The sequence below is a fragment of the Lagenorhynchus albirostris genome, chromosome 2 (genome assembly GCF_949774975.1).
Source record: "Lagenorhynchus albirostris chromosome 2, mLagAlb1.1, whole genome shotgun sequence".
Classification (NCBI taxonomy): domain Eukaryota; kingdom Metazoa; phylum Chordata; class Mammalia; order Artiodactyla; family Delphinidae; genus Lagenorhynchus; species Lagenorhynchus albirostris.
This window is the reverse complement of record NC_083096.1, coordinates 80,072,206-80,181,494: the sequence shown is the minus strand read 5'-3', so window position 1 is coordinate 80,181,494 and position 109,289 is coordinate 80,072,206. Positions and strand designations below refer to the sequence as shown.

General features: G+C 40.7%; 2 protein-coding genes, 1 long non-coding RNA gene, 3 other non-coding genes and 1 pseudogene across 8 annotated transcripts; 2 read left to right on the top strand and 5 right to left on the bottom strand.

Moving 5' to 3' along the window:
* Positions 1 to 16,689: 16,689 nt before the first annotated feature.
* Positions 16,690 to 16,853, top strand: LOC132516550 (U1 spliceosomal RNA). The gene has a single exon (XR_009539376.1). It is a non-coding gene; the product is annotated as a U1 spliceosomal RNA (small nuclear RNA).
* Positions 16,854 to 19,012: 2,159 nt separating this feature from the next.
* On the bottom strand, positions 19,013 to 19,086 carry TRNAN-GUU (transfer RNA asparagine (anticodon GUU)). Its single transcript has one exon. It is a non-coding gene; the product is annotated as a tRNA-Asn (tRNA).
* A 2,073-nt stretch (positions 19,087 to 21,159) lies between these two features.
* TRNAQ-CUG (transfer RNA glutamine (anticodon CUG)) lies at positions 21,160 to 21,231 on the bottom strand. Its single transcript has one exon. It is a non-coding gene; the product is annotated as a tRNA-Gln (tRNA).
* A 6,632-nt stretch (positions 21,232 to 27,863) lies between these two features.
* On the bottom strand, positions 27,864 to 28,594 carry LOC132515468 (ER membrane protein complex subunit 2-like; annotated as a pseudogene).
* A 15,671-nt stretch (positions 28,595 to 44,265) lies between these two features.
* Positions 44,266 to 60,078, bottom strand: PRKAB2 (protein kinase AMP-activated non-catalytic subunit beta 2). Of its 2 annotated transcripts, none has more exons than XM_060139153.1 (8): positions 60,038 to 60,078; positions 59,588 to 59,770; positions 55,672 to 55,838; positions 54,784 to 54,877; positions 54,427 to 54,547; positions 50,649 to 50,782; positions 49,909 to 49,977; positions 44,266 to 47,407 (listed from the first exon to the last, which is right to left on the bottom strand). In XM_060139153.1, the coding sequence occupies exons 2-8, from the start codon at positions 59,741 to 59,743 to the stop codon at positions 47,330 to 47,332; spliced, it is 819 nt and encodes a 272-aa protein (XP_059995136.1). In that variant the 5' UTR covers positions 59,744 to 59,770; positions 60,038 to 60,078; the 3' UTR covers positions 44,266 to 47,329. The 2 variants fall into 2 exon arrangements, with proteins under 2 accessions (XP_059995136.1, XP_059995137.1); XM_060139154.1 differs by lacking the exon at positions 60,038 to 60,078 and adding an exon at positions 59,997 to 60,019.
* Positions 60,079 to 60,177: 99 nt separating this feature from the next.
* Positions 60,178 to 100,481, top strand: LOC132515994 (uncharacterized). Of its 2 annotated transcripts, none has more exons than XR_009539231.1 (3): positions 60,178 to 60,560; positions 87,478 to 87,724; positions 100,084 to 100,481. It is a non-coding gene; the product is annotated as an uncharacterized LOC132515994 (long non-coding RNA). The 2 variants fall into 2 exon arrangements; XR_009539230.1 differs by lacking the exon at positions 100,084 to 100,481 and adding an exon at positions 91,336 to 92,744.
* Positions 79,546 to 107,892, bottom strand: FMO5 (flavin containing dimethylaniline monoxygenase 5). The gene is made up of 8 exons (XM_060142377.1): positions 107,758 to 107,892; positions 97,577 to 97,765; positions 95,474 to 95,636; positions 93,784 to 93,926; positions 90,825 to 91,024; positions 87,319 to 87,671; positions 81,431 to 81,503; positions 79,546 to 79,891 (listed from the first exon to the last, which is right to left on the bottom strand). The coding sequence occupies exons 1-8, from the start codon at positions 107,890 to 107,892 to the stop codon at positions 79,546 to 79,548; spliced, it is 1,602 nt and encodes a 533-aa protein (XP_059998360.1).
* Positions 107,893 to 109,289: the final 1,397 nt, after the last annotated feature.

Here is a 109,289-nt window from a genome sequence, read left to right as displayed (position 1 = left end):
ATTGCGCATGCTTTTACCCATAATTCCATGTTTTTACCCAAATTCGCTAAGAAAAGCCCATGGCGGGGAGGGGGGGATTGAAACCACATGTAAATTCTATTATAATGATGACATAATGAAGTTGGGGTTATCTCCGGTTATCGCTTGGCTCAAACTGCGCCTGCGTGCCTCGGGGAATTCCCCTTCGGCCAGGTGCTTCCTGCTGCTTCAGGACGTGCTGACCGCAACCTGTCCCTCAGCCCCTCCTTGTTTGGCTCACATATCCTGAGTCTCCACCTCTGCCTTCCCCTGCTGCTCATCTGTAGCTAGCTGCCTAACAGTCACAGAAAAGAAATGGAAAGTCCCCATAAAGGGAGGTATAAAAATCCTTTCCTATCTGGGGCCAGCGGGTGCTTGCAAAGGGAAAGGGAGAGAGAGGGAGGGGGAGAAAGTGAGCATGACGTGCTCTGAGCACTGATCAGAAACGAGCCCAGGAGGAAGGAGACTGAACTACCCCAGTACACAGCAGTCACATCACACACGCCCTCAGAAACCGTAAAGGCGGCTTCAACAATAGCATAAGTTTTTGGTGAAATTTACACGTAGCAGCCAAGTGAATAGGCTCTGGCAGCATAATGGGCTCCTAGAAGTCTTGTGTTTTCAAGGCCAATTTCTCTAATACTGAGATGTGACACGAATTTTTTTCTCGTTCCTTTCCTTGCCATCAAATACCTGCCAGTGTGGTAAGGCCAAACAGACAGAGGCAGATATGCATCTCACGCTGGTTTTAATAAAAAGGAGAGAACAGGAGACTGCAAGAAATCGGGTGGCTGATTAGTACCCCTGCATCAACTGACTGTAGGTTACTATAATTGAGAGGGATTCATAAAGGGGCCTATACAAGTACCGCAGTGAAAGCAGACAACATTATTAAAAGGGACACTTTGTGGTTGTCAGAATGGAAGAAATAGGCATATTCAGCACTTTCAGATTTCCCTGCATCTGAGATGACCAGATGTCACCACTGAATTAAGACCCATGTTTCTTCATAGTTACCTAGAACAGATAAGGTCTTGGTCTTCCTCTTCCTCAAGAACAGTATGATTTCCTATGGATAAATTCAGACAGGGCCAGAAACATTAAGCAGATCATCCTGTGTATGATAATAATCCAGTATCCAATACTACCATGGGGACAAAAACATCACCAGTGGGACGATAGGATATTTTAAGAAGAATATTCCAGGAGGCCTCAGGTTGTGTCTTATGTACCTGCCTTGGTTTGCTTTCCTGAGCCATCAGCCAAGATCTCCCTGACCTGGTAGATCGTCACCACGTCTTCCAAGTCTGAATAAAAAGTTAAACACATCTTTCCCCCACAGATTCTGGGGAATAGCTCACCTGCATTCTAACAGAATACTGTAATATTCAGGCTTTTCTCATAATATGCTGGCTGGTTTAGCAGAATGATGGATGGAATGTACAAAACCTTGAATCAAAATGAACGTTTGTTGCTACACTTTGGCCATTCATGGGGTAGGGAAATGCCAGGGCTGTGCCTTGGTTCATGGAAACATACAAACAAGGTGATGGTAGAGATCTTCATATCCTGGTGCTCAGATGACTGCTTCACTAAGACAGCCAACTTAGAGGAGACAGACACTGGGGATGACAGAAGTGACACCAGGGAAACAACAAATCCAAAAATCCAAGCCCATTGAAAGCCTTCTGTAAACGAACCAGTGATCATTTTTAAGTGACATGTGAGCAGACCTCAGTTGTGCTAAAGCCTAGTCTGTGTCTTTGCAGTGCTTTAGAATATGCATATGTGTGAATAAATGTGTGACATATATTTATATATGTTCCTATAATGATATGTTGAAGGGTTACATAAATGGTGGACAGGGTCAGTGAGAGGAAATGAAACAACATTTTTGGTGGCTATTAAAACAAAATGTGGAGATAGCCTAATCCACCAGAGGGCAGACAGCAGAAGCAAGAAGAACTACAATCCTGCAGCCTGTGGAACAAAAACCACATTCACAGAAAGATAGACAAAATGAAAAGGCAGAGGGCTATGTACCAGATGAAGGAACAAGATAAAACCCCAGAAAAACAACTAAATGAAGTGGAGAGAGGCAAGCTTCCAGAAAAAGAATTCAGAATAATGATAGTGAAGATGATCCAGGACCTCAGAAAAAGAATGGAGGAAAAGATCAAGAAGATACAAGAAATGTTTAACAAAGACCTAGAAGAATTAAAGAACAAACAAACAGAGATGAACAATACAATAACTAAAATGAAAAATACACTAGAAGGAATCAATAGCAGAATAACTGAGGCAGAAGAATGGATAAGTAACCTGGAAGACAGAATGGTGGAATTCACTGCTGCAGAACAGAATAAAGAAAAAAGAAGGAAAAGAAATGAACCAGCCTAGGAGACCTCTGGGACAACATTAAATGCAACAACATTCGCATTATAGGGGTCCCAGGAGGACGAGAGAGAGAAAGGACCTGAGAAAATATCTGAAGAGATTATAGTCAAAAACTTCCCTAACATGGGAAGGGAAATAGCCACCCAAGTCCAGGAAGTGCGGAGAGTCCCATACAGGATAAACCCAAGGAGAAACACACTGAGACACATAGTAATGAAATTGGCAAAAATTAAAGACAACGTAAAATTATTGAAAGCAATAAGGGAAAAACAACAAATAACATACAAGGGAACTCCCATAAGGTTAACAGCTGATTTCTCAGCAGAAACTCTACAAAGCAGAAGGGAGTGGCATGATATATTTAAAGTGATGAAAGGGAAGAACCTACAACAAAGATTACTCTACCCGGCTAGGATCACATTCAGATTCGATGGAGAAATCAAAAGCTTTACAGGTCTCGGGGAAGATGGCGAAAGAGTAAGACGCGGAGATCACCTTCCTCCCCACAGATACATCAGAAATACATCTACACGTGGAACAACTCCTACAGAACACCCACTGAATGCTGGCAGAAGACCTCAGACCAACCAAAAAGCAAGAAACTCGCCACGTACCTGGGTAGGGCAAAACAAAAAAGAATAAACAGAGACAGAAGAATAGGGATGGGACCTGCACCAGTGGGAGGGAGCTGTGAAGGAGGAAATGTTTCCACACGCTAGGAAGCCCCTTCGCGGGCAGAGACTGCGGGTGGCGGAGGGGGAAGCTTTGGAGCCAGGGAGGCGAGCACAGCAACAGGGGTGCGGAGGGCAAAGCAGGGAGATTCCCGCACAGAGGATCAGGGCCGACTGGCATTCACCAGCCTGAGAGACTTGTCTGCTCACCCGCCGGGGCGGGCGGGGCTGGGAGCTGAGGCTCGGGCTTCGGTCGAAGCACAGGGAGAGGACTGGGGTTGGCGGCGTGAGCACAGCCTGCAGGGGGTTAGTGCGCCACGGCTAGCCGGGAGGGAGTCCGGGAAAAGTCTGGACCTGCCGAAGAGGCAAGAGACTTTTTCTTCCCTCTTTTTTTCCTGGTGTGAGAGGAGAGGGATTAAGAGTGCTGCTTAAAGGAGCTCCAGAGACAGGCGCGAGCCGTGGCTAACAGCGCAGACCCCAGAGGCGGGCATGAGACGATAAGGCCGCTGCTGCCGCCACCAAGAAGCCTGTGTGCGAGCACAGGTCACTATCCACACCTCCCCTCCCGAGAGGCTGTGCAGCCCGCCACTGCCAGGGTCCCGGGATCCAGGGACAACTCCCCCAGGAGAACACACGGCGCGCTTTAGGCTGGTGCAACGTCCTGTCGGCATCTGCCGCCGCAGGCTCGACCCCCATCCATACCCCTCCCTCCCCCCGGCCTGAATGAGCCAGAGCCCCTGAAGCAGCTGTTCCTTTAACCCCGTCCTGTCTGAGGGAAGAACAGACGCCCACCCTCCGGTGACCTACACGCAGAGGCGGGGCCAAATCCAAAGCTGAGCCCCGGGAGGTGGGCTAACAAACAAGAGAAAGGGAAATTTCTCCCAGCAGCCTCAGGAGCAGCGGATTAAATCTCCACAATCAACTTGATATACCCTGCATCTGTGGAATACCTGAATAGACAACGAATCATCCCAAACTGAGGAGGTGGACTTTGAGAGCAAGATTTATGATTTTTTCCCCTTTTCCTCTTTTTGTGACTGTGTATGCTTCTGTGTGAGACTTTGTCTGTATAGCTTTGCTGTCATCATTTGTCCTAGGGTTCTATCTGTCCGTTTATTTTTTACTTATTACTTTATTTTTTTCTTAATTTTTTTTTATTTTAATAACTTTATCTCACTTCATTTTATTTTATCTTCTTTCTTTCTTTCTTTCTTTCTTTCTCTCTCTCTCTCTCTTTCTTTCTATTTTTTCTCACTCTTATTCTGAGCCGTGTGGATGAAAGGCTCTTGGTGCTGCAGCCAGGAGTCAGTGCTGTCCCTCTGAGGTGGGAGAGCCAACTTCAGGACATTGGTCCACAAGAGACCTCCCAGCTCCACGTAACATCAAACAGTGAAAATCTCCCAGAGATCTCCATCTCAACACCAGCGCACAGTTTCACTCAACAACCAGCAAGCTACAATGCTGGACACCCTATGCCAAACAACTAGCAAGACAGGAGCACAACCCCACCCATTAGCAGAGAGGCTGCCTAAAATCATAATAAGGCCACAGACACCCCAAAACACACCACCAGATGTGGACCTGCCCACCAGAAAGACAAGATCCAGCCTCATCCACCAGAACACAGGCACTAGTCCCCTCCACCAGGAAGCCTACACAACCCACTAAACCAACCTTAGCCACTGGGGACAGACACCAAAAACAACGGGAACTACGAACCTGCAGCCTGCAAAAAGGAGACCCCAAACACAGTAAGGTAAGCAAAATGAGAAGACAGAAAAACACACAGCAGATGAAGGAGCAAGATAAAAACCCACCAGACCTAACAAATGAAGAGGAAATAGGCAGTCTACCTGAAAAAGAATTCAGAATAATGATAGTAAAGATGATCCAAAATCTTGGAAATAGAATAAAGAAAATGCAAGAAACATTTAAAAAGGACCTAGAAGAACTAAAGAGGAAACAAGCAACGATGAACAACACAATAAATGAAATTAAAAATACTCTAGAAGGGATCAATAGCAGAATAACTGAGGCAGAAGAACGGATAAGTGACCTGGAAGATAAAATAGTGGAAATAACTACTGCAGATCAGAATAAAGAAAAAAGAATGAAAAGAGCTGAGGACAGTCTCAGAGTCCTCTGGGACAACATTAAATGCACCAACATTCGAATTATAGGGGCCCCAGAAGAAAAACAGAAAAAGAAAGGGACTGAGAAAATATTTGAAGAGATTATAGTTGAAAACTTCCCTAATATAGGAAAGGAAATAGTTAATCAAGTCCAGGAAGCACAGAGAGCCCCATACAGGATAAATTCAAGGAGAAACACACCAAGACACATATTAATCAAACTGTCAAAAATTAAATAAAAAAAACATATTAAAAGCAGCAAGGGAAAAATAACACACAAGAGAATCCCCATGAGGTTAACAGCTGATCTTTCAGCAGAAACTCTGCAAGCCAGAAGGTACAGGCAGGACATATTTAAAGTGGTGAAGGAGAAAAACCTACAACGAAGATTACTCTACCCAGCAAGGATCTCAGTCAGATTTGATGGAGAAATTAAAACCTTTACAGACAAGCAAAAGCTGAGAGAGTTCAGCACTACCAAACCAGCTTTACAACAAATGGTAAAGGAACTTCTCTAGGCAAGAAACACAAGAGAAGGAAAAGACCTACTCTAGGCAAGAAACACAAGAGAAGGAAAATAACAAATACAAAACAATTAAGAAAATGGGAATAGGAACATATATATTGATAATTACCTTAAATGGAAATGGATTAAATGCTCCCACCAAACGACACAGACTAGCTGAATGGATACAAAAACAAGACCCATATATAAGCTGTCTACAAGAGACCCACTTCAGACCTAGGGACACATACAGACTGAAAGTGAGGGGATGGAAAAAGACATTCCATGCAAATGGAAACCAAAAGAAAGCTGGAGTAGCAATTCTCATATCAGACAAAATAGACTTTAAAATAAAGACTATTAGAAGAGACAAAGAAGGACACTACATAATGATCAAGGGACTGATCCAAGAATATATAACAATTGTAAATATTTATGCACCCAACATTAGGAGCACCTCAAAACATAAGGCAAATACTAACAGCCATAAAAGGGGAAATTGACAGTAGCACATTCATAGTAGGGGACTTTAACACCCCACTTTCATCAATGGACAGATCATCCAAAATGAAAATAAATAAGGAAACACAAGCTTTAAATGATACATTAAACAAGAAGGACTTAATTCATATTTATAGGACATTCCATCCAAAAACAACAGAATACACATTTTTCTCAAGTGCTCATGGAACATTCTCCAGGATAGATCATATCTTGGGTCACAAATCAAGCCTTGGTAAACTTAAGAAAATTGAAACTGTATCAAGTATCTTTTCTGACCACAACGCTATGAGAATAGATATCAATTACAGGAAAAGATCTGTTAAAAATGCAAACACATGGAGGCTAAACAATACAGTATTTAATAACGAACTGATCACTGAAGAAATCAAAGAGGAAATTAAAAAATACCTAGAAACAAATGACAATGGAGACACGACGATCCAAAATCTATGGGATGCAGCAAAAGCAGTTCTAAGAGGGAAGTCTATAGCAATACAATCCTACCTTAAGAAACAGGAAACATCTCGAATAAACAACCTAAACTTACACCTAAAGCAATTAGAGAAAGAAGAACAAAAAAACCCTGAAGTTAGCAGAAAGAAAGAAAGAAAGAAAAATCAGATCAGAAATAAATGAAAAAGAAATCAAGGAAACAGTAGCAAAGATCAATAAAACTAAAAGCTGGTTCTTTGAGAAGATAAACAAAATAGATAAACCACTAGCCAGACTCATCAAGAAAAAAAGGGAGAAGACTCAAATCAATAGAATTAGAAATGAAAAAGGAGAAGTAACAACTGACACTGCAGAAATACAAAAGATCATGAGAGATTACTACAAGCAACTCTATGCCAATAAAATGGACAACCTGAAAGAAATGGACAAATTCATAAAAATGTACAACCTGCCAAGACGGAATCAGGAAGAAATAGAAAATATGAACAGACCAATCACAAGCACTAATATTGAAACTGTGATTAAAAATCTTCCAACAAACAAAAGCCCAGGACCAGAGGGCTTCACAGGTGAATTCTAACAAAGATTTAGAGAAAAGCTAACACCTATCCTCCTCAAACTCTTCCAAAATATAGCAGAGGGAAGAACACTCCCAAACCCATTGTATGAGGCCACCATCACCCTGATACCAAAACAAAACAAAGATACTACAAAAAAAGAAAATTACAGACCAATATCACTGATGAACATAGATGCAAAAATCCTCAACAAAATACTAGCAGGCAGAATCCAACAACACATTAAAAGGATCATACACCATGATCAAGTAGGATTTATCCCAGGGATCCAAGGATTCTTCAATATAAGCAAATCAATCAACGTGATACACCATATTAACAATTGAAGAAGAAAAAGCATATGATCATCTCAACAGATGCAGAAAAAGCTTTTGAGAAAATTCAACACCCATTTATGATAAAAACTCTCCAGAAAGTGGGCATAGAAGGAGCCTACCTCAACATAATAAAGGCCATATACGACAAACACACAGCAAACATAATTCTCAATGGTGAAAAACTGAAAGCATTTCCTCTGAGATCAGGAACAAGACAAGGATGTCCACGCTCACCACTATTATTCAACATAGTTTTGGAAGTCCTAGCCATGGCAATCAGAGAAGAAAAAGAAATAAAAGGAATATAAATTGGAAAAGAAGTAAAACTGTCACTATTTGCAGATGACATGATACTATACATAGAGAATCCTAAAGATGCCACCAGAAAACTACTAGAGCTCATCAATGAATTTGGTAAAGTTTCAGGATACAAAATTAATGCACAGAAATCTCTTGCATTCCTATACACTAATGATGAAAAATCTGAAAGAGAAATTAAGGAAACACCCCCATTTACCATTGTAACAAAAAGAATAAAATACCTAGGAATAAACCTACCTAGGGAGACAAAAGACCTGTATGCAGAAAACTATAAGACACTGATGAAAGAAATTAAAGATGATACCAACAGATGGAGAGATATACCATGTTCTTGGATTGGAAGAATCAATATTGTGAAAATGAGTATACTACCTAAAGCAATCTACAGTTTCAATGCAATCCCTATCAAATCACCAATGGCATTTTTTACAGAACTAGAACAAAAAATCTTAAAATTTGTATGGAGACACAGAAGACCCCGAATAGCTAAAGCTATGAGGGAAAAAAACAGATCTGGAGGAATCAGACTCCCTGATTTCAGACTATACTACAAAGCTACAGTAATCTAGACAGTATGATACTGGCACAAAAACAGAAATATAGATCAATGAAACAGGATAGAAAGCCCAGAGATAAACCCACACACCTATGGTCAACTAATCTATGACAAAGGAGGCAAGGATATACAATGGAGAAAAGACAGTCTGTTCAATAAGTGGTGCTGGGAAAACTGGACAGCTACATGTAAAAGAATGAAATTAGAACACTCCCTAACACCATACTCTATACACAAAAATAAACTCAAAATGGATTAGAGACCTAAAGATAAGAATGGACACTATAAAACTCTTAGAAGAAAACATAGGAAGAACACTCTTTGACATAAATCACAGCAAGATCTTTTTAGATCCACCTCCCTGAGTAATGGAAATAAAAACAAAAATGAACAAATGGGACCTAATGAAACTTCAAAGCTTTTGCACAGCAAAGGAAACCATAAACAAGACGAAAAGACAGCCTTCAGAATGGGAGAAAATATTTGCAAACCAATCAACTGACAAAAGATTAATCTCCAAAATATATAAACAGCTCATGCAGCTCAATATTAAAAAAAGAAAGAACCCAATCCAAAAATGGTCAGAAGACCTAAATAGACATTTCTCCAAAGAAGTCATACAGATGGCCAAGATGCACATGAAAATCTGCTCAACATCACTAAATATTACAGAAATGCAAATCAAAACTACAATGAGGTATCACCTCACACCAGTCAGAATGGGCAGCATCAGAATATCTACAAACAACAAATGCTGGAGAGGGTGTGGAGAAAAGGGAACCCTCTTGCACTGTTGGTGGGGATGTAAATTGATACAGCCACTATAGAGAACAGAATGGAGGTTCCTTAGAAAACTAAAAATAGAATTACCGTATGACCCAGCAATTCCACTACTGGGCATATACCCTGAGAAAACCATAACTCAAAAAAACACATGAACCCCAATGTTCATTGCTGCACTATTTACAATAGCCAGGTCATGGAAGCAACCTAAATGCCCATCGAGAGACGAATGGATAAAGAAGATGTGGTACATATATACAATGGAATATTGCTCAGCCATAAAAAGGAATGAAATTGGGTCGTTTGTAGAGACGTGGATGAATCTAGAGACTGTCATACAGAGTGAAGTAAGTCAGAAAGAGGAAAACAAATATCGTATATTAACGCATATATGTGGAACCTAGAAAAATGGTACAGATGAACCGGTTTCAGGGCAGAAATTGAGACACAGATGTAGAGAACAAACTTATGGACACCAAGCGGGGATAGTGGCGGGGGGTTGGGGTGGGGGTGTGATGAATTGGGAGATTGGGATTGACATGTATACACTGCTGTGTGTAAAATTGATGACTAATAAGAACCTGCTGTATAAAAAATAAATAAAATTAAAAAAAAATGTGTACAAAGAAATACGATTTTTTCCTCCTACTTTGTTTCTAATTTCTGCACGAGTCCCTAGGCTGAGTGGGGAATAGGAAAGACAAACTGTCACGAAGAGCTCACCTCACTGTCTAATGCTTGAAGTCTAAGTTTAAAAGAATGATCTACCCTCTTGTCATTTTGTAACAATCCCCTATCTAAAAGTACTAAAGGGCAGTTCTTACATTTAGAGTGCCTCAGAATCAGCTGTGGAGATTACAGAAGCTCCTTCCTGGGCTCCAATCCTCAGAGGTTTCGTTGGTGTGAGGCCTAGAGTCTGCGTTTTTCAGGTAAACACAAACCACATGTTTCTGATGCGGGTGGGCTGCGGATCCCAGTTGAAAACCTATTGTTCTATAAGGCTGATTCAAACCTATAAATAAGCTTGTCTTCCTTTAAGAATCTTTAATTGAAAAGTGTATAAGTCATACCACAAATTGACATAAAGATCTCAAAGCATTCCTTGGGAAAAGTCCTTAGTTATGTTCTTTTGCCTACCAGAATTAAAATCAAGCACTCACTGCACAATTGTTTCCTAGTAATGGTTGAAAAGTTAAGCAACAACATGAACAAAAAGCTCAACCATTGTCACCACCACCACCATCAATCACAAAAAGATCCACCAAAAGACTCAGGCCTGAGGTAGACACGTGCTCTCCTTCCGTAGTAGATGAAGTGACCTCGACTTCTGCTTTTACACTTGGTTATTTAAGTATTTTCCATGAGTGCCTTTAGCTGTCACTACAGAGGAACTCACTGGCCGAGTTAGCAGAATGGATGAAAAGTCAGCCAATCTATGAAGTATTACTTAAAGATAAAGTAGTAAAATTTGAGGACCTCTTGCCCTGTGGTGATGCAAGCATCCCAGCAATTCTTCCTTCCTCCCTGTGCTGCCAGGGCTGGAAGGCATTGATGGTGTAATCAGTAGTCAATGGAGAACTCAAATATTACTTCTAAGAACTTCATTTTATGGATGTAACATTTATGAAAACAACAGCATATGAATCCAGTAAATCTCAGACCTGGTCAGGATCAATTACTTTTAGTAAAAATTCCTAAAAGGTATTCTTGTGTTTCACCTTTGAAAAGTAGTTCTTCACCCTAAAAAAAAAAAAAAAGTTGCAAAAAATGTATCTTTGGAATGGAGGATTCTACAGTATTTAATTTTCCATAAATTATATTGTTTCCCTCTACATGTTAGAACCCATTCTTAAAAGCAAATGTGTCGCCACCAATGTCTTCAATTTGCTGTAATTGCAATGAGAACCATCTTGGGTCCACCTGTGCAGGAAACAGGGTGAGAGTTCTTTAGGGAAAAAAAATGGAAAGGAAAAGACGTACCTAATGTAATGCTTCAAACATGTACCAATACCTCTTGACTTGTCAGCCAAAGACAGACAACCTGCAGATTTATACAGGGTTCATGTGTCCCCCGTCTTATTATTGCTAAGGTGAATGTGCTAGAAACTTATTGAATTGGTGTTCTATGTCTGCTGTAATAAGTGACCATGAGTTTAGTGGCTTAAACGAACACACATTTACTATATTACAGTTCTGTAGGTTAGGAGTCCAACAAAGGTCTCACTGGGCTAAAATCAAGGGGTCAATAGGGCTGCCTTACCTTCTGGAGGTTCTAGGGGATAACTTGTTTCCTTGTCTTTTCTGAAAAGGTTTTAGAGGTCACCCACATTCCTTGGCTTGTGCCCTCTTTATCCATCTTCACAACCAGCAACAGCAGGTAGAGTCCTTCTCACTTTGCATCATCCTGACCTTCTTTTTCTGCTTCCCAATTTTAAGGTCCCGTGTAATTACAGGGGGCCCATCTGAAGAGTCCAGGATAATCGCCTCATCTCAAGGTCTTTATCCTAATCACAGCTGCAAAGTTTCCTTTTCTATGTGATATAATATATTCACAGGTTTGGGGAATTACAACAGGGACAACCTAGAGGGGGCATTATTCTGCTGCTGAGAACACTACTAACTAAGGTGCCAACTAATATTGGAATAAAGAAAAAAAACTTGTCTACTTTCAACAAAGTTTAGTAAAATTAAGACAGTATATGAAAGTGCAATGTAGAACAGCAAAGCAAGACAAAATCAAATCAGAACCCTAGAAACGCTCCATTGATGACCATACTATTGCACAAGAACTAGTCAGTTTAGGGCTTCCCTGGTGGTGCAGTGGTTGAGAATCCGCTTGTCGAGGCAGGGGACACGGGTTCGTGCCCCGGTCCGCGAAGATCTCACATACCGCGGAGCGGCTAGGCTAGCCATGGCTGCTGAGCCAGTGCGTCTGGAGCCTGTGCTCCACAACGGGAGAGGCCACAACACTGAGAGGCCCGCGTACCGCAAAAACAAACAAACAAACAAAAAAGAACTAGTCAGTTTAGATTAGGTTTCTTTTCCCAGATTACGTTTCTTTTCCCAGATGTTGCTTCCCCACCCTCCCCCCACCCCCAGGTTGACTTTGATGGTGGAAATCTCATCCAAGACTAAGAGCCTGTGGTAGAGGAAGTGAAGGTGGTGGTGGAGTCGGTGCACCTGGGACCCCACTAACTTCTGACTATGAACTTTCAGCTGGTCTCCGTGGAACAGATGGGTTTTCTCAGACCCACCCTTGCATAAACACCAGGTGGACAGGGGGGGACGCCATGCCCCTTTCCTTGGAACTTTGCCTTGTAAAGAAGCAGGCATCAAAAGGTTAACCTGTCTGGGGCCTCCTGAACCAGATGTTCCAGGTCCCAGTAGAGAGCTTCCTGACTTTTGGTCACACATCCCCGGGGTCGGCCTAAGGCCCGTGCTGCCTGGGTTGGCTGTGGAGGATGAGCTCCTCAGGCAGAGCCATCTTGCTCTGTCTCCTCCAAACCAGGTTCTGACCAGAGAGCAATGTGTTTGTGTTTCTCAGGCTGGTGGAAGATACTCCCTCGTCGTCCTCTCAGACTGGGGCAGTCCCTTCCCATGTTGGCCTGCTCTGGGGGTCGGGGGGAAGGGATGGGAGGATGGGAGCAAGAGGGGCAGGAACAAGAAGGAGGAGTGAGAACAAAAACACCTGGGGAGAAGGTAGGGCAGGATGGCGAGGACGGGGGAGGCGGAAGCTGAGGAAGAATAAGGAGGACGATGACCAGAGCGTGAATGCCATGGAGGTTCTAGCCTCTGGTCCCAGAATGGCAGCTGCCCTCTCTTGAACTTCCCCTGACCTCATGCTGGACACACACACACCCCAGCCTCCTCTCTCATCCTCCAGACTCCTTTATCCCCACAAGAGCAGCCTCCCATGCCTTGATTCTGGGGATCTTTCCTTTCTCCCTAGGTTTCCCCAGAGCTAGGCACAGATCCCTTACCAGCAGCAAAACCCTGGTCTGTGGTTCTGGAGAGTCCAAAGCACGGAAATCTCTCATGAGAAAAGGAAATGCAGGCCACATGGGGTCATTCTGCAGAATCTCAGTCCAGCTGTCCAAGTCATGCTAGGTTGATATTTGGGAAGATGTCAAACTTGTTTAAAAAAAAAAAATCTAAGAAGATCCTTGGTGCAGGTCATTGTTACATGGAGTAAATTGCACTATGAAATCCTAAACCAGGTGATCAATCTTCATTCTAAAGTCACCGATCAGCCCTAACAAGGGCAAAACAGGTTGCAAGTACTAATTACAGGGAATGAACAAAACTGGGGCAGATCCCACAAAGGCCAGTTAGGAGAAGCTGCTTGGGCCACTGGCTAAGTAACCTCCTGTATTAGTCAGCTTGGGCTGCCATAAAAAATTACCATAGACTGGGTGGCTTAACCATAAATCTGTTTTCACACATTCTGGAGGCTGGAAGTCCAAAATCAAGATTGATGTTCTTGCCAATTCAGTTTCCAATGCGAGCTGTCTTCATGGCATGCAGATAGCAGATGCCTCACTGGGTCTTCACATAGCCTTTTCTCCTTGCTTGAGCTGGGGTAGGGCAGGAGCCCAAGCTCTCTGGTATCGCCTCTTGTAAGGACACTAATCCTATCAGATCAGGGTCCCAATGCTATGACCTCATTTAATCTTAATTACTTCCTTAAAGGCCCCTTCTCCAAATACAGCCCTACAGGGATTAGGGTTCAAGATATGAATTTGGGGGGCGGGTGGTGGAACACATACATTCAGTTCCTAACACCCTCTCCAGCCTCCTCCTCCCATGAAGGCGTTTGCAGCTCTCAGCTCTGGTCCCTGGGAACTTCCCAGGCACTGGGGCCTCAGATTCCTCTCCCCACAGACTTTCTCCTTCTCTCTCTCTGACTCAAATGCCTCAACACGGGGCACAGCTGTTGACTGGCTGACACTCAAAGGCAGTGGACTCAGTTGCTTTCACCTGGCTTTCAGAAGAGAGGGGGGGCCACCACTGACTGATATGTTTGCAGAAATGTGTTCACTGAGGAGACTGGCTGTGGTGGCAGAATAATGCTTCCCCAAAGATGTCCACATCCTGGTCCCTGGAATTTGTGAACATGTTACTTGACATGGCAAGAGAGACTTTGCAGGTGTGATTAAATTAAGGACATTGAGATGGGGAGATTATCCTGGAGGGTCCAACGGAATCACAAGGGTCCATATAAGTGAAAGAGGGAGGAAGGAGAGTTGGTGTCAGAATAATGTGTTTTGAGAACAACTTGATCAGCCGTGACTGGCTTTGAAGATGGAAGGGGGCTGTGAGAGTAGAATGTGGGCATCTTCAAGAGGCTGGAAAAGTCAAAGAAAGAGATCCTCCCTTAGAGCCTCCAGAAAGAACCTCACCTCCACTGTCACATTAATTTTAGCCCGGTGAGGTGCATCTTGGACTTCTGACCTCCAGAATCATAAGATAATAAATGCGTGTTTTTACAAGCCACTAACTGTGTGGTAATGTGTTACAGTAGCAACAGGAAACTCCTACATTGAACATTGGTGGATAGAGAGAATTTAGAACCAGTTTTGGTGGCTATTTCTTACCATGGCTTTAGATCAATTACTCTATCCCCAGAAATATGAACTTTCAAACTTTTCAATTCTCAGTGGAGATAATGTAAATAATACTGGATGATGTACCCACCATCCCTGTATAAGAGGTTGAAACCCTCACCCTGTGCTCAGGGATAAACATCCAGTATGCTCCGAGGTTGGGTCGTGCACACGTGTATATTTGAGGCAGGGTTGCAGTGGCTTGGGCACTGGATTTATAATGTTATCCACAAGGCTGGCTGCAGGGTGCTGGGTACAGGGGGGGTCTTTTGCCATATCTAAGCCATCTAGTATCTGAGCCCCCTTTGTATGAGGAACTTCCCACATTCTGCAACTTTTAAGGATCACATACTTGCTTTCTTAGTTTTCCTAGGGGCTAAGGTGTGGGTCTGTTACCAAGAGCTGGCCAATCCCCATCAGCAACAACTACTCCAGCATTTGACAGGAGTTGAGAGACACAAGGAGTAGGCACCGGGGAAATTTTTTCTGTCCCCTGCAACAGAAGAATCTCCCTACCTCAAGATCCTTAGTTTAACACCGACCAGGTGCAGCAGAAGTCATGGAACCATTGGAGCTGTCTAGTGTCCAGGGCCAGTAGTGTCACCTGTGCAAAGCTACAGGGTCTGTCACTCAGCAGGGGGCACTAGTGTCCTTCCCATTTGGTCTGTGTGCTCCCTTCCATTGGCCTTTCTTATTCTTCCCTGTTTGTACAGTCTGGTTCTCCAGTTTGCTGGAGATTCTCTGAGCTATTACTATCCCTGGAATAAAGTATGTTTCAGATGAAACGAGCCAGAGCTTATTTCTGATGGCTGCAGAGAGAGAAAGGAGGGGAAAGGGGGAAAGCAGGGGAGGAAAGGAAGCTTCTTCCTGGAAGTTAGCTGGGTGCTGAGTTCCTTTGTTGTTGACTCCAAGATTCTCCAGAAGAGTCAACTTCCCCCTTAAGCCAAAGGCACCCTCAAGGATCAAGTTACACCACTCCTTGCTCTCTGGTCTGAAAACACAAGTTGGCTGCTTTCTGCAGTCTCCCCCCTCCCCGCCCTCAGGTCTAGCCCAGTCTTACCCAGTAAGACAAAACCAACCAACCAACGAACCTCTCTTCAAGCAAACAAGTCATCTTTCTATCCCTTATCTTGGTCATCAGCTTCTTTTTCAGAATCTTCATTTCTTGTATTCTGTATGGTGGGGAAAGGAAAAACATGGTCCCTGGGATACCACGAGATTTAAGTATAGAAGGACGTGCACAGAAAATACACCGAGTAGCACTCTGAGATGAAACCCTGAATCTGTATGTCTATACACAAGACACATACATATATATTTGTATCCATTGTTTTACAACTTCTTTACTACTTAAAAAATTTTTGGATCAGCATAACACACGATCCCAGAATTCCTTTCCCCGGAGTGTAACGCAGGACAAAAGGTAAGAATTCGAGAAGAGTGCCAAAATCCCGCTGTATCTCAAATAAAGGATAAGAGGCGTGTTACCTCGGCTTGGTGGGCTCCCGAAGTGGGCGGGCATGATGACGTCACTTCCTCCTTCAGCAGCCGGCCCGCCCATTGGTCATCTCGGCAGGGCGGGGACAGGGCGGGGGTTGGAGGAGAGGAGCCGCCTTAGAGGTCAGGAATGGGGCTTGGCTTATGTAAATGTTGCAGCTTATGGGTACAATTCCCGGCGAGCCACTTCCCGGACTGTGGAAGTTTTCGGGAGAAGTTGCTTGGATTTTATTAGCAGAGTCGTTTGGAGGGGCTGAGAGGCGTGGAAGGGGAGAGGGTGCGGAGGGTGGGTGGGGAGCGTGTGTGTACAGTGTAGGCGTCTAAGGCTGTACGGGGGGGCGGGGACAGTAGATCATACTTACCTGGCAGGGGAAATACCATGATCATGAAGATGGTTTTCCCAGGATGAGGCTGACCCATTGCACTTTGGGTGTGCTGACGCTTGCGATTTCCCCAAATGCGGGAAACTCGACTGCATAATTTGTGGTAGTGGGGGACTGCGTGCGCGCTTTCCCCTTACAACTGGTGTTTAACAGTAGAGTTAATTTTTACAGTCTATGTAACATGCGACCAGGATTTCTGTACTTTTACTTCGGGCTTTACAAGTACTTAAGAAGTAGAAAATAGGTTTTTCTGTTGGTGTAGTGTTTAGGGGTCCATTTACCGATGTTGGCGGCGGGGGTTCGTGCCGGGAGCGGTCTGGACCCATGGGCCGTGACCGCTGCTACGCCTGCGCGTCTGGAGCCTGTGCTCTGCGTTAGAAAGGTCCACGGCGGTGAGAGACCCGCATACCTCAAAAAAAAAAAAAAAAAAAGAAGTAGGTACTGTGTGGGAGAGTAGGCGCTGTTTCTATTTCTTCTTTGGGGGAATCACGCATAAACTTTCCATGCAAGTGGTGTGGTGCTCTACAGAAGCCATTTTTGAAAGATTATTTTAGTGCTTTAGTTTCTTACTCTGGCTGCTCTTTACTCCGCAGTAATTAGTAAGGGTTTCCGCAGACTTTTTGTTTTTTTTTTTAAGAAGTTAGGCTTTCACAATAGAAGTCTAGCAGGAGACGTGAAACACAGGTTTTTTTGGCGAGTAGTATGCGGGTTTTCCTGGCAGTGCAGTGGTTAAGGGTCTCCCGCGCGGCGCGGAATACGGGTGCGAGCCTACCAGAAGTCCCCGTGCTGCAATTATTGTACTCTAAGCACTTGAAAGCCTTGCTCCGCAGCAAGACAAGCCACTGCGTCAGGAAGTACGGCGATGAGTAGTAGCCACCGCTACCGCTTGCCGCAATAGGAAAAAAGCCCGCGCGTAGCAACGGCGACCCAACGCAGCCGCAAATCAGTGAAATTAATTTTTTAAAAATTAAGAGACTAAGAGTCTGATGAAAAATGGTAGTGAGTTATCCTGAGGGATGGGAAACTATGGGTCCAATTTATTGCTTGGAGAGTTTGCAAGCAATACGCAAGAGGGCAAACTGAAATGGAGGCCAGTGGACTTTGTTGAGTTGAGAACACGGAGCAGACAGCAGGAAAACCGCAGGAGTTATCTTTCAGCATACAGACTCACAGAGATGAGAAAGATGCTAAAAGTAAATCAGAACTGCGAAGGAGATCTGTTCAGCGTGCAGCACAGTACTGAGCAGTGCGGCCGTAGGAGGAAACTCCCTAAGGTCGGGAGAAATCTTTGACAAGATCAGAGACTCACACAGGTCGTGCTTTTTACAAGCAGGTAGACTAAAGGGAAAAACAACAACAACAAAAATCGTAATTCGTACGCGGTACCATCTTGCCTGAGTAGCGGAAGCTGGTTAGCCCCAGAGGGAGCGCTGCTCGGAACCACTTCGCAAATCCTAAAAGCAATACCTTGAAACGATCAACCTGTTTGCAAGTAACTTAACTGCATCCCTCAGCAAAGTTCAGCGTTTACAGGAACACAACTGTCCAGCTTCCAACAAGGCACCATTCACCATGCCTGCTGTATCAGAGATTTTGAGGTAGCCAAAGAGGCAGGAGGAATGACCCATAATGCAGAGACACATCGGTCATTTGTAAATGACCCAGAGCTGATATAGATGTTAGAATCACCAGAGGAAGACATTAAAACATTTATTCCACCTGCATTCCGTAACTTAAAACAGTTAAATGTACACACGGAAAAACATTTAAAAAAAAAGACCCACTCTAACGTAAAGAGATGAAAACTACACTGTCTGGAAGGAAACGTACGTACTACAAGGGATTAACAATGAGCAATTCGAAAACACAGAAGAAAGAATTTTGAATAGGAATTGCGTTGACTCTGCCTTGATTGCAGATCACTTTCAGTAGAAAGCGACAGTCCCAAACGAAAGGGCGGAGGCGTCCTGAGATGGGGCGGTGAATACTCCGCGCGGGCGGTGCCATGGAGCTTGATTTATGACGTCGCAGCTTCAGTAAGGGATGGCCGCCACCCGTGTGCGTGTGCCTTCGTCCTCTGGCAGGTGTCCTGGAACGTACAAGGCAGATGACTTAGTGAGGGCAGCCCTCCAGGTGGTGCAAAGAGACCACGGGCACCAGGTAAAAACCGGGAGCAGGCGGAGATCATCAGCTGGGTGGAGATTCCGGGAAAGGGTCTCTGGGGAGGAACTGAAAGGGCAGACGCATAAAAGCGACAGCTGAGACCTCGCTCATCGCATTCCAAGACCAATCTTCGTCCCTGGGTGGGCTCGAACCACCAACCTTTCGGTTAACAGCCGAACGCGCTAACCGATTGCGCCACAGAGACGAGCGGCTGCGAGGTCTTCTTGTAACATCCTGGAATCAGAACGTATTCCCCGTTCCTTCCAACCCCAGCGGAAAAGAGATTCAAATGTATCTTGTCCAACCTCGCTGGCGCCATAGACACTGAGTCTCGTCGTCGGGCACGTCCGGCCGTGGACACCGAGCCCGAGTGAGCTGGGGTCTCCGACGAAGCCACGCCGGGCCCACGACCATCCTCGCCTGCTCCTGGCCGCCTCGAAAGCGGCCCCTCTACACGAGACAACGGCCGCCTCTCTCGGGCTCAAGTCCTCCATTTCCCACTCGTGATCGGCCTCACCCGTCGCGCTCACCGCAAGTCCCCCTCCAGGCCCGGGTGGTCGTACGGGGGAAGGACAGCAATCGGCTGTGCCCCCACCGTTCTGCCCCCTCTGGGCGCCTCCAGAGAAGGGCTCCACGAGGCACGACCGGGAGTTTGTTCACCAGGCAGCCCCTCGCCCGGAGCAGGGCCTGGCATCCAGCAGGCGCCCAATAAATGCCTCGCGGAGGATGCATTCCGCCGCCGGGGCCCGGCGTGGTGGGTAGACCAAGAATTCTTATGCCACCTGTAAGGTTTTAGTCCTCGAGGAACCTAGATTTTTCAGATCGTCTGTTCTTCAAAACCTTTCATCTAGCAGCTGATTTAGAACCAGATAAAAGTCCTAGAAAGGCCAGGAGGGCACCACCCCGACCTGCTCTCAACTCCCCACCCAAGGCGGTGCTGCGGCCTCAGCCTGCGGGCGCAGGTGTCGGGTCTGAGAGGCGTGAAGGAGGAAAGCTGCAAAGGAGAAAGACGGCTGGGCTAACGTGGATCCGACCACAGCTCCGTAGGTCCCCGGTGGAGCACAGTGGTCGTGGTGTGATTGGTGCGGTGATGGGAGCCTGCCTGCTTGGGTCTGAACTCGAATCCTAACAGAAAACGGGTTTCCCGTGCCTGATCACCCCCGGCAACACCGTATGGTTCTACCTTTTGGACTTGGTGCCTTGCCCCCTACTGGCCACAGAGCAGGCGGGAGAGGTGGCGAGGCGCACACCTCACCGGAGGACTCCACGTTCTGAGGACGCCCAGACTCCGCCCGAGACCCCCACGGCCTGGAGTCAGCATTCCCTCCGTCGCTGACGCTCCCGGTGCCGCCCACTCTGAGGAGAGCGCCTGCGGCTCCAAGAACAAACTTCTCCTCTGTCTAACTGGGGGCATTTGGCTGGGTTCATTTGTTACATTGTGTTTTCGATGTCTAGAGGCGACATTTTAAAAATTAATTTTATAATGATTAAAAAAATGAATGTGGTTCCCAACTCAAATCAAACCAAACACGGCATATTCACTATAGTCTAGCCTTGACTATAAGATCTGCACGTGTCTCAAAGGCCTGGAGGGAGGTGGGTCAGGGATCCCTGCTCTCCTCAGACGCCGGAATCCGCAGCCCGGGCTCCCCTTTCTGGCTGAGCTTGGGATGAAAGGATGAGATTTCCTAGAGTCCAGGTTCAAATCTTAGCCTAAGAGTGCCTTTTCGTGTCCAATGGAGACTTAAGAGCGAGAAATTCTGAATAAAATGGGAATAAACTGGAATAGGATCAATTAAAATTCTGAATAAAATAGGGCACCTGAATACAATACAGTACTTCCCATCCAGGTCTGGAACCCTCGACCCGAAAGCTAAGACGCTGTCACCCTGGCTGCTCAGCGACGTCACAGCCCCGCACCGCGACCCTTTACTCACAGGGACAAGCGCGCAGTTAGTTACAAGACGTGCGGTGCGAAGCCCCCTCGCGGGGCAGGAGTCAGTGGGCGCAGCCTCTGCCTTTTGTCCCCGAGACCCAGGGTGACCCGACGAGGGGGTGCCACCGGCTCGGTCGCTGCGCCCCGGGGCGGAGGGGCCGGGGCCTCCGGTGGCCAGCGACGGGCAGAGTCGCCAGGGTCCAGCGGGGACGCCGCGGGATCGTCCCCCCACCTGCCCTCCACGTCCGCGTGGAGCGCGCGGACCGCGCCTCTCCGGGACGCGGGAGCGGGAAAGCACGTCCCATCTGAGGAGTAAAAAATCCTTCTTCTAACTAAACAGAAAGGTCCCACCGAGATTTGAACTCGGATCGCTGGATTCAGAGTCCAGAGTGCTCACCATTACACCATGGAACCCTCTAACGGCCACTCCGCTGCTCCCTCCACTGAGCCAGGCCGAGCACAGCCCCGCGGGCCCAGGAGCGGCCTCCCGCCGGGCGCTCTCGTCACTCCGCCCCGAGCCCACTTCCTCCACGACGCCAGGAGGCGCCTGACTCGCCTGCCCTCGGCCGTCTCTTCAGGTTTGCTGGTCGTAGAATGAAATGAAATCCATTCGGGGTGAGCGACAGGGAATAACTTTTAGGGCTCCCCTAAATCCACCTGCTCTGCCGCCATTTCTAGAGTTTTCTGCCCTGAGGTAAAATTCCCGCGAGGAAAAAAAAAAGTTATTTTCCTCTTCTTTCCAAGTGTCCTCTTCCCGCTGCCCTGGGAGCTCTGAAGACCCTCAGGACAGCCCTTGGGACTTCGTGGGATTGCCTCCTCCTCCGCCTCCGAGTCTAATCTCGAGAGCCCTCTCTCCTTCCTGCGTTCCTTGCTGTCTTCCTCCTCATCTTTCCCGCTTCCTGCATCTGCTTTGCTATCACTCGTCCTCACTTTCCCTGCGCCCGTCCCCAGTACACAGCTTAGGCTATAAGAACATGGGGAAGAGCGGCCACAGTGTGACAGGAAGGTGAGGAACATTTTCCATCAACGAGAGAAGTCCGACAGCTTCTCGGGTCAGGACCCTTTAGGGGACTTTGCTCGAGGAAGTGGCTGAGCGTCTATAGTCAGTGCTCGAGGCCTGGGCAGCGCGGGCCTTTTGCCCGCCCGGGACCACCCTGGAGCCGGGGTGACTCCAAGATGAAGAACTTTGGGTTCGGCGCAGCTCCTGGGTGATTGGTCAAATGCCATGAAAGTGAACCGTCAGCACTCTTCTCCTTTAGACCTTCAATTGGGAATAATCAGTGGCTCATATCGCCCCCTCGTGGCTACATCCGGTACCGCGCACAACGGGGTGCAGTAGATACCAGAAAATTCAAAGAACGCTGGGCGATACTCAGGACCTTGAAATTAAAAGTCCGACAGGGCTTCCCCGGTGGCGCAGTGGTTGAGAGTCCGCCTGCCGATGCAGGGGATGCGGGTTCGTGCTCCGGTCTGGGAAAATCCCATCATGCTGCGGAGCGGCTGGGCCCGTGAGCCATGGCCGCTGAGCTTGCGCGTCCGGAGCCTGTGCTCCGCGATGGGAGAGGCCACAGCAATGAGAGGCCCAAGTACCGGGAAAAAAAAAAGTCCGACAAACTACCGACTAAGATACATTCATGGAGGGAAAAAAGCATGCTCCTCCCTTTTGGCTACAAGCCAAAAAAGGGCTTGAAAAAAGCAACCTTCTAATGTTTTAGGATTCAGGCAGAAGAAAGATGAATGGGTCATAGAACGTCCCACCTTCCGCAGCCAGCCTTCTCATTTTAAAATTTCCAGTGGCCCAGAGACTCTGCTGCAGGTCTCCCACCACCATCTGTGCACAATCCAACATCTGAGCGTCTGGACACTCATAACTCTTGAGTAGAGAGTGGGATCTTACACTCATTGTGTGGAAAGGGAGAGAAGAAGAGAAAAGGTCTTGCCCCTTAGACTGAAGTATATTAGTCAGATTCAGTGGGGAATTATAAATGAGCCAGAGCTGTGGTTTATGTCCTGTTAACAGCGGTTACTCTTAGGGAAGTTAGTATGGAGGAGAAGAATTGAAATTTTTCCTTGTACATTCTTTTATCATGTAACTTACAAAGAATATATACAGGTGTAGCTTGGGTCTAAAAAAGAAAGGAAAAGAAAAAATGAAAGAAAGATGCTTCAGATGCCAGTGCAGAGGCAATTTAATTGGGGAGGGCGAAGGAGAGCCTCTTTGAGGAGAGAACTCGGAGAGGGTGCAAGAATTCTGAGAAGATCCCTGGGGATAAAGCTGGAGCTGCACTAGGACCAATTGGGGCAGAGGAAGGAGGTTTGGCTGCTGGGCTGAGCAGCATTCTCCTACAGTTGGGTTCTTCTGGGATCTATCCCTGCCCTCATACTCTCCTCTAAATCAGATGGCTCTCAAAACCACGCTCCCCCTACTAACGCTGTCTGTGCTTGTGAAATGAGTGTGATCCCAAAGGTTGATGATTTCATAATGATTGGACCCCATTTCCCATATTTAATACATAACATACATTATATTTAATACATATAATACATTATATTTAATACATATAATACATTATATTTAATACATAACATTACATTACAGTTAATACATAACATACCTAGAGTACTTTGCAGCCATAAATGTGAGGAATATCTCTATGAATCAATATGGATTTATTTCCAGAATGTGCTTTTATGTGGAAAACAAAAGGCAAGGTACAAAAGAGCAGGTACACAGTGTTACCAATCCCGGTCTTTGGACTTTTCAGTCAATAGAAATTGATGAGACCAGATGAGAATTTCAGGCAAGGCTTTACTGGGGCTTGTGCTGCAGCACAAGGGAGTGAAACCTAGAAACAGGTGCCCTTGCTTGCTCCCAGAGAGAAGCTGCTTGGGTCATTAAAAGGAGTAACAACAGGGGCAGTCCATGGATTGGTCAGGGGACCTAGTTTAGGAGGTCTGCCCACCCCCTCGGTGGTGCTGTGTGCAGAGATCAGGTGCAGTACCCTGCTTTTGCTCCAGGCACCTCAGAAATGGCAGTTGGTTTGTGGCCTTTTTGTAGTGTATTGTTCATAATTGTCCCAACAGTGAAGGTGTGCAGTTATTTTATTTTTAGTCCGTTATAGTTTCTTTGTATTCTGTTGCTCTAGGAGATGTTTGTCCAGGTGCAAGCCCTCCAGTAAAGGGTCCTAGGTCCCAGCCTATCTCAACAGGATGCTATCTTTGATGTAAGGAAAAGGGGAAATAGATATGCTTATCTTACGGGAAGGATAGGCCAGAAAATAATGAAAACGTTTTTATCTAGGGTTGCACAGGAATGGAGTCTAAGATACGGAGATGGGAGGGGATTTTTTCTAAGTGTATCTTACAGTTTTCATTTTTTAAACGATGTCACTGTTTTACATATTCCAAAAGAGGATGAAAAAGCTAATCTTAAAATTAAAAAATAAAAGCAGAACAAAAGAATTTAATTATATATCAAATGATAGTGTAACCACATAGAATATAATTAATTCAAGTAAATTTTGAAAGCAGTGCTTGTCTGTACACCCATAGTGGGATATATCCTAAGGACATCTTGAACTTTACTTAATAGGTTTAAGGTTGGTTGTAGAATTGGTATAATAATTCTGAAGCTGTCTTGTGTGTATAGTAGGATAGAGCAAATAAGTAAAAATGTTGATATTTTCAGGAATCAAGGTTATCAACTTGGGAGATGAAGGACAAAATTATGAAATGGGAAGAGCTGAGGAAGAACCTTATAGTGTTGGATTGGAATTGGAGATAGCCATATCAACTAATTGTTACCGAGTCCAAGCTCTCCTACCCTGTGCTGCACAACAGGCCAATGAATTGAGAGATGAATTGTTAGGACAAGAAAAAGTGACTTGATTCAGAAAGCCAGCAGACAGAGAAGATGGCGGACTAATGTCCCAAAGAACCATCCTATGGAGTTAGAATTCAGGCTTCTTTTATACTGAAAGGGGAGGGAAAGTGATTGGTTATTGAAAATTTCTTGGTGCCAGAATCATTTGTTCTTGCAGCTGTCTGAGTAGGTCTGATCACAGTGTTCCTATAAACTTCCAACAAGACATTATGCCTTTTAGAGGTCAGAGCCTTGAGAATGGGCTGTCTTGTATATTTCAGGCTATAGGCAACATTCTTTTAGTTATTAACTTGTAGCAAAAGCAATAGAATACAGAGTTTAAAGTAAAAGAACCAGATCCAATCTGGAGTCAAATTTGTTCTTCCCTATTACAAAATGATACCCACTGATAAGGTCTAGAAGCAGTGATACCTCACAGCAATGAGCTCATCTAGTGGTCAGTTTCTAAATACCATTTGTCTGGGATCCCTTGTAGAAATGCCTGATTTTGTGTTGGGGGAGAAAAGTATAAGTGAGCCTGCAACATTTTGTTGTGTCCAAAGACTAGTACAGACATGTCAAAAGATCACAGGGCTTCCCTGGTGGCACAGTGGTTGGGAGTCTGCCTGCTGATGTAGGGGACATGGGTTCGTGTCCCGGTCCGGGAGGATCCCACGTGCCGCGGAGCGGCTGGGCCCGTGGGCCATGGCCACTGAGCCTGGGTGTTCGGAGCCTGTGCTCCGCGGTGGGAGAGGCCGCGGCAGTGGGAGGCCTGCGAACCGCAAAAAAAAAAAAAAAAAAGATGGCAGAAGCCAGCCTGAAAAGTTCCCCTGTTTAACCTGGAGACCAATGGAGCATCAAAAAGAATAATGATTATATTATTACATACTGAATGAGAGAGGAATCCATATAATATATAGGTAGTATACACATAGTATAATCCATGTGCTATACTTACAGAAAAGGAGGAGGGAAAGCTGTATTTTATAGAAGAATAGCAGTTAATAAGTGTGGAAGGAAAAATAAGGTTGTCTGTTAGAGTCCATGTTTACAAGAAATGATTAAGTTTTCATTTTGCGGGGGGGGACCAAAGCTAAACTGGGTGACCACAGGTTTTTTGTTTATCTCAGGTTTTAGATGTTGACTGCAGATGGTGTTCATGTTTATTCATAATGGTGAAAGGGCAAAATGTCAGTTTTACTACCCTAGTTCCTCTCTGTAGTCAAATTTCTACCTGAAAGGCATGGTTCCATTCACCTAAGTGCTTGGTAATTTTCTGGTTCAATACAATTATTTTGAATTTTTATTTTATTTGACAAGTTTTATTTGCATAGCTGTAAAAAGAAATGTTGATTAATGCCCATAAACATCCTTTTTAACATATAGTTAATATAATTAGATACTAAGGCTATGAGTTAACTTCTTTCTGGAAGCCTTGTAAAGCCTCTGGGGTTGCAATTTATTTTGGAGGGAATGCAAGAAGTATTTTATTCTCTTACCAGTTTTACTGAGATCAAGAACTAATAATTATCCAGACTACCTCTACCAGGATTTATCTGCTGCACCTAAAACTGTATGGGTCCTCTTTCCCTAAGATCCCCATACTTGTCAATGTTGTGGCCTATAGAAAGGGACATCTTTTATTATCTGTAAGCCTGGGATTCCATAAGCCGTATACCAGATAAGAGACCATTTTTCTGAAAGGACTTTGTAGGCATCATTTCTATAAGTGAAGTATGGCTCTTATGCCTTAAAGTGAGTTTGCACACCAAATTTAACAAGACCTGTTGCATGGTCATATATTACAATGTAATTACAATATAATATATTATTATGTTCTGGTAGGAAGAATAAGGATTCTTACTGAATATTTGTAAGTAACTACAAGATCATGAAAAATAAAGGAATTTAATAAAAGATTTTCCATTATGTTTAACCATTGTTACATTATGCTGAATAGTTTTGTAAGCCAATCAACACATATGTTTTTTTTTTCTTGGCCGTGCCACGTGGCATGTGGGATCCTAGTTCCCAGACCAGGGATCGAACCCGTGCCCCCCTGCAGTAGAAGCATGGAGTCCCAACCACTGGACCACCAGGGAATTTCCCATATTATTTTCTATAGAGTCATTATTCTTAGATTTTCTTGATGTTTAATTGGCTTACAGTCTATAGTAAGACTTCCCCAGGATGTCTTTTCAGTATTCCAAAGACTCAGGTATCATGAAATACCATTTAAACAATGTTTCATTTCAGTTTGTACAAATAGACCCTGTTAAACTGAGGAGTCAAGGTATATTAAAAAGAAAAGGGGTTTTCTCATATGCACACTAAAGAGAATATTAACCACAATTTGATTAGTTCTTTTGGTACATTTAGACCCAGTAATTAATTCATGTTTTGTTGATCTTGGGTAAATAATCTACTTCCTTACAAAGTCATCTGCTTCTGGGTAAAAGAGTCCTGGAAATCCTTGCAGGAATCCTTGTACAAGTTGGAGTCACTTGCACAGTCTGACAAATGTCTGTCTGAGGTGATGATGTTAGCTTACACTGGAAGCTGTACCCATGAGTCTATTTCCTGTACTATTAACAGTTAAGACTAGATACAGTCTTTTACTGAGGCTCTTTTGATGTTTCTTTCAGAAGCCTCAATTTCTTTCTAATCTGTAGTTTGTAGGAGGGACATTGCATAAGGGAAAAGCAAAAATCACTGTGTATGAAAAGACTGAATGGCTCTGGATAATTCTATATTATAACCAAAAATCTCAGTATGGCTAAGAGTGCAGTTGTCTATAGAAATATACACAAAATGAATTAATTAGAATTTAATCATTGATTACCCTGAGACTTGTACCAATTAAGCCATTAAGTTATGTCTTCCTTGCTAACATAGGGAGTTTGACAGCATTCATGATTGGGGGTACGCAGGTAAAATGGTGTTCAATCTCTCTCTCTCTCCCTCTCCCTCCTCCTCCCCCCTCTCCACCCACATACAACTGTCTTATTTGCACAGATTTACTATAAATAGCTTTATGCATTTAGTAAGTTACAAGCCAATAAATTCAACTGAGCAGTTGTGAAATCTAACATGCAAGAACTTGACTTAAACTTAGACAGTGATTCACGATATTTCTGACATGTCTTCAACTGGTGAAAGAGAATATTTGGTTTCCTTCTTATTTTCAACCTGTTATTTGACTATCTTCCCAATGAACATATTTCATGTTCTTCTTTACCATTCTTGTTTTTGCTTTTGGATCGAAGCAATATGACTTGCATACACTTAAGCCCAAATAAAGCTCTTATATTTCTGTTGAACAGTTTCAATGCCTGTCAACATATTTTGTTGAAAAGTCAAGATTTTCAAGTCTACCTTGGTTATATTTAATTTCAGCTTCCTGCTGACAGCATCGCTAGATCTGACAGGATGTGTTGTGTGGATTTGTCACCATAAGCTCCTCTAAACTAAAGGCTTCTTTGCATAATTGTGTTCATTGATGTGTAGTTCTACAAGTTTACGCTATGCTTCTTCATCCCCAACCCAGATTCTTCTAAATACTCATTCATGTTAATTCTGAACAGCTTTCACATTTCCCCAGGGTGTTTGAACTTCAATTTTATGTTTTCTTATAGAAGTATCAGCTGGATCTTTTGTAAAATTGGGTCACATAGCTATATAACATCATTATATCTTTCCATGGCATCACTTGACTCTGTGACTGCCAGGAAACTTCAACTCCTGAAGGCAAAACAATGCCAAGGCATACTTACCATAGCCTAGGGCTGCAATCATTACCTATTCACATATTATCCAACTACCATCTCCAACCATAGAAGCATATTCACTAATTAACTCTTAAACTTTTACCATTTGACCACTATTTCAGGAAATTTGTTCTTTCCTTTTTCTCATTTCTCACATCTTCTTCCTAAAGTTCAAATCTTCTAAAAGATAAGACCTTTGTCATCTTTCCAGGATCTAAAGGCAGCTGTGCACTTTCCCTGGAGAATTTTTAAAATTATAATCTTGTGATTATTTTGTTTTTCATGTCATCATTCTTTTTTTTTGAATTTTATTTTTTTATACAGCAGGTTCTTATTAGTTATCCATTTTATACATATTAGTGTATACATGTCAATCACAATCTCCCAATTCATCACACCACACCACCGCTACCCCCCCGCCACTTTCCCCTGTTGGTGTCCATAGGTTTGTTCTCTACATCTGTGTTTCTCTTTCTGCCCTGCAAACCGGTTCATCTGTACCATTTTTCTAGCTTCCACATATATGCATTAATATACAATATTTTTATTCTCTTTCTGACTTACTTCACTCTGTGTGACAGTCTCTAGATCCATCCACGTCTCTACAAATGACCCAATTGCGTTCATTTTTATGGCTGAGCAATATTCCATAGTATATATGTACCACATCTTCTTTATCCATTCGTCTGTCGATGGGCATTTAGGTTGCTTCCACGACCTGGCTATTGTAAATAGTACTGCAATGAACATTGGGGTTCATGTGTCTTTTTGAGTTATGGTTTTCTCTGGGTATCTGCCCAGTAGTGGGATTGCTGGGTCATATGGTAATTCTATTTTTATTTTTTTAAGGAACCTCCATACTGTTCTCCATAGTGGCTGTATCAATTTACATTCCCACCAGCAGTGCAAGAGGGTTCGCTTTTCTCCACACCCTCTCCAGCATTTGTTGTTTGTAGATATTCTGATACTGCCCATTCTAACTGGTGTGAGGTGATACCTCATTGTAGTTTTGATTTGCGTTTCTCTAATAATTAGTGATTTTGAGCAGATTTTCATGTGCTTCTTGGCCATCTGTATGTCTTCTTTGGAGAAATGTCTATTTAGGTCTTCTGCCCATTTTTGGATTGGGTTCTTTCTTTTTTTAATATTGAGCTGCATGAGCTGTTTATATATTTTAGAGATTAATCCTTTGTCCGTTGATTCATTTGCAATTATTTTCTCCCATTCTGAGGGTTGTCTTTTCGTCTTGTTTATGGTTTCCTTTGCTGTGCAAAAGCTTTTAAGTATCATTAGGTCCCATTTGTTTATTTTTGTTTTTATTTCCGTTACTCTAGGAGGTGGATCAAAAAAGATCCTTGCTGTGATTTATGTCAAAGAGTGTTCTTCCTATGTTTTCTTCTAAGAGTTTTATAGTGTCCAGTCTTACATTTAGGTCTCTAATCCATTTTGAGTTTATTTTTGTGTATGATGTTAGGGAGTGTTCTAATTTCATTCTTTTACATGTAGCTGTCCAATTTTCCCAGCACCACTTATGGAAGAGACTGTCTTTTCTCCATTGTATATCCTTGCCTCCTTTGTCATAGATTAGTTGACCATAGGTGCATGGGTTTATCTCTGGGCTTTCTATCTTGTTCCATTGATCTATATTTCTGTTTTTGTGCCGGTACCATATTGATTAGATTACTGTAGCTTTATAGCATTATCTGAAGTCAGGGAGTCTGATTCCTCCAGCTCCATTTTTTTCCCTCAAGACTGCTTTGGCTATTTGGGGTCTTTTGTGTCTCCATACAAATTTTAAGATTATTTTGTTCTAGTTCTGTAAAAAATGCCATTGGTAATTTGATACGGATTGCACTGAAACTGTAGATTGCTTTGGGTAGTAGAGTCATTTTCACAATATTGATTCTTCCAATCCAAGAATATGGTATATCTCTCCATCTGTTGGTATCATCTTTAATTTCTTTCATCAGTGTCTTATAGTTTTCTGCATACAGGTCTTTTGTCTCCCTAGGTAGGTTTATTCTTAGGTATTTTATTCTTTTTGTTGCAATGGTAAATGTGAGTGTTTCCTTAATTTCTCTTCCAGATTTTTCATCATTAGCGTATAGGAATGCAAGAGATTTCTGTGCATTAATTTTGTATCCTGCAACTTTACCAGATTCATTGATTAGCTCTAGTAGTTTTCTGGTAGCATCTTTAGGATTCTCTATGTATAGTATCATGTCATCTGCAAATAGTGACAGTTTTACTTCTTCTTTTCCAATTTGTACTGCTTTTATTTCTTTTTCTTCTCTAATTGCCATGGCTAGGACTTTCAAAACTATGTTGATTAATAGTGGTGAGAGTGGACATCCTTGTCTTGTTCCTGCTCTTAGAGGAAATGCTTTCAGTTTTTCACCATTGAGAATGATGTTTGCTGTGGGTTTGTAATATATGGCCTTTATTATGTTGAGGTAGGTTCCCTCTATGCCCACTTTCTGGAGAGTTTTTATCATAAATGGGTGTCGAATCTTGTCAATTTGTTCTTCTTTCTCTAGTTCCTTTAGGTGTAAGTTTAGGTTGTTTATTTGAGACTTTTCTTGTTTCTTGAAGTAGGCTTGTATTGCTATAAATTTTCCTCTTAGAACTGCTTTTGCTGCATCCCATAGGTTTTGGATTGTTGTGTTTTCATTGTAATTTGTCTCTAGGTATTTTTTGATTTCCTCTTCGATTTTTCCAGTGATCTCTTTTTTATTTAGTAACTTATAGTTTAACCTCCATGTGTTTACTTTTTTACATTTTTTTCCCTGTAATTGATTTCTAATCTCATAGCGCTGTGGTCAGAAAAGATGCTTAATATGATTTCAATTTTCTTAAATTTACTGAGGTTTGATCTGTGACCGAAGATGTGATCTATCCTGGAGAATGTTCCATGTGCACTTGAGAAGAAAGTGCAATCTGCTGCTTTTGGATGGAATGTCCTATAAATATCAATTAAATCTAGCTGGTCTATTGTGTCATTTAAAGCTTGTGTTTTCTTATTAATTTTCTGTTTGTATGATCTGTCCATTGGTGTAAGTGAGGTGTTAAAGTCCCCCACTACTATTGTGTTACTGTCGATTTCCTCTTTTTTTTTTTTTTTTGAGTTTTGGCATGTCTTTATTTTTTTTTTTTTAACATCTTTATTGGAGTATAATTGCTTTACAATGGTATGTTAGCTTCAGCTTCACAACAAAATGAATCAGTTATATACATACATATATTCCCATATCTCTTCCCGCTTGCGTCTCCCTCCCTCCCACCCTCCCTATCCCACCCCTCCAGGCGGTCACAAAGCACCGAGCTGATCTCCCTGTGCTATGCGGCTGCTTCCCACTAGCTATTTACCTTACGTTTGGTAGTGTATATATGTCCATGCCTCTTTATCGCTTTGTCACCGTTTACCCTTCCCCCTCCCCATAACCTCAAGTCCATTCTCTAGTAAGTCTGTGTCTTTATTCCTGTTTCACCCCTAGGTTTTTCATGACATTTTTTTTTTTAAATTCCATATATATGTGTTAGCATACGGTATTTGTCTCTCTCTTTCTGACTTACTTCACTCTGTATGACAGACTCTAGGTCTATCCACCTCATTACAAATAGCTCAATTTCCTCTCTTTTTATGGCTGAGTAATATTCCATTGTATATATGTGCCACATCTTCTTTATCCATTCATCCGATGATGGACACTTAGGTTGTTTCCATCTCCGGGCTATTGTAAATAGAGCTGCAATGAACATTTTGGTACATGACTCTTTTTGAATTATGGTTTTCTCAGGGTATATGCCCAGTAGTGGGATTGCTGGGTCATATGGTAGTTCTATTTGTAGCTTTTTAAGGAACCTCCATACTGTTCTCCACAGTGGCTGTATCAATTTACATTCCCACCAACAGTGTAAGAGGGTTCCCTTTTCTCCACACCCTCTCCAGCATTTATTGTTTCTAGATTTTTTGATGATGGCCATTCTGACTGGTGTGAGATGATATCTCATTGTAGTTTTGATTTGCATTTCTCTCATGATTAGTGATGTTGAGCATTCTTTCATGTGTTTGTCGGCACTCTGTATATCTTCTTTGGAGAAATGTCTATTTAGGTCTTCTGCCCAGTTTTGGATTGGGTTGTTTGTTTTTTTGTTATTGAGCTGCATGAGCTGCTTATAAATTTTGGAGATTAATCTTTTGTCAGTTGCTTCATTTGCAAATATTTTTTCCCATTCTGAGGGTTGTCTTTTGGTCTTCTTTATGGTTTCCTTGCTGCGCAAAAGCTTTTAAGTTTCATTAGGTCCCATTTGTTTACTCTTGTTTTTATTTCCATTTCTCTAGGAGGTGGGTCAAAAAGGACCTTGCTGTGATTTATGTCATAGAGTGTTCTGCCTATGTTTTCCTCTAAGAATTTGATAGTTTCTGGCCTTACATTTAGGTCTTTAATCCATTTTGAGCTTATCGATTTCCTCTTTTATAGCTGTTAGCAGTTACCATATGTATTGAGGTGCTCCTATGTTGGGTGCATAAATATTTACAATTGTTATATCTTCTTCTTGGATTGATCCCGTGATCATTTTGTAGTGTTCTTCCTTGTCTCTGGTAACACTCTTTATTTTGAAGTCTATTTTATCTGATATAAGTATTGCTACTCCAGCTTTCTTTTGATTTCCATTTGCATGGAATATCATTTCCATCCCCTCACTTTCAGTCTGTATGTGTCCCTAGGTCTGAAGTGGGTCTCTTGTAGACAGCATATATATGGGTCTTGTTTTTGTATCCATTCAGTGAGCCTGTGTCTTTTGGGTGGAGCATTTAATCCTTTCATGTTTAAGATAATTATCGATATGTATGTTCCTATTACCATGTTCTTAATTGTTATGGGCTTATTTTATAGGTCCTTTTCTTCTCTTGTGGTTCCCACTTAGAGAAGTTCCTTTAGCATTTGTTGTAGAGCTGGTTTGGTGGTGCTGAATTCTCTTAGCTTTTGCTTGTCTGTAAAGCTTTTGATTTCTCCATCAAATCTGAATGTGAACCTTGCCAGGTAGAGTAATCTTGGTGGTAGGTCCTTCCCTTTCATCACTTTAAATATATCATGCCACTCCCTTCTGGCTTGTAGAGTTTCTGCTGAGAAATCAGCTGTTAACCTTATGGGATTTCCCTTGTATGTTATTTGTCTTTTTTCCCTTGTTGCTTTCAATAATTTTTCTTTGTCTTTAATTTTTGTCAATTTGATTACTATGTGTCTTGGTGTGTTTCTCCTTGGGTTTATCCTGCTGGGGACTCTTTGTCCTTCCTGGACTTGGGTGGCTATTTCCCTTCCCATGTTAGGGAAGTTTTTGACTGTAATCTCTTCAAATATTTTCTCAGGTCCTTTCTCTCTCTCTTCTCCTTCTGGGACTCCTATAATGTAAATGTTGTTGCATTTAATGTTGTCCCAGAGGTCTCTTAGGCTGTCCTCATTTCTTTTCATTCTTTTTTCTTTATTCTGTTCCGTGGCAGTGAATTCCACCATTCTGTCTTCCTGATCACTTACCCATTCTTCTGCCTCAGTTATTCTGCTATTGATTCCTTCTAGTGTATTTTTCATTTGAGTTATTGTATTGTTCATCTTTATTTGTTCTTTAATTCTTCTAGGTCTTTGTTAAACATTTCTTGCATATTCTTGATCTTTGCCTCCATTTTTTTCCCCCAAGGTCCTGGATCATCTTCATTATTCCCAATTCTTTTTCTGGAAGATTGCCTATCTCCAATTCATTTAATTGTTTTTCTGGGGTTTTATCTTGTTCCTTCATCTGGTACATAGCCTTCTGCCTTTTCATCTTGTTTATCTTTCTGTGAATGTGGTTTTTGTTCCACAGCTGCAGGACTGTAGTTCTTCTTGCTTCTGCTGTCTGCCCTCTGGTGGATGAGGCTATCTAAGAGGCTTGTACAAGTTTCCTGATGGGAGGGACTGGTGGTTGATAGAGCTGGGTGTTGCTCTGGTGGGCAGAGCTCAGTAAAACTTTAATCTGCTTGTCTGCTGATGGGTGGGGCTGGGTTCCCTCCCTGTTGGTTCTTTGGCCTGAGGCGGCCCAATACTGGAGCCTACCCGGCTCTTTGGTGGGCCTAATAGCAGACTCTGGGAGGGCTCACGCCAAGGAGTACTTCCTAGAACTTCTGATGCCAGTGTCCTTGTCCTCATGGTGAGACACAGCCAACCCCTGCCTCTGCAGGAGACCCTCCAATACTAGCAAGTAGGTCTGGTTCAGTCTCCTATGCAGTCACTGCTCCTTCCCCTGGGTCCCGATGCACACACTACTTTGTGTGTTCCTTCCAAGGGTGGAGTCTCTGTTTCCCCCAGTCCTGTCAAGTTCTGCAATCAAATCCCACTAGCCTTCAAAGTCTGATTCTCTAGGAATTCCTCCTCCTGTTGACGGACCCCCAGGTTGGAAAGCCTGATGTAGGGCTCAGAACCTTCACTCCAGTGGGTGGACTTCTGTGATATAAGTGTTCTCTGGTTTGTGAGTCACCCACCCAGCAGTTATGGAATATGATTTTATTGTGATTTTGCCCCTCGTACTGTCTCATTGTGGCTTCTCCTTTGTCTTTCAATGTGGGTATCTATTTTGGTGAGTTCCAGTGTCTTCCTGTCGATGACTGTTCAGGAGTTAGTTGTGATTCCTGTGTGCTCTCGCAGGAGGGAGTGAGCACACATCCTTCTACTCCGCCCTATTGAACCAGTTTCCCATGTCATCATTCTTAATGCCAGTCCTTTTATCCTGAATCATCGCAAAATAGCTCGCCTGGCTTAAGTTCTAAAAAAATTTAGGTGTGTGATATTTTGGACAAGTAAAATGCAGCTTTGTTCCCACATTAAAACTACAATTGAACCATATGAATATATTATGATGGATTATTTTCTTTATTTCCCACAATTACTGACCTAAAACACCAATTTAATTTTTCTCACAGTCTTGAGGATATCTGATAATACAAAATATAGAATCTCCCCAATGCACAGCCTTACCTGTCAAGGAGTTATCATTGAGCTTTGCTTTTTATAGTCTATGTCTTAAAAATAGTGGGCTTTTTTCGAATATCTTTTCTCAAACAATACACGTGCCTCTTTCTCTCCCTCCTTCACCCTGATGTTGTTTCAACACCTTTCATTTCTTCCTTCTTATTGAGAAACTCTGTCCTAGTTATTCTGTTCCCCTTTCCCATGTTTCAAAGCATTTTTCCTTGATGACACACCAGTCACTAAGCTTCCTGTTCTGAGACTGTAGAATCCTGAGAAACCTAATTTAGGGGCTGAGCTTATCACTGGTCATCCAGGAGATAATTCTTCAGATTTTGAACTATGTATTTACTTTGCTTCTTCAGTGGTTGTATAAGAATGACCTAGGAAATTTGTGGAAGAAAGAAGCGTCCTGTGCCCTATCCCTATGCCCAGAGAGTATTAACAAGTTCCTCATGTGATTTTGGTGTAAATGATCCCTAGGTCTGCAGCCTGTGCACCAAGGATTGGAGAAAAAGGAATTCATATTAATTGAGTGACTTCTTAGACACTGAACTTAGTAGTTTGTCTGTTTGTCTGTCTGTCTGTCTAGCCACACACACACACACACACACACACCCCCATACATACACACACACACACATATTTAAAATCATCCAAAAGATCTATACATAATGTTATATTCTCTATTTTTTAAAATGGGATAATGAGGCTCAAAGAGATTAAATAAATTGTCTACTATTGCATATTTAGTTAGTGGTAGATCTGGTATTCAAATCCAATAATATCTTTTCCAAATCCATGGTTTTATTTCTTCAATCCAGCCCCAGTAAAGGATTTTGTGAGGAATACACTTGGAACTAAGGAATATTGGTAAAAATTAGCTGTTAATAAAATAAAAGTTTATAATGACTTTTATTCATTCATTCAACAAGTATTTATTGACTATTCTATGTGGCAGGGACTTGTAAGGACATGGGGGGAACAAGACAGGTCCTACACACACAAAGATTGTCTTCTAACAGCCAAACATTATATAGATAATTACTAAATATATTGTAATTGTAATGAGTGGTAATTATTATTTACGTGTTCCTTCATCTAGTTTCATCAACTAGGGATTGAAAGCTGACTGGGCATAAAAAATAGACCCAGGGAATCCATGAGAATATATTTTTCCTGGGCAGGAATCTTCTGATTTTTTTCATCTTAAAAGTGAGAAAATCACTGTTTATTCCACTCTGACATTGTAATATGAAGCTGTATGGCACAGTGCAAAGAGCACTAACCTGGAAGTCTTGAGGTTCCCAGATTTATAAAGGTACCTCTGCCACCAAAAAGCTGTGGGAGCTCTAGCAAGTTTCTTAATCTTTGTAAGTCTCAGTTTCTTCATCTATAAAATTAGGTTATTGTCCTTCATTTTTCCAGTTTTGCAAGTTTTGATTACAAAAATCAGTTGTGTTTCTATACCCTAACAATGAACTACTAAAAAAAGAAATTAATAAAACAATTCCATTTGCCTCAAAAAGAATTAAGTACTTGGAAATTAACCAAGGAGACGAAAGACTTGTACAATGAAATTACAAAACATTGCTGAAAGAATTTTAAAAAGACAAAAATAAATGGAAAGTTGGTCAATGTTCATGGATTAGAAGATTTAATATTGCTAAGATGTCCATACTGCCCCAAATGATCTGCAGATCCAATGCATTCCCTATCAAAATCCCAACTTTTTTCACAAAAATAGAAAAATCCACCTTAAAATTCATATGGAACTTCAAGAGATCCTGAATATGCAAAACAATTTTGAAAATGAAGAACAAAGTTGGAAAACTCATATTTCCTGATTTCAAAACCTACTACAAAGTTACAGTAATCAAAAAGTGTGGTATTGGCATAAAGACAGACATATAGACCAATGGAATAGAATAGAGACCAGAAATAAACTCTTACATATATGGTCAAATGATTTTTGACAAGGGTGCCAAGACCATTCAATGGATGAAAGGACAGTCTTTTCAACAAAGAGTGCTGGGGGAAATGGATATCCACCAGCACTGGAATAAAGCTGAACTCTTATTTAACACCATATCCAAAAATTAACTCAAAATTGATCAAAGACCTAAATGTAAGAGCTAAAACCATAAAACTCTTAGAACAAAACAGGGGGAAAGCTTCATGACATTGGATTTGGCAATGATTTCTTGGCTATAACATCAAAGGCACAGGCAACAAAAGAAAAAAATAGGTAAATTGGACTTTATCAAAATGAAAAATTTTTGTGCATCAAAGGACTTCTATCATCAGAGTAAAAAGGCAACCCACAGAAAAGGAGAAAATATTTGCAAATCATATATCTGATATGGGATTAATATCCAGGAAATATAGAGAACTCTTAAAACTCAACAACAAAAAACATACAACCCAATTTAAAAATGAGCAAAGGACTTGAATGGACATTTCTTCAAAGAAGATACACAAATGGCCAATAAGCATGTGAAAAGATGTCAACATGACTGATCATCAGGGCAATGCAAATTAAAACCACAATGAGGTTTCACTTCACACTCATTAGGATGGCTATTATAACAATTTTAAAGGTCTCTAAACAAGAAAACAAAACAAAACAATTTCTACTACAGAGGTTGAGAATGTTTCCAGGAAAATTATGTACTCTATGACACCCCCTCTATCTCTTCCTGAGCACATATGTGAAGTTACTTTCTTACAGAATAGCCTTCAAATTAAACAAAATTCTTTATGTTCTCAAGGACAGTGTTTTCTCTTACCTAGTCTGGCAATCTTAATCTTTTAGTTCATTGAAATTTAATATAATTACTATTATAGCTGGGTATATGTCTACCACTTTATTACTTGGTTTCTATATTTACCATATGTTTTATGTTCCACTTTCCCCTCCTTCTTTGCTTTCTTTTTGATTAGACAAATATTTTATGTTATTACATTTTCTCCTCTTAACTTACCTTACCATTCTTTAAGAGTTTACCTTAGAAATATCAACATGCAACATTTTTTATTTAGTATATTTTTATACAAATGATTACTTTCACAATACTGCTAGAATTCCAACTAGGATTATTTTCATTCTTTCATAAAAAGTAGTTTTAGAGCTTCCCTGGTGGCACAGTGGTTGAGAGTCCGCCTGCCGATGCAGGGGACACGGGTTCGTGCCCCGGCCCGGGAAGATCCCACAGGCCCGTGAGCCATGGCCGCTGAACCTGCGCGTCCGGAGCCTGTGCTCCGCAACGCGAGAGGCCACGGCAGTGAGAGGCCCGCGTACCGCAAAGAGTAGTTTTAGTATGTTTGTAATATCCTTTGCTGGTGAGTCTTCTCAGTTTTTGTTTGTCTAAAAACATAGTTATTTCACCGTCATTTTAAAATTCTTAACATTTTTTGATTTATTGACGTATAATTAACTACACATATTTAAAGTGCACACTTGATCTGTGAGGCATCACCACACTCATGATAATGAATATAACCGTCATCCCCCAGAGTTTCCTCCTGCTCTTTCGTAATCTATCCCTCTTTCCTATCCCTACCATTGATACCTCCATCCCTAGATAATCACTGATCTGATTTCTGGATCATATGGTATATGTTCTTTTCTGTTGGCTTCTTTTGCTCAGCCTAATGTTTTTGAGATTTAACCATGTTATTATGTTGTGATGGTTTATTTTATGTGTCAACTTGACTTGCCCAAATAGGATGCTCAGATAGGTGGCAAAACATTATTTCTGTGTGTCTGTGAGGGTGTTTCTGGAAGAGATTAGCATTGGGTCTATTAAGCTCTATCTCTGTGCAGCTTTCTCCTCCTTGGTACTCTACCCCGTGCATTCTGCATTGTTGGTCTTTGCAGACTTACCAGGCTGGAAATTCTCAAGGTATTCAGCCTGGGCAATTAAAGGGCTCACTTCATTTGTTTCCTGTATTTCAGGGATTACTGTCCTTCACTGCTTGTTTTTGAATGTCTAAAAACCATTATTTAATATATTTTGTCTGGATCTTTGGTTGTTTTAGATGTGAGGATAAATCTAGTCCCTGTTATTCTATTTTGACCAGAAACAGAAGTCTCCTGGTAATTTTTGATTGGATGTCAAATATTGTGACTGTTTACATTGTTGAGTGCTGGATATTTTTGTACTCCTATAGGTATTCTTGAGTTTTGTCTTGGCATGCAATTATTTGGGAACCATCTGACCTTTCAAGAATTTTTAGTATAGTTCTTTTGTGTCCCATCCCACATTAGTCCAATACTTGACAATGTCTTGGGACCATGTGCTTCAATCAAGCCCCTTTTCTCTAGTTAGTCTTTACTACCTCAGAACCAGGAGACTTTGGGACGTTTCACTCTGCTTTTTATAAGCTCTCATGCTAGCTCTTAAGCCTTCCATGCAGTCCAGACTTCAGTAAGTATCCTTTAGGGAAAACTAGCTGTGCATCTGATGCCCTTCAAGTTTTCAACTCATCCCTCTATCACCACATACCCACTAAGAGCTTTGTTGGTTTCACTTTACCCCCATCAGATACCCTCTGCCTGGGCAAAGCTCAGTCCTCAGCCCATGCCCAGAATCAGCAAATAGCTACAGGGAATAAGATGGCTAGTGATCTCAGTTCACCTTGGGCAGTTCTGCTTTCCCTCCTGAACATTAGATAATTTAGTCCTGGCTGCAGCCACAGTTCTTTGTTACATCTAAAAATAAGATGCCACTCTCAGAATCCATTCTGTGCTCAGACTGGCTCTTGATCAGGTAGATCCCTGGATTGTCAAATTCCTTTACTCTCCTCAGATATCCTGACTCTAGGTCATTCTCCCAGACAACCTACAGGAACCAGCTCTGCTAACTGGGGGAGAAAAAGAAACACCATCTTCAGGTTGCCACAAATGTTTCCATTTGTGGATACAACAAAAGACCCCGAACATTCAAAATATCTCCAGTCTGTCCCCTGACTCTCAGAAATATTTTCTGAGACCCTGTTGAATGTAACACCCATTCCACTACCCAATCCCAAAATGTAACTTGTAACTGTGACCCAGACTACTATAATCGATGACAAAGATCCCTGAAAACAAGAACTAAGTTAGGTCTGTCATCATAGTTTTGAGGATCAGTTGGCCTGGAGTTAAGACTTTTACCCCTAAGATCCAGGTATACAGGTCTGCAGTAATCTTTGTGGCTCTTTCAGGTGTTGAGACTTCTCACCTGATGTTCTCATCCTAAGCTATCACTAGCAGGAGGGCTTTGGAAGTTGTAGTGAAGGGAAATTAGTTTTGGAGTAGTTGAGAATTTGGTGAAAAACTACTTTGGGTTTTAAAATATCATATAGCATATGGCCTTCTGACAAAGAACCTTGCCCTCCTCCCTAGAAAGTCAATGAAGAGAATACTCTCAAGACAGGAGTCTCCTTCAGCATATGACTGAGTGCCTGAAGAATTCTTACTGGTAAAAGAGCACAGAGAAGTTCATCTGTAAGTACCCTGGAGCCAGGGAACGGGTTAGGGAAAGGGAGGTGGTACTCCAGATCTGCATATGTGCTGCTGGATGAATAGTGACCAAATAGGGCAGCGGAGAGACTCACAATGTCTCCCAAGCACCTGTGTCATGGGTAATTGTCAATGCAGGGGAGGAGTTTGTAAGGGATACAACAAAAGACCCCAGATCAACTGGGCCAGAAGGAAGCACTTTGGGAAGCATATGTCAGTGCAAGTGTGGGTCTTGACAGAATTCTGGTGCCATTTTATTGTTTCAGTGACCAGGGTACATGATGTTCAGGAGACCATTCTGTTAGTGCCTGAGTCCACGTTACACCTACCACTCTCTACCTCTGGTCTGCAGGCAGTCTTTTGACCTGCTGTTGAGCTTTGAGGCTGTTTTGGCCCATATCTACTATCACATGTCTTCATTACCTGTCCTTCTACTTTACATCTCCACTTCTCTCTTCAACTCCCTCTATTCTTCTCACCCTCTAGTCACTCCCACAGTGTCATTCCCTTCTCTCCCTTGAGGAAATTTAACTCAGTTGAATCTTTACAGCAGCAAATACAGGGTAGCCTTGTTGTGTTATCTGAAGAAAAGTCCAGAGACCAGCTAAGTAAAAACCCCATGAAATAAAGGGATGGAAAATAAAAAGGATATTATAATCATGGCCCTGAACAAAGACATCTGAGGGAAGTGATTGCTGTCAGAATGAAGTATATAACCTGCTTTCAAGTACATATCTGACAGAGAAAGAATGAGTAGGGAAGTTCCAGGATAATGGATATATATATCTCTGGATATATGTTAGAATCACCTGGGGAGCTTAAAAAATATAGATACCTGGATCCCATAGCAGAGATTTTCATTTAATTGGGGTGGAGGTAGTAGACTGGGCAGCAATATTTTTATAGAATCTGTATAGGTAGTATTAATGTCAGCCAGCGTTGAAACTCATTAGACTAGGATCTCAGCTAATCCAGCACAGGATGATGGCTAAGTGTGCAGTTTACAGAAAGTGCTAAAAATCAAACCAGAGTTTGCATTCCTCTAGTTAATGTTGGCAGAGCCTGGAACAAAAAGAAGAGAAAAGGTGGCAGATGGAGGGATGACACCATGTGTCCCATATACCTATTACTTTTCTCTTTATTCAAAAGTATCTGTGTGGCAATTTACATTCTTTAGATCCTGAGGCTAACTGAGTAGATAGGTCTTGATAATATAATCAGCAATCAATGAAGAACTCAAATATTATTGCTGTATAATACTTTTATTCAACAGTTTTACGGGAAAAAAACCCTCACATTTCTGTATGTGTTATATCACATAATTTTCAGACATGTCAGAGTCCAGTGAAAAATCACATTTGGAGAAAAGCTTTAAAATTCATTCTTGTATGCCACTCCTTTGTGAAATACCGAAAAGCAGCTCTGTATCGCAGCACTAAAGGTTACAAAAAGCACCATTTAAAGGAGGACTCACATGTTTAATTCCCTTTATAGTCTTATTCCCCCTTTGTAACAGAGCTGTACTCACTCAAAATGCTTCAGTGTAGTAACAACCAACATTCTCCAATTTACCAAAATTTAAACAAGTTTCACATATGGGGCCCAGTGTGGAGATTAGGACTAATCAACATTAGTGAGCTTTGGCTGTTCTAAAACCACAACCTGGGTAGGTGTTCTGTAGATGGGAATAGAAAAGAAATACGATGATGAACACATAATGTAATACTTATAGTAGGTACCTCCTCGACCATTTTAACCTGACTATAAAATCCACATAGCATTTAGTTTTTCATATCAATCTTACTGCAAAAGCACTGTGCTACACAAAATTCGACTCCAACTAATGTTGGAACTAAAACAAAATTTAATTTTTAACAAAACGTATTCATTCAAAGCACAACTGAGGGGCTTCCCTGGTGGCGCAGTGGTGCCTGCCGATGCAGGGGACACGGGTTTGTGCCCCGGTCCGGGAAGATCCCACGTGCCATGGAGCGGCTGGGCCTGTGAGCCATGGCCGCTGAGCCTGCGCGTCCAGAGCCTGTGCTCCGCATTGGGAGAGGCCACAGCAGTGAGAGGCCCATGTACCGCAAAAAAAAAAAAAAAAAAGCACAACTGAGTAAAGCAAATCAAGACAAAGCCCAAATTTGAATCCTAGAGGGATTCCACTGCGAAGAATTGGATTTCGTAAGTAACAGATTCTTGGAATTCTTTCCGTTTTCTTATAATTTTTAAAGATTTGGCCTTTTTACTCCAGAAGTTTCAGTTCATTTCAGAAATCACAGCCCTTCAACCTCCAGTTGTGACTGGTGCTTAAGGAGAGACAAATGCCTAGATCCAGAGTTTTAAAAGACCCTAACTCCTATCCCTCCCAGGTCCTCCATCCCATGGGTAACTAGAGTCAGCAGTTCCTAGAAGACAGCAACAACCTGGCTTTAAGGATGAGTCACAATAATGCAGGAACCAACTGTGTATCTGCTCTTAAGCCTAGGCCCCAAATCACTAGAATGTGAGGATTTAGAAATCTGAGAATAGAATGTATTTCAAACATACACAAACATAGACTATTGCATATCATTTTTAGTTGAGGTCAAAAATTTAAAAGCTCTACTTCCCCAATTAAAAGCAGGGGATTCTATATCATTAATGTGTCTCCTTCATTTATACCCAGATTAATATAAGACCAGTCTAGAGGTAACACTTCTTTCTGAATTTACCTTCATTTTAGCAGCATATGTGGAGTACCAACACTTTTCAAAGATTTTATCTCAGATCCATTAGGTCTACGAGACTAGAAATAATTGGGGTGAAGTGAGTGGGCCTGGGTTTGTAGGATCCTGTCAGAAACCTCTCTTGGATTCTTCTTTTACAGAGCTTCTTTACCATATATAAGCACTGTTTTAAAAAAAAGCCAACACTGTTGAGGCCAGGTATGACCTTCAGGGGTTTTGCCTACAGTGATTAAATCTCATTCAACTCTAAGCTTAAAACAAGCTAATAACCATAACACAGAAGTTCTCCTTACCAGCAAGATGACTAATATTTGTTTTAGGTAATGTTTGACTTTAGACCCTGGTAAAGTCTGCCTGACACATGAAGTTAAAGCACAACATAGGAGAAAGTGTAGAAAATAGAAACAAGAGAAAGATTTTTTATACTGTAAATTCTGTACAATGAGATCCAAAGACACCAGTATATGTTTGATTTAATTTAAAAAAGGATATTTTTAGTTCCGAGTTACTTAAGCCTTAACTTTCCTAGTACCACTCCTCAGCTCAGTTACTCTTTCTTTTTCCCATAACTCCTAGGCCATGATACAGTTCAAGAGTCAGCCCTCCCTAAGAATTACATTCTTACTCTTTGACTGTGAAACTCTTATAGGCAAAACAAATTTAAAAAACCCTAAAAAAATTTTTTTCCTTTATTCATTTTCAAAATCTGTCAAATTCTTCTGCAGAAAATAAACTATCCCTTTAACCAATATAAAAGAATGAGTGAACTGTACTCTTGGTTACCTTCCTCCCTCCCTCGCAACCTTCTAGAACAGTTTCTAGGGGACAGACTGAGAGTATGATAGGAATTCTCAAGGCCGTGGTATGTTAATCAGCAGTACAGAGGAGGGACAGGGCTGAATGAGTCATCATCCAATTCCTCTTACTGATCCCTTTCCATACCAGCTGGTAGGCTCCAGTTTCACATCTGGCTGAAAGATTACCTCAGAATTTGGAAAAGTGACACTTTCTACACATTTCCAGATTAGAAGGATCTGAAGGTCACCAGCACCAAAACCTACTGTCACTGGAGACAGACCCATTTCACAGAAGCCTCTGGCCTGAGAGAAACTGAAGGAATCTCTTTTCCTGCCACACTCTAATTATCTGTGCAGAATAGAGACTTTAATACAGGAACACAGAGACAATTACATGTCAATACTGCTGACAAGACATATGAGTACAACAAAATCCTCTAGGTGACAGCCAAGATTTTAAATCCTCCTAAGTGGCCCACTTGTTTAATGGGTAATGGAAAAAACAAAATTCTAGTATAACTGAAGACAATGTAGATCCTGAGAGTTGGTAGTAACAGAATTTGGCCTGGATTTTTAAAATTGCACACCATTCTAAAAGTGATTGGAACCATAAAACGTTCTCCACAAAAGCCTTTTGAGGCGGATGGTGGCCTTGAGTGGCTAAAGCAGTATTTACTCTCAGCAATTAACCACCAAAGCACTTAGCAATTTACATTCCCAGCAAGACAACAATCCCACACCCTACTGCCTCACACACAGGATCTAAGAGTTCTACATACTGGAAGACAACTGTATCATCAGCTTTACGTGGGAAAGACAGGAGGTAGCTAATTTACCTGTGGGTGCCCTTTCAGTGGGGCTGGGCTCATCTTAGCAGTCAAGGAGCCTCTCCAGCAACAAGTTTAGCCTCCTTCAGTACTGAATGTTTGGCTTGCATTTATCTGTAATGGAAGAGCCACAGAAACTTGGGGAAAAATATCTTATCTCTGAATCTCAAGAGTGGATTGAATAGATACTTTTTACTCCACAAATGGAAATCACTGACCCCACTTCATCAACAAACACTTTCTGGAAGATACAGAAGAACAAGATAACTCTGTTAGCATTTAGTGCATGAAAGGGATACTTTTCATGGCTGGGAACACCAAAGGTAATTTCTTGCCTCTTGAATCCTTAAGTTGAGGGACACTTTTAGGTGCATAAAATGAGCCTGAATGGGTCTGTATCTAGAGCAATGTTTACTGTAATGACAGTACACAGAGTCAGCCTTATTAATCTAAGACTGTAGGGGGCCAGACTAGAGAAGAAAATATTGGGGGCAATTTATCATAAGCCTGAAGTTCTCCAAATGCAGTCTCTTAAGACCAATGAAAAGGCATTTTTATTTTATTTTGTTTTATTTTTGCGGTACGCGGGCCTCTCACTGTTGTGGCCTCTCCCATTGCGGAGCACAGGCTCCGGACACGCAGGCTCAGCGGCCACGGTTCACGGGCCCAGCCGCTCCGCGGCACGTGGGATCTTCCCAGACTGGGGCACGAACCCGTGTTCCCTGAGTCGGCAGGCAGACTCTCAACAGCTGTGCCACCAGCGAAGCCCGAAAAGCCATTTTCTGATAAAAGAAAAATGTAGGCACATAAAAATATTCCAAGGATGAAAGACATGAAAGTTTTCTCTGGCTTCACTCCCACCTTCAAAGCTATCTGCTCTGTGAAAGAAAACATGGAAGCAGGGCCAAACCAGGTGGGAAGAAGTATGGGAATGTGCCAATACAGCCTAAACTGTGGCACCAAACCAAAACAAAAAAGTAGACCTGCATTCTGCCTTTCATATAAGGCTGAGCCATATTTTCTTCAGTAGAAGTTAAAATAAGTAGTGACAAAGTGTCATGGGCCTGTGCTGAGCTTAAAAAGGAGACTTTCTGGCTGCCCTAGTCTGTAAGGTGGGTCAGGTCTCACACAGCCTTTTGTTTCTTTGTTTGTGTGTGGTATGCGGGCCTCTCACTGTTGTGGCCTCTCCCATTGCGGAGCACAGGCTCCGGACGCGCAGGCTAAGCGGCCACGGCTCACGGGCCCAGCCGCTCCGCGGCACGTGGGATCTTCCCGGACCGGGGCACGAACCCGTGTCCCCTGCATTGGCTGGCGGACTCTCAACCACTGCGCCACCAGGGAAGCCTTCACACAGCCTTTGAAAGGGGTCACTTACCCACTGAATTTTGTGTTAGGCAAGAGTCAGATAGAGGATCTGAAGGAGGTTAACAAAGCAAGAATGTGAAATGAGAGGAAAAAGGGTTCTTGTGGGGTACCTGGTATCATATAAAAAACAGATTGTGCACATACTCTGGGAACACAGAGAACCCATGCAAGAAAAGCTGCTTCTGCAAGGAGGCAGCTGTAAGTAGGGCAGCACTCTGGCACAAGTCCATCCCTTGGACAGCCAAGGTAGCAGTGATAGAATCTCCACCCAACAAGGATCCTGAGAGTTTGCTCTTCATTCACTTTAGGAAAAAAGCTTCCTGTAATGGTTCTTCCTGCAGCTCTCCCCAACAGATCTTGGTGAGTTCCCACAGGTAGAGAGAATACGTCTAGCTAGGAGGCTTCCATTAACTTTCGTCTCGTGTGTGTGTGTGCGTGTGTGTGTGTGTATATGATTTTTTCTTAAAATAAATTCCATGAACTCCTAAAGCTCTCATTTGCAATCAAATGCAAAAGCAGAGCATCCTACTCAGAGGCTCTGAAACACACATATTAGCCTCAAAGCAAATCAGCCTTCCAGTCCCAGGTAAGACTGGTCTAGTCCAGAAAGGCAAGGGAGATGCTTCTCCTGAATCCTGGGAGGCCGGAAGGAATCCCTTCAGATGGGCTTGTACAGCAGAGTAGTGACATATTTCTTCTTGTAGCGATGGGTTGCGCTAAGGACCATCACACTGTCCTGCAAGGGAAATAAACATATGTAATTAATTCACTAGTTCAGGACGTAGGCAGCTGTTCCCAGCCATTAATCCTTCACAACTGCTCACTTTTAACAGAGTTAGTTTGATATTATTAAAAAAAAGGTTGGTTTTGGATTCAAATCAATTTAAGTTTTGATCCTGACTCCTACTGTTACTCCATTTGTGACCTTGAGTAATCTACTTAATGTCTCTAAGTTTTTTCTCATCATTACAAAGGACAACACCTACCATTAATATGGCTCTGATGATTACATGAAAATATCTGACAGAGAAAGTAGGTGCTGAAAAAATATTAGTCTCCTACCTCACTTCCTTCCCCACCTCACATTCAAATATTGGGCTTAAAACTATGATGGAAAAAAAGGGCTTCCCTGGTGGCGCAGTGGTTGAGAGTCCACCTGCTAATGCAGGGGACACAGGTTCGTGCCCTGGTCCAGGAAGATCCCACATGCCGTGGAGCCGCTGGGCCCGTGAGCCATGGCTGCTGAGCCTGCGCATCCAGAGCCTGTGCTCCACAATGGGAGAGGCCACAACAGTGAGAGGCCCGTGTACCGCAAAAAAAAAAAAAACAAAAACAAAAACAAAAAAAACAACTATGATGGAAAAAAAGAAATATCCTGATATCTATCTCTAGAAGGAAGCCTTAAAAGCAATGAGAAAAAAGGGCAGTGATCCTTTTGAAAAACAATTTCCAAGCCCCATTTAATACCAGGGATGAACTTTAAAAAAAGTCATCTCTTGATCCTTACTGAAAAAGAACAGATTGTTCCTAAACCAGAAGAGGAGGTTGCCCAGAAGAAAAAGATATCCCAGAAGAAATTGAAGAAACAAAAACTTATGGCCCGGGAATAAATGCTGCAAAAAATAAATGCAAATGAAAGTAAAAAAAAAAAAAAAAGTCATCTCTGATCAAGAGGGGACTCAGGAATCATCTTCTATCCTTGAACAAAGTGGACCCTAAAATCCTCCTTGGAAAGACACTCAATCCAATGGATCAGTTCCAAACAGCTTAAACAATCTGAGAAAACCAGGGATAGGTCAAGGCCAAGCTGAACCACAACAATCAAGACCCTGACCTGGGTTAGAACCAGTGTGAAGAGTAAGAGGTACCATTTCCCAAGCAGTGTTACAGACCCTGGGTGTACCATAGAAAGAGATGGCAGACTGTGGACATCACCTGATAGCCAAAGAGCAGACACAGGAGGCAGAATTCAGTTAGATCACAAAGAACGCAAGCAAATCCAATTAAGAAACCAGTGCCTCTTCCTATTTTCCTCTATATTGTATCATCTACAATGAAGACTTCTCAGATTGACATTCTGTGACCACAGTATGCAGATCACAGCCTAAAAATGACAGAAGCAAGGCAGGTAAAAAATTCAACTCCAGAAGGAGTTTGGTGGAAATGAGAAGTGGGTGAGAGAAAGAAAGATCTACTTGGAAGAACCAGCACAATGGTCTCTAGGAAAGGACATGGAATAAAGATGGGAGGACTGGACCTCAGTCCTCTCTCTTGTACTTATTGGCAATATGACCTTCTATGAGCCTTAGTTTCTTTATCTATGAAACAGGGTTAAAAAATAATACTTATCCCACAAGGTTATTATAAAAATTAAATTCAGTAATATACATTTAGTAAGTACCAGGTAATCTGTTAAAGACAGCTGTATCAGTGATTTCCCTAATCTGGCTGCACATCTAAGAAATATAAGCAGCTTAAAAAAATTACTGAGGCCCATCCTAGATGCACTTATTCAGAATCCCTGGGGATGGAGCCTCTGAATCTGTATTTTCCCAAACTTCCCCCAAGTGATTCTGATGATGTTCAGCTTAGTTTGGTAACTACAGAGCTATATAAAATATTATTCCAATAGCCAGACCACAAAGACATGACAAGACTGAACAGATATTTTCAATCCAGAATCTAAAGCAGCAGAGAAACCAAGAAGCATTCTAAGAGTTGGGACGGGGATGCGGGGGGAACAGGGCAAGTCTGGTCACATTTCTCCTTTAAGTAGTGGATAGGAAAGATGCAAGCACTTGGGTATATATGACTCAGGCAGCTGAAAGCAGCTCATGTCCACCTCTAAAAAAGTGGAAGCCTTAATATCACATTCAAGCATTCTTTGAACTGGAAGGTAAACTTGCTTTTTCTGTAAATGAAATCCTAGTACTATGAACTCAAACTTAATTAAGTAGGTGGTGCAAAGGTTATAGCTACCCAGAAAGAAACCAGGAAGCAAAAAAGTCCATTCAGTCACAGCGCAATTCAGCTAGCCAGAACTCAGATATCGAGACTAAAATTTAAAACAAACAAACCCACTAGTTAAAGAAAGAAACTTCTTCTCCTATAATCTGACCATTACTGCCAGCTTCAGCTTCAGTGAAGTAGCAGAGCAAGTAGCCACTAGGGAACACGTGTTCAACTCTTCCCCTCCCATTTTGGGGAACTATGTGAAGAACCAGGCCCACCACTTACCTTAATGGACAATGCATAGAGATGGTTCAGCATAACATGATTGGGCTCGGGGAGCAAGGCTGGATCACACTAAGAGGGGTAAAAAAAAAACAAACCCAAAAAAACACCACTAAATGGGGTTAAATGCACAATCCTAAACCAGTTTATTCTTCCTCAGGGATCTTTGGGACTGTTGAGAAACTCAAAACTAGAATGTATTATTTCCTTTAAATAATGCACTCATCCTAGTATATATAAATAATACATTCTCATTACAGAAAATTAGGAAAATTCTGAGTCCAGGGCAGAAACCCTTAGCCTCACTACCTATTCATCCTCTTAAACAGACCTTGCCCACAACACATATAGAAGATTTGTGTAAGAGGCAAAAATAATCTTAGTGGGAATCAAGTGAATTGACTAGAAATGTAAATTATATGCAAAATATACTTCTTTTGGATATCCCCAAACGATAAATACTCCTTATCTTATGTTGGAATAGAAGTCTTAGAAACTGGTTCTAGCAATCCATAGCTCTGAGCCTGATACATTAGGACCAGAAGACAACTATGAATTTTGGTAACAGTATTTGGAAAAGTCGCAACTCAGCCCTGGAAAAAGGAACTTGTAAAGCTACTGATACGTATATGATTTATACTCAACACACCTTTGTAATAATCCCAACCTCTATGATTACTACACTGTAGCTCAAATGTTCTAGTAACCCCCAGATGCCCCAGCAATACTCTTAGGATACTCACAGATATATTAGTGTCCTTGTTAAGAATAACTTGGAGAAGGTGAGGAGGCAGGATGGGTGGGGATTTGAATCTCTCCTCTGATCGAAACACATACATTTCTTGGCCATAAGGCCCTGGGGGTGAGCTGGAAAGGTCTGGAAGATATTTATTCAAATATAAGGGAAAGTTGGAGAGCTATTAAAGATGCATGAAAAAACTGTCAGTACATGGCAGCTAATATTAAATATGGTAGAAGTCAAGAATCATAAACTTGTGACTTGTTGGGTCTACAACTGTAAGGCAAACAAAGAAAAAGTCTGCGTCATCCTGAACATAAACCATGAAGTTCCTCAACATGGTAACATGACGTGAAGGATAGGGGAGGAGATGAGGGGTAAAAGATGTAGGTTCAGGGAAGAGCTACTCCATTTATCAATTGTATGACTTGGGACAAATCCCTCTTCTATAGTCAGTTTCCTCATTCATAAAATGAAAATAACAATCTCTGCCCTATTTCACAGTGCTTTTATAGGAATCAAATGAGACAACAGATGTGACAATGCCTTATAAACTATCAAACAATATGAAAATATTAGATTTGTTCTTTTTTCCAGTCAAGCAGCAAGGTTATAAACTTTAAGACTACTGATACTACAATGACTGCAACAAAAAGGAAAAATTAATAACAATGTAGTAGTCATTAGGGGAATGCAAATCAAAACCACAATGAGATACCACTTCACACTCATTAAGATGGCTAGAATAAAAAAAGACAGACAATAATAATTATTGGCGATGATGTGGAGAAGTTGGAACCTTTGTATTATTCCCATTGCTGGTTGGAATGTAAAATGGTGCACCACTTTGGAGAACGGTTTGGCAGTTCCTCCAAAAGTTAAGCACAAAGTTACCATATGACCCAGCAATTATACTCCTGGGTACATGCCCAAGAGAAATGAAAACATATGCCCACACAAAAACTTGAACACAAATGTTCATAACATTATTATTTGTAACAGACAAAAAGTGGAAACAATCCAAATGTCCGTCAGCTAATGAATGGATAAATAAAATGGTATATGCATACAATGGAATTTTATTCAGCCATAAAAAGGAATGAAGTAATTATATATATTACAACATGGATGAACCCTGAAAACATTATGCTAAGTGAAAGAAGCCAGACACAAAAGACCACGTAGTGTATGATCCCATTTATATGAAATGTCCAAAACAGGCAAATCCATAGAGACACAAAGTAGATTTGTGGTTGCCAGAGGCGGAGGGAAGGAGGCAATGGGAAGTGACTGCTCATGGGGATGGGGTTTCTTTTGGGGGTGATTAAAATACTCTGGAATTTGGACTTCCCTGGTGGTCCAGTGGTTAAGAATCCGCCTGCCAATGCAGGGGACATGGGTTTGATCCCTGGTCCGGGAAGATGCCACATGCTGCGGAGCAACTAAGCCCATGTGCCACAACTACTGAGCCTGCGCTCTAGAGCCCACAAGCCACAACTACTGAGCCCATGTGCCTAGAGCCCGTGCTCTGCAACTAGAGAAGCCACTGCAATGAGAAGCCCACACACTGCAACGAAGAGCAGCCCCCGCTCACTGCAACTAGAGAAAGCCCGCGTGCAGCAGTGAAGACCCAGCGCAGCCAAAAAAAAACAAAACAAAACTCTGGAATTATATAGTGATGATGGTTGCACAACTGTGTGAATATACTAAAACTTACTGGATTGCACACCTTAACAGAGTGAATTTTATGGCATGTGAAATTATATCTTAAAAAAATGGAAAAAGTGTATGCAGACAGAATAGAAATACACAAAAATGAAGAGAACTATAATTTTTTGCTTAAAAATTTTTAATGTTTTTTACAGTTTCTAGTAAAAAGGATTTTAACAACCAGTTCAGCATAAGAACTCAGATTTCAATTAAATATACCATGGGACAAAAGAAAAGAGTAGCAAAAATACTGTTATATTAAACAATATCTTAAAAATGTATAGAACTTGAAACTATTCAAAGTACTCTCAGGTATTTTATCATAGATCCACAAAAACACTCTTTGCAAGTACATAGAACAGTTTTTTTTTTTTTTCCCTTTCCATCAGAAAAAAAAATGGTTAAGTCATCTACCCAAAGTCACATACACGGCAAAGATGGTCACTGAGTGCAGATTAAAACCCATTATCTGAAGATTCCTAATAAAATGTATTCTAAACCCTACCTCAGTGGATCAGGAAATTGGGTGAAAGTGGGAAGAGAGAAATATCAAAAGTATGCTAGTCCTCTTTCTCTATAATTATGATTATATGTCTATTATTCATTGGTTGCTTTGCTAGAATCATATAATGCAAAAATTTAGAGTAACTAGTGGCCTCATCATTCAATTCAGTATTTTTAAACTCTTTTAAATCTCTGCGCCACCAGTTAAGAACAATGTCCAGCCTTACTTTCTGAGCTTATATAATGAAAACAATATTTTTGTAATTTTCCTAAACAATTATTATACTATTGCTTATTCTTTTAGAAACTGCATAAGCCACTCTTGTGTCCTGAGATTCTAATATGTCTCACTTCAGGTATTGTGTCTCCTCAGCTGTGAATCGCTGAGAGTCTAAGCCTCTGATTTTACTGATAAGGAACCACGAACCAAAAAGGTTGAAGGAGTTGTCCGTGATGCAAAGCTAGTTAGTAGCAGAGGCAGGCTTTGAACTCACAAGGGAGAAGTGTGCTTACTGGAAACACAGTTCTTTAGACAGTCATAGCCTTTACTGTAAAACAACAAAATTGGTAACTGTGAGTATGGATAGCAAATCCCTTTTCTGGTTTTATAGCTAATGTAAGGAGAGATGAAGGCCTTGGGAAAAGCACTGGGAGAAACAAAAGGATACAAGTCTTTTCCTCTATGAAGGGATTTTTTTTTTAACCCAAAACTTACAAAACTTCAGTTAACATATACACAAAAGAAATGTGAGGTTTGGGAACTTCCCTGGTGGTCCAATGGGTAAGACTCCATACTCCCACTGCAGGGGGCCCGGGTTTGATCCCTGGTTGGGAACTAGATCCTGCATGCATGCCGCAACTAAGAAGTCCACCTGCTGTAACTAAAAGATCCTGCACGCCGCAACAAAGAGCCTGTGTGCTGCAACTAGGACACAGCACAGCCATAATTAATTAATTAATTAATTATTTAAAGAAATTAAAAAAAAAAAAGGAAATGTGAGGTTTACATAACCCTTTTCCCCCAAAAAGCTGCCATATATGTAGGCCCTATAAAATTACAGAACTGCCAACTGAGCTATCAAACTGGCAGGATTAAGCTGAGGCAGCTAAACAAGGCATATGAGACACAGCTAGCCCCTGCTAGTTGATACTCTCAAAGGTCAATGAAAAACTTGAAATATTACTAGAAATAGCTTTTTAAACTATAGACCATAGCCTATTAGTGGTTTATAAAAAGAAGGATAAAATAGAGTACTTTACATGTAATAAAGGCAAATATTATACTGTAAGACTTGTGTTACTGGTGTGTGTGTGTGTGTATGTGTGTGTGTGTGTGTGAGTGTGTACTGGGTTACAGTGTAAACCTACTGGTTAAAAAGTTTGAAATCAAATACACTAGACAGATTTTCTTCTTGAAGACGGGTACCTAATGTTTATAGGAGAAACATATACATACAGTTCATAAGATTCCTAAGGAGAAAATGAACAAACAAACAAAAACCACTCTTGGGAAGAAACATGCAATATAAGAAAAACAGATCAAGAAAGAGCAAATACTACAAAATTACCTCGACAAGATGTCTCTGAGCTTTCCATTGAATCTAGCTTTAAAGCATCAAACACCTCAAAATCAGATTTCTTGACATGGATCAAATTGTTAATTGTGCCAAGCTGACTGGTAACCACAGGCTGAAACAATGAATGGAAAAAAAATTCATGAAACCCCATTTCAAACACATCTCTTCTATTCAACTCTCCTCTTTTTAAAAGGGATCATACTTGGCACCACCATCTTTTATCAAGAAAGAAATCCAACAGAATAGGAGCCTATCAGTCCTGACTGCAATGATGTTTGACACCAAGGGGAATGATAGTTTAAAGGAGACTGTTAAGTCAGTGGTTACCCTCGGAGATCAAGGCCTTACCTCTGATGGATCATGAACCCATTGTCCATCCACAAAGAACTTGTACTGGTGCTCTCCCTCAGGGAGGTCCAGGATGGCAACAAAGTCATTATGGCTATAGAAGAAAACAGAAAGTTAAATAGGCCAAATTTCTATTAGAAGACAGAATATAAATGTAAAAACCACGAGGCAATCACAATATCATACCAATGATCTCCCGCATTCTTAAGTGATTGCAACCCCTGTAGTAAAAAATAATTTATAAACCCATTCTCCTTTTTTATATCACCTTGAGCATGTATTTGCTAGCCCCTCCCAATAACTTTAGTTCTTAACTAATATCTGGAAAAGAACAATAAAGATGTTAATCCTCCCGAATGTTCCACCTTAGTACAACTATTTTGCTTCAGCAAAACAGATCCCTCATGAATGTAAATAAGATAGCAAGTAGGTTCAGGATAAGAAGTGCCTCAAGGTACCCTTCCCATATTTTGGTGGCAGATTCTAGAAAATTACCTATATACAAAGGGCCATAACCAGTTACATAATTCACTGTTGCTCTGAAAGCAACAAACAACATTACTACCTAGAACTTTACAGTGTGTTTTGTTTTCGTGCAGAAGTCAGAGCAACTGGACTCAGGCAGTTATGGAAGACTTCCCACAAGCATAGAAAGGACTTGTGTTAACACAGTCTTAAAGAAAATGACATTCTAAGTGGTGAAACATCTCTGACTCACTATGAGGTTAGAAAAAAATGTCACAGATATACTTATTGGTCACAGAAAATATTCTAGAGAGAGTCCCTAGCAGGTGGAGAGGAGTAGTCCAGCCAGGTCTCTCTCCTAAGAAAGGAAATCAAGTCTCTACTCCTGGACCCTGTAGACTCAACCAAGACACTTGTCTTCACCTCTTAATCAGTGGAATCTTGGTGCTCCAATTGTTGAAGGACCCAGAGATGAAGACCTCCTTGCCTCCTTCAGACCAGCGGATAACAGTGGGCCGGGCCTGCTGTGTGGGCTTTACGGAGTCCTCCAAATCCTGCTGCCATGATACAAACTCTTTGTCCCCAGGGAGCTGTAAGAAGGATTAGGTCATCCCTAAATTGTGACCCAGGAATTCTGAAAAGGTCACTCTCCTCCCTAGGGCAGAGAGGGGTGCTACGTTTCTGCTAAGGATTAATAAGCCTTGAAATTAGCAACTAAATCAGATTTTCAACAAACTATAGAAAAAGAACTCATCTAGGACCAAAATGGTCAAATGGCTTATGCTCAAAGGCTACCCAAATCACAGCCTAACTTCTGAGTCTGCATGTATCACTCATTCTTTCAGAGCCTTAGGATTTCCCTTAAGAAACAAACAAACAAAAAACCTTACTTCCTCTTACCAGATTAACTCATAGGCAGACAATTATGATATGCTTCTGAGTGTCTCTTTTAAGAGAAAAAATATGAAAATAAAGTATGGTTCTACAAAAAATAATTAAGTTAACCACACGCAAATATGAGGAGCTCCCAATTTATCAGTTGTAATAGAAATTAGAGATGCTAAAATTCATAATTCACAATCTCTACTTTAGTTAATAGGTTACAAAAGGACATTAAAAATATAAAAATCAGAGCTTCCCTGGTGGCGCAGTGGTTGAGAGTCCGTCTGCCGATGCAGGGGACGTGGGTTTGTGCCCCGGTCCGGGAGGATTCCACATGCCGCGGAGCAGCTGAGCCTGAGCGACCGGAGCCTGTGCTCCGCAGTGGGAGAGGCCACAGCAGTGAGAGGCCCACGTACCGGAAAAAAAAAAAAAAAAAAAAAATATATATATATATATATATATGTATAAAAATCAGATCATTGGTTTCATAAATTTTGAGAAATGGTTATGAAATCTTACTTGCTCACCTATGTCAGGTTTGTACTAGTTATTTCAGGAGTAGGGATGAAAATTTTGGAGCCCCAAGAAGCATCAGATCAAAAACACAGTTTCCTTTAAAAAAGTGGTTCCAATATCAAATGAAGTATGTAGGATTCCGGAAAAACAACTGACTCCTTACTTAGTTTCTTTTCATTACCATCCTTCAGAACAGGAATTGGCAAACTATGGCCAGTGAGCCAGATGCTTTTACAAATAAGGTTTTATCAGAAAATAGCCACACTCATTCACTTACTCATTTTCTACAGCTGCTTTCATGCTACAATGGCAGAAGTGAGTAGTTGTGACAGAGACTGTATGGTCCGCAAAGTCTAAAATATTACCTACCTGGCCCTTTATAGAAAAAGTTTGCTCACCCCCACTTCAGATTGGCTTAAATAACTTTGGTAAATAAGACTATATGGTACCAAGCCAAAATATTACCAAATAAAATAATGTGGGTTAAAAAAAAAGAAGGACTAGTTTATTCATTTGGGCTTTACTTTCAAAATGGCTGAGGCAGACTACCTTCCATACTCTCTCTCAATATTCCTCAAAACTACGCTATGAGATACCAGTAGCAGCATAATCCAAAGCAAGCAGAGAAAGAGAATTGAAGGAACTTTCACATTATATAAGGAAGTGGCTTAAGAGAAAAGTTTGATCTCCATTTTCTCAAAGCAATGAACTCTTATTTGACAGGCTGCATTAGAATTACAGAAATGTTTACATATGCCTAACAATTACATATGCCTCAGATTCTGATTCAGATATAAGGTCCGGGAATCTACTTTTAAAAAGCTTCCCAGACAATAATACTGAAATTATATTAAAAATAAAGAAAGAAACCTCATCTTTAGAGATACATCCTAAAATATTTACAAATAAAGTAGTATTTGATATGATGGTCTGGGATTTGCTTCAAAATAATTGGTGGAGGAAGAGTGGATTGGGGTATAGGTGACATAAATTCATTCATGATTTGATCATTGTTTAAACTGGATGACAGTTAATACAGGAGTTCATTACACTGTTCTCCTGACTTTGAAACATGGAAAATGTTTCAAATTTTCTATGCAGTGTTCAAACAAATCTCAGGTGAGTCTAATGTGCAAATAGGACTGAAAACCATTGAACTAGTAAACCGAAGAAGGCTGGCATTTGAAGCAATGTAGGCCCGCCTGCCACTGTTTCTATTACTTACTTTTATGATTTAATAGTTTCAGTTTAGAATTTGAAAGCTACAAACTATTAATATGCCTAGCTTTGGAAGAAAGCCCTTCCACGTATGACATGACATTTCTGTGGTAGGCATGAGTGCAGCTGACTAGCAAAAAGATTGTTTACTCCAAGTTAAATAGTCAGCAAAATCATCAGGAAAAGAGGCAAAACAATTAGAATTATAACTGAAAAATGTTTAAGTGAAACATTGAGGGAAGAAATAGAGTAGATTGAGAACTATAAAATCTTAGATTTGGAAGTGACCTTGGGAATTATTTGAACCAATTTTCTTATTTCACAAATGTCAAGATTGAGGTAAGGGAAAGAATGATCCAAAATAGGCTCCATTTCAGACAGAGCAACCTGGCTTTTATTCAGGACGCCGATTACTGCAGTCACAGTTTGACAAATACACTGTACTTAAATCCTGAGTCACCAATGTAGGAAACTGGTAAAAATACAATCACCTTGAGAAAGCTCTGAAGAAGTAAATTCAAATGGCTGAGGAGAGGGCCCAAATGTTGAGGAAGAAGTCCTGAAGTGGGAGAAGGAAGAAAGGAACGAAGAAGAAACCCCAAGAAATCACCCTCACTTCTCTTTGTGATTATGTTCTCAATTGTGATCCAAGAAAATAAACAGTAGAATTCACATTTCATGTGTTATCAACCCGGCAGATTATTCTCTATTTACAAGAGTAAATAAAATAAAACCTCAGATGGGTGGGACAGGATGAGTGATAACATCAAACCTACCCCAATCTCCCCAACCCCTCCATTTTTCTACTTCATTCTAGTCAGACTACCAGGAGGAATTAATGTATTTAATGCCTACAACTCTGAAAGTGATTAGAAACATTCGAATAGTAATTACATTGCTGTCAGCTCCATCTATCCTTTCTGTAGGGTGAATACAAGTTGCCACTTCCCTGAAAGTCCTTGATTGAGAGCAAGGTCTTCAGGGCAACTGTGGGTTGTCCATTCTCAGCCGCGGTAACATTATGAAGTACTACCGGAAATTAGAGAAATCCTGGAATTATTTGCTCTCCCACTTGAGAAGCAGCTGGACGTGAGAGAAACAGCTCAGCCAAGACTACTGTAAAGTATGAGATGAAAACTAAGCAGTCAACCAAATAATGTCCTTTATTGATCCCCAAGACTAGAAGAAAGTATTCATATAAGCAAGTGGTTGCTGCTCACAGACATGCCAAAGGGGAAGAGGATCTGAAGTGATGAGCTCTCAGAAGGGCAAAAATGATACTGATACACAACAGTTATCAGGAAAAAGAAATTCATTTACCTACCTCAAGGCAAATGTGAGGAAATGCCGCCTATGGTCAGCAACTCGGGTAACCTACCCTCTGAAGTTTTTCACCAGGGCTCACAACCTACAAATTCATCAGTACTCTAGAAGAGGGTGCCTGTTAGGAGAACCAAGGGCGACCGGGCGGAGGTTTGTTGGCCTCATCCTAAAAATGTGGCCAAAAGAGTAGTCGAGTAACAAGAACTCCGCCTCTATCCTACTTTGAGACAGCACCGCGAAAGGAATTACCACTCAATATCTCCGTCCCCGAAAAAAGCCTTTAATTCTAAAAACCGTAACCCAGGTCAGTGTGATAAGAAAAAATCAAAATAGGGAGGAGGAGCCCTGACACCCAGACTACTGCAGCATCGCCACCAACTGGGGGCGTGGGGACACTCACCTTGGAATCCGGCAGGCTGAAGACGCTGGGGTCATCGGTGCTCCCCACCATGATCTTATGTTCCTTGCCCGGGGCATGGCCGCCGGCGCCCTCGGCGCGCGCAGCCTTGGCGCCGTGGCGCTCCCCGGCCACCCGGTCGCTGGTGGTGTTTCCCATGGCGGTGCAGCTCGAGTCGGGGGCCACCTGCCGTGCGGAACAACACGGGGCTAGGGACACCCCGGCGGTCGCGTCTGGGGAGCCCCTGGCCCCGCCCCTGCGTCTGGGGACCCGGGCAAGGGAATCCCCGCCCCAGGAAAGCCGCGCGCAGGGGAGCCCGCCCTCCCTCCCTGGCCGCCAGGAACCCCCGGAACCCCCAATCCCCCTAGTTGCCCGCTGCTCAAGAAACCCGCTTTCGGAAACTCCCCCGCACCCTCCGCGCTCACTGCCCAGGGGCGCTCCCACCCCAATCACCTCCCGCGATGCTCTGCCTCCTCCCGGGACCAATGGTGCGATGGATGTTCTGCGGATAAGGCCACCAATAAAGTTATTGAAATTGAAGCCACGCCCCGGGCTAGCGACCCGGGTTTCCTCCTAAAATGGCTACAAGGCCAGAGACGCGGGGTCGCCCCGCGCGCGTTCCCTGCGGCCGCGCCGCGGCAGCGCTCGGGGCCCGCCGGCCTCTCTAGCCACCGTCGCCTCGATGGTGGGCAGCCGTGCGCAGCCTTTAGCGCCAGGCGGGGGCGCCGGTTCCGCAATCCACCGCGTGCGGGGCCAGGACTGCTTCGCTGGCGAGACTGCGCCGAGATCTTTGGTTGCTTGAGCCTCAGGGATTGCCATCTGGTGGGGACGGTCACCGAAGGACACGGGGTCCCCTCACGGGCTCTGGTGCGCACCCGGTGGAGCGGCATTGCTTTTTTCCCCGCTCCCTCACCTGGCCTCAGGTTCGCCAAACGTTTTCATTTTGTAGCGTCTTTTCGACGGGCATCCCGGAGAGGTGAGTTCCTATAGGGAATAAGAAAACGGACTTGCAACTGAAAGCTAAGGAAGTAGTAGTGGTAATTGCTCGAGGTTAAAACTAAGTGCTATGGGGAGCAGACAGCCTGACTGGGTCCCCAGGGAACAGGGAATAATTAGGAGATAAATCTTTTTTTTAAAAAATATTTTTGTTTATTTATTTTTGACTGCGTTGGGTCTTCGTTGCTGCGCACGGGCTTTCTCTAGTTGCGGCGAGCGGGGGCTACTCTTTATTGTGGTGCTCGGGCTTCTCATTGTGGTGGCTTCTCTTGTTGCGGAGCACGGGCTCTAGGCGCACGGGCTTCAGTAGCTGTGGCTCTTCGGCTGTAAAGCGCACGCTTAGTAGTTGTGGTGCACGGGCTTAGTTGCTCCGCGGCATGTGGGATCTTCCCAGACCAGGGATCGAACCCATGTCCCCTGAATTGGCAGGCAGATTTTTAACCACTGCGCCACCAGGGAAGTCCCAGGAGATAAATCTTGACAACTTGTTAAAATTAGTATAAGGAGAAGGAGAAAGCTATTCTAGGCTAAGAAACAGCACTTGCAGTGAGCAACCCCAGAAGAAATGAAATTCAAGAAAGAGAGCAACAGAACCATCAGAAGGAATACTTAGGTAGAAAAGGGCAACGACAGTCTTGTTGGAGCAGATTCAGGTTTCTACTGATAATTAATGGGACTTAGGTGGTATTTACTAATTCTTACTTTGTATTATGATTATATGCATGTCTCATTACCTACTAGAAACCCTTGTCACTCAGCATGTGTTATAGTGACCAGAAGCATGGGCATCACCTGGGAGCTTGTTAGAAATGCTGAGTCTGAGGCCCCATCCTACAGAATCAGATTCTGCATTTTAACAAGATCCCCAAGGGAATGTGTATACACATTAAAGTGTAAGAACCACTGCATTGACTACTGGCAGAGAGCAAATCTAGGTTTGATTCTTCATGTTCTTGCATGCACCTTGTACAGAGTAAACATTTGCAGAATGAAGGGTACATGAATACTGTTTACTACATTTATAACAGGATAATTGCACTTAGTCTTAAACACAGCCAGTAATGGGGAACCCCAAGTCACACAAGGCCACCTTTTCTGAATGAGCAGCTCTATTTGTTGAAAAGTTCGTTTTATATTAAGTTGAAAACCCATCCACTTAAGTCCAACAAATCCTCTGCTCCCCCTTTTGTTTTTGCTCTGCCCCTAATAAACTCAGTTATTCTGTAGCTCTTAACCAAAGTTTGCAGAAAAAAAGGTACATTTTTTTTACTGCAACCTTTTGCTCACCCCTCCAAAATCATTACTGTCTAGTTACCTCCTTCTTGGATAATCTTACCCCCCCCTTATTCCCCGAGTTCCTTTCAATCTTTCCACAGGACTCTGAAGCAAGGTCCTTGAAGGACTAATACAATAAACATTAACTTGTGTACTGTTCGGCTTTCTAGCCCCAGGGTGGTTTCTCCATGCCAAGTAATATGTCCCCAGTATGTATTTCCTTACAAGCGTCAAATCAGCATAGGAGGAGCAAATCTGCTTTGGGGATTATTCATGACACTGTTCTGCTCTAATAACATTTATAAATCGGTCAGTAGTTAATAATAAAAGTCAACTTTGCATATTGTGTATTTTAGACATAAGACAAAAGTAATTTGACACTGTAGGAAGGATTAATTGCTTCTCCCTAGTCCCATGTTTGTTTGTTTTTTCCTTATACTCAGGAAAGACTAGGTAAAGAAACATGATCTCTTAACCAACACCAGTATAATTTCTGTCTTCAGACTTAATGTTGTTGCCCCAGTGTCCTATCCTTCCTTCTAGAGGGAAGGAAAAGAAGAAGGTAATAGGCAAAATAATTGGTGGGGGTTCTCTTGATGTTACTGTATCTCAGATGTCATTGCCACTCGTCTCCTCAGATAAGCCATTCTGCCTGATAAACTGAGGAGAATAATGGAGAGCGTGGGAGGCTTCACAACACAGTATACTTTTATGCATGCTGCTAAAGGTGTCCTACTTTCTCTGAGAGGTGAGGATGGGGGAATGGGGGAAGAATATATCGATTTTACAGAACTGGATGACAGGTTAGATTCGGCACCTGGAGCTTTACTTTCCTGTCTCTGCTCCCCAGTTTGCATCCCCACTTGTGATCAGGAATGAGTGTGACATCTCATCTTGGTGATTTCCATTTCAAAAACAATCTGATCTTTTTTATAAAGTTAAACATACACCTAACATGCAGTTTAGTAATCCCACTCTTAGGTATTTATTCAAGTGATATAAAGACAGGTTCACACAAAAACCTGTACATAAATATTTATTTGTACAAAACATATGTGGCTTCACTCATTTTCACCCCAAAAGGTAAACAACACAAGTGTCTTTTGCCTGGTAAATCTATAAACGAAATGTGGTATAGCCATAAATGGAATACTGCTCAGCAATGAAAAGGATTAAACTCTTGATACACACAACATGGATGAATATCAGATGCATTATGGGAAGTGAAAGAAGCCAGAGTCTATTTACATGACATTCTGGAAAAAGCAAGACTTAGGGTCAGAAAACAGATCAGTGCTTTCCAGGAGTTGAAGGTGGGAAGAGGTGTTGACTACAAAGGGGCCTTAGGAAATTTGGGGGAGTTATAGAATACTTCTGTATCTTGATTGTAATGGTGTTATGCATCTGTCAAAACTTACAGAACTGTACACTAAAAAGGGTGATTTTATTGTATGAACATTATACCTCAATAAAAAATAAAAACAATACTATTTAAAATATCAGCTTTAGGAAGAGGAATGATACAAGTTTATACACAAAAGAGACTACTCAACCATTGTGGAAAGTAATTATTTTTAAAAACAAATACCATTGATATTAATTTTTTCCACCTTTATTGAGGTATAATGATAAAATTATATATATTTAAAGTATGCAGCATGATGACTTGATGTATGTGAACACTGTGAAATGATTCCCACAATCAAGGTAATTCACATCTATCACTTCACACCTCTGTGTGTTTGTGTGGGAAAATGCTTAAGATTTACTCTCTTAGCAAATTTCAGGTATATAGCACAGTATTATTAACTATAGTCACCATGCTGTGCTTATTCATCTTATAACTTAACGTTTATACCCTTTGACCAACATCTTCCCATTTCCCCTAACTCCTGACCCCTGGCAACTATCATTCTACCCTCTGTTTCTCTGAGTTCGACTTTTTTTTTAGATTCTAGGTATGAGTGACACAACACAGTATTTGGCTTTCTCTGACTTATTTCACTTAGCATAATGCCCTCAAGGCCCATCCATGATGTTGCACATGGCAGGATTTTCTTCTTATGGCTAAATAGTATTCCATTGTGTATGTATATGCTACATCTTCTTTATCCATTCATCTTTAAACAGATACTTAGGTTGTCTCCATATCTTGGCTACTGTGAATAATACTGCAGTGAACATGGGAGTGCAGATATATCTTCAAGACCCTGATTTCATTTCCTTTGGATATATACCCATAAGTGGGATTACTGGATCATATGGTAGTTCCATGTTTTAATTTTTGAGGAATCTCCATACTGTTTTCCACAGTGGCTATACCAGTTTACATTCCCACAAAAGCATGCAAGGTTTCCCTTTTCTCCAAGTCCTTGCCGACTCTTATCTCTTGTCTTTTTGGTAATAACCATTCGAACAGATGAGGTAATGATATCTCATTGTAGTTCTGATTTACATTTCCCTGATGATTAGCAATGTTGAGTGCCTTTTCCTGTACCTGTTGGCCATTTGTATACCTTCTTTGGAGAAATACCTATTCAGGTCTGTGATATCATGGTTTATAATAGGAAACATATATTTGGTCTTTGTCCCTCTTTATGAAATCCCAAAACGCTTGGCATTTCCTAAGTGATGAGAGCATTAAAGGTGTTTCTTGAAAAAAAAAAAAAAAAGGTGTTTCTTGTTAGGTTAACGAAATGCCTTTTGGACTGAACCTAAGGATGGGAGCTGTTGTCAGGAAAACCAAACACGTGATTAGAGGGTTGGAACTTTCAGTCCCACACCCTGACCTCTGGGGAAGGGAGAGGATCTGGAGGTTGAAACAATTGCCAATGGACAATGAGTTAATCAATCATGCCTGTGTACTGAAGCCTCCACAAACCCCCAAAAAGGACAGGAATTTGGAGAGTTTCCAGGTGGGTGAACACGTGGAGATTCACGGAGAGTGGCTCGCTTGGAGAGGGCATGGAAACTCTGAGCCCTTTCCCCATACTCTGCCCTCAAGGAGATGGATCAAAACTGTCTACCCCTTAAGTATGGGCGGAGCATATTAACTTCCATCCAAAGAATACAATATAGAAAAGGGGAAAAAAGGATAACTTTACAGTGGAGAAACTTAAACACAACCTCAGCCAGCTTAACATCATTAGTGGGAAGTCAGTAGCAGTACCTTTGATATAAGGTGATGAGAATAGCACTTTACCTCTGTAGTTTTCCTCCTGACAGCCCAAACCCCTAGACTAATCATGAGGAAAAAATATCAGACAATCACAAATTAAGGGATAGTCTACAAAATACTTAACTAGTACTCCTCAAAACTGTCAAGATCATCAAAAACAAGGAAAGTGTAAGAAACTGTCACAGTCTAAAGCAGCCTAATGATAAGGAGTAATGTGATACCCTAAGGGGGGGGCCTGTGATAGAAAAAACATTAGGGATAAAGTAAATAAATCAGAATAAAGTATGGAACTTAGTTCTTTTCAAATTGTCAAGTTCCTGAAAGAAGCAAAACACTGAAGAACTGATGAAGATTAGAGGAGATTAATGATACATAACAACTAAATGCAATATAAGATCCTGGAACCAAAAAGGGAAATTAGAGGGAAAAGTGATGAAAATTGAATAAGTGATTTAGTTAACAGTTTTATATCAATGTTAATTTTCTTGTTTTGATAATTGTTGTAATGTTATGTGAAGTCTTATCTTTAGGGAACCTGGGTAAAGCTTATACAAGAAGTCTTTGTATTTTTTTTGCAACTTTTCTGAAAGAATGAAATCAATTCAAAATAAAAAGTTTAAAAAATTACTAAAGTAATCCAAATAGTAAAACACATGAGGAAGCCCAGTGACATGATCTTGAGTCAGAAGACTTTTTTTTTTTTTTAATTTTTGGCTGTGCTGCACAGCATGTGGGATCTTAGTTCCCCAAGCAGGGATCAAACCCGCACCCCCTGCATTGGAAGTGCAGAGTCTTAATCTCTGGACTGCCAGGGAAGTCCCAGAAGACTCTTCAAATGACATTTTCACCCAAAGAAATAGAGAAAAAGAATACTCTGAAGAGAGCTTTAAAATAAGTTTATTTAAAATCCTCAAGGAAGGGAAGATACTAGTTTGAATACACCCCAGCTCCACACCACTCTCATCCCAACCCAATTTTCATAACTCAGCATCTGTTGGTTCTGGTAGATAGTAGAGACCTCAGAATCCGTTCAAGTCCTGACAGAAAGAGCAATTACAGGTCTTCCTCGCCTTTTGGTTAAATCGGTGGTTCTTAAACTTTACCATGCATCAGGAGGGCTTACTAAAACACAGATGACTGGTGACTGGAACTTCTGATTCAGTAAGTCTGGGATAGGGTCTGAGAATTTCTATCAAGTTCCAGATGATGCTGGTGTTTCTGGATCAAGAACCAAATTCTGAGAAACACTGGGGCAGGCAACAGTCTGGAGACCAGTACTGGAGATCCCTAATAAAAGGCAGTGTGAGGAAAGAGGTAGCTGACTCTTGGAACCATAATAGTGCTTCCCATATCTCCAAAAATAAAGAATTAAAACCAACCAGAATATGGGGAACAAATCTCCCATACAGAAAAATTCCACATTTATGTATGTATTGCCTTCTCAAGGAGGTGGAGCATAACTCCAGGCCTGAGATTGCTTATCCTTCGGAAGGCCACCTTGCATCTTTGGCCGATGGCTGGTGTCTGGGAATTTGGATTTGGGGAGGGTTCTTACCACCCCAACTGATAAGAGTGGCTCTCTGTGCCTATACTGTGTAACCGTGTGGTTTATACTGAACACCTGCTCTCCTTCTGGGAGTCTGGAATTTTTATATGGGCAGGCAGAGGGTGCCTGTGGACTAGCCCTATTACAGACCTTGGGCACAGAGTGGAAAGATGTGAAAGTCTTCTGATTGCTTCAATTTTCTTAGAGAAAAAAGAAACAAGGTTTAGTGGTCATGAATTTAAGACGTCAAATGAGCACAGTGATATTTTTCTCTTGCCATATTTGTGTTTTAGTGCAGGCACATAACCAAAGGTAATGTTTAGCCAAGCAAGTACGGAGGAAAGGGCAAAGGAATTGAGAATGCATGGTAGGATATGATTATAATGTTGGACCATGGCTTATAGACCAGGTGGGCTAGGAAGTGAAGATAGAGCAGGTTGATGGAGGGCATGAAGTAGAGTCAAAAAACTGTGGAGTTAGAGTACTGGAGTGAATGTGCTGAAGAGATAAGAGACGGTTTCGGAGAGTGGGTTGCTTGAAATTGAGATTTTGGTGGTAATGACATAGGTAGATTATAAAATCATTGGAATGAGAAGGTCATTGAAGGGAGAGGCCAGGTGGTAAAGGCCTACCTCAACACTCATACTCATTCTCCCCTCCTCCTTAATAACAGAACCTTGATTTTACCTGGACACATTGCCTCTCTGTATAAAGACACATTTCCTAGCCTCCCTGGATATATGCTAGATATATGTGACAAAATACTTCCAATGAGATCTAAGTGGAAATGTTATATGGAACTTCTAGTAATTTTCCTTAAAAGGGTTGTGGCCTTCTTCTATATTTCTTTTTCTTTCTGTGTAGAATGTCCATATATTGGCTGGAGCTCCAGCAGCCATCTTGGACCATAAGGTAGAAACCATATGCTGATAGTGGAGCAGAAAGAGATGCTGTGGATCTGTTACACCATTTCAGGACTATCTTCCTCTAGAGTTTTTCATATGAGAGGGAAATAAACTTAAACCTTGTTTAATCCATTGTTACTTTGGGTTTTTCTATTATATGCAGTGGAATCTAATCCTAACTAATACATTGGGTTGGTAAAAGTATTACCTACACAGATGTGAACTACAGAATAATGCTGCACATCCATGTTCATGGCAGCATTATTCACAACAGCCAAAACATGGAAACAACCTAAGTGTCTATCAGTGGAGAAATAGATAAAGAATATGTGGTGTATATACACAATGGTATATTATTCAGCAAAGAAATGAAGGAAATCCTGCCTTTGCAGCAACATGGATGGACCTTGAAGGCTTTATGCTAGGTGAAGTAAGTAAGACAGAGAAAGAGAAATATTGTATGATCTCACTTCTATGTGGAATCTAAAAAACAGAACAAAGCACCTGACCTCATTGATGCACAGAACAGATTGGTGGTTGGCAGAGGCGGGGGGTGGGCAAAATGGGTGAAGGGGGTCAAAAGGTAAATACTTCCAGTTATAAGATAAACAAGTCCTGGGGATATAATGTACAGCATGGTGAGTACAGTTAACAATACTGTACTGTATATTTGAAAGTTGCTAAGAGAGATCTTTAAAGTTCTCATCACAAGAAAAAAATTTGTTAACCATTTGTGGCCATAGATGTAAACTAGACTTACTTTGGTGATCACTTCATTTTATGTATACAGAAATTATTATATGGTACACCTGAAACTAATATAATGTTATATGTCAATTATGTATCAATAAAAAAATTGAGGTTAAAAAAACTGCTGAAAAAATTAACTACAGGAGTAGTTATATATAGAGAGAGGGGGAAAGCTTGGTGCTAAAATCTTCACTGAATGAAGAGGAGTAAATGGGAGGTCTGTAAATATTTCAAACAGGAGAGGTAGTGGGTGCTTTAAAGAAGCTGGGGAATTTGAGAAAGCAGGGAGAAACAGCAGTGAGGACCAAGGCAGCAAGGAGGATCGAGGAAGACACGCACCCCACCTTCGTTCCCGCGCTGAGATATTGCCTTTTAAAATCTTGTGTTTGATTGAGGAAATAAGATATGGATAGGACATGTCACTTGTGTTTCAAACCAAACAATATTAGAGATGACATACTGACTCAGAGCAATGATCTATCCCAGAATATTTTCTGGAAGAACATGCTTGCCCCACAGACATTTCAAAATGTTAAGCACCCCATAATCTCCTCAATAACTTTTTAATAAAATAGTGAAGTATTATTCACTATTTTATTTACTCCTTTAAAAACTCATCCATATTTTTATCTCCCACACTGAGCTTAATTAATTAATCATTGATTTACTGAGGTCTTACTGTGTTTCAGGTACTATATTAGGCACTAGGAACATACAGATTAATTACAAAGTATCTTTCTCAAAGGAATTTACTAGTTCAAGGAGGAACTAGGTGACAGAAACAAGTGACATTATATAGTGTGACAAATGATAGTCACCACATATAATTGAGCAATATACCAGGTGTGGTGTGAAGCATAAAGATAGGTCACCTATTTCATCCTGGAGGTTTCTAGAACAGATAACAGATTACGTGAATCTTGAAGGTGAAATAGGTTGGGCAAGGGGAAACATAAGAATGTATATAGAAACATGGAAAAACACAGCACTTTGGGAAATTCCAAGTAGGCAGCTTGGAGGATGTTTGTATAGTATTATACGTTATATTACTACTGACAAAAGTAACCATGCACAGATCCAGTACTGAGTAAAATTATCTCATTCATGAATATACTTGTTATTAATATACCGTACATTTTGCTAGTGGAGACTATTGGCTTAATGTGCTCAGCTATAAGAACTTACCTAAGTATTTTAAGAAAATGTGTCTTTTGACCTCATATTACCATTTTCTCCTCTCTACAACTGTAGTCTATACTTATTCAACAAAGGAACAAAATTGCCATAGTAAGTAATAGTATGCTTTATTAGAAGAACTTAATTTGTAGAGTAATCAAGGGAAAAGATAGTAATTTAAATGAATGGTACTATCCAATATTCTTCCTCCTCTGAGAAAATTCCACTAGGCTATGCCTCTGGGTCAAATCCTGAACCAAAAGAATACATTTCTTTTTTTAAAAAATAATTTTAAAATTTTAGAATAGTTTTAGATTTAAGAAAAACTTGGGAAGTTAGTACAGAGTTCCTGTGTATCCCACACACAATTTATTTTATTGGTAACATCTTACGTTACAGTGCTACATTTGTCACAACCAATAAACCAATCAGTACCTTGTTATTAACCATAATCCATACTTTATTAATATTTCTTCAATTTTTACTTAATGTCTTTTTATGTTCCAAGATCCCATCCAAGGTACATTACATTTAGACATCAGGTCTTAGGCTCCTCTATACTATGACAATTTCTCAGACCTTCCTTTTTTTTGATGAGCTTCAGTTTTGAGATGGTCAGGTATTTTGTAAGATATTCCTGAACCTGGGTTTGTCTGATGTTTTCCTCATGGTTAGACTGGGTCATGGTTTTAGGGAGGAAGACCACAGAGGCAAAGTACCCTTCCCATCACATCATATCAAGAGTACATACTATCCACGTGACTTTACTATTGATGTTAATCTTGATCACCCAGCCGAGGTAGTGTTTGTCAGATTTCTCCACTGTAAAGTTATTTTTCTCCCTTTACCGCTCTTTGGAAGGAAGTCACTCTATGCAGCCTACACTTAAGGAATGGGGAGTTATGCTCCAACTCCTGGAGGGCAGAGTATTTATATAAATTGTTTGAAATTCTTCCATATGGGAGTTTTCTCTATTCTACCCCGCTTATTATTCAATCACTTATTTATACCATTATGGACTGATGGGTATTTTTTATACTTTATATTATAATCCAATGCTAGGCTATTTATATTGTTCAAATTGTTCCAGCTTTGGCCATTGGGACCACTTTCAGTTGGTTCCTGTGTCCCTGTGACATTCCCCCATCGATTTGCTTTTTGAGCACTTCCTTACTTTCTGGCACTACAAGAAAGCATTTTTCTGTATAATATAATTGGGAAAATGATACAACCTTTTAATATAATTACAAAAGCAAGATATGGTAAATTGATGATTAATACACATTCACCAGTAGCTAGGGCTTTGTATCATGAGTTGTTTTGAGTTCACTTTCCTATTTACATCTTACTTTTAGCTTGGTTTAGAATTTAACCAATGATTTTTTGGGGGGAGGTAAACTTTCATATTATAAGGAAACTGAGAGAGTCAGTGAGCTTAGAATTACATGCTTTTTATTTAAAGAGGAAACTCTGGGTACTTATTGCTGATAACTAGGAATTACATTATCAAAGGACTTTAATTCAACAGACTTACACGCTGAAAGAGGCAAATTTATATGTTGAAAGAACGAAATGGAAAAGAAGCGGCTTTCAATTTAATTTTGAACAAGAATAGTGTGCAGATTAAAAGATACTAGGTCCATTTTAATAGAGGATAAATCCCCAGTACCACAAAGATTCTGCAAGAAAAAAGACCATCCAATTCTCAAAAAGCATTTTCCACAGGGAAAATTAGGCGAAATAGCAGGGAATTGTACAAATAGTTGTATGATTAGGAGGAAGTTGTAGTCTCACATTTCTCGTTCTCTTATTTATTGTACATTGGGAAAGATAATGATTTCTAATGTTGTTCTTCCAGTTGTTCAAATTTATTTTTTGGTTAAGCAATAGGTAGCAATCCCAAATGTATTACACCACAGCTTATTTATGAACACACTTGGCTGGTACATCAGTTCCTTTCTTCATGAAATTAGGTGTGTCAGACATCTAACACTTAGGTAACTACTCTGACAGACAAGAACAGAGCAAAACTTCTATGGATGAGAAAACAGAATCAACAGCAGCACTTGGACATAAACTGGAGGCCCTGGTTTCATTTCATTTGCTTTGTTTTTCATAACTACAGTGTGTGACATAAGAACTGTTATAAGCAGAATACCCCTATATTTAGTTATTAATCCTAATTTATTACATAACTGACCTCTTCGAATACTTACTACTTAGACTCTCTGTGTGAGAGGGTGTGGAGGGGAGATAGTAGGAGTTGGGGGGAGATAAATCCAATCACATTTGTAGGCCACACCACAGCAGTTGATGGCTACTTATCATAGTTCCTAAGTTAAAGTCTTGTATCCTAATATGGGAACTAAGAGATCAAAAAAGACTGGACAGCTCATTTAAAATCCCAATTTTTCCAGCCAAGTTGAACCTGCTGGTAGCTGCTAGATTGTTAAAATGATCCATGAGCCTAGAAAGTTGGAGGTAGTTTCTTCATTGAGAAAATAGAGATGTGTTGCTTAGAGGAAAAGAGTGAAAAATGACCAGGTATCAGACACCCTAGTGAACAGCTAGTGAAACAAAGTGTTTAAGTATCTATATATCTTATCTTAGGTATATACAACTGTTATAAGACCATTATTTCTCTTATCTCTGAGGAAAAATACATTTAGTTACAATATTAAAAACAAATAAAAGATTAAAAGTCTAGTAGAAAACCAAATACTGTCAGAAGCACAGTTACATGGAGTCACCCATTTCTTATGTAGATATTGGCTTATTCTTCCCACCATATTACTTGATAAATGACAGCAAACATTTATTAAGCACCTACCACAAGGGCGGAGTCAAGATGACGGACTAGGAGGACGCGGAATTCGCGTCTCTGCATAACTAGGGCACCCACCATACACTGGTGGGGGACCACAGACAACTAAGGGGAATGGGAGGAACCCCCAGTGACAGGGTAGGATGTGGGGCTTGTGGGGGGGAGTGAGGGAGGAGGAGAAGTGGAGGTGGGACAGGACTGGTGCCCCTGAGGGGCGGCTGTGGGAAGGGAAGGGATCCCATGCACAAAGGGGGAAATTGGGGGACCATTGGGAGGGCAGAGGATCAAAAGGGAGCATGCCCAGGTTTTCCCTGCCCTCTTGGGCCCCTGGGAGCCTGCTGAGATCCCAGGCCTGATCCTGTGCCCACCGAGGCCCCCTCCAGCCATGTGGGTCCTGAGGGAGTGGGAGGGAGGTAAGGGGGAGCAAAAGTAAAGGCTGACATACAGGACCGGCATCCCTGAGGGGTGGCTGGGGGATGGGAGGAGTTCCTACACCCAGTGAGACCGACCCACAGTTACGGGGGACGGCAGTTGCGGGGACACCCTAGAGGGTGGCGCAGAGGAATGGAAGGGAACGTGGCCAGCGCTTTCCCTTTCCACTTAGGCACCAGGGAGCCTGTTGGGCTCCTAGGCCTAATCCTCTTACTTTGGAGCCTCCTTCCTGCCATGCAGAGCCCAAGCCCAGCCCCTACACCCCACCCAGGGCTCTACCTCTACACTCGGAGACCCCCTCTGAGAGTCCCTACAGCCACACTGGGCCTAAACCCCACCCACACACCCTCACCCAGGACCTTACCTCCAAACTCTGGAACTCCACACTCCAGAGGCCCCCCTTTGGATGTGCTGCCTCTCCCCTTCTGCGCAGACCCTAAGCAGAGCCCCTGCCCCATGTTTGAACGGAGCCTGCCTAGGCCCCACCCCCAAGGCCTTTTCCGGCTGCATGGGTCCTGAGCCTAGGCCATGCCCCACTCCCAAAAGTCACCCATCTCTCGCCTAGGTTCCCCCCCCACGCTAAAGCCCACCACTGCCTAATTTCCACCCATGCTGAAACTCTGTGCCCCATAGCCAAGGCTTTTTTTTTTCTTTTCTCTTTTTCCTCTTTTAGATTGAGGTTCTGTTTTACCTTGATTCATCCTTGTTGATTCATGTATATTTTTATTTTTTCTAATAAATCTTTTAGTTTAATTTTATTCTTTATACTTTGTTATTGTTCTGCTCCTTTTGGCTTGTTCTCCCCCTTTTCTTCCCTTTCTTTTTTCTGTTGTGGTTTTGTTTTATCTTGTTGCAGTTGTTTCAATTATATATTTTTTCCTAATATATTTTTTATCTTTCTAATTTTATTTTGCTTTTTATTCTTTGTTCTTGTACTGCTCCTTTTTTTTCTTTCTTTTTTTTTTGCTGTGCCACGTGGCTTGCGGGATCTTGGTTCCCAGGCTGGAAGTCAGGCCTGACCTCCTGTGGTGGGAGTTCTGAGTCCAAACCACTGGACTAAGAGAGAACCTCAGACCCTAGAGAATATTAATTGGAGTGAGGCCTCCCGGAAGTCCTCATCTCAGCACCAAGACCCGGCTCTATCCACCTGCCTGCAAGCTCCAGTGCTGGATGCCTCAGGCCAAACAACCAGTAACACAGGAATACAGCCCTACCCATCAAATTTAAAAAAAAAAAAATGACAAAAAATAATTACAGACGAAGGAGCAATGTGAAAACTTACAAGACCAAATAAGTGACGAAATAGGCAACCTACCTGAAAAAGAATTCAGAGTAATGATAGTAAAGATGATCCAGAATCTCGGAAACAGAATGGAGAAAATACAAGAAACATTTAACAAGTATCTAGAAGAACTAAAGAGCAAACAGTGATGAACAACACAGTAACTGAAACTAAAAATCCTCTAGAAGGAATCAGTAGCTGAATAACTGAGGCAGAAGAATGGATAAGTGAGCTGGAAGATAAAATAGTGGAAATAACTGCCAGGGAGCAGAATACAGAAAAAAGAATGAAAAGAATTGAGGACAGTCTCAGAGACCTCTGGGACAGCATTAAACGCACCAACATTCAAATTATATTCAAACATTCAAATTATAGAAGAAGAGAAAGGGTCTGAGAAAATATTTGAAGAGATCATAGTCAAAAACGTCCTTAACATGGGAAAGGAAATAGTCAATCAAGTCCAGGAAGCGCAGAGAGTCCCATACAGGATAAACCCAAAGAGAAACATGCTGGGGCTTCCCTGGTGGCGCATTGGTTGAGAGTCCGCCTGCCAATGCAGGGGATACGGGTTCGTGCCCCGGTCTGGGAGGATCCCACATGCTGCGGAACAGCTGGGCCCGTGAGCCGTGGCCGCTGAGCCTGTGTGTCCGGAGCCTGTGCTCCGCAACCGGAGAGGCCACAACGGTGAGAGGCCCGCATACCGCAAAAAAAAAAAAAAAAAAAAAAAAAAAAAAAAGAAACATGCTGAAACACACATTAATCGAACTATCAAAAATTAAATAAAAATAAAAAATTTAAAAGCAGCAAGGGAAAAGCAACAAATAACATACAAGGGAATCCCCATAAGGTTAACAGTTGCTCTTTCAGCAGAAACTCTGCAAGCCACAGGGGAGTGGCAGGACATATTTAGAGTAATGAAAGGGGAACACCAACAACCAAGATTACCTGGAAAGGATCTCATTCAGATTTGACGGAGAAATCAAAAACTTTACAGACAAGCAAAAGCTAAGGGAATTCAGCACCACCAAACCAGCTTTACAACAAAATGCTAAAGGAACTTCTCTAAGCGGGAAACACTAGAGAAGAAAAAGACCCACAAAAACATATCCAAATCAATTAAGAAAATGGTAATAGGAGCATCCATATTGATAATAACCTTGAATGTAAGTGGATTAAATGCTCCAACCAAAAGACACAGACTGGCTGAATGGATACAAAAACAAGACCCTTATATATGCTGTCTACAAGAAACCCACTTCAGACCTAGGGACACATAGAGTGAAAGTGAGGGGATGGAAGAAGATATTCCACGCCAATGGAAATCACAAGAAAGCTGGATTAGCAATACTCATATCAGATGAAATAGTCTTTAAAATAAAGACTGTTACAAGAGATAAGAAAGGACACTAAATAATGATCAAGGGATCAATCCAAGAAGAAAACATAACAACTATAAATATTTATGCACCCAACATAGGAACACCTCAATACATAAGGCAAATGCTAACAGCCATAAAAGGAGAAATCAACAGTAACACGATGGTAGTGGGGGACTTTAACACCCCACTTAACACCAATAGACAGATCATCCAGAGAGTAAATAAATAAGGAAACACAAGCTTTAAAAGACACAATAGACCAGATAGACCTAATTGATATTTAGGACATTCCACCTGAAAGTGGAAAAACGCACTTTCTTCTGAAGTGCATATGGAACACTCTCCAGAATAGATCACATCCTGGGTCACAAATCAAGCCTTGGAAAATTTAAGAAAACTGAAATCGTATCAAGCATCTTTTCCAACCACAACGCTATGAGATTAGAAATCAATTACAGGAAAAAAAACAGTAAAAGACACAAACACATGGAGGCTAGACAGTGCACTGCTAAATAACCAAGAGATCACTGAAGAAATCAAAGAAGAAATCAAAAAATACCTAGGAACAAATGACAACAAAAACAATGATCCCAAACCTATGGGATGCATCTAAAGCAGTTGTAAGAGGGAAGTTCATGGCAATTCAAGCTCACCTCAAGAAACAAGAAAAATCTCAAATAAACAGTATAACCTTACACCTAAAGCAACTAGAAAAAGGACAAAGCCCAAAGGTAGTAGAAGGAAAGAAATCATAATCAGAGCAGAAATAAATGAAATAGAAACAAATGGCAAAGATCAATAAAACTAAAAGCTGGTTCCTTGAGACGATAAACAGAATTGATAAACCTTTAGCCAGACTCACCAAGAAAAGAAGGGAGAGGACTCAAACCAATAAAATTAGAAATGAAAAGAAGAGATTACAAGTGACACTGCAGAAATGCAAAAGATTATAATAGACTACTACAAGCAACTCTATACCAATAAAATGGGCAACCTGGAAGAAATGGACAAATTCCTGGAAAAGTACAACTTTACAAGATTGAACCAGGAAGAATTAGGAAATATAAAAAGACCAATCACAGGTAATGAAATTGAAACTGTAATTTAAAATCTTCCAACAAACAAAAGTCTAGGACCAGATGGCTTCACAGGCAAATTCTATCAAACATTTAGAGAAGAGTTAACACCTATCCTTCTCAAACTCTTCCAAAAAGTTGTGGAGGGAGGAACACTTCCAAACTTGTTCTACGAGGGCCACCATCACCCTGTTACCAAAACCAAACAAAGATATTACAAAAAAAGAAAATTATAGACCAGTATCACTGAAGAACATAGACACAAAAATCCTCAAGAAAATACTAGCAAACAGAATCCAACAACACACTAAAAGAATAATACACCATGATCAACTGGGATTTATCCCAGGGATGCAAGGATTCTTCAGTATACATAAAACAATCAATGTGATACACCATATTAACAAATTAAAGAATAAAGATCATATGATCGTCTCAATAGATGCAGAAAAAGCTTTTGGCAGAATTCAATACCCATTTATGATAAAAATTACAGAAAGTGGGCATAGAGGGAACCTACCTCAACATAATAAAAGCCATATATGACAAACCCACTGCAAACATCGTTCTCAATGGTGAAAAACTGAAAGCATTTCCTCTAAGATCAGGAAAAAGAGAAGGCTGTCCACTCTTGCCACTATTAATCAACACAGTATTCGAAGTCTTAGGTGCAGCAATCAGAGAAGAAAAAGAAATAAAAGGGATACAAATTGGAAAAGACCTAAAACTGACTTTCCCAATGATATGGTACTATACATAGAAAATCCTAAAGATGCCACCAGAAAACTACCAGAACTAGTCAGTGAATTTGGTAAGGTTGCAGGATACAAAATTAATGCGCAGAAATCTCTTGCATTCCTATACAGTAACAACGAAAGATCAGAAAGAGAAATTAAGGAAACAATCCCATTTACCATCACAACAATAACAATAAAAAATACCTAGGAGTAAACCTACCTAAAGAGGCAAAAGACCTGTACTCAGAAAACTATAAAACACTGATTAAAGAAATCAAAGATAACATAAACAGTTGGGCAGGTATACCTTGGTCCTGGATTGGAAGAATCAATACTGTGAAAATGACTATATTACCCAAAGCAATCTACAGATTCAATGCAATCCCTATCAAATTACCAGTGGCATTTTTCACAGAACCAGAACAAGAAATCTTACAATTTGTATGGAAACACAAAAGACCCCAAATAGCCAAAGCAATCTTGAGAACGAAAAATGGTGCTGGAGGAATCAGTTTCCCTGACTTCAGACTATACTCCAAGGCTACAGTAATCAAGACAGTATGATACTGGCACAAAAACAGAAATATAGATCAATGGAACAGGATAGAAAGCCCAGAGATAAACCCATGCACATAGGGTCACCTTATCTTTGACAAAGGAGGCAAGAATATACAGTGGAGAAAAGACAGCCTCTTCAATAAGTGATGCTGGGAAAACCGGACAGCTACATGTGAAAGAATGAAATTAGAACACACACTAACTACAGACACAAAAATAACCTCAATGGATTAAAGACCTAAATATAAGGCCAGACACTATAAAACTCTTAGAGGAAAACATAGGCAGAACACTCTATGACATAAATCACAGCAAGATCCTTTTTGACCCACCTCCTGGAATAAGGGAATTAAAAACAGGAATAAACAACTGAGACGTAATGAAATGTAAAAGCTTTTGCACAGCGAAGGAAACCATAAACAAGATGAAAAGACAACCCTCAGAATGGGAGAAAATATTTGCAAACAACAACTGACAAAGGATTAATCTCCAAAATATACAATCAGCTTATGCAGTAACACAAAAACAAAAAACCCAATCCCAAAATGGGGAGAAGACCTAAATATTTCTCCAAAGAAGACATACAGATGGCCAAAGAAGACATACAGATGGCCAAGAGGCACATGAAGAGGTGCTCAACATCACTAATTATTAGAGACATGCAAATCAAAACTACAATGAGGTATTACCTCACACCTATTAGAATGGGCATCATCAGAAAATCTACAAACAATAAATACTGGAGAGGGTGTGGATAAAAGGGAACACTCTTACACTGTTGGTGGGAATGTGAATTGGTACAGCCACTATGGAGAACAGTATGGAAGTTCCTTAAAAAACTAAAAATAGAACTACCATATGACCCAGCAATCCCACTATTGGGCATATACCCTGAGAAAACCATAATTCAAATAGAGTCACATAGCACAATGTTCATTGCAGCACTGTTTACAATAGCCAAGACATGGAACCAACCTAAGTGTCCATCAACAGATGAATGGATAAAGAAGATGTGGCACATATATACAATGGAATATTACTCAGCCATAACAAGGAACGAAATTGAGTTATTTGTGCTGAGGTGCATGGACCTAGAATCTGTCATACAGAGTGAAGTAAGTTAGAAAAACAAATACCATATGCTAACGCATATATATGGGATTTAAAGAAGCAGTACTGATGAACCTAGTGGCAGAGCAGGAATAAAGATGCAGACATAGAGAACTGACTGAGGACACAGTGGGGAAGGGGAAGCTGGGATGAAGTGAGAGAGTAGCATTGATGTATATACACTACCAAATGTAAAATGGATGGCTAGTGGGAAGCTGCTGCATAGCACAGGGAGATCAGCTCAATGCTTTGTGATGACCTAGAGGGATGGGATAGGGAGGGTGGGAGGGAAGCTGAAGAGGGAGGGGATATGGGGATATATGTATACATATAGCTGACTCACTTTGTCGTACAGCAGAAATTAACACAATATTGTAAAGCATTTATACTCCAATAAACATGTCAAAAAAAAAAAAAGAAAAGAAAGCACCTACCACATGTCAGGAACTCTGCTAAGGACAAACAAAGATGACTAACAGAGTACCTGAGCTCACAGTCCAGGAATTACTGGAAGGAAAAAGTGATGGGTCATAAGAGTAAGGGAGGTAAGTCAGTACAAATGAAAAGCTGAGATTTCACTGTAGGGAAAAGAGGAAAAAAGGGTTAATGCTTTGGAAAGAGAAATAAAAGTAGCTTTCTGGGCAGTGTGAAGCTGAGAGTTGTTCAATCTTGTCAGGTTCTGAAGGCATCTCCAGATCCAGCTTTCAAAGAAAACTGGGACAGTGACAATGGAACAGCTAAAAATAGGTCATAATTATAGCAAAGAAAGCCACAGCCAGCATAAACCTGGCCATTGTTATTGTTGAAGTTGTGGAATTGTTGCTTTCAGTTACTCTTGTCATTAGCGGCTTCCTGATACGATCTTCTGTGGTGAGGATAGCTTTTCGAGCTCCATCCCACTTTCCAGGGCCCTGTAGCCGATACTGGATTGGAGTACAGGGTCCCCAAAATAACTGTAATGCCAATTTGGGGTCAGTGAAGGCCAGGGACAGCAGATTGGGCCTGACGCCCACCAGATCAGCAAGCTCATCCATGGTATCTATATAGTCTCCCTGGATGGTGTGGCGTTGGCTGTCCACATACCTGAAGCAGAGAAGACAGAAACCATGCCTATTAACAATTCAGTCACTCCATCAATTAATCAATGCTTCCTATCTGCTCTTGGCTCAATATTGAGCTAGGAGCTGCAGAAAATAGTGAAGAAAGACACTGTCTCTATCCTTAAGGGCCTTATAGTCCACTGGACTCGATAAGATAGATACACGTGAAACAGAGAAGAATGTAAGACTTTTGGTAAATCATGTGGTATTAGACTCCTAAATAGAAATGTAGAAGAGGGTAGTTAAAATCGAGCTATGATAAGTCCTTGAAGGATGTGGAAGAAATAGATAAGCTGAGAACAAAGAGGAAAGAATTACAAGTCAATATATATAATGTAGAATATATATTGTAGAAGTTTGGCAGTGAAAGGAAGGAGGAAGATAGGAGAGCACCTAGAAAGGGTATCAGGGTTAAGTAAAAACTGTCTTTCTCCTCCTTGCAGAAGGGAGAGTTATGCTGGTATAATCAGTTGAAGAAAACCACGTCTTTAGGCATGGAATGATTGTGCCTCTGACTTCTCCACAAAAATCTAGGTGCTTTATTAACATCAACTTTGTTCAAATAAAAATCAGCAGTGAATAAGCTCAAGTTCTGAAATTCAGACTGCTAAATGTGTCCACCCAAGCACTAAAATACGGGCTGGTGGTACCACCTTCCCAGATCTTATAGATTACTCATACTAAGAGCCACTGTGACCTAAGTATGCTGTCACATGACAGCCAGCAAAGTGGCCTCTGCAGATTTGTAAATCTACCTACAGATTTGTAATTTAACCATATCTACCTCTCATTAATTCATCGCTGCCCTTCCTCTGGCAGCTCTAGTATCTCTTCATGTAATCCTTGCCAAAATAACGTACCAGGTTTTCTCTCCATGTGCTTTTTCCTACTTGACTTTTCTTTTAGGCCCTAAACATAGAATTTTCTTAAGCTTTTCTCTCCTTTCCCATCCACATTCAAACCACTTGGTGGTAATTCTCTATTCTATTGTCACAAACTATGATTTCCTTTTCCTTCAAAATATAATCTAAATCCTTAAACAAACACGAGGACAATAAATACAGTACAACATTGCTCTTATTAAGAAGTAAGTGGGGGGACTTTCCTGGTCGTGCAGTGGTTAAGAATCCGCCTGCCAATGTAGGGGTCATGGGTTCGATCTCTGGTCCAGAAAGATCCCACATGCTGTGGAGCAACTAAGCCTGTGTGCCACAACTACTGAGCCCGTGTACCGCAACTACTAAACCCCGCGCACCCTAGAGCCCATGCACCACAACTACTGAAGCCCACACGCTCTAGGGCCCACATGCTGCAACTACTGAAGCCCGCGTGCCTAGAGCCCATGCTCTGCAACAAGAGAAGCCACCACAATGAGAAGCCCATGCACCGCAAAGAGTAGCCCCCTGCTCTCCAGAACTAGAGAAAGCCCATGCACAGGAACGAAGACCCAATGCAGCCAAAAGAGAAGAAAAAGAACTAAGTGGGAAAAATTAACCACCTATCTTCCTGGGAGAACTCTTACCTTTTGGCCATATCCTCTTGAACCTTAGCTATTTCTTTTATCATTTCATTTTGTAAGGGTAATGTCTTTATCCCTAAAGAGAAAAATCAAAATTTTAAGTGTAAAATTACCTCACTATGAACACTAACCCTATTAACAATTACCATGCTATGGAAAATTCAAAGGAATACAGGTTAGTTGTCTGTACCAAGGAGGTTACACCTTCACTTGATCACCTTACCCTACCACCACCAGAATATAATAATATTAACCTCAGTAGCTTACTCTTTTCTGCTTTGTCTTTGTAAGATATTTCTCCTAATCTGCTTTCCAACCAAAAGCTGCCTCCTCCCTAACATAGTCTTTCAATTGGGAAATGAAATCTGGACATGAGGAAATGATAAATGGCCTTAAAAGTATATGGAAAATGAGGTACAAAGTAAAAGGGCGGGAGGAATATGGGAAACACACCTGTACTTGTACTCTTATTATCAAAGAGGCTTTATACCACAGGGAGAAGGAAGTAAAAGTAAACTCTCAGTCCTGTTGTATGCCTACAGTTCCATGGAAGATAAGCCTTACCTTCTAAATTTTTTATTTACTGAGAGTGAGGGGTAAGGTCAAGGGCAACTCATAATACCCAATCTTAACAGATAAATTTAAGCACCAATGAACAGTTCCAGTAGCAGGAATTTAACACCAAGAACATGGCTAGACAAAGGTAGAATAGTATTTAGGTTGACATAGACAACTCTCAATTTAAATGATTAGCTTTATGCCCGGATTTACAGGCACTATGCCATGTAGAAAACTTTAGCCGCGCCCAACTCTAAAGTGTTACTCCACAAAATTCTGGAACGTGTAATTTTAGAATGGGAATATATCTTACCTAATACAGTCCGCTCTACAAGTACTCTCAAGTGGTTATCTCATTCCTCCTTAAATATCTCTGGTGATGGGGATCTCATCACCTGAGGAGATGATTTAATTGTTTGGCTGCTCTACTTGCTGGAACATTATTCTTTTCATTGACCCCAGAACCTGGCTCCATGCAACTGGCACCAGTGGACTTAGCTCTGCCTTCTGGAGCCAAGGAGTCTAGTGTTAACAAATGACAGCGTTTGAACCACTTGAGAACAACTGTCATAACTTCTTTAAGTCTTCCCATTATCAGCCTTAAAGCCTTAACAGTTCCCCATATAACAGCTTTCATGTTCTCTGCCCCACTGGTTGCCTTTCTCTGGGCTCACTCTAGTAACTGTCCTGGTGTGTCCCTCTTAAAACATGAGACCCAAATTCAACCCTCAAGAAACAGCCTTCTGTGTTTTGCCATGTGTTCTTTTCATTTTAGCCTTGGGAATTATTATGTATGTTCGTAAGTCAATGAGGAATCACTGAAATGCTTCATTTGAAGTTAATCACAGGTCTTAAGATGCTCATGAAGCACAGTTTGAGAGTTGATTTCCAAATTATTTCTCATGGTACAACCATAATTTTTACTTCTCTTAAGTAGAAACATTATGGAGGAGGAGGTGATTTCTTGCCTGTGATTCAGCCAATCCATCCAAAAAACAAAACAAAAAACAACAAAAACACAACCAAACAAAAAAATCATTATAAATTAGATAGGTAGATAGATAGGAATATATAAAGATGTGTACTGTATCCGGTGGTGCAGTTCTTAATTCATTGATACTGTTGTTGCAGTGTTTCCTCATTCAGGCACATGTCATTTTTACCATATGTATCTCCCTCCTTCCTATCTTGCACCTCCTCTTATATTACCAGTTTACATCAATGGCCACAGCCCTGAGCAGATTCTTTTTCTGGCTTTCATCTCCAACCTACATTCCCTCCAAATCCTTTCAAATTCACCAATGAAATTTCATTCAAATATTTCTCGTATTCCTTTACCTTAGTTTAAAGCCCTCATTATGTCTTTCTTGGACATTTGTCACAGGCTCGCAACTGACCTATTTCCCATTTCATTTCCCTCTAATACGTCTTCTGAGTTACAAATCTGATTTGACTCCCCCTCTGCCAGTTAATCCTTCAATTGTTCTCTATTGCCTACATTGAATGTGAACTTCTCGCATGGCACCTAAGGATTTTTCTTGGTTTTGCCTCTATAAATATCTCCAGCTTCATTTTCTTTAATTCCTATAATACTTTATTCTCCAGAATTCTGAACTCCTTGTAGTTCTCAGGACTTGGTTTATTTTGTCATTTTCTCTAACTTTGCATAAATATTACTAATTGTTCTCTTCTCTGTTATGTTCAAGATGGCATTGTCCTTTTAGTAAACTCTGACTTTTTTACAGTGTATTTGCAGTTGTAGGGAGAATTGGGTACTTATTCCTTTCTGCTTCCATAGCCAGCTCCTCTATATTGTTATTGGACCCTTGTTTAGGATATAGTAAATACCTGCTGAATGAACACATTAAATGTCTGTTTACTTGTCTCCCTTGCTTGACTCTGAGTTCCATAAAGATAAGAATTTTCTATTTGGTCATATTTGTATCTCCAGCACCTAGCAGAGGGTCTGGCATATACTAAGAGGCCAGTAAATGTTAGCTGAAGAATGTTGTTGAAGAACAGTGTGGAACTGAACTTCAGAGATTTCCTAAGGGTTCCAAGGCAAGGTTCAAAGGGGGTGAGCCTGAATTGTAACTCTGTGGAACTAAGTCTTTCAGTTGGCTCTCGGGCCTAAGACAGATTGTATTTATGTAATCCTGACTAGTCCCTGCACTTTAAATGTAAAGACTATGTTACAAGAGAAAGGAGGTGTGGCTGCCATTCTGCTCTTTCAGTCCAGTCCAGCCTTTACCATGACTGGAAATTGGGAAGATAGTTCATAAGCTGAGATCCTCAGATAAGAACTTTCTACTGTAGAGTTTAGAATACCTCCAAAACTAAACTTGCAGTCATTGAATAGAGATGTATTAGCTACCTCCCATGTGCTAGGCACTGGTCTAGTCTTGGAAGACAAAGGCAAATAAACATGATTCTTTTATTTAAAGAGCTTTCAATATACTACAGAGAGGGAGGAAATAAACAGGCTTTTTCCACACAAATAACAAGTAAAGGGGAGGCATACCAGGCAGAGAGAACACCAGAAGCAAAGGCACAGGGTATAAGAGTACCTGCTGTGTTTGCTGCATAGTGGGTGAGTCATTCAGTGCATCTAGAAGATTGTAGGATGGATGGTAAAGACCTGCAAAAGATGGGCCTGAAAAGCAGCCTGTATCCAATTTTTGGAGGAACGTGAATGCCATGCTATGACATAATGCTTCCTTGTGATCCAGAGAATTGGTATCATTTCATACGGTTTTCAAGGGAAGAAAGTTATGAAATGAAAGTGGACCACTTGCAAGGCCTCTTGAGAGGGCTACAAGCAAGACAAAAGAAAACTAGATTTCTGTCAAGGCAAGCAAGTGGGTTCAGTGTTCTAGGAAAGGGTGGAATATTTTCTTGACAAGAGAATAGTAATTCTAGAGAACAAAGGAAGTAGGGAAATGGGGATTGATGAGGAAAGGACAGGCCAGGGAAGAGGACAGGCAGAGTTGGGCAGGTGTGAAAGAATGGTCTTAAAATTGGCACAGTGAAGGTAAAATTCTGGGCTGAGAAAGGCAAGGATTTGGTAGGCAGACAGTAAAACAAAAAACTCAGGGTTCCTTTTGGAAATTTGCTAAAGTTATAGGGATTCTCTGATGATTCCTTCCTTCCAAGTGTTAAGAAGAGAGCTAGAGGGATTAGCACTAAGATTTGCTAGCAGAGGAAACTGAGCTTTTTGTGCATTTCCCCTAAGATCCCCTAATCCCACAGTCACAATGCAGAATCTTCCAAATACTCATTTGCCCTAATCCTCTCAATGGTTCACTTGGTCCTGGAAAAGAGTCTCGTTTTTGTTCAAAGTTTACTAAGATGCCGTGGCCTATTTTAAAGCAACCTTTTCCTCTTACTTTATTGACCCAATTAAAAGATCCACTTTAGCGGGCTTCCCTGGTGGCGCAGTGGTTGGGAGTCCGCCAGCCGATGCGGGGGATGTGGGTTTGTGCCGCGGAGCGGCTGGGCCCGTGAGCCACGGCCGCTGGGCCTGCGCGTCCGGAGCCTGTGCTCCGCAACGGGAGAGGCCACAGAGCGTACCGCAAAAAAAAAAAAAAAAAAAAAAAAGATCCACTTTATATGACTGGAATTAAGCCAACTTAACCGGTTACTTGCATTGTATTGCTGGTCCAGTGCTCAAGGAGTACATGATCTACTGGATAGAATTAAAAGGAATTAAGAAATGAACTTTGGGAGTTCCCTGGCAGTCCAGTGGTTAAGATTCCATGCTTCCACTGCAGGGGGCATGGGTGCGATCCCTGGTTGGGGAACTATGATTCCCACATGCCACACGGCACAGCCAAAAAATTAAAAAAGAAAAAAAAAGAAAAAGAAATGAAAGAACTTTGGGGAAATTTGGAAAAGTTTTTTATCTATCAACTCTAACATCATTGCTTCTTTTTTCTCTGCTACCATGAGGACCTTCACTAGGGAAGAAGAATCTGTAATTAAATAAGAACGTTTTTTAAAAATATTTATTTATTTATTTGGCTGCGCCGGGTCTTAGTTGTGGCATGCAAAATCCTCTTTGCGGCATGCATGATCTTTAGTTGAGGCACGTGGGATCTAGTTCCCTGACCAGGGATCAAACCCAGGCCCCCTGCATTGGGGATGCAGAGTCTTAGCCACTAGACCACCAGGGAAGTCCCTCAACAAGAACTTTGAACAGTTTTAATTAAACATAAGTAATGGTAGCAAATTTTATTATAGTAACCATAGAATCAAAGAACTTCTTTGTTAGAAGGAACCTTAAAAGTCATCTGATTTCTCCCTATTCTGAGGCTTGAATCTACTTCCTATTGGCCTGGCAAAAGTTTATTTTTAATGTTAAGCTGATATTGTGCAAACCCTCAAAGTTTCACTCCTTGTTTCTAGTTCAACCCTTTGAAGTGATACTAAGCAAATATAAAAAACCTTCTGCCATGGGGCATCTATTCAGGTATCCGAAGGGAACTTCCATATCTCCCCTAAATCTTATCCTCTCCAGGCCAAACCTCTCCAGCTCCTTTAGTTGTACTTCAAATGGCACATTTTCAAATCCCTTAACCACTCTTGTCTCTCTCCTTTTAATGTACTCCAGTTTCACTTTTAAAATATCTTTGGGTGTGGTCTGACCAGTTCAAGGAAGAACAGTTGTAAATTCCAGGACATTATGTTTTTTTAATAATGCCAGATATAGTTAAGTCTTTTGGAAGCCACACCATTCTGCTGATTCATATTGAGCCTACTATCCCAAACCCCAAAGTTTTTTCTCATGTTTTCCTAGCCAAAACTTTCTGAAAGAGGGAATATAAAGGGGGGAAAGTAAGACTTTGAGTGGCTGAATCTTCTTCATTCTGGACTAGTCTTTAATCAGCTTTTAATTTTTGTCTAAAATGAAATCACAGCACTTCTATATGTGACTCTCTCTAACTATAATGAAAGAAGATTAAATTCTTTTGCTTCACAAATATGTATCAGTTGTCTGAAATCTAGATGAGTGGATTTTAATCTGGAGTGCATGTGTGAATCACCCGGGGAACATTTTCTCAACAATTTTATGTAAGCCCCACTTGAGACTTATTAAATAAACACCACCAGGCAAAGCATGCCTATTTTTGGAAAACTTCCTAGTAGATTCTGCTATATGTCCATGGTTATAAGTTACTACTTTATATTCCCTCAAAAATTAATTTTTGAGCACTAATTTTATACCAGGCACTGTTACAATCATACATGCTGTCTCAGCTATTTATAAGCAAGAACATAAACATAATTAAACAAACCACTAAGTAATTCGGTAGTCATCTTGCATGGTCACTTACCTTTAAATACTTGAGTGACCCAGCGTCCTTGGAGCTCTGAAATGGGCATAATGGCACCCAAGGGCTGGATCAAGCCTATGATTGCAAGAGTTGGCTTTTCTAGGTTAGGCGGGAAGACCTTTTTATACAGGGATATCTTGTTTTTGACTACTTTGACAGAATCTTCAAGAAAAGGAAAGGCAAAGCTATAGCCTGTGGCAAAGATAACAGCATCAATGTCATCCTCCCTGGAGCCATCCTCAAATATGGCCGCTGTCTCTGTGAATTCCTTCACGTTTGATTTCACCTTCACCAAGCCAGAAATTATACAGTTTGGCAGAAAGTCATTTACCGTTGGATGCTGACTCAGAGCTCTGTGAATGATGATAAAGAAGGAGAGATCATGAGAGAGAGAGATCATTACCATGTAAGTAAAATTCTATTTTGATTGAGGTGGTTAATCAATATGCCAATAGTCTCCCTTTATTCATGAAATTTGGGAAAGGTCTAATGTATACCAGCTTGATAAAGGTAAGGATCTCAGAGTAAAAGTTGGACCCTGGATGGCATTGAAAGAGAAGCTGTTGGAGAAGTGAGGGAAGGATTGTTTTATTTGATGAGTACGTGCCTGGTTTCTCAAGGACTAATAATGCTCTCAGTGATATAAGGCCACAGTCTAGTAGCTTCTACCCATATGTCAAGAAATCTGCAGAACTGGACTATCAGCATTCTGTTGAGTCCCTTTTCCTCTTCAAAGGCCCAAGAGCCAGGCTTGGACCATCATTTTCCAAAAGATATAATAAATTGCATGTGTATAGTGACTTACAGTTATAAACTGTTTTTACATACATTAACGTATTTGAGTCTCACGCAAACCCACTGAAGGAGGCAGGACAGTTGTCATTATCCAGGTCTTATAGACGAGGAAACTGAGGCCTGAAGAAGTTAAGTGGCTTGCCCAAGGTCACACAGCCTAGGATTTTAGGATTTATATCAAATGTTTTTTTATGAACTCCCTTGAGATACTCTAGGCATGGTAAGTAGTGTTTCCTTGAAATAACATAGGATAAGGTGCAGAATCTTGGACCTTTCTAAAAGCAGTGTGAATCCTGGACCCTGTGTTAACAGGCTCTGAGAATCCTCAGCCCATCATGTTCAGACAGAGCTGGCCTCTTCTTAGGAACAAGATATGTTTAAACAGTATTACTGGTTTGCTGCATTTAGTAATTCTTTGACACAAACCTTTAGGTACAGATTCTGTTCTCATTCCAACCTCATCATTTCATCTTTCTCTCCAAACTTACTCCTGTTCACTAACAGTACCACCATCCACATTTTGTGGCCCAAGCCACAAAACTGTGAGTCTTACATCTGGTCACCAAGGCCACGCTTTCTCCTCTTAACACCCCCAGAATAGTTTTACTTGTGCTGTTTCACCTGGGCCATTACAGCTGTCTCTAGTGCCTCCTGCTCCATCCCCTTTCAGTCTATCTTCTACATCATTTTTGGAGTGATTGTTCCAAAATGTATTTATTATTGTGTCACTCACCTGCTTAAAATCTTGCAGTGGCTGTGGGCTGTCTTCATTCTAAACTTTTTATTTAGCAGAGCATACAAACATTTTCATATATCTGCCCAGTGAACCAGGAGATGTACTCAGTCACTCTTCCATCTTTGCCTGTAGTCCAGCCAAACCAAACTATGTGCAGGTCTCAGAGCATAATGTATTTTTTGCTATTCCAAGACCTTGTATTTATAATTAGAATGCTACTTCCTTACCCTGTTTGTTTGACTATATCTTATTATTCTATAAAGCCTCAATTTATTTTGTGATCACCAAAGTTATGGATGCTACAGTTTCCATAATTGGGTGAAATAAATGGCTGAAAGTTTGGGGAACACAGTCTCAAAGTATCACCCCACTGGTTAGTTTCAAAGGAAAAAAAATCTTTACAAAAGAGAAACCTGGTAGACCACCTAATCCAAGTTGTCAAATTTTACATCATTAATATGCAATAAACTGCTATCATATGGCTCCTGATGTGATCCTCCAAGAAGGCACAACATAACCTATGGATATTCACACCAAAATTGTTTAACCTAAATATAATAAAGGAAGAACAGCTATGAAAGTCCAAATTTAGAGACTTTCTGCAAAACAAATGGCTTGAATTCTTAAAAAAAAAAAACCCATGTCAAGAAAATGGAGATTTATTTCAGATTAAGAGAGATTAAAGAGGTATGACAACTAAATACAATGGTGTAATACCTGACAGGACCCTGGATTTAAAACTATAAAAGCTACAGGAAATTCCCTGGCGTTCCAGTGTTAGGACTGCAAACTTTAAGCAATGCAGTGTGGCCAAACAAATAAATAAATAAGCTACAAATATTATTGAAACAATTTGGAAAATTTGAATATGCATTATATTAGATAACGGTATTTTATCAATGTTAAATTTACTAAGTGTGATAATTATGTTTATGTAGAAGAATGCCCTTTTTCTTAGGCAATATATGCTAAAGAATGTAGGGTAAAGTGTTGTATTGACTGCAGCTTACTCTCAAATGTTTCAGAAAAAATTTATGACTATATGTATGTATATATGGAAGCTATATATGTGTGTATCTATCTATCTCCAGAGAGAGGGAGAGAGAAAAAGCAAATATAGTAAACCGTTAATAATAGATGAATCTAAGTGAAGGGTATATGGGTGCTCATTGTACTTACTATTTTATAGCAATTAAATCTAAACATTAAAAAAATTAAAAGCTGGAGGGGAAAACAGCATTTAAAATCAGCTTCTAGAAACGCTCACAGTCTACCTTCTAGGCTGTGTGAGAACTCCTATCTTTCATACTCTCATAGCACTCCATGCATTTCTTTATCATATTCTATTGTCTATCTTCTTGTTAGAGTATTAAAGGAAATATCCATTTCTCAAGTCTGTCATTTATTACTTGTGTGATCTTGGGCAAATTAGGTTCTCTAAGTGTCAGTTTTTATATCTGCAAAATGGAGATCAAAATAGTACCAACCTATAGAGCTGTGTGAGGATTAAATGAGATAATGCGTGTAACTCATTTAAAACCGTGCTTGTCTTATATTAAGTCCTCAAAAAGGTACAGTGTTATTAGTATTACTATTACTATTAGGTCTTTAGTCTCAGTATTCTCATGCCAGTATAATGCTTGGCTCATAACAGATGCTCAGTTGTTTGTTGGATGAATGAATGAATGAATGATGCATTGCCCGCTACTACCATTTTGTTGTTGCTATTGGGCATCATGTAAAAAGAACTGGTACCTCGGGGAATGATAAAATGGTTAATGCCAAGGAGAATTATAGCCTGAAAATTACAGACCAGTAGATCTTGGACTTCTGTGGGGGAAAGGTAGAAATCTAATCTCAGATTCTGTGGACTTGCTTAATGTAAACATAGAGGTAACCGTACTATTAGCCTATGTGAACAGCCCTTATTCTTTGCGTCGACTGTTACTGCCCACCTCCCAGCCTGGGAACATACCTGTGTTTAGGCTTCAGGCCAAACATTTCATGATCAAACCTTTGGTTCATCTTTTTTTCCAAAAATATATTTGCTAATGTTTGACCACAAATCTTCTTCATAAAATATTTAAATCGAGAAGAGAATAACACATCAACAGGATATCCATAGTCTCCGACACGATTGAAGATCCAAGCCCCTCTTCTGGTGCTGAGGAAAACCTGAGGCATGGGAAAAAAAAAATGTTTGTTTTTGCCATTCTCTGACTTATTTCTCTGAAGGAATGGGAACCCAGTTTCTTCAAGATGAACTTCAAACTCATTAGTCTGGCTTTTTATTCCCTGGCAATATATATATTTTTAAATTTCCTGCCATTTTCTTCTCAAACACTAAGCTTACAATTAAATTGGTGTAGTCACTGACCAAGACTATGTCTTGCTCCCAACCACCAGTGCATTTCTGTTTAATGTCATTATGCCTCCCTGAAAAGCCCCCTATCCCCTTCATTCTCCAAAGCCTATTCATTTTTCAGATCCAGATCAAGTCTGCCTCCTCCATGAAGATACCACTGACTGTTCTGGCTGATAACTTTCTCTCCATCTTCTGAACTTCTCTAGCACTTGTCACCTGTCCAACTCATTTAAAATCATGGAACAGTAAAGCTGAAAGCAACTGGACATCATTTGATCTGAAATCTTCTGTCTTTTTTTTGCCTTTGACATTGTTTGCAGTATTAGAAAAAATGTATCATTTATATTGATATTTAATATTATATATTCTTATCTTTTATCTTTCCAAATGTGTTTTCTCCAAGGTGGGAGGTAGAGCATATACATCCTTTAGTCCCCAGCCTATCATCAGCATCACTTCCTTTTATTGAGAATTGTAACCTGTCAGTCACTGTACTAGGTCCTTTATCTATATTTTTATTTGATCAATACAACAACCTCTTGAAGTAGGTATTGTTATGTCCATTTTATGGATGAGAAGCATGGAGAGGATGAATAACTTGCCTGAGATCGTATAGCTACTAAATGATAGAGCTGAATTTCCAACCTAAGTCTAACTGACTCTGAAGTCTGTGCTTAAGTAATGTTTCATCATTTATTTAAGGGAAAAACTGAAGATTGCAAGTAGCACAACAGGGAACTGGTCTGTCTTTCTCTGTTATCTGCTGGCTAAAGTCCACGTAGTAAAAGTTTGGTATTCAACTACCTGGCAAAAGCATCACTTTCTCTATATTATAAAACTCGCTGGAGATATTTTCCAGGGTTGTAAGCTATATAAGTACATTGTTTTATGGTCTCTTGTCTAAGCCCTCATGTTAAAAGGTGACCTGTCTACAGAGGGATAATCATGTACTTCATACATATATTCTCACCCGTGGTGACCTTAACTGCTATCATAAATAAGCACTTTTACATGTCACCGTTGAAAGAGCCTGTGTGTAGTCTTAGAAATCAAATGGTTTTGTGTGCAGTGTGTATAACTTTTTAAATATAGGTTATGAGTAATGTAAATGCTCAGAGCTTCATTTAAAAAGTTCTCTATGTATAAAATAGTGGCAATAATACATAGGTCACAAAGCTTTCTCAGACACAACCACCTTACCTCCACCCACTCTTCCTGCCTTGTTCTTTGGCAATTTACAATTCCTCAGTTCTTGTAAGGCCCAGCTCTTCTATAACTGACCATTTAACAAGCCAATGGTATTAAAGAAAGCTCATGCCTTCGGTCCCCACCACATACCTGGTACATTCTTTTATCATAGCACCCACACACATTTTTACCCTTTATTGTTTATATACCTATTTCCTAATAAATGCTTGTTGAATTAATTCATGGAGTAATATATAAAATTAGTTTTGTGGTGATAGATGGGGATAGACCTGAGAAGAAGTGTTATTGATGGAGTTTGTGGGTAAAGTTCATTTCACAAAGTTGTGGCATTAAACTTCTATATGGGGTGGAATAGGGAGGGTGGGAGGGAGGGAGACATAAGAGGGAGGAGTTATGGGGATATATGTATATGTATAGCTGATTCACTTTGTTATACAGCAGAAACTAACACACCACTGTAAAGCAATTATACTCCAATAAAGATGTTAAAAATAAATAAAAATAAATGCCAACCCTAAAAAAAAATAATAATTTTAAAACAATTTGTGGAGAAGCACAGCTTAATTAAAGTTACTGAAGAACAACCAGGCATTTACTTATTGCCAACAAAGTTACGATTCAATAAAGACGTGAATAACAAAATATATCATTGATGTCTTTTTCGAGGAATTTATAATTAAGATACTTTTTTCACAGTTCAAAAGCTATGATACAAAAAACAGAACAAACAAACCAAAAAACCTCAAGGACATAGAAATTGCTTTAGTGTGAATGTTATTCTGTGTTACTTAATGGTATGCAAAGGCTGGGGAGAGCTGCTTGCCTGTGCTACAATGTGGATGCTTTTCATACTGATACCCATGTTGTCTCTAGAAGGATTAGACTTCTTTTTTCCATTCGGGGAGTGATGAAGAGTGAAGAGGAAAATTCCTCCAACATCCTATTAGTGAAAAGCTTTCAATGACTGAGTACACTTTCCTTCAGATAAGAGCATTATCACTTCTACTGGCCAACAGGTGATCCACACTCTGAATGCTGCATTCTAACAAGCTCTCCCAGCAATCACCTGGTCTTCTTCAGAGCCAGAAGCACACTCTGAAGAGACAGCTGAGTGAGATTATGAGCACAGTTTGTGGTCATGACCAAATTCCTTAGTGTGAGGCCAAGTGAATGATGGGAATCTAACTTGTAACCTTGGCTCCATCACATCATCAATCATAATGTTGCCAACTGAGGCAGTGAAACCAAGCCCTGCATTTGCCATTGGCACTGATGGGCTGTGTGCAGGTATCCGTACACTCTGCTGGGTCCACCTGCAGCTTCCTTGGTGAAGCAAAGTAAACAATTTACTAATTCAAACCTGCTTGGCTGTGTGGCTAACTTCCACAGCCAGATCGCCTCCAGAATTCCCAATGCCAATTATAATGACTCTCTTTCCAGTGAAACTCTCTGAATTCTTATAATCTCGACTATGGAAGTACTGTCCTTTGAACTTCTCAATTCCTACAAGAGAAGGGAAAATAATTATTGGGTGATGGTTTATCTGATATCATTTGTTAAATCATTCACTTTTTTGCAGTGTGTAGAGTTTATGCATATATTCTCCATATGTTCTGCTTTTACTCAGGTGCATTGTTGCCTTTCTGAATATTTTGCCTGTTTCCTTTTCCCATAGCCTAAGACTGGAACCTTGTGATTTCCTTATCATAAGTAGCCTGCTTAACTCAGGATCTGTTAGTATTTTGGACCTGTGGACTCACAAATCCAAACTGCTTCAGAAAACCTCCATTCTCTTTTGTCTTTTCATCCTGTTTATTTTTTTTTATTGAAGTATAGTTGACATAATATTATATCAGTTTCTGATGTACAACATAGTAACTTGATATTTATATAGATTATGCAACATACAAAGTTATTACAATATTACAGTATTTTGACTATATTCCTTGTGCTGTATATTACAACCCTGTGACTGATTTATTTTATAACTGGTAGCTTGTATCTCTTAATCCTCTTCACCTATTTTGCCCATCCCCCACCCCCTCTTTTCATCATCTGTAAATACCTACTTCCATTCCAATTGGAGTACATATGTTCTTATATACTCTAAAGTATACATAGAGTGCTTTTTTCCCCAAAGAATGAAAATCCAGGTCAAAGACTGTTAATTAAGCTCTTTCTTTAAGCTTTATTTTCTTCCTTAGAAACTCAATATTTCTGTTTCCTCAATTGCTAAAAAAGCCCTCATTCAGGTTGAAGAAGACATGGTAAATATATACAATGGAATATTACTCAGCGATAAAAAAGAACAAAATACTGTCATTTGCAGCAACATGGATGGACCTAGAGATTGTCATACTGAGTGAAGTAAGTCAGAGAAAGACAAATATCATATGATATCGCTTATATGTGGAATCTAAAAAAAATGGTACAAATGAACTTATTTAAAAAACAGAAATAGACTCACAGATGTAGAAAACAAACTTATGGTTACCAGGGGGGAAAGGTGTGGGGGAGGGATTAACTGGTAGACTGGGATTGACATATACACACTACTATATATAAAATAGGTAACTGATAAATACCTACTGTATAGCACAGGGAACTCTTCTCAGTACTCTGTAATGACCTATATGAGAAGAGAATCTAAAAACGAGTGGATATATTTATATGAATAACTGACTCACTTTGCTGTACAGCAGAAACTAACACAACATTATAAATCAACTATACTCCAATAGAAATTAAAAAAGAAAAATTCCCTCATTCAATCTAATGCAGATCAACTTCTATCCTTAAAAAACTAAAATTATTGTAAAACTAAATATAGAGCCTTCTAATTTTCCTCTAGTCCCCCAAATTACTGGTATCTCTACCTCCTAAATAGCGTTAATACAAGTTACCCCATCACCTTTCAGAAGAATATGCAGAATTAGGATAAGCTTTATTTCATCCCAAGATAGGCATCACTCAGACCACATTCCTCCCATTCTTTAGGGATCAGGTCACAGGCATAGTTCAAGTGTCTTCCTTCCTTGTAGGCTACTTACCAGGGAAGCTTTCCAAGGGTAAGTGAGCATTGGTGTGATGGCCAGTGCAAACCATAACTCCATCGAAGACATTCACCTCCTTTTTCCCTTCAGATACCGTGACCACCTCCCATTGGCCTGAAGTGGAGAAATCAGGCTGTTTCTTCACACTGCACACGGTGGTCTGAAAAGTAAAGGGGTAGCCACAGGGCACTATAACCACAGCCCATATAGTGGACATCTTCCCTGACAGGACTCTCCTTGCAGAGGGTAAACAAACGGCTGATACCACATAACAGGCCTCATGCAGGGGTATTTCATTTTCATACTCCACAAATCAGAACTTTTTTGTTTGGGGCTGTGGTCAGAGTGAGAAAACTTCCATGAGGCAAGCTAAATAAAACAGAGTTGGCAGACTAATGTTGCACTCTCCACTGCTTCTAGAAAAGTGCAAATTACTAGTTCTCTGGACCATACCCTAGGGCAATGTGATACTTGAATAAAGTTTGGGCTTCTCTTGTGCTTCTGAGACACTCCATGCACGAAATGCCTATTCCTCCCCATACCCCCAGATATCCTGAGACCCTCTGATACCTTCTTACCACAAGTCCTGTTCTCACTGTCTGGCCTTAAACTTGTGACTGAGCTAGAGGGCTCCCTTTCCTAACAGAGTAGAGAAACATCTCAGTGGCTCATATTTTATGTAAATAAACCTCTCTGACTCCCATAAATGCCCATTTTACAAGTAACTATAAAGAAAGAAGGTGTGAGATGGGATAGTCAGTGGCACAATTTTTAGCTTTAAAAAATAGTAATAAATATGGGTTACTCTACCCAGCTTAAGGAAACATTAAGAATCTGTTCCTGTGCTTCTAGGGTTTATGACTATAATGTCTTGGTTGACTAATAGAGATACCCCTCTTGTATACCTGAGACATCCTATACTACTTATAGTTCCTCTCTATCATGTTCTTGCTTTTACACAGGCTGGTGCTTCTGCCTGAATAATCCTTTTACTCTTTCTTCATTTGGAGAAACTCACCCTTCAACATTTAGCTTGGTATTATCTCCTCTAAGAAAACTTCCCTGGTGTCTGATGCCTCATGCCCTGATGGGCTGTGTCCCTCCTCTGAGCTGCAATGTATAGATTTCAGTGGCATTTATCACTAACTCTTCATTTTTATAATTATGTTTACAATGAAATTTCTCTTCATTTTTCTATCTCCTTAACTAGACCGTGAAATCACTGTTTTTTTTTTGTTTTTCTGTCTTCACTGCTTAGTATGGTAACAAACCTGTTCAATAAGTGTTTAAAGAAGTGAAGAGAAGGACCACTAGGCTGTAAATGACTGACTTTGGAAGTCGGCACTGGATATTGCCATTTTAATTTTGTTGTTAAAGAGAAAGAGTCATGATTTAGTAGAATGATCAGAAGGTAGAAGATTTGGGCTTTTTGCCAGCTGTCAGAGTATTGATTCTTTTATGGTCATGGTTTAGAATGATAGGAATATCACAGAAGACTTTACAGCAGGAAGGAACCAGTGAAGTGATCTAGTACAATAATCTTGTTTTACAAATAAACTTAAGACACATCGGCATTGAGGAACTTACTTGTCTGAAGTCACAAGTTGATTAGTGGTAGAGCAAAGACTAGAATTCAAGTTTTTGCTTCCCAATTCAGTGTTCCTCCCTCTACACCAGAGTTAACTTATTTGTTCCCTCATAACTTTTCAATACCTACTTCACTGGGTTGTTGTGATCACATAAATAATGCACTGGAAAGTACTTCATTAAGTATAAAAGGGCTAAGCAGCAAGTTGTGGAAACAGAAGGTTTTAAAGTTCCCATGCCTGTCAGTTCCCTTCATTGTTTTATTGTAATCAAATGATATAGAATAAAGGCAATGAAATGAAGGTGGCTTCCTGGATCTGCAGTCAAAATACATAGAAGAGGGACCTTTCCATGAATATTTTCAGACATAGAGAAGACATAGAGTAGAATCTGTCTGGTTAGGATTAGATACATGAGCATATCAAACCAATCTATACATAAGCACTGGTAAATGAGGACAGTTATTCATTTACTTGAAACTCCGAACACAGAGATACCCACAAAATTCCCTACCTTAAACCGAATGTACTTTAGAAGGTCAAATTCTTTGGCATACATCCTGAAATACTCCAGGACCTGGGAGTTGTGCATGAAGTTAGGATAGTGATCTGGGACGGGATAGTCACTGAAGCACATCATCTCCTTAGAAGTGTTGATGACCACTGACTTGTAAATGCTGGCCCTTCCTTCTTCAGGTTCTTCCTGCAGTAAATAAAAAGCATTCATAGCAACTTGAGAATTAAGGTCATGGTTTATAAACAGCCAACAAACATTTGAAAAAGTTTTCTGAAAGAAATGCCAATTTAAAAAAGTCCCCTCCCCACAACCCTTCACATCTCCCAGTATTTGTGCCCTCTTGCAGTCTCTTCCCCTTGAATCTAAGTTGTCTTTATGACTTGCTTTTGACCAACAGCATGCAGTTGGAATGATACTGAACGGCTTCCAAGACTAAGTGATAGGTAGTCTTGCAGCTTCTGTCTGGGTCTCTTAGAAAGCTTGCTCTGGTGGAAATCAGCAGCCACGTAAGAAGTCCAGCTACCCTGAGACAACCATCCTGTGAAGAAGCCTGAGCTAGCCACATGAAGAGCATGTTTGGGATAGAGAGATGTGCAGCCAGCCCCCAGAAGTTCTAGTTATCCCAACTGACGTTCTAAATATGTGAGCAGAGGGGTCATAGCACACGTCCAGTCCCAGCTGTCACCTGATTGCCATGACATAAGACTCCAAGTGAGACTGCCCATCTGAGTAATAGTCTTTTAAATAGTATATATATTTCAAAGCCTAGGGAAGTTTCAAAAGTTTCATACGCTTGCCACATTGTTCTCCAGGAAACACTGTACTAACTTACATCCTGTCCACTATGTGTTCTCATTTTACCTCATTTTTACTAAATTAAAAGACAATTACTCAGTGTTAGCAAAAATGAGGTGAAATGAGATCTTAGTACAATGTTTTCTGGACAGCAATGTGACAAGAATATGAAATCCTTGCAACTTAGCCTTTTAAAGAAAGATTCAGCATTGTAGACAAAGATTTATGTTAAAGGATGTTAATGATAGCATTATTTATAACATAAAAATGAAATAAGCTAAATGCCTGCAATATTGTGATTTATAGGAAATATATATTTGGTCATCCAGATGGTCAAAATATATTTCTCATATATATTTGGTCTTTCTCCACAGTTCCTAGCTCAGAGCTCCCAAAACTCTCCTAATTTCCGAAGTGTTGAGAGTGATGAAAAGTACCCTTTGTTATGTTAATATGCTGACTTTTAGAAAGCAACTAAGGATGGGGGCTGGTTACCAATGGAGCAAACCCTGTAATTAGAGGGTTGTAACTTTCAGTTGCCTATCCCCTGATCTCTGGGGCGGGGACAGGGCCTGGAAGTGAATCAATAACCAATGCCCAGTGATATCATCAATCATGCCTATGTCATGAAGCCTCTATAATAACCTAAAAGAGTGGGGTTCAGGGAGCTTCCAGGTTGGTGAACCAAAGAGATTAGGGGAGAGCGGTGTGCCTGGAGACGGCATGGAAGCTCAGTGTCCTTTTCCCTATGTATGTCTTTCATTTGCCTGTTCCTAAATTATATTCTTTTACAACAAACCGGTAACCTAGTGAGTAAATGGTTTTCCTGTGTTCTGTGAGCAAATTAATCAAACCCAAGGGGTGGGGATGGGGGTGATCATGGGAATTTCTGATTTATAGTCAGTTGGTCAGAAGTAAAAATAGGTAATAGGTAAAAAACAACCTGGACGTGAGACTGGCATCTGAAGTCCAAATCCAAGGAAGGGGTCATTGGAACCTCCAATCTGTAGCTGGTTGGTCAGAAGCCCAGGTAATAACCAGGACTTATGACTGGTGTCTAAAGTGGGGTTGAGGAACTGAGCCCTCGATCTGTGGAATCTGACACTGTCTCTGTGTAGATAGGCATCAGAATTGAGTTGAATCCTTGGACATCCTGTTAGTGTTTGAGAATTGTTTGCTGGTGTCTGGGGACCACGCACACAGACATTGGAATTGGTCTCAGAACCATTTAATGCCCAACAAAATTCACTGTAATTTTGAGAACCACTGCTCCAGATCCTTGCTACCTAAAGTAGGATCTGTGGACTAGCAGCAGGGGCATCACTTGGAAGATTGTTAGAAATGCAGAATCTTAGGCCCCATCCCAGACCTACTGAATCGGAATCTGCCTTTTAACAAGATCCTCAAGTGTTTCAGATGCATCTGAAAGCAGAGAAGCATTGCTCTAGCTGATATCAAACCCCAGTTCACTGTTCTTTCCCCAGCAAGGTTAACTTCTTTGCTTCCTCAAAAACTTCTACTAACTACCTCATGGGGTTGTTGTAGTGATCACATAAAATAAAGCAGTATCTACCCAGATTGTTATATTAGTCTGTCACTGAGATATCACAAACCATGACTTTTCAACTCTATTATATTTTTTAAAAATTGTTTTGATTATGGAAAATTACCTTAACCAATTTGGGCCCCCTCTTCTCTTTTTATTCCAGAAAAAGATATATGGATGTTACTGAACATTGAATGGCCACAAAGGAGAGTGTTCACTGGCTTTGCCCACATTAGAGATGATTTTCCCCCCATTTTTAGAGAAGAATTTTTCAGTTTCAGAATCCTGAATTGATCATTCCCATTTCTCTGCCCCATACTTCAAGATCTCATTCCCTTTGGCTGCTAATGGTGTTTTTACAAGTCTCTTCCAATCTATCCTACCTATTTCAACCAAAGTGTTCTTTCTAGGGTATGGCTGTATCTCTGCCCTAATTAAAATTTTGGATGCTGCCCCATTTTCTCTAGTGTATATTTTTCAGCTTAGGATTCAAAGATCTCCATAATGTCTTATAGTCTATTCCTTATCTCCCCAGCTAGATTGTAGGCCCCTTTACTTGTATTCATGCTCTTTCCCACAGCATATAAAATTATAAATAGCACTTAGTAGATATTTAATAGATGTATGTTGAATTATATTGAGAAAGGTGCATATAGAAAAAGGAAGTAAATTTACATAATGCATAACAAACTAATGAAATACATCAAAGTTCATTTAAAAACAGTTGAATAAGATATTTTAATCTTATTCACAAAAATTTGTTGTAAGGAAAATTGAAAATAATATAAAACCAAATGCATAGAGATATTCATTTTATAGTATTTAAAATATCTATTAATTAGAAACCACTCAAAATGCCCCCCTCCCCCAATAGGAAAAGGGTTTAGAAAATTATGGTATCTCAATATGATGAAGAATTTACCTTCCACACCACTCCTTAAGTATCCTGCTAAATTCAGAGCAGATCCTGTCACCCCACTGCTTAATGGGCTTCAACTGATTCCATTTGGAAAAGCAAATTTCTTATTTTGAAACTCAGCATATTTCACAATCTATCCCAATCTACCTTTTTATCTTCATTTAGTGCTCTCCTCAGTTAATTTCAAGCTTCTGAGTCATTAAATTGTTGTTGAAACATTCCAGACTCTTTCACAACTTCAAACTTTTGTAACACTACAGTACAGCTTCTTCATTTGGAAAATTCCTATCTATCATTCAAGAGTCACATCAAATGTCACTTCTTTGGAGAAATATTTCTTGTTCTCTCCACTGAGTTAAATGCCCCATTCAACCTCCAAGCTGCCAAAGCTCTCCGCTCATATTGCCATCAAGGCAACTTAGAACACGTGATATTCTGCATTTGTTTTCATGACTATGAGGTACCCAAAAGTAGGATTTGTGTCTTATTTTTTGTAGCTCTATCATCAAAACAGTACCTCATATATAGTGGATGCTTAATAAATGCTTTGAAATGAATTAATGAGTGAATTATAGAGATTGAATTTGGAGATACTTAAAACTATTATTTTGAAATCTGTGTAGAAACATTGAAAATGGCCTATGATATAACTTTAACTGGAAAAAGTAATATGACAAAATGCAAGTCACATTCTAATCACCGAGTATATAATATTATGTATGCCTAGGGCAACTGTATACCTATGTCTACCCATATTTATATAATTACACATTGTATAATGTCTCCCCTGTTATATGAGTATATTTTATTTATTTTAAATCAATAAAACTTGAAAGTAGGAAAAACAAATTGATTTATTAAGGAGGTATGATTTTTTCTTTTATTTTTGTAGAAATGTTGTTTATACTACACCTTCATGTTAAAAACCTTCAGCAAACTAGGAATAGAGGGAAATATCTTCAATTTGGTAAAGAACATCTACAAAATACTTGCAGCTAACAGCATACTTCATAGCGAGAAAATGGACAATTTCCCCATAAAATTGAGAACAAGTTAAGGACAGCCTCTCTTACCACTTCTATTCAACACTGTACTAGAAATGCTAACTAATGTAATAAGATAAGAAATGGAAATAAAAGTATACAGCCTTGGAAGGAATAAATAAAATGATTTTTATTCACAGATGATATGACTGTACAATATCCCAAAGAATTAAAAAGAATTAAAAAAAAATTCCTGAAACTAATAAGCAATTATAGTAGTGTTGCAGGATACAAGGTTAATATACAAGAGTCACTTACTTTCCTATATACCAGAAATGAAAATTGGACTTTGAAATACAGTACTATTTATAATAACACCCCCCAAATTAAGGGCTTAGGAAAAATCTAACAAAATATGTATGAGACTTATATGCAGATACCATAAAACACAGAAGAAGGAAATCAAAGATATAAATAAATGGAAAGATATGCTGTGCTCATAGATTGGAAGACTCAGTATTGTTAAGATGTCAGTCTTCCCAACTTGATTTGTAGATTCAACGCAATCCCAATCAACATCGCAGCTAGCTATTTTGTAGATATTGACAAACTGATTCTAAAATTTATGTGGAAAGAAAAGAGGCTTAGAATAGCCAACTTTGACCTTAAGTGTGGACTGTGCATAGTGACTTTCTTGCAAAGAGTATAGTATGACAAGGGAGAAAAAAAGGAACAACTTTACAGTGGCAAACCCTGATAAACAGCATCTCAAGCCAGGTCGGCAAGGTTAACATCAATCAATTGTGATAAGTTTGATAGTATGTACCATTGGTATGATGTGATAAGAATAGCACTTTACCTCTAAGGCCTTCCTCCCCAAAATTCATAACTCCAGTCTAACCATGATGAAAACATCAGGCAAATCCCAGTTGAGGGACATTCTATAAAATACCTAACCAGTAATCCTCAAAACTGTCAGGGTCATCAAAAACAAGTCTGAGAAATTGTCACAGCCAAGAGGAGCCTAAGGAGACATGACAACTACATGCATTGTGGTGTTCTGGATGGGAACACCTGGAACAGGAAAAGGCCATTAGGAAAAAAACCTAAGTAAATCTGAATAAAACATGGACTTCAATTTATAATAATGTATCAGTACTGGTTCATTAATTAGGACAAATGTATCATACTAATGTAAGATGTTAATAATATCTGGGCATGGGGTATATGGGAACTCTGTACTATCTTCCTAATGATTCTGTAAATCTAACACAGTTCCAAAATTCAAAGTTTATTTAAACATGTTGTTTGTATATAGCACGTTTTTTTTTTTAAAAATTAAATTAATGAGTGGTAGGGTCCTTTTGGAACCAAGATGTTTGAGGGGCAAGGGTAGACACATTCCTAACTTTAAATTCAACTTCATTCATTCTTTCAGTAGATATTTCTGAAGTCCCTCTGTAATAAAAACACTATATTAATGCTAAAAAATACAAGTCTGTCCCTGTTATCCAAGGGTTCAAAGTTTAGTACAAGGAGTAGACCCATGCTTTCCACAGCAGGTGTGTTGGGATGACTGAGTTAAATGAATCACAGATCTTACCCCTGTGACAATAATCATATATTTGTATTCTTTTTCAAGCAACTAAGACAACAAAGTGTTATTGTGTGTCAACAAAAACCTTCAAGCCCTTCTAAACACCTGATTGGACCCTACGTAGGGTTCATCACTGTCAACTCACTGCTTTATAAAAGAGAGTGAGGGCAGAGCAGTACTGGGTCAGTGAGTGGAAAATGAAGCTTCTGCTTCTGCATTTTAGTATTTCCTACCATCAGTGAATAATCTGCCCTCTAGAGATGTATCTTGATTCCTGCCTAAGCACATGACTCGCATTGAGTAGGAAGTTCATATGAGAAACTAGAGAACAAGGGACGTAGGGTAGTGTAATTGGAACTGAAGGGACTGGAGGCAATAGTAAGGGCAGAAGAAAGGAGAAAAATGACTCCCCTTCAGTGGGAGGAGTGAGAACAGTGTGGATCTTCTGTTCCTTTGACAGACTCTCAGAATCCCGTGGGACAGAAGCTGTCTTAGGACTGTTGTTCTCAGCGTTGTCTTCACACTGGACTCATCTGGGGAACTCTAAAATACTAATGCCTGGTCCTTACTCCCAGAGACCCTGTTTTAATTGCTTCTTGTCTAATGTGTAGACACGGTTGAGATCTGCTGGTAAGAGGTCGTGTGGTGGCCCCAGAAAGCTCAGGGCACCAGAGTTTATCCCATCCACCTCATAAGTCCTTTCTCCATACATCCTTAGCTAAACTGCAGAATGCCTGAGGGCAGTGGCAGGAGGTTATATAACCCTGTATCTCCACACCATCTAACAAAGTCTGAGCTTCAGAAATGTTTGTTCAATGAACTGTTATCGATTTTGTTTTAAAGATGCAATGTCATCCTCATTAATCACCTGGGAAAGCTGGGGTAAAAGCTGAAGGGCAAAGGTTTCCATGTTGGCTGCACATTAGAAATAGCTAGTGGAGAGCTTTATTGGCACCCAGGCCAATAAAACCAGAATCTGGATGGACTGGTATCAGTATTTGTTAAAGTTTGTTAAAGTTCCCCAGGTGATTGTTCAGTGTTGCAGCCAAAGCTGACAGCCACTGCTCTACAGTTACCCTCTTTTAAGTATTTTTGTATCCATTCAGTTGTCTTTTTGGGGGGGGGTTGATATATTTAAGAATTAAAAACACCCATTCCTCTAAGGGTGTTTATTACTTAATTTTATATTTTAAATTAAAATGTACTAAATATGCCTCATTTTACATTATATTGTATCCATATGGTACCTTTGTATCACTTATACACTTTAGAACCTCACTACGTGAACTGTAGTTATCAGATGAGCAGCATCAACATCACCTGGGGCTTTGCCTGAAATATAGAATCTTGGCACCACCCCAGATTAATGAATCGGAATGTACACTTCAGCAAAAGCTCCAGTGATTTATGCGCACATTAAAGTTGGAGAAGCACTGCTTTGGTACGCTTTAAGGATTTTTAAAATTCAGATTGACTAAAGAATATTAAAAATTATTTTCCAGCAATACATGCTCATTAAAACCTCAGCATTTCATAAGAGATTTATCATTTTAAGCTATTTCGTTCATAAAGTAATATTGTAGTGTGAAAATTAAAGTGATATGTCTCACATTTCTACCGACTTTTCACCATCAGTCTGGTCTAACTTTAATGAGGAGATCAAGAAGAAAGAAATTTATATTGAGTCCCTGAGACCTGTTACAAGAAAGAGAAAATGGAAGCCCTGAGTTGCCAGTGGCTTACTGGACACCCGGTAGCAATGGTGGAATTCCAAAGTGCTTGGGACGATCCTATATATGAAACCCCCAATGAATTACAGAAAATTTAGAGGGGGTAGGATGGGGGAGAGGAAGGCTCCAAATAACAAGCAAGGGGGTCACAGAAAAGCAGATCTGAGGCAATTCTTGAGGAAACCAGCATCAGCATGTAAAACATGTTTAATCTGCAATTAATGGATGTTTATAATACCTCAGGCTCCACAACTGTGTAACTGTGGAATATGTGAGAATGAAGGTCTCTATTTCACAAGCATTCTAAGCAGCCATCCAAGATATTTTGCTTCTCTAGGATTCATTTATAAAATGTAAATATATTTGGTGCCTAATATATGCCAGGCATCCCCCGTGGCTCTAGAAATATAGTGGTGTTTGTGTGTGCATTTATAATATATGTAAAATATATGTATGTTGTATATAATGTAATAGACACAGATGTGGTCTGTCTTAACAGCAGTCAGAGCATTATGATGAAATATAGCTTATTTATTTTCAAGAAAGCAGTTTATAAGGTGCTGAAATTTTGCCAAGAGTATAATCAGAAAACACTCCAAATTGGGTCTTTAACAGAGAGGAAGTTTAAACCACTTTGGAAGTAAAACCTGATAATCAGGTAGGATGGTGGACCCTTCACTAATTTCATGCCTGGTCAGTAGTTGCCAGACCTGGCTAGGATGCTTACCAGACACCAAATGTGTGGGCCACACTCTAGGCCAACTGAATAATAACTGATGTTTAGCAATTATTGTGCCACTGTTATTAGTGATGACATAAGTATTCATTCACTTAATCGCCACAATAACTCTATGAAGTGGGTGCCAATATTATCTCCTTCTTAAAGATGACAACACAGAGGTACAGAGAGGGTTAATGGTTTTCCCCAAGGTCACAGTAGGATTTGAACCCAGACATGCTCTTAACCTCTACACCATGCTGTGGCTGGATTTCAAAAGTAAAATTTCCTATTTATTACAAAATATTTATTAACAGTCTTTTCAGCCCATGCCCAAGACTGATTATGACCGAGGCATGCATGGTGTGCTAAGGAGTATCCACCCTAGATCCGAATAGGGACGATTGTCAAATAGAGTTAGTCCCCAAGACGGAGCCCAGATGCAAAACAACTGTACTGCTGTTCTACTAAGGAATGCTATGAACGAATGAAACCACTTTTAAGTAGCTGGCCAGCACCGTGTTCGTTTTGTGAAATATGAAACAAATCTGGACACCTTAATACACTTAAAACACTGGCTTAAAAAGTGAGTTGAAAAGCAAACCCAATGGATGTTGCTTTGGAGATCAGTTAAGGAGGGTGATATTCTTTGACATATAATAAGCTTAACTATCATTTAAGTAGGAAGATACCTTAACTGTTAGTAACAAGTTGCAGGACTCGGTGTGCATATTAAAGCAACTCAACTTTAAAACTGAGTCTGTGCAAGGACAAGAAAACCCAGTTGCAGGTGCCCTCTGCCCTTCTCTGAAGACAGGACTACTGCTTTGATTTCTCAAGTGAAGGAAAAGTGCAAAGCAAGGAAGGCAGCCAGATTTTATATCCTATTCAAGCACTAGAATCATTAGAGAATTGTTTAAAGTAAAGAAGGAAGGAAGCAATGAAGGAAGGTAAGAAAGAAAAGAAAAAAAAAACAGTAAGGTTAGAAGAGATTGAAAAGGGGGATTCCTGGAAGGAGTTGTAAGCAGTATTCTAGATCACTTACCGATGAACGCAGACCAAGAGCAACCACTTTACATGCCTGCCATTCTGCTACACCCCCCTACCAAGATTGTTACCCTTTTCTGGATAGCGGCAAAACTCATTACAGACAGTGCTCAACTTGTGATTTTTTGACTTTACAATGGTTCAGAAGCGATACACATTCCATAGAAACCACACTTCGAATTTTGAATTTTGATCTTTTCCTGGGTTAGCGATATTTTGTAACATACTCCGGTGATGCTGGGCAGTGGCAGCTTCCAGTCAGCTGGAAGGATCAGGAGGGTAAACAACTGATAGACTTACAACCATTCTGCACCCAAACAACCATTCTGTTTTTCATGTTCACTACAGCATTCAATAAATTACATGAGCTATTCGACACTTTATTATAAAATAGGCTTTGTGTGAGATGATTTTGCCTGTGTGTAGGCTAATGTAAGTGTTTTGAGCACGTTTAAGGTAGCCTAGGCTCAGCTATGGTGTTAGGTAGATTAGGTGTATTAAACACATTTGTAACAGGATATTTTCAATTTACGATGGGCTTATCAAGGTGTAACCTCATTGTAAATCAAGGAAGATCTGTAAATGAAAATGATCTCTGTGCCATTTTCACAGACATCAGTAAAGGACAAAACGAGTGATACCTGCGTCCCATTTTGCTGCCAGCATAGGGAAAGAGGAACCTGCATAGAACCTGAGGTGATGGCTGCTGAGAGGAGGTCAGCAGGTTGAAGTCTGGCAGGTTTAATCACTGTGAAGCCCATCATACTTCCTGACACGAGGTAAAATCTTATGCAATGGTTCAATACTTGGCGAGAGCTCCAAGCATTAAGGAACAAGATTTACCTGAAACCTCCACAGCCCTCCGATGTCATCAGTCCCTTCAAAGCAGACGGGCTCCAAGCCTTCTTCCAGGCAGCACTTGATAGACGTGAGCCCACTCACTCCTCCCCCAATCACAGCAATTCTTTTCTTGGTCATGGTCTCCAGAGATCTTCACCGGGCTGGGTCAGTGTAACCTGTCCTAAAGAAAGGATGACAAAAGACAGAAAGCACACATCAGTTAACACCTTTCAAAGAAGAGCTTGAACGTAGCATTTAGATAAATTCTGCAGCAGCAGGTGCCTTTGGGGAACCCAGATTCCAGTGTCCTCGTGGACCACCGGGAACTACTACACCTTGGACGAGTGAGCCCTGTGCCTGGAAGACCCAGAGCTGAGACCCAGAGCTGAGAGCTCTGCTGCGGTGCCCTACCTCGCTGCCTTTGCCCCAACACTGGCAGATCCTTCAGCTGCGATCAGGAGGGCACTGCACTTTCAGCTCTTTGCAAAGAAATGTAAAACAACAAAGTACAAACAGCAGCAATAGCCAATGTGGAGGGGCTGTTCAGCTCCACCTCCTTTCAGCCAACACACCGCCCACTCAGCAGCACCCATTACCCCCACAGAGGGGAGAAAACGTGGGCCAAACCTGCTCTGGGCAGAAATAATTAACCCTATGGCCTCTCTGTTTTTCACCTGCAGTTGCTCGCTCTCTCAGCTACTCTCAGGGGAGATCCTAGGGGCCGGAATCTCCATCACCCGCCCTTCCCATTCACTTTTAACTTCCTGGTGTTGTCTTACAGTGACAGACTCCTACAGGTGAAGGGAAACTGTCACCAACAACCCTGAAGCAAGTCTTGCTGAAAAGCTTAAGCGGAGAACATGTCTTTCAGGAGATCTGTCAGAACACATCCCGGGCCCTCGTCCACCTTTCCAAGCCAACCCCCAACCCCACAAATCGGATCTTTGGTTCCGTGCTACGGGAAGAAATTTACTTTAAAATACCCATGCACTGAGCTGGGCGCTGGGGCACAGTGGGGAGTGAGGGGATTAAGTTTCCTACTTAGAGGAGCTTATAGTTTAGTAGAGAAGACTGATACACAAACAGATAATTTCAAAAAAATAAAAATACTGTGAAAAAGAACTTTCCTCACACAGCTACCTGTGTGATTACAAACATAAAATATCCACTTTTAAAATGTAACAAAATTTTCAAATCATTCAGCAAAGACCAATGTAATGGATATAGGATTTCATATACTGGGTCAGAATCAGGGCTTATTCAACCCAGGAGTTTATTTTGACAGGTGTAAGGGGTTCTGGAAGAGCTGGGTTGTAACCGATGCCATGCATCTCTGTGCACCTTATACTACCCCCTGAGTCAACCTTGCTGAAGATGATGTGATGCCAGTAATTCCAGCACTGGGTTTTGACTTACTGACCTGGTTTTGACTTAGTGACCTCACCCCGAAAGTATCCTTCCCAGGCCAATGGGTTATTTCTCAAGGGTTTACCTTATATGGTGCAAAAGATACAATGGGAATGGATCATATCTTT

Bases quoted from the DNA above. Each gene is read 5' to 3' on its own strand.
- PRKAB2 (XM_060139153.1), bottom strand. From the start codon at position 59,743: ATGGGAAACACCACCAGCGACCGGGTGGCCGGGGAGCGCCACGGCGCC. The intron at 54,878-55,671 runs GTGAAGACAAGT...TTTCTTCTATAG, and splicing joins AAGATTCCACTGATTAAGAG to CCATAATGACTTTGTTGCCA. The intron at 49,978-50,648 runs GTGAGTATCCTA...TACCCCTCTTAG, and splicing joins ACAAGGACACTAATATATCT to TGTGATCCAGCCTTGCTCCC.
- FMO5 (XM_060142377.1), bottom strand. From the start codon at position 107,892: ATGACCAAGAAAAGAATTGCTGTGATTGGGGGAGGAGTGAGTGGGCTC. The intron at 97,766-107,757 runs GTAAATCTTGTT...TATTTACTGCAG, and splicing joins GAGGGCTGTGGAGGTTTCAG to GAAGAACCTGAAGAAGGAAG. The intron at 93,927-95,473 runs GTAAGTAGCCTA...CTTCTCTTGTAG, and splicing joins ACCCTTGGAAAGCTTCCCTG to GAATTGAGAAGTTCAAAGGA.